Source organism: Staurois parvus, unplaced genomic scaffold (assembly GCF_062004578.1).
Source record: "Staurois parvus isolate SC_StPar_1 unplaced genomic scaffold, SC_StPar_1.0 ptg000421l, whole genome shotgun sequence".
Classification (NCBI taxonomy): domain Eukaryota; kingdom Metazoa; phylum Chordata; class Amphibia; order Anura; family Ranidae; genus Staurois; species Staurois parvus.
The window spans coordinates 740,310-884,488 of record NW_028318217.1 but is presented as its reverse complement, the minus strand read 5'-3'; the positions used below and the strand labels follow the sequence as shown (position 1 = coordinate 884,488).

The window sequence follows — 144,179 nt, the reverse complement described above, 5'->3', positions numbered from 1 at the left end:
TCATTGAAAAAGTCTTGAAGATCCCCTCAATCGTGACTTTGTCCTCCTGGTCCTAATGAAAGTCTTTTTCTGTAACAATGTACAACAGCTAATGAAACTTTATGAAGATGGAGCATAAATGAGCTGCATGGTCAAGTTGCGAGAAAGAAAACTTTACCACACCAATGTAAAAAACATTGCGGTTTTAATATGCCTGAAAATACCTTGACACCCCTCACCAGGCTTTTTTGTGGCTTTGGTATAGTAAAGGCTTTTTTGTGGCGGCTCAACCATGCAGCACATTTTTGTTCAAGTATCATCATATTGTGCTCCTTACAGACAATCACACCATCTTTTTCCAGAGCAGCCTGTATTTCTCTTGAAGTTACCTGTAGGGTTTTTCTTTGTATCCCGAACAATTCTTCTAGCAGTTATGGCTGCATTCTTTCTTGGTCCACCTGACCTTGGCTTGGTATCAAGAGATACTTGAATTTTCCACTTCTTAATAGGTGATTAAACAGTACTGATTGGCATATTCAAGGCTTTGGATATCGTTTTCCTATCCTTTTATATCTTTATGGAATTCCATTACCTTGTTAAGCAGATCTTTTGACAGTTCTTTCCTGTTCCCCATGGCTCAGTATCTAAGCCTTCTCAGTGCATCCACGTGAAAACTAGAAAACCCATTGACTATTTATACATAGACACTAATTGCAATTTAAAAAGTCACAGATGTGGGAAATTAAACTTTAATCGCCATTGTAACCTGTGTGTCACCTTGTGTGTCTGTACCAAGGCCCAACATTCCAGGGGAGGGAAACTTTTGATCCGGGTCTTTTGGGGGATTTCTGTTATCATTAGGACTTATTATTACTGTGTGATAAGAAATGCTTCATATGAGCACTATCCTTAATTAAAAGACATTTTTTGTCATAATCAGTCATATTTTAAAAACCAATGTCAAAATGTCACGATTCCTTCTAAGGAATGCAAACCTTTGAGCAGAGCTGTGTATATATATATATATATTGTACATTTGTGCATACTTTTGAGTTATTCAGTGTTATATAGAGTTATTATAGGAAATACAACCGGTCTTTTTTTTCACATATATGTATAGGGGAGATTATTAACCTCCCTGGCGGTATTCCCGAGTGTAGCTCAGGGTAAAATTTCAGTACCAAAAGCGGTACCCCCCCCGAGCTACACTCGGGTTTACCATGCAGTGTTGCACAGGGATTCCCTGCAGCGCTTACCTTGTCCTTCGCTCCCGCGATGCGTCCCCTGCAGCGCCTCCGACCATCTCCTCTGGCCGATGCCGGCATCCAGCTTCCGTGTTCCGGTTCCTGTGGGATGTACAGGGGCCGCAACCGGCGGCAAATTTAAACATTTTAAAAACTCTAATTTTTTTGTAAACGAATATTATATAGTATTCCATTCCTGTATCAAACCATTTCACATACATTTTGTCCCGAGTGCTTTGTCCGGCACCCTGCCTGCATTTTTACTGTTCTTTCTGCCTGGAAACTGAGAAACGTCCATGGCGTCCAAAAAGCGTCCCTTTAGGTCAGACGCGGTTATAGACCGACTAGAGAACAGCGATAGTAAATCAGAACCACTTGCAGAATTGAGTGATAATGATTTGTGGGGGAAATTCCTCATCAGATACGGAAAATGATTCTGCGACTTTGCTCAGCGATGTGCGAACTTGGCGCTCTATTTCACATTTCAGTGTTTTTGGTTTGATTATATTATTGAATTACATTTATTATTATATTATTATTTTTTATGATTATTTATTAAATTATAATTTATGATTTCGTGTTTCAAGTTTTATCATCCTCGGAATGTTTACTAGACTCTTGTTTGGACAGATTTCAGTGAGTTATTCCTAAGAATTACAGCCTACAATAAAAAAAATACATATTTCCATGCAAAAAAATGTACCGCTTTTAGCACCAAAAATCTGAAATAGTCATATCACCAGGGAGGTTAAGAAATATCTTGGAACAAAAGTTTACATTATATAATGAATGTTGACATCAAAAGTCCCCTTCACAAATCCTTTGTTATACGTCCTAATTTTTAATTATTTTCCTTGTTTTTTTGTTTTTTTTTGTGTTGTTGTTAGGGAGCCACCTATTGGTGTGGAAGAGAAGTCCACAACTAGTTCCCTTCCTGTCCCCCATGTTGCTCTTCTTCCTGTGTCTGTGCAATTCCTGCCTGGTATGCCGGTGCTTTTCATGGTGCTCTGGGGTGCATGTACCAGTGTGCGTATATTGTGATGTAATGAAGTTGATGCACACGATGACGCAATGTTTTGATGGTTCGGAGGCAGACATTGATGGCAGTGTATTCTTCATACATTTTCATACATACATATTCACCTTTAGTAACATGTAACATGTTACACCCATATTTAGGATGTAACATGTACAATGTTACTAAATCACCTGCCGCCACCACTCCAACCCGATCCCCCATATGACAGCAGGCAAGGGATCCTCTCCCCGCACCCACTGTCACAATTTCAAAAACAGTGGCTCTGCCCACACAGCCGCCTCATTCATGTGTTCTATGAATGAATGAACTACAACCACATCAGCCGTTGCGGATGACAGTTTGTACTTATCAATGAACTACGAGGGCTCTGGTGAGCGCTTTCATAGTTCATTGATCTCCCTGGACTTCAGGAACTTCCTGCCCATATCGGTGGTACAGGCAGACAGCTCTATTGACAACCTACAGGAGCCGGGCATTGAACCCGCAATCTGCTTATCATGAGTGCCATGCTTTACTGGCTCCTAAGAAAAAAAATATTACATGCATATTTTTTTAACTGCAAACAAATGTGCATTTATTTATTTTTCTTATAGGTGAACTTAGCCATTAATGGAAGAGGCTCTAAGTAATTATCTAGCATAAAGCACAGATATTAACAAGTGTGTGTGAAAAATGACCTGGACAGAAAATGGTTAAAAAGCTCATCAACCTAAAGCAGTGGTCTCCAAACTGCAGTCCACAGGCCAGATGGGCCCTTTGTCTGTCTTTATTTGGCCCTTAGGGCACTACTTGTCCCTCTGATGCAAGACATCATTTCTTCCACTGACATCAACAAAAGGGCACTATTCCTTCCAATGACATGGAGAGTGGGGCCTAGCGCCTCCCACTGATATAAACAATGGAAGACTATTTCTCCTACAGACACCAAAGATGGGACACCATTCCTCCTATTGATTCAAACTAGAGGGCAGTATTCCTCTAACTGACACCAAATATGGGACACTATTCCTCCCACTAATACCAATCATGGTGCAATGTTCCTCCTACTGACCACAAGCTCTATGTAAATAATTTTACTCCCACTCACCATCAAACCTGAAGCATTGTTTATTTCCACTGACCCCTGAGGCATTTTCTACTTCCACTGATCAGTCTGCCCCCCTAAGGTCTTTTCTTCGAAGTTTAGATACTCCGTCTCTAAGGGAAAAGACGACAAGTACATCTCTAGAGCGAAAAACACCAGGTTACCTATCCACTATTGACGTCAAACGCAAACATTATGTAACCTTTTGCCTGTCACTATTTTTATTAGAAAATTGCTACAATGTATCAATAGTAAAAGTAATATCCATCCATCAGCCAGCTTCCATAAATAAAACAATCCATTTTATTTATACACAATACAAAACAAGTGAAAAAGAAAATCCACAACTAATATCAAGATGCTTTAATAAGCAGTTTGGATGTGAACTCTGTGGTACATTCAGTCCTTTATAGCTGATTATATTAAGGGACAGTAACTTGTTATAGATAAAAGGACAAAAGAGCAGCTATAACCAAGATGGTCCAGTGAAAGTCTGAGGGATGGACGCTTCCTCCATTCAAACGGACGTTTCCTCCACATTGCAGTGTTGGTGGGGGCATATCTTGGACATCAATGAATGTTGAGTTCATGTAGGTGCTGATCCAGTTTTGGTAAGCTGCAACCAGGGTGTACACCCCAGGGTAATAGGGTTCTGCGCAGCCATATCCCCAGCTTACGACTCCAACCTGATACCAGACTCCCCGGACCTTACACACCAGAGGTCCTCCTGAGTCACCCTGGAAGACAGCAACAACTATCAGCGACACCCATTTCTATTTATCAGCTGTTTCTTCAGAATAATTCTAAATATTTTATTCAATTTTTCTATTTTCATAAATCTGTAATTGCACAAACTTGATTGACATCTACTGTATCTGCACAGTACAGGAATTGAAAAATGAGCAACCAACACAAGGGTGATCTGGCAATGTTGAGAAATGTACAGCATTTCATATTTTCTTTATTCATTTTGGTCAGGATCTAAAAATAAACATTAAAAAATATATTTTTCCTTTTTTTATTTTTTGTTAAAATGTAGCTAAACCCTCAAAGCCAAGACTACAAGATTACGAATAGGTCTATCTGACCGCTTAACAGTTGAAACTGAGCCTATACTACTGCTACAAGTCTAAGAGTGAGCCCTTTGTACTTATGCCATACTGAGAGTGGGCTTGGGCTGAGTTAGTTACATCCAAACCCTGAAGAAGGGGCTTCTGTAATGCCCCATGTGTTGTGAACCCGTGACCAAAAATCTGTGGGTGACGCTACAAGCTCCTATGCATCCATATTTGGCTACTCGCGCTCGAGAGTCGGGGGGAGGGGGTGCTTGTCCTGGCTTAGTGTATACAGTATAAAGAGAGAAGAGAACGTCTAGAGTGGCGCACACTGTCATAAACCAACAGTCACTTCAAAAGCCCTAATCCCAACACAAAAAAGACTATATTTTTAATGGATACTAAGGGGGTTATTTACTAAAACTGGAGAGTGCAAAATCCAGTGCAATTCTACACAGAAATCAGCTTCCAGTTTTTTGTGTCAAAACTTAATTGAATTAGAAGCTGACTGAGTACCATGAAGAGACAAATTTTAGATTTCAAGATACAATCTGATTTCTCACTGTACTTCAAAAATGTTGTCCTATATGATCAAGACTTAAAAGGTATCCTTCAAAACTGTTCCATTTTTCAGTCTTTAACCTGTTGGCACCAAAGGTACTCAAATATGGGGTCTCTGGGTGGCTGGACCTTGACGCCGAGCGGCTGCATGTGTGCATACCAAAAGTAGACAAACATGTGCCAAAAGCGCGTGCCCTGCATATTCCTGACACATTTGCCGGTGCTTCACAGAAAGTCCCCCATTGCTACTTGCAATCGGGACCTTTCTGATCATGTGACTGCAGTGGCAACCAGTCACAGTGGTCACATAACCCCAAACCCTGCCCTGTCTCCCGGCATGACAATCCCCCAAAGGGCCGGGAGGCGCCGGCGCCAAGGGGTTCAACTTAGATAATCGCTTTCATTTTTTTTTCTACATGTAGTCTGCTTGCTTATTTCCTCTGGAATTGTAGAATACAAAAAGGCTTCAAGTTTGCATCAAATGGTTACAATTGTTTGTTTTTTTGATTGATTGTTATAATTTTTTGGGTATACGGTTTCCCTCTCAAATTGTGGGGAGGGTCATGGACCGATTTATGATGGCTGTACTTCCAGATCTACAGAGATTGGTAAGCCAAGCTTATCTAAAGTCTGCAGTTCATCTAGCACAGTTGGTGGAATGCTATGTGGCCATGGCGGACCTTTTTGCAAAATCTACAGTTTTGAGATGCCTGACAACTAAAAGTCCACCCCAACCCCACTATCCCCCCCACCCCCCACCCCCTTAACAAAAAGTTCAAAATCAGAAACACAGCTAGTAAAGCAACAAAGGAAAAGTGTTGAGAAGCTGTTAAAAGTGGTCACAGTGTTGTAGCCTGTTGAGTGGCTCCCTTTGGGAAGCTTGGGCAGGACCTGTGGGTATCCCCAGTGTTGGTGATGTGTTGAGTGGGGTCACATTGCCACCAAGTTTCTCCTGACCCCTGAGACTATGGTCCGGACATGTCAAACTTTATAGTGAAGATGCGTGGGAAAAGTGTGCATGCTCTCCCAGACTCTGGAAGCCTGGTTACCCTGATCCATGCCCGGCTCATGGATCCTGAACAGTTGACCAAGCACCAGGTAGGAATGGTGGGTATGAACTGTAAATGTAAAAATTACCCCACAGCACAGGTAACCTTTGAAACCTGCCGGGGTCATATTTGCTATGAAGTAGCTCTGTCCCAAATATTTTTTCACAGTGCAATACTGGGGAGAGATTTTCCATTGTTCTTGGAAATATGCAGTCAGAAGGAAATGGGCCCTGAGCCTGCAAATACTAGAGTGCTGCAGAATGGACACTGGACCAGCTGAACATAATGCTAATGATGATAATGTTGTGAAGGGGGATCATTTATGAAAATGCATATTTTGTCTTAGTTGTCGTTATGGGTGAACCAAGGTCGCCCCAGAGACCCTCGAAATGCCTGGTGTGTCGGGACTGAAGGTATTGTGGGACAACTGTTAACTATCCAATTGCATGTCCTTATTTTTGTAAAAGCCTTGGAAATGTAATGGTAAACAATGGGAGCCCACTAGCCCAGGTCTCCAGAATGTGTTTTATCCTTAGTGATGAGTTGAACTGCCCTGGGTTCGGATCAAGAACGGTTCAGCAAACTTAAATAAGTTTGGAGGCTGAACCCAAACCTCACTGAAATCAATGGGGGCTGAAGTTGTTAAATTAAAAAGTCCCATTTTCTGAGCTAATAGACAAGGGGGTGTCGAAAAAATAGCATGGCGGTGGGCACTGCCCTGGGTACATGTACCAATGCAAAACACATTTTTTTTAACAAAATTAGTTGAGCCAGGATTTTTTAAATGATTAAGGTGGAAAATTAAAAATGTCCAATTTCTTTAAATAGCATACTTGAAGGTGTCGTAATCCTGTCTGTGAAGGGGCGCTTCTCTCTGACGCAGCAGCACTGACGTTTATAGATGAAAAAGTTGTACAATTTCCATGTCATTAAAGGGAAAGGTAGGGAAAAAACATGAATCTCCCCCTCCTGAACCATATCAGGCCACAAATCCATGAAGGGTGCCTTGAAAAAGGGGACACATTTTGGCAAATCACATTGTGCCAATGTTGTTGAAGACAGGGTCTTCATTCCCATAACTCTTGCTGGTGGTTGTGGGGGTCAGTGGTTTGGGGGTTTATCAAAATTTGTAAGCCCCTTTAATAATAAGTGGACCCAGATGCTGCCCCCTACGTGAATGAGTATGGGATACATAGTACCCCTACTAATTCACACAAAAAAACTAGTATAATCTAGAAATAATAGTGTCCCTATCATATACCTGGTAGCAGAACCTGATATGATGAGGAAGGCCTCTCTAACTCCTCTGATTCAGGGCCCCTGGCAGTGTAAACAGAAGTGGCATAAGTGCCTGTAAATCTTGCTAGCAGCAGAGCTCTGGCTGGGCAGGTGAAGTCATCAGGGGTCTTCAGTAAGGCAGGCAGACTGACAGGCAGCTGGGCAGCAGACTGAAGAAGACTGATAGTGGTGACAGTGGGCAGATGGCTGGTAGCAGACAGTAGACCGGCATGATCATCTGAGTGGTAGTCAGGTACCAGTGGCAGCAGGCAAGTAGCGGAGTCAGACATGCCAGGTCATACACAAGCAGGACAGATCAAGTACAGGCAGAAGCGTTATCTAGGTACAAGCTGGATCCAGAAGCCAATCAGCAGAACAGAAGCCAATGGAACAGACAGAAGCAAAGGTCAGAGGACAAGCTGATGTCAGCGCAGGCAGAGTTCAAGGGGTAATCAGGTCAGCAATGGAAATCAGGATACAAGATCACAGGAACACAGGATGCACAGGAGGCTGAATATAAAGCAGCATCTGTCACAAGTGCATCTATGAGATTGCGTGCACAAATATTCTCACGGGCATGAGCACCAATGTCCGCGTTCATATGCTCATTAGCATGCTCTCAATTTCTGAGACCACAAGAGAGAACATGCATTAGCCTGTGCACAGAAGTTCGTCCAAAAAGAGCAAACTTGTCTATTAGCATGACTTTCCTGACAGCCCACATTAAGGAGATTCACCCTTTCTACTTGTCCTGTTTATCATTATCATTGAAAGTGAAATTAAAGAAAATCCCATATTTTGGGTTGTTCTAGAAAAGTGATAGAGGGGAAATCTTCCAATGGGGACACTACTTCTGGGGACCTGGGGTCACCAAGGGATTCCCTTAATTTGCAGGGATTTCCTCTCACTTCCTGTTTGGGCTATGGGACAGGAATTGAATGTAAATCTCCCCAATGGAGCACTTATGGCAAAAATAAACCAACAGGGGTTATAACCCTCCTTTGTTCTATCCAAAATGAAACAAAACATTTTGCCTATCGTTCTACGTTAAGGTAAGATCTTAAGGTGGGCCATGCTAGAATGCTTCAAGTGTCGCCCACCTGGCAGGAGTCCTTTTTCCCATTCTTGTAGCCAGCACAAATCTGATCATACTGGATTCTGTAGGTACCCCCCACACTCTGTGGTATTGCTTGACATTTCCTTTAGCTTTAACCCTTTTGCTAAAACCATAACTAAACAGGCGCTTGCTCAGCATGGTTTCACTATAAACATAAATAACATTTGACATGAAAGATATTACATAAATATGTGTAAAGTTCTATCCCTACACCACATTAAATAATAAAAGTCTTATAGTCCAAATGTATGTATGAATGAGAGCCCTATACAGGGGTGCCACTTTGGTCTAGAAAGATCTTCTCCACCACTCATGAGTAATGTATACATTTCCCACTCACCAGAAGGTACTGAGCCCCATAATGGATGGTCAAATATCTCTTAGATGATCAAATGGCATGTGGATTCCCATCTGTAAGCTCTCCTAGTCTCCAGGCTCCCCTTCTCTCAATAGTAGCTCTCAGAAGAACTCAATGAAAATAGGATATGATCTCCTTTGACAGGCAATGTGTAACTACATCTTCATGCCTATATTCCATTGACTGGCTCCCTGTACGATCCAACCAACAATTTGCTCTTCAGATTCTTCATCTGTGAAAGATGCAAGGCGGATAGCGGATTATAGAACTGACAGCTAGGTGAATGCAGAGTGGCAGCTGACTGGCCAGGAGGAGGAAAGCTGTACAGCCACTATTGAAAGAAGGGAAGCCTGGAGACACACCATAGGAGAGCTTACAGATGGGAATCCACATACCATTTGATCATCTAAGTGATATTTGACCATCTATTATGGGGGTCAACACTTTCTGGTGAGTGGAACATTTATACATGTAATTCCTATGAAATGTTTTGACCTTGGACCCTTGTGCCTCACAGAAGGAGATGTGTGGGTGGGAAGTTTGAAGCTCAGAGGAGGAGAAGAGGAAAGGTGCAGCCTGACAATTCATCCATCCACTGTGGTGAAGTCGCCCCCCCTCTCTTCTCTAATGTAAGGGGACTCTGCGGACTTCCTTCCTTTCTGTCTTTTTTTCTTGCCGCCTTCCTTCCCTTCCATCTTTCTCTCTCTTTTTTTCTCTCTGCCTTTCTTTCTTCCTTCCCACCTTTCTTTCTTTCTTTCTTTCTTTCTTTCTTTCTCTTTCTTTCTTTCTTCCTTTCTTTCTTTCTTTCTTTCTTTCTTTTTTCTTTCTTTCTTTCTTTCTTTCTTTCTCTCGTTCTTTCCACCTTTCTTTCTTTCTTTCTTTCTTTCTTTCTTTCTTTCTTTCTTTCTTTCTTTCTTTCTTTCTTTCTTTCTTTCTTTCTTTCTTTCTTTCTTTCTCTCTTTCTTCCCACCTTTCTTTCTGTCCTTCCTTTCTTTCTTTCTCTCCTCCTTTCTTTCTTTCTCTTTCTTTCTTTTCTTTCTTTCTTTCTTTCTTTCTTTCCTTTACTTTGACATACTTCCTTCCACTGACTGGCTGCCTGGCGCATGCGCGTTCCCACACATCGAAGGGCGCATGCACAGCCGGTGCGCAGTGGCCAGTGCACATGTGCGATAGCACATTCTACCATTTCCATCGGTTATGCACACTTTCCCATCGTCTGTAGTATGATGGACGCCATGACACTTTCCTCCATATCCTCTTCCTGATGATACACAGGCCTTCCTTGACATCCCTACAGCCCCATGTGAGTACTACACATTTTCTACCACCCCATGCAGGTTCAGTCCCATCACCCTGAGTTTATCCACATTTCCGTGAAACACCTTATCACACTTTCCCATGAGGGTTTTTTTTCCCCTGGTCGTTTTGCTATGCCCATTGCCCCAAGTGTTCTGCTTGTCCATCCATGTTCCCATGCACATTACCATCTTTTCGCTTTGACACTTAAATGAGATCCACTTGGATTGGCCCAGCCCTGATTGGGCTGTCATGTGAGGGGGCGTGTTCTGGTCCTCTTTAGCCATTTTGTGCTCTATATAGGTTGGATCAGCAGGCTTACTTTTTAGCTCTGATGAAGAGAGTCCCTCTCCCGAAACGCAAAGAGAGTGCACCCTGTTTTGCTGTTGTTCACCAGTATCAAGATTTCCTGATCTTTAAGGGCTGCATCTCTATGAATGACAGTTTCAGTTATCTTTGTCTGCATGAAGATTTGAGCGCTGGTTTCCTTTATTCATTTGGATCGCTTTTTGTTTAGCAGACCTATGTGAGACCTTTGGTCTATGCAGACTTTTTGGGGAGCTACTTATTATTTATTTATTTCAGGTACATACAGTATATAGCGCTGTCAATTTACACAGCACTTTACATATATATTGTACATTCACATCAGTCCCTAACCCTCAAGGGGTGTACAATCTAATGCCTGAAGGGCCGGATAAAGGCAAGCAAAGGGCTGCAGTTTGGGGACTGCTGATTTAGATATTTACAATTTAGAATGGGGTGCCTCGAGATTGGGCAGAATTTTAAAAGGTGTCCCGAATGATACAAGGTTGAGAAACACTGATGTAGAGGATAGGTTTGTGGATTAAATGGTAAATGAACGCTATTGATTTTCAGTATGTATTTTTGGATATCTCACCAGAAGGATTGTATAAATGGGCAGACCTTACAGAGGGTGAATTAAATGCCTCTTGAAATCCATACTAGATGTGAAGAGTCAGGTATGTATTTTTTTTTTTTGGGGGGGGACTCCCATGACATTTCCTTTTTCTTTTTAATTTTTAAAAAATGAACTCTTATACTTTTTTGCATTATTACTTGTTCTCCATGCAATTGTTTGACAATCCCAAGTCTCGTGGCCAAATAAATGGTTATTTTTGATTTTACAAATTGGCTCTCATGAATTTGGATTTGGTATCTGAACTTATCTAATTGAACCCAGATATGTTTGGCTTATTCCTACGCCCCAGTCTGACTGTCCCTGGCCTGCTTTTTTCATTAACTGGATTTCAATTCTTTAAATCATGGAAGCTCAGAATCATATAAATGTGTTATCTCGGGAGGCCTGCATGCAAATGTAGCTGTAACCATGAAGAAGCCACTGTAATTTAACTGGTCCTTTCCCAATCTAATGCAAAGGCAGCCAGGCACATAGTCCGTTCACTCTGGCTCAATAAACAGTCTATGGGATGTATTTTTAGTATTTATTGCTTGTAGGAACTTGAAACAGTATGAGAGGATGTGCAGTGGTATGCGTTACTCCAGGAACTCTGGATAGTAACAGGAGGGCACTCTTCTCTAGGCTAGGCTTCTCTGAACAGTCTTTATGCAAGGAGCCAAAAGGATGACCAGAACGGAGATCCTGCAAGAGCCATCTCAGTTAGAGCTACAATTGACACTTTCGATCACAGGAAAAGAGCACACAGCCACTAGGATTTTACACTCAGGTCAGTACTCACAATGTCCCAGGATAGCTGAACATTTCCCAGTATCCACCAGACACACTTCAATGAGGGAGAGGTTAATGCTCACAATGTCACAGGACAACAATGCACTTTCCAGCTTCCACTGGGCACTCTTCAGTAAGTTCTCCAGACCAAACTCTTAGCTCCAGAAAGTGTTTGAAATAGCTATGCCATAGCTGGGATCTTGATGAACACGCAGCAAATGCCAGCAAATCTGCCTCAGAGGTGCAGAGCCCCTGAGGCTGGAGACCTAGACCAGAGCTGCTCCAGGCCTCAGACTATTTATGTCCCTATACAGCCACCTACTGGGCACACCTCCACAGGGATTGGCTGAAACACCATAATTATTCAGGCTGCTCATTTGACTTTCCAGCCCACTATGTTCTGGAAACCTCCAGAATGCAGAGGGAAACAATCAAACCTGCAACTTGTGAACTCTAGAACAGCCCAAAGCAATCCATAGCTTCTCCACTGATTACAGAGGAGCCAAAAATAACTAAATTTCCCTAAGATCCTAGCAACATATGTAGGAGGGTCCTACACCAGGAATAACTACTCAACTGACATCCATTTGTCAATTGCGGAAAGTGGAAACCCGTGGGTACACTCCACTGGTATTGTTATCTTTAGGTTTATGTTGGTGTAAATGATCTGGTTCCCAGGCAGGCGGCTTCTACACCCCAGAGGATCTACAGAGTCTCCTTGGCTTGTGGTGTATTGTAAGAAGAAATGGAATTGAAGCGAAACACCACAGTTAAGAGGTCTAGATACAGTTTTATTCCATTAAAAGTCAGGGGTCAAACAAGCTGCTGAAGAGGCCTTTGCTTTTAATTCACACTGGAAGAAATACCATTGTAGGTCCAGTTCACTTCCGGTCTGTTCACTTTATTGCCAGTCAAGCTCTGATGAAGGTGGCACTTGGACCTCCAAAACGTGTCGGATGCTTCTCAAATTATACCCCTGACTTTTAATAGAATAAAGTTGCAACTGGACCTCTTAACAGAGGTGTGGCAGCTCCAACTCTTCATACAATCCAGTTGTCAAGGCATTGTAATATTTACATAATTCCTTGCAAGAGCCAGCCGGCTGCTTGCATCATAGCTGAGGACTCTTGAGATGGATACTTAGGAAGGGTGTTGGGATGGTTTTAGTACTACCTGCCTGCATAGAGAAGCAGACCTAGTGATGAGGCCACTGTATCAATTATGAGGTATGAGAGCAGTTGGTGGGGATGGTGGGAATAAAAAGAACCAGAGAAGAGATCAAAGCATACTAAACCACATTTACTTTTATTAATTGAAAAATAATGCAAAATAACATCAAATACTGAAAAAAGTGCTTAAGGACATTTAACCTATCAAGTGAACAGAACCAAATAATCCTTGATTAATTAATTGATCAGTCAGTCAACCAAGCACACACACACTCCTGTTTGTCCGAGTGGCTTTTGGCACTGCTAATAAAAGTAATGGGTGAGTTGATTGTAGCCGCATCAGTGCATTTGTGACAGAAACAATTGAGTTCTGTCCGTGATACTTTTTTTATTTGCACTAACATACAATTATGAGGACAAGCTTTTGGGGAATGTCCCCTTCTTCAAGGTCTAAGCAGTACTACTCACAAAGTTAGCAGAATGTTAGAAGAGATGAAAGAAAAAAAAAAAAAAGGAGGCTAGAGATAAGATGCAGTCAAAGCGAGGGGGGGGGGGATACTACACTCACACAGAGGGAGTCAAGCTACAGCTAATAGTCATAAAACTGTTGGATAATGATTGAGGAATCCCATGTCCAAATTCAGGCCGTTATCTCTTGTGTCAGAAGAATTATCATTCTTAGTTCAAAAGGTTTTCTTTCCTGAATGGATTTGAAATTTCCTTTAAGTACTAAAACATTGAGGTCTCCCATTGTGTGGTCTGGTTGTGCGAAATGGTGTCCTACAGGTGTGCAGAGGTCATCATCTTTATGTTCCTTGATGGTATGTCTGTGCAGATTCATCCTTGTTTGCAACTTCTGTCCTGTTTTACCAACATAAGATCCTTTGCTGCATTTTCTGCACTGGATAAGGTACACAACATGACTGGAGGTGCAGCTGTATGATCCGGAGATATTGAAGATCTCTTTTGAGTGTCTGACACTTTTTGATGGATTGATTTGATTGCACAGTTTGCGGCGTTTCTTACTGCAGGGTTCGCTTCCATTATTTGTGACATTATTATCAGATGGCAGTTTCCTACTGATTAGTTTATTTCTGAGGTTGGGGGGTTGTCTGAAGGCCAGTATTGGGGGTTGCTGGAATATTTCTTTCAGAGTTCCATCCTCTGTTATGATGGGTTGTAAATCTTTGATTATTTTTCTTATCCCTTCTAGTGCCGGGTTGTATGTGGTTACTAGAGGTAGACGGTTGTTTGTTTTTTTTCTCTTTGTACTGAAGCAGATTTTCTCTTCGGGTTCTCAAGGCTGTGTTTATGCCGGTGTTGATAGTTTTGTCCTTGTAACCTTTCTTATGGAAGGAGTCTGCTAGTGTCCCGAGATGTTTTTTATCTCTGTCTCTTGGGTCAGAACATACTCGGTGGTATCTAATGGCCTGACTGTGTATGATGGCACGTTTCGTGTGTTGGGGGTGGAAGCTGGAACTGTGGAGGTAGTTGCATCTGTCGGTGGGTTTCCTGTATATTGAGGTGTGAAGCGTATCATCCCTGATGTATACTGTGGTGTCTAGAAAGTTGACGTGTGTGTTTGAGTATTCCATTTTTAGTTTGATTGATGGATGAAAAGTGTTGATCAGTGAGTAAAATTGTTTTAGGTTTCCTTCACCTTCTGTCCATATGATAAAAATATCATCAATATAGCGATAGTATCTTTATGGTTTTTGTTCCATGCTGTTCAGGAATTCTTCCTCCAGGTCAGCCATAAATAAATTGGCATATTGGGGTGCCATTTTACTTCCCATCGCAGTACCCATACATTGAAGATAGATGTCTTTATTGAAGGCAAAGTAGTTGTGTGCAAGTATGAATTCAATGAGCTGTGTAACATCCTCAGCAGTGTATTTGTGGTTTGGTGAGGATGATAAGGATCTGTGACATGCAGCTAATCCATCCTTGTGAGGGATATTACTATACAGGGATACTACATCCATAGTCACTAGAAGTGTATTAGATGGTAATTGTTGGATGTTGTTGATCTTGTTCAGAAAGTCAGTTGTATCTTGCAGGAAACTAGCAGTATTCATGACTAACGGTTTTAAAATTTCTTCTACAAAGCCTGAGATTTGTTCGGTGAGTGTGTTCATACCTGTTATGATGGGTCTGCCTGGATTTCCCGGCTTGTGGACTTTGGGTAGCATGTAGAAGTCCCCGATTTCTGGATAATCTGGAATCGCATTTATAAGTTCTGATTGTCGGTGGGCTGGAAGTGTTTTAATGAGACCTTTTAATTGCTTTGTAAAGTCCTGGGTTGGATCATAATCCAGTTTTTTATAGTAGATGGCATTTTCCAGCTGCCTCTGGCCTTCTTGTATGTATTTGTTTGTATCCATCACAACAACTGCTCCCCCTTTATCCGCTGGTTTGATGGCGATGGCCTGATTATTGCACAAATCATGTATAGCCCTTCGCTCTAGTGGTGAAAGATTGTACAGAATTTTCTTTTGCTGGGTGGATATCAGGGATGTAGCTCGCAATCTGAAGCTATCAATATAGGTATCCAGCTTGGGGTTGCGTCCTTGTGAAGGTGTGAAGCAGCTGCTCTTTTTCTTTGTGTAGCACTCCATTGTTCTAGGATTCCTTTAATTACTGTGGAAATATTCTTTGAGCCTTAGTCTCCTGAAGAAATCCTCCATATCTGACAATACTTGTAAATGATCCAATTTGGTGGTTGGGCAGAATGTAAGGCCTTTGGACAGGATGGTTAATTCTGGTTCGGAAAGTTTATGATTTGACAAGTTGATGATTCCAAGTTCCTCTGTTATATCCACATTTTCAGTCAGGTCAGCACTTACACAAGGGATCCCTTGGGATTCCGGATTAGATTCCAGGTCACTGATGGTAAGAGGTATAGATGTTGGGTTGCTTTTATGGTTGTATCCAAAAGGACTGCTCTTGGTGCAGCTTCTGAAGTTTTTTTTGTTTCCCATTCATGGCAAGTTTTTGTGTTTGTCTTTGTAAAATTTCCAATTCATTCTTGATTTGGTTAATGTATGTTAAGAATGCATGAAGGTAAAAACCTTGTGCTTTTATAACGGCTTTAAACTTCATATCAAAGCAAAAAAAAATGTAGTCCAATACATTTTTTTATGTATGTCTCCTAAAAATGCTACACATACTGAAGAATACCTATTGATCTGTCAGAAATCCAGTGAGCTCCTAAAATCCTGTGCACTCTGCCTGTGCTGCAATGACATCTCAAGTCTTATTGCCAATCCAAGTCAGACCTGTGGACTGCAGAACACCCCCCATCAGTGTGATGGGAGGAGGAGGAGGAGGTGTTCTGTAGTCCTAACACACAGCCCTAAGGCAACCACCACATTCAAGGACTCATAAGTTGAATATATTACAGATAGTCTTTAAGGTGCAAAATCACATACCCCCATCTTTTCATAAAGCTGGAATTCTTTTTCATATGTTGGCATTAGAAGACGGTGTGGTTGATTTAGTAAAGGGGTAGATCACGCTCACTTTGTAAATTGATTTTCTTTGGCCTAGCTCAGTGAATGACTTCAATCATCCAATCATGTGGGAGCTAAAATCCTGTTTGTATTTTCCCTTCCACACAAATGGGCATTCTTTGCAAAGTGAACATTCTATTTGTCTGTCTAGGTCAGCTGAGATGGCTGTTTTTGGTTATATAAATATGAGCAGAAGAGTAGTTGGGACCAGGATCATCCAGCAATGGTGAGAAAAGCCAGATCTGATGGAGCTTCCTTCAGATCTCATTGTTGTTGGATTGCTGGGGTACCCTGTGTTATAGAGGCTTCTTCCACATGTCCTTGTTGGTGTAGTGATATTTGACACGTAATTGAATGTAACTTTCAGGTATTTGCTGATCCAGGTTTGGTAGGCCGTCACCAGTGTGTACACCCCAGGGTAGTTGGGTTTTGCACATCCTTCTCCCCAGCTTACAATTCCAATCTGGTACCATACGCCCTGGACCTTACACACCAGAGGTCCTCCTGAGTCACCCTGGAAGACATCAATGATCATTAGCTGCACCAATTTCTACCTGTTCAAAATGAATCAAGACAATGTTCCAGCCTTGGCTTTTTCATGAGTGTGTAATTACTCAAACTAGTTGAGCACTCAATAAATGGGTATGGAATCGGCACTGCACACGAACTTCAAGATGCGGCGTCCAGGTCAGTTTTCATTTTCTTAAAGCAACTCTGTTGCCAATTTAAAAAAATTTAAAAAATCAAAACCTACAAAATAAGAAGATTTATGCTCGTCCTGCTGTCCATTCTTCTGATTGAACAGCAATGCCCTTTTCAAGTCTAACAAACTTATGGGTGTGCCACATGATTGGCCTCACACCACTCTTCTAGCCGGCTTCTACATCCTTACAGGGCACAGTAATGATGGGCCAGCAGATAAAAGCACGGCATAGGACGGGGGCACAGGTGTTGAATGCATGGCCATCTTAATGCACGGGCACCCCTGGGCACTGCCCAGGTGCCCCAGGTGCATGGGGGGCCCCATGATAATCTAGTACTACATCATACTTACCAACTGTCCCGGATTTGCCAGGACAGCCATGATTTTTACGAAGTTGTCCCGGATGGCTGTGCCCCTGGCAGCTTTATGAAACCTGTACTGTGCCCTCCTGATCCCAGTATTGTATCCTCCTGAACCTCCACTGTACTGACCCCTCTCTGTACAGTGCCCTCCTGATCCCAGTATTGTATCCTCTTGAACCTCCACTGTACTGACCCCTCCCTGTACAGTGCCCTCCTGATCCCAGTATTGTATCCTCCTGAACCTCCACTGTACTGACCCCTCTCTGTACAGTGCCCTCCTGATCCCAGTATTCTATCCTCCTGAACCTCCACTGTACTGACCCCTCTCTGTACAGTGCCCTCCTGATCCCAGTATTCTATCCTCCTGAACCTCCACTGTACTGACCCTTCCCTGTACAGTGCCCTCCTGATCCCAGTATTGTATCCTTCTGAACCTCCACTGTACTGACCCCTCCCTGTACTGTGCCCTCCTGATCCCAGTATTGTATCCTTCTGAACCTCCACTGTACTGACCCCTCCCTGTACTGTGCCCTCCTGATCCCAGTATTGTATCCTTCTGAACCTCCACTGTACTGACCCCTCCCTGTACTGTGCCCTCCTGATCCCAGTATTGTATCCTCCTGAACCTCCACTGTACTGACCCCTCTCTGTACAGTGCCCTCTTGATCCCAGTATTGTATCCTCCTGAACCTCCACTGTACTGACCCCTCTCTGTACAGTGCCCTCCTGATCCCAGTATTGTATCCTCCTGAACCTCCACTGTACTGACCCCTCTCTGTACAGTGCCCTCCTGATCCCAGTATTGTATCCTCTTGAACCTCCACTGTACTGACCCCTCCCTGTACAGTGCCCTCCTGATCCCAGTATTGTATCCTCCTGAACCTCCACTGTACTGACCCTTCCCTGTACAGTGCCCTCCTGATCCCAGTATTGTATCCTTCTGAACCTCCACTGTACTGACCCCTCCCTGTACTGTGCCCTCCTGATCCCAGTATTGTATCCTTCTGAACCTCCACTGTACTGACCCCTCCCTGTACTGTGCCCTCCTGATCCCAGTATTGTATCCTCCTGAACCTCCACTGTACTGACCCCTCTCTGTACAGTGCCCTCTTGATCCCAGTATTGTATCCTCCTGAACCTCCACTGTACTGACCCCTCCCTGTACTGTGCCCTCCTGATCCCAGTATTGTATCCTCCTGAACCTCCACTGTACTGACCCCTCTCTGTACAGTGCCCTCCTGATCCCAGTATTGTATCCTCCTGAACCTCCACTGTACTGACCCTTCCCTGTACAGTGCCCTCCTGATCCCAGTATTGTATCCTTCTGAACCTCCACTGTACTGACCCCTCCCTGTACAGTGCCCTCCTGATCCCAGTATTCTATCCTCCTGAACCTCCACTGTACTGACCCCTCTCTATACAGTGCCCTCCTGATCCCAGTATTCTATCCTCCTGAACCTCCACTGTACTGACCCCTCTCTGTACTGTGCCCTCCTGATCCCAGTATTGTATCCTCCTGTACCTCCACTGTACTAACCCCTCCCTGTACTGTGCCCTCCTGACCACCCCTGTACTATGATTTATGGCATGGTTTTCTTATTGTTTAAAATTGATTTAATGAAAGTATTAATAAAAATGTGTTTAATTCTATCAACTATTTATACTTTAATTCTTGGGAGTAGGTCCATAAATTTGGGGCAGGCTGGTAGAGGCTGCCCCAAATTACTTTGCCCAGGGGCCCATGATGCTATTAAGACGGCCCTGTTTGAATGTGGAGATTCTTCAGGTGGACGTTGTTCCTGAACAGAGCAAAGGTCAGAGAAATAGACAGTGAAGGCATTACTTTTTTACTTATAAGTACCTGTAATAAATAAGTACAAGTAGTGATAGAGTCAATAGTATTGGATGTGGAGGAGGGAAATGGGGTGTGAAATAGTGGTATGTAAATGGAGGAATGGAACATACAGAGTCTTCAACCCTTTTGTATCATACTCATCTACATACTGTATATATTAAAGGCAGAGTTATAAAAATTCTGCTTTGAGAATCTCTCCACATTCATGCAAACATAATGAGCAATTCCTATAATATTTTCAATATGTGTAATATATTTCTTGTTGACATTTATTGGGCGAATGTACAACCTTTAATATTCGATCGGAAGAAAAGAATACCTTAAAGTGTTACTAAACCCCAGACCCTGCATTCACAATATCTGCTCTCCCCGGACCCTGCATTCACAATATCCGCTCTCCCCGGACCCTGCATTCACTATATCCGCTCTCCCCGGACCCCGCATTCACTATATTCGCTCTCCTCAGACCCTGCATTCACTATATTCGCTCTCCCAGGACCCCGCATTCACTATATCCACTCTCCCCTGACCCTGCATTCACTATATCCTGTCTCCCCAGACCCTGCATTCACTATATCCGCTCTCCCCGGACCCCGCATTCACTATATCCACTCTTCCCGGACCCTGCATTCACTATATCCACTCTCCCCGGAACCCGCATTCACTATATCCGCTCTCCCCGGACCCTGCATTCACTATATCCGCTCTCCTCGGACCCTGACTTCACTATATCATCTCTCCCCGGACCCCGCATTCACTATATCCACTCTCCCCGGACCCCGCATTCACTATATCCGCTCTCCCCGGACCCCGCATTCACTATATCTGCTCTCCCCGGACCCCGCATTCACTATATCTGCTCTCCCCGGACCCCGCATTCACTATATCTGCTCTCCCCGGACCCCGCATTCACTATATCCCCTCTCCCCGGACCCCGCATTCACTATATCTGCTCTCCCTGGACCCCGCATTCACTATATCCGCTGTCCCCAGACCCTGCATTCACTATATCCGCTCTCCCTGGACCCTGCATTCACTGTATCCAAAACAGGGACAGTCCCTCAAAATCAGGGACATTTGGGAGCTATGCATCTGCAACCTGCCCCCAAGGATCTGTTCTATCAGCAGATGAATTGGGGACAGTAAAAGAAGGGAGGGATCAGAGAAGACAGGATCAAACACCCTTTTTACACAATGCAGAGGATTAACCCCTTAGGTTCCACAGTGAGTATAACAAGCATGATTTACTGCATCTACAGACCGATTGTACTGTTGTGGGTTTAGTAACACTTTAAGAACATTTGATCATGATAATTAATAGGTGAAGAACATACAACCAGCAGAGGAAACTCTACAAGGGGGACCTCTGCACTATGTGCAGTCTTTGAAGAACATTGTATGAATGGCTGAACAATTGGCCAAATGATCCTCCAGCTAAACAGTAAAGCAAGGCTGTTAGCAGTGGCATTACTACCACGGGTAAATATGAGGGATAGCTTCCACCTTGTAGTTAGCAGGTAACTGAGCAGGTACGTACTTTCCTGAATGAACACAATGAGTGATCAGTATCAATCGCTCACTGTGTTCACTGTGTTCAGAAGCGTTATCTAGGTACAAGCTGGATCTGGAAGCCAATCAGCAGAGCAGAAGCCAATGGAACAGACAGAAGCAAAGGTCAGAGGACAAGCCGAGGTCAGCGCAGGCAGAGTTCAAGAGGTAGTCAGGTCAGAAATGGAAATCAGGATACAAGATCACAGGAACACAGGATGCACAGGAGGCTGAATATAAAGCAGCACTGATCCAGCGCACTAGCCCAGTTGAAATAAACCAATTGGTTCCAGCATCTGTCACAAGTGCATGTGTGTGATTGCGTGCACAAATATTCTCACGGGCATGAGCACCAATGTCCGCGTTCATATGCTCATTAGCATGCACTCAATTTCTGAGACCACAAGAGAGAACATGCATTAGCCTGTGCACAGACGTTCATCCAAAAGAGCAAACTTGTCTATTAGCATGCCCTTTCTGACAGCCCATATTAAGGAGATTCACCCTTTCTACTTGTCCTGTTTATCATTATCATTGAAAGTGAAATTAAAGAAAATCCCATATTTTGGGTTGTTCTAGAAAAGTGATAGAGGGGAAATCTTCCAATGGGACACTACTTCTGGGGACCTGGGGTCACCAAGGGATTCCCTTAATTTGCAGGGATTTCCTCTCACTACTTGTTTGGGCTATGGGACAGGAATTGAATGTAAATCTCCCCAATGGAGCACAGATGGCAAAAATAAACCAACAGGGGTTATAACCCTCCCTTATTCTATCCAAAATGAAAGAAAAAATTTTGCCTATCGTTCTACGTTAAGGTAAGATCTTAAGGTGGGCCATGCTAGAATGTTTCAAGTGTCACCCACCTGGCAGGAGTCCTTTTTCCCAGTCTTGTAGCCAGCACAAATCTGATCAGACTGGATTTTGTAGGTACCCCCCACACTCTGTGGTATTGCTTGACATGTAGTGCGATCTATTAGGGGAACCATGACTTCCTGGAGAATCCCATTTTCATATACACTCCCTGGTGATGAAACATAGACAAGAAAATGATTACAAGGTCAGCCACTTTACTAACGCTGTAGAAAGATAGTTAGGACTTCGGCATTGAGAAATGGGTAGAGGCACTCATAGTGTAAGCCAAATGTCACATTGACCTTTCACAAGCAGGACTAGAAAGAAATGGCGGTGCAGCCTTCCTCAGACCAGGGAAATCCAACACTGTACAAAAACATATGCACCCTCTCTGTTCTTATGTTTTTGTTACTTCGCCAACGCTGTCCATAGATCAACCATCAGGCTCCACCCACTACAGGTTGCCTGAATACAACTACAGGAGAGGGTGGAGATAAGACCAGTCTCCCTGCACAGGAAAGAGAACAGCAGTGAGAGGTCTTTATTGTAGGAATCTACTGTACATCTAGTTCCACACAGATTACTACACAGATCTGTAAGGAATACTAAAAGCGCACTAGGATTCATGTTGGGACACACATGCACCTTTTAGGATAACATTTCCTTTAGCTTTAACCCTTTTGCTAAAACCATAAATAAGCAGGCGCTTGCTCAGTATAAATAACATTTGACATGAAAGATATTACATAAATATGTGTAAAGTTCTATCCCAACACCACATTCAGTAATAAAAGTCTTATAGTCCAAATGTATGTATGAATGAGAGTCCTATAGAGGGATGCCACTTTGGTCCAGAAAGATCTTCTCCACCACTCATGAGTAATGTATACATTTCCCACTCAGCAGAAGGTACTGACCCCAATAATGGATGGTCAAATATTGCTTAGATGATCAAATGGCATGTGGATTCCCATCTGTAAGCTCTCCTATGGTGAGTCTCCAGGCTCCCCTTCTCTCAATAGTAGCTCTCAAAAGAACTCAATGAAAATAGGATATGATCTCCCTTGACAGGCAATGTGTAACTACATCTTCATGCCTATATTCCATTGACTGGCTCCCTGTACGATCCAACCAACAATTTGCTCTTCAGATTCTTCATCTGTGAAAGATGCAAGGCGGATAGCGGATTATAGAACTGACAGCTAGGTGAATGCAGAGTGGCAGCTGACTGGCCAGGAGGAGGAAAGCTGTACAGCTACTATTGAAAGAAGGGAAGCCTGGAGACCCACCATAGGAGAGCTTACAGATGGGAATCCACATACCATTTGATCATCTAAGTGATATTTGACCATCTATTATGGGGGTCAACACTTTCTGGTGAGTGGAACATTTATACATGTAATTCCTATGAAATGTTTTGACCTTGGACCCTTTGTTTGTTGGGGAATTTTTACAATAAAGCATTGATGTCCATATGCCAGAAGCACGAGAAATGATATTGATGTCATTTCTCTAGGCTAAAAGAACAGAGTGAGAAGACATTAGACTGCTTAGATAAGAAGTGTTTGTGAGAATGAACATGTTTGTGACCTCTAGAAATGTTACATTAGACTGCTTAAATTAGATAAGAACTTGTTTGTTCATTTAAAAATGTTTACTTGTTTGAGAAGTTAGAAATCTTTAAGTTAAGAGTAGATAAGAAGCTGATTTGTGGCAAAAGTGTGAAATTACGAGATAAGACATTGTTTGCCAGTAAAGTGGCTGTTTGTGACTAACGGAACCTTTCTGCTAGCTCTTACTGGAGTGGGCATGGCGCCCACCCATTTTGGGAAAGTTGCCAGAAGAATTTAACAAGGTATATAACGAGAGGCTTGAAAGCAATCAAATTGGGAGCCTTCCTATGCGAAAGGGGACTCTCCGATGCTGGGATTTTTTCCAAGGCTATATGGGCTCATCGAACTGGTCGTGGTTAAGGCTTCTGCAAGACCCCCTGTGCATTATGGTTCCAGTGGGGTCTGTTCCTTCCCGTCTTTCCATAGCTTTGGTAATGTAATAATTCTATGCTGTGATGCTGTCAAAAGATGTGTCTATCTCATGCTATAATGCTCACATTATTATTGGTGTGTGTTATTATGCAGATTGTGATGACTATAAGATATATCCTCCTGTGTGTCGTGTGATAATAAAAGTGGAGGTTTTGACAGTGCAAGAACACTGCAGTTGGATTCTGTTATTTCTTGGGGTGCCGAGTGAATGCTATGACGTACCAGGGAAGGTGTTCATTTGGTAGTGGGTCCCTCACATGCTTAGAATAATGGTGTAAATGCTGGTTAAATGGTACCTGTGTGATGAATGTGACTTGTTCTTGGTGTTTTAGTCCAGCATTGGATTACAATACATTACTCACGAGTTGTGGAGAAAATCTTTCTGTACCAAAGTGGCACCCCTCTATAGGGCTCTCATTCATATACACATTTGGACTATAAGACTTTTTAATATTGAATGTGGTGTTGGGTAGAACTTTACACATATTTATGTAATATCTTTCATGTCATATGTTATTTATGTTTATAGTGAAACCATACTGAGCCTGTTTATTTATGGTTTTGCTAGTTAGAGTGTGTTTCACTCAATGGGGGCAGCTGCCACTACTGCCTTGTGGCACAATTTAAAGTTTTCTCACAGAACAGTTACTCACGCAAGGTTTCTCGGGCGCTGCAATATTGTTTTTTGATTTACCCCTTTTGCTGCAGGAGACATTTTTTTTCCACACATTTTTTAAAAAGTCGTTTTAGGCCTAAAGATTACTCTAAATCCCCTCCAAATGTAAATAGTTTCTAAAAGCAGAGACTATGGAGAGTAAAATAGTGAAAGAGCTATATTCTTAGTCACACAATATTAGCAGAAAGGTTTGTCAAGTGCAAAATTCTAGTAAAAAATACAATAAAGTTAATTTTAGGGCACACAGACACAAAATAATGACAATGTTTTTGGTAACATATGAAAGATGATGTTGCATTGAGTAAATACAAGGGTTGGATAAAAATATGGAAACACTCCATGATTTTCAGGTGTGAAAGTGACGATGTTTTGCTTTGAAAGCGGAAGTGATGTAACATTCTTGTGCTTCCGCTGTGTGATGAGACACCTAGCTAACAGGTGGGAAGCCTTTCCTTTCCTCATTCACTGCATGTGCTGCTGGTAATATGGAGTTATGTCAGAGCTTACTGAGCTTCAAAGAGGGCAAATTGTTGGTGCTGCTTAGCTGGTGCCTCTGTGAGTGAAGCTGCCAATTTATTTGCCGTGTCTCGAGGTACAGTATGTTTTAAGTACAGCCACTTCCTCTTTATCAGGATACACTGATCAGGGCTGCAGGCTATAGCAGGGTGGTTGTAGATACAGTAAGTAAAAAAGTAGATCTTCTTCTGTTCAATCACAGTGCCCATGCATTGATAGAGATTTGGGTGGTCCCTGCCAATCAATCTATGGGCTTTGGTGAAATGGCTGAGAACCAGTTCTTCTTTTTGACCTCTTCACGCCGGCCGAGCACAAATGTGTGGCCTCCCAGAGTCTGGGCCTAGACGCTGAGTGGCCGCACATTTGCGTTCTATTAAAAAAAATATATCTGCTGAGAGCGTGCACCCTGCACGGTCCCAGCACACATGTCCGGTACTCAAGGGAAGGTCTTGATCTCCTCTTTCGATCGGGATCTTTCCCGATCATTTGACCGCTGTGATGGCGTGTCATGGCGGTCACATACCCCTAAACCCCGCGTCCCGACTTCTGAAACCCTTAAAGTGCCGGGAGGCGCCAGCGCCAAGGGGTTAATCCTTCCAAGTGCAGAAGAGACATTTGCCTATAAGTGCTGCTAATGCACCCCTTCTCTCCATCCATTTCTATGGACTCCTTATGCAGCCTTTTTCACTCCTTTGCCTTTAGGGGGTATAGCAGCCATGCTTTTTTAGACTTCTAATGTGTGATAAAATATTGTAGACTGGATGTGCAATATGTTAGCAGCTTTAGTAGGCAGCAGTTTCAGAGAGAAACACAAGGCAGATTTTTTAAATATTATTTCACAGGAAAAAAAACAGGACTTTTATAGAGACTTAATGCATACTATGTAAGCAGCTTTAGTAGGCTGCATTTTCACAAGGAGACACCAGGCAGGTTTTACTTAAAAAAAAAAAAATTAGAGTGTATTATTTCACAGAAAGAAAAAGCCATAACTATTGTACAGACTTCATGTACAGTATGTAAACAGTTTTACTAGGCCTCACTTTCAGAGGGGGAGACCAGGCAGGTTTTATTGAGAAATAAAAAATAAGAGAGTACTGTTTAAGTACAGACCAGTGGTCCAGCCTGGACACATAATAGTCCATGGTGTCCTCTTTGTAGAATGAATCATATCATTTTGGTGCATTTTTTTATTTGTAGATGCAAAACCCAATTGCCCTCTATTAAGCTGTGCATGCAGAACCCATGCCTCTCCATAAAGGCCTGCCTGACATTATAAATACAGGGGATTAGTTCATTTTATTAGCAGCTATGGCGATAGAGGGATTAACGATGTGGTGCTTTGGAGCACTTAACAATGTGCTGATTTGTCATACTAAACTCTACTTCTCTAGTATGCAGTGATGTGCTGCAAACATAGGGCAGATTTGCTTGCATCCCAACAAGTTCACACTGCTGACCCTTAAATAAAAATCTTAGCAAAATTATATTAAAATAAAATATATCTCTCTTAAAAAAATTAAATCTAAACCACTAAACCCCAACCCTAATTCCCAAAAAACACAAAATCTAAAAGCACTAAACTCCTGAACTTTTTGGTTTGGTTTGGTTTGTCTTTTTGTTTTTATAACCTAACTGCAAGTAAAATATAAAAAAAAACAATAAAATACCAAAGTAAAGGAAACTGCTAGGGGAGCCTAGCAGCTAAACAGCAAGTGTAGTTGTTGTTGCTGTAAACAAAATTGTAGCACTATAAAGGACTGTTTGCAGAGGAAGTACACAATAATATGTAGCCCACCACACTGAAATTACAATAATTTTCCAAAGTATAGCACAATGAACACGGGGGGTGGTATTAAAGGTACACACTATATAGCACATCACACTGTAATTCACTTTAATGTGGCAACGTACAGAGCCGGGTGTAGCACTGTTCAGCCCTGTGTAGTATAGCAGCAACTATCTTTACCTGCAAACACTTGGATTTTTGTATCTACTTGAGGTCTCTCCAACATACGCTGACCTTGTAAAGCACCACCATATATAGCAGTAACAATCTCCCCCTACAAACACTCTGTCAGTTTTCCTTATCTACTTCAGGTCTCTCCACCACACACTGACAAAACGTTGTTTTGAACACTTACCAGGGGCGGACTGACAACTCATAGGGCCCCTGAGCAATAGGGGATCATGGGGCTCCTGTGTCCTTGCCCAAACTCAAAAAAGCCTATGAAAAAGGTACCAGGGGCATCTCATGGGGCCACCTACTGACCCCAGGCCCTCAGGCAGTGCCCGAGTTTCCAAATGGTCAGTCCGCCCCTGACACTTACTATTATAGGGCAGGTGCTTGGCCATAGAAAAACCCCAATTACTGACCCATTCAAGCCCCATGACTTCAGTTCAGAGGCCAGGTAGTGCAATATTGGTAATTATTTACATAGTCTGGCCAAAAAAAGACAAAAGTCCACCCAGTTCAACCATTAAAAAGAAAAAAAAGTTATAATCCTACACCCACAGTTGATCCAGAGGAAGGCAAAAAAACACAGCAAAGCATGATACAATTTTCTCCTGCAGGGAAAAAAATTCCTTCCTGATCCCCCGAGAGGCAATTGGATATTCCCTGGATAAGTTATTATAGAAATGAAAGCCAGATTAATTCCTGAAATGACTTGGGTTTGAGTTGAGCTCATGTTTGACCCAAACCCGGAGCCCATCTATACTCCCAAGCTTGTAATTGAAAGGAATTGTGTTTTGTCCATATTGCCTTTAAAAATGCATTAAAAGGAGCCTCTCCCCCTTTCCCCCCACCCCCTTTCTCTTGCCTCTTCCCCACAGACTTCTATAGGATTCATTGCTAAGTTTGGATTTCAAACATAATTCAGCAAGCCCCCCGTGAAGTAATCCCTGGCAGAATCGGCCATCCCTAGTTAACATGACATATCAGCTGTACTTGAGAGGCCTGACTTATTAGAATAAATAATGAGTGAAATCACTTTTGTTTACCAGTTCATGGACTCACCTCCGGAAGATCTTGTTCCCCAGCCGGTTACCCAGCACTCCATGCCACATGGGAAGGTGGTGTTGGAAGATGGCAGACAGATCGGCATGATGTACTGAGTATAGTTGACAGGCGTGTCCAACTGCAGTAGGGCGATGTCCCCAGGGCCTCCTTCTCTTTTAAAATTACTATTGACGATGATAGCCCTTGCATTGGCAACAACTGTATGAGAGCTAATCACATTCATCTTGTACATGCCCAAATATACTTTATAATTCGATAGCTGGGTAGGTCTGCAGAAAGAAGACAGTATATGACATTTATAAATGAGGACCTATCTGCAACAGAAATTCAATATCGTTACTATCATTGAACTTCAGAATCTAATGAATGAAACACAACGTGTTCATAATCTGTTTTCTGCCGAAATGTACTCAATATTATGAGCCTAAGTAGGGTCCTCAGAATTTCCTGTCACGCTAATTCACAGTAATCTCTATTGATGGTTTAGAATGGAATGCAATTTTATGTAAATTAGTTAGATCTAAAAGGATGGGAGCCCATCAGGATGTTGATTCTCCTTGACTGTCCAATCATACACTGGAGGTAGCTTCATGACAACAAAAAAGGAATTAACGATGTGGTTCAAACCTTAGTTCAGAACGAACCTTGGCCTTTCAGGCGTTCAAATAAATGCTTGAATTTTAGCCTGTTTGACCCACTTTTCTGTGTGGAAAATATTTTTTTTCCATAATGTCACCAGTCATTGTCCCTGATCACTGCCACACCAGTTATATGATGATGCTGTACTGCACTGGTGACCTGATGTAAAAAAAATGCTTGAATTCCTTCAGTTTCCAAAATATTTAAGACAAAAAAATTACAACTTCACAAAACTCACCATGAACCTTACTAAATACTTCAGACTGTCTACTTTGCAAAAAGGGGCCATTTGGGGGATATCTGTACTGTTCTGACATTTGGGGGATATCTGTACTGTCCTGACATTGGGGGATATCTGTACTGTCCTGACATTTGAGGGATATCTGTACTGTCCTGACATTGGGGGATATCTGTACTGTCCTGACATTTGGGGGATATCTGTACTGTTCTGACACTTGGGGGATATCTGTACTTTCCTGACATTTGGGGGATATCTGTACAGTCCTGACATTTGGGGGATATCTGTATGTTCTGATATTTGGGGGATAACTGTACTGTTCTGACATTTGGGGGATATCTGTACCGTCCTGACATTTGGGGGATATCTGTACTGTTCTGAAATTTGGGGATATCTGTACTGTTCTGACATTTGGGGGATATCAGTACTGTCCTGACATTTGGGGGATATCTGTATGTTCTGACATTTGGGGGATATCTGTACTGTCCTGACATTTGGGGATATTGGTACTGTTTTGACATTTGGGGGATATCTGTACTGTTCTGACATTTGGGGGATATCTGTGCTGTCCTGACATTTGGGGGATATCTGTACTGTCCTGACATTTGGGGGATATCTGTACTGTCCTGACATTTGGGGGATAGCTGTACTGTTCTGACATTTGGGGGATATCTGTGCTGTCCTGACATTTGGGGGATATATGTACTGTCCTGAAATTTGGGGGATATCTGTACTGTCCTGACATTTGGGGGATATCTGTACTGTCCTAACATTTGGGGGATATCTGTACCATCCTGACATTTGGAGGATATCTGTACTGTTCTGACATTTGGGGGATATCTGTACTGTTCTGACATTTGGGGGGATATCTGTACTGTCCTGACATTTGGAGGATATCTGTACTGTTTTGACATTTGGGGGCTATCTGTACTGTCCTGACATTTGGGGGATATCTGTACTGTCCTGACATTTGGGGGTATCTGTACCGTCCTGACATTTGGAGGATATCTGTACTGTCCTGACATTTGGAGGATATCTGTCCTGTTCTGACATTCGGGAATATCTGTCCTATCCTGACATTTGGGGAATATCTGTCCTGTTCTGACATTTGGGGGATATCTGTCCTATCCTGACATTTGGGGAATATCTGTCCTGTTCTGACATTTGGGGATATCTGTACCGTCCTGACATTTGGGGGATATCTGTCCTGTTCTGACATTTGGGGATATCTGTACCGTCCTGACATTTGGGGGATATCTGTCCTGTTCTGACATTTGGGGGATATCTGTACTGTTCTGACATTTTTGGGCCTCAATAAGTTAGATTGGCTGTCAGTACTTCAGGATTGATCAATTTTCAGATATATCCCATAGTTTGTGAACTCTATAACTTTCCTACAGACTAAATAATAAATACTTATTTGGGGTATTTTCACCAACAAAATGTAGCAGAATACATATTGGTTTTTATGAAGAACAATTATTTCTTTGCAAGTTTTTATAACAGAAACAAAGAAAAAAACAAGAAAAGCTTTTCTTTCAACATTTTTAGTATTTTTTGTTAATTTAGCAAAAAATTAAACCCCCAGTGGTGATTATATACCAGCAAAAGAAAGCTCTAGTTGTGTGAACAAAATGATAAAAATTTAGTTTGGGTACAGTGTTGCATGACCGCGCAGTTGTCATTCAAAGTGTGCGAGCAAAGAAAGCTGAAAATTGGCCTGGGCAGGAAGAGGGCAAAAGTCCCAGGGATTGAAGTGGTTAATATCACTTAGTGCAGTTCTGGCACTGTGGGCAGGAGGGTACAATGGCCCACATATGGTGGACTTGTCCAAAAGCCCGAAGGCTGTGGATTATGGTATACAGACTGATTGGCACGCTTCTGCACTGTAACCTTAGGAAAGACCCAGTTGAGGCTCTGTTAAACAAGCCCATTCAGGCGATATGCAAAAAGTAGGCCAAAACTATCACTTTTATTTTCATTGCAACCAAGAAAACTATCGCCCAGTCTCCTGTACTCAACTTCCAGGAAATTAAAACCCACTACAGCATCATGGTTAGCAAGAAATTGACAGCCATATTGGAAGATGAGTAGGACAAATTCTTGAAAAATCTGGTCTTCATGGTTAGACTATTCCTAGCCTGACCATAGGGCACTATACCTGTGGCTCCCCCACCCCCATTGGGTGTGGGGTTGGGGTTTTAGGCTGGTTGTAGCATTCCAAGGCTCCTTTCTCCACTCTTACCCCTTTCTTTTTTTCTTCTCTCTTCTTCTTTCTCTCCTTTTCAGCCCCCCCCCCTTTTTTTTTCTTTTCGTTTTTTTCTGTTTTTAGTTACACCAGAGCATTACTGTGCTGGTGCATACTTCTTTTTTGTCATAACGAGTCACACCTGGACATATTTGTTTGGAAATTATCTTCTTACTCCCTCTTTGGTCAGATTCCGAACCCTGCTCTTCTCCAGGTCTGGCATGTTATCCCTTGTTATACGACTCATTTGAACATGGACTTCATGACCAGAAGAGTCCTATGCATTTATATTGATGTTTGATACCGGTGTCATGACTTTATAACCCGTACTGATGCATTATGTGCACCTTTTTTATGTTCCTGTTATATGTCATTGTATTTCTGTAACCCTTCAATAAAAATGCATTGAACCAGAAAAATAGGTAGTCCCCAGGTAGGCTAAAGAAATCCTCCCGGAAACTTGTTCCTCCACTGGCTGCTGGGTCATCCAGAGGGGCGGTTCCTCTTCTGACAGTGGCCATTGTCCACTCCTGGTGATTCCTCCAGATTCTGTGCGTGACAGCGGTCCCTGTTTGCATCCTGGCAAGGATTTACACCTTCTGTGGATCTGACCATCCTTGTTCACCAATGGACTTCCCACTTGGTTTATGCTTCCCACTTGGTTTATGCTTCCCACTTGGTTTATGCTTCCCACTTGGTGACTCATCTGCTCTCTGATCACTTAATTTTGAGATTGTGATTGTACACAGGCTACACTATACACAGACTGCACTCCCTTGTGCTTTTTTTCTTTGCTCATTCTTGTTAAACCAATCAATGGTGGTCAATGATGAGCAAAGATGAACTGTCACTTTGAGTGGAGGCCGAGTTGAAGAGAAGGCTTCCCCTGCGGCTCTGGTCTGAGCACCCCTGAATGTGGTGACAGAGGTACAAGGCTCAAAGAAGCATGGGTGCTGATAGCTTGACAGCAGGTGACTTCCACGGTCAAGGGTGTAGTCAAGATAAGCCTGGTTCTTACACAGTGAGACAGCAGGGCGGTCTGGAGGCAGACTGGGGTTGGTACCAATGAAGCAGGTAGAGTGAGGTCCAGTAGCAAGCCAAGGTCAGCACCAGGAGGTCAGGCAGAGCATAGTCAGAGGCAAGCCAAAGTCAGGAACAAGTTGGGTCAGCAACGGAAGATCAGTCAGTACAAACAGGAACACGGATCACAGAAAGCTGAAGAACACCCATTGATTAGTATACAGCAGAGTCCCCTTTAAATAGTTAGCTCGGTGCTAATGCGGGAAGACATGCGTGCCAATGTGCATTGGTGCTCAGAGATGCGCCTACATGTCAGTGGATATTAGTCTGAGCTCATCTGTGTGCTGGTACACATGCACGAGCATTAGCTGCATGGGAATTAGTATTAGACGTAGAACAATTAGCATTCGTTCTAGAAGAATTGGTATTCGTTGTAGAAGATTTGGCATTCATTGCAGAAGAATTGCCATTAGCTGTAGTAGATTCCTGACATGAACATTGTATCAGTAAACATGCACATGAATCATTTTTAGAAACATTTTTCCAAAAGTAGAATGATTGGTGTCTGATGGAAGAATTGCTTTAGAAAGGTAACAGGTTATACTCACTTGTGGATGCAATGCGCTGCGGTCATGACCCACTGTGGTGAGATCAGGGAGCCTCCACATAAATATTTTCCATCTGATTCTTTATCTGTAACAAAAACCTGCCAGGGCCACCGCCCATCCAATGAATCTGCACCGCCAACTATCCGACTGGACACCAAGGGGGAACCGCACACTGAATAATCTGCAGCACCGAAAGCATTGTCGGCTGAGACAAAAAAAAAGGAGAGAAAATAATTTGATTTTGTTTAGCTTCCACAAAAGGATATATACATAAATAATGCACACAAATAATAAAAACACATTACATATATAATAATGATGATCGATTTTGGCCTAAGAGATTTTGATGACTTAAATTTCAGCCACATACAGTGGGGCAAAAAAGTATTTAGTCCCCACCAATTGTACAAGTTCTCCCACTTACAAAGATGAGAGAGGCCTGTAATTGGCATCATAGGTAGACCTCAGCTATGAGAGACAAAATGAGAAAACAAATCCAGACAATCACATTGGCTGATCTAGAAAGAATTTATTTGCAAATTATGGTGGAAAATAAGTATTTGGTCACCTACAAACAAGCAAGATTTCTGGCTCTCACAGACCTGTGAAAATAATCCATAAATTTCGTGTATATAAGTGTATAGAAGAAATGTCCAACACCCCAAAACAGAAAATTTTCTTCTTTAAACATGTAATTCCACCGTGCTTTATCCACCACCAAATGAATGGAATAAACTCACCAGAGCTCAATGGGCGGAGCTTATTGGATGACGTCAGGACGTTCCCTGGAGCTGTCGGCGAGGTGTCCGCGGTGAACGGGGCTCGTCCATTCCGTATATCTGATCGTTTGCTATACCAGTGTCAGGTGGACACTTTATTTTGTGAGTAGGATGCGATTGAAATAAAAGTTTTAATGGTTCTTACTTGCTGCACCATCATGCCTTTTCTTTATTTTTGAGTGATGTTACTATACATTTGGAGGATGATCGTTTTATAAGGAGTCTTGGCTATACCTCAAAATCACTGCAGAGTATTGTTCCTGCTATCTGGAAGTGTCTATACTATAGAGTGCTGCTTCATGATCTACTTATTCATCGCTCCCAGAGCAAACGCGCTTGTGCTGATTTATAATCTAATCAGCATTGAGCTCTGGTGAGTTTATTCCATTCATTTGGTGGTGGATAAAGCACGGTGGAATTACATGTTTAAAGAAGAAAATTTTCTGTTTTGGGGTGTTGGACATTTCTTCTATACACTTATATACACAAAATTTATGGATTATTTTCACTGAAAAGTTTTTTGTATTTATAATGTTGGGACTTTTATACACATATTTGTGATATTAATTTTGATATATTTAGCGCATTCCAATTGCTGATTTTCTATATTTTACCAATATTTTGGGTTAAAGGTTTGCTGCTGGAGAGGATTGATATTGTTGATTGGCGCTTTCTTTTTTTGTTTTCTCTCACAGACCTGTACCTTCTTCTTTAAGAGGCTCCTCTGTCCTGCACTCATTACCTGTATCAATGGCACCTGTTTGAACTTGTTATCAGTATAAAAGACACCTGTCCACAACCTCAAACAGTCACACTCCAAACTCCACTATGGTGAAGACCATAGAGCTGTCGAAGGACACCAGAAACAAAATTGTAGAGCTGCACCAGGCTGGGAAGACTGAATCTGCAATAGGCAAGCAGCTTGGTGTGAACAAATCAACTGTGGGAGCAATAATTAGAAAATGGAAGACATACAAGACCACTGATAATCTCCCTGGATCTGGAGCTCCACGCAAGATCTCACCCCGTGGGGTCAAAATGATCACAAGAACGGTGAGAAAAAATCCCAGGACCACACGGGGGGACCTAGTGAATGACCTGCAGAGAGCTGGGACCAACGTAACAAAGGCTACCATCAGTAACACACTACGCCGCCAGGGACTCAGATCCTGCAGTGCCAGACGTGTCCCCCTGCTTAAGCCAGTACATGTCCGGGCCCGTCTGAAGTTTGCTAGAGAGCATTTGGATGATCCAGAAGAGGATTGGGAGAATGTCATATGGTCAGATGAAACCAAAATAGAACTGTTTGGTAGAAACACAACTCATCGTGTTTGGAGGAGAGAGAATGCTGGGGCAAAGTGAAGGGCTGTGTCAATGTTTGAGTGTGAATAATGGACACACTGTACTTGAACACAGTAAAACATATCAAAACCCCAAAAAACGCACCAGAACACACCAAAAATGCACTGGAACGCACATGTCCTTATTTAAATTGAAGAAAAAGAGAGGGGGAAGAATGAACTGGAACTCGTCAAAAATGCATAAAAAACTGCACAGGAACACGCACGCAGAAACAAATCAGGAACAAAACAAGACTGCGTTTCTATGGTGTGAACCAGCCCTTAAAGTATGGTGGCTTGAGCATACTACACTATATTATATTTCTTTGTTTTTGGAGATCACTGCAAAGGAAGATTGAGAGTCCACAGGAGGGATAAGAAGTGAAGGAACAGGAAGAAGTCGGAGATTGCATTGCATTTGATCCTCAGTTATACAGAGACAATATTGAACTGGTCATTCTGGTTTTTGAGATCGCTGGTCACTTTTATTATTATTTATTGATTTATTTCAGGTACTTATATAACACCAACAATATACACAGCAGTGTACATATATATTGTACATTCACATCAGTCCCTAGCCCTCAAGGGGTGTACAATCTAAGGTCCCTAACTCACATTCATACATACACATACTAGGGACAATATAGACAAGAACCAATTAACCAACCAGCATTCTGATCTGTGAAAGGGGCCTTAGAGCCATTGTCAGTTTATTTTTTTGCTTTAACTTTCTGTCCCACAGTTGGAATAGGAAATGAGAGACTATCTATACAAATAGTTCTCCTTAGACAGCTGTCACCAGAACGTGTCATCATTAACTTAACTGTTCTGGCAAAACCTTTAAAATGTGGATTTCCCATCAATTTGTCCCAATGACAATGTTCAGCAGGACAAATAGAGGGTGATCCTACCTAACCGGAACACAGCGATAAAAACTGGAGTTTATAGTTCTTCTCTACTCCAAAAACTATTAAACAGATTTAGACTCTGCATGCACTTTATTGAGTATCTGTTTTAATTATTCTGAGTATTATAATAATAATCACCATAAACATGATTGTGCTTGTCATGGTAGTAATATGCCCCATCCTATAATCATTATAACTTTTATTAATATTATGAAACATTAGGTATTGAAGAAAATAGAATATGTTTTTCCTTTATTATAATTAAGGGATAATAAACCCTCAGCTTTGTAAGTACTTTCAGTGGCTGATTTAATCACTTACTTAGTATGCAGCTTCTTTATTTTAAGGTTCCTGCCTGTGTTCCTGTTTAAGTCCCTCTGCCCCAGGTTTCAAGGTGGCTCCATTCTCCTGCAGCATCCTATGGGGCCACCCTTGCATGCAGCGACTAGAGTCGTGTCTCTTTACATTGTGTGCACCAAGAGAAAAACACGGCCCCACAGCCAAGAATGGCAAGGCACTCTCCCTGCTCCTCCTTCCTCCTCGCTCCTCCCTTCACCAAGCTAGCAAACGGACTCAAAACTGCACTATACACTGGTAATTCTTTCCTGTGAAGACTGGAAGTTCAAAGAAGAGGCACATAGAGAGCAGTAGCCAGCAGCTTTGAAAGGTGTAAAATGCAAGTGCTGGGGTCATAATTTTAACAAATACTTTGCAGGAGAATGTTTATTTTATTGCATTCAAACTGTTAAAGCTAAAAAATTAAGAGGGTTTAATCAGAGTATAGCATCAAGTCAATTAAACTCCTGTGATATTGATCTGATCAGTTAAGTAGCAGAGGGGATTGTTAATCAGTTTCAGCTGCTTTGGTGTTAATTAAATTAACAATAGGTGCACTAGATGGGCAACAACAAGAGGATCCCCTAAACAGGAATGGTTTTACAGGTGGAGGCCATTGACATTTTTTTCCTTACTCATCTTTTCTGACTGTTTTTCACTAGTTTTGCATTTGGCCAGGGTCAGTGTCACTACAGGTAGCATGAGGCCATACCTGGACCCTACAGAGGTTGCACAGGCAGTCCAACTACTCCAGGATGGCACATTAATATGTGTCATTGCCAGAAGGCTTGCTGTGTCTTCCAACACAGTCTCAAGAGCCTGGAGGAGATTCCAAGAGACAAGCAGTTACTCTATGAGAGCTGGACAGGGCTGTAAAAGGTCCTTAACCCATCAGAAGGACCGATATCTGTGCAAGGAGGAACAGGATGAGCACTGTCAGAGCTCTATAAAATGACCTCCAGCAGGCCACTGGTGTGAATGTCTCTGACCAAATAATCAGAAACAGACTTCATGAGGTTGGACTGAGGACCTGACGGCTTCTAGTGGACCCTGTGCTCACTGCCCGGCACCATAGAATTTGATTGCCATTGAACACCAGAATTGTCAGGTCCACCACTGGCACCCTATGCTTTTCACAGATGAGAGCAGGCTCATCGTGAGCACATGAGACAGACATGAAAGGGTCTGGAGAAGCCATGGAGAATATTATGCTGCCTGTAACATCGTTCACCATGACCGTTTTGGTGGTGGGTTAGTGATGGTCTGGGGAAGCATATCCATGGAGGGACATAGACCTCTACAGGCTAGACAACAGCACCCTGACTGCCATTAGGTATTGAGATGAAATCCTTGGATCCATTGTCATACCCTACACTGCTGCAGTGGGTCCTAGGTTCCTCCTGGTGTACAACAATGTCCAGCCTCATGTGGCGAGAGTATGCAGGCAGTTCCTGGAGGATGAAGAAAATTATACCATTGAATGGCTCCCACGCTCACCTGACTTAAATACAACAGAACACCTCTGGGATGTCATGTTTCGATCCATCCAACACCACCAGGTTGCACCTCAGACTGTCCAGGAGCTCAGTGATGACCTGGTCCATATATGGGAGGAAATTCCCCAGGACACCATCCGTGGTCTCATTAGGAGCCTCCCCTGACATTGTCAGGCATGCAGGCAAGCACGTGGGGGCCATACAAACTACTGAGTACCAGTTTGAGTTGCTGCAGTGAAATTGCAGCAAAAAGGACTCGCCTTCTGCATCATTTTTTAACTTTGATGTTTGGAGTGTCTTTGAATTCAGTCCTCTGTAGGTCGATCATTTTCATTTCCATCAAACAATGGGGCATCCTTACGTTCCTAACACATTACCCCGTCCATATCAGTATAGATATCTAGCAGGAGATTTTTCCCTATTGAGATCTGTTGGGTTTTCAAAGTATTCCTTTAATTTTTTTGAGCAGTGTATTTTACCTATTACACTTTTCTTTAAAAAAAACATAGGACACATCGCAGAGTGGATCAGTTACAGGCTGACAAGTATAATAGGAATGAAGGTTGTGTCATGATTTTACTCCCTGTCCTCTCCTGTTTTTTTGACACATTGAAGTAAAAGCCAGTGGAGGCAACGAAACCTGGAGGAATGAGTGACATCAAATGCAGACTAACCTTATTCATATTTGAATGTGTTTCACCATCTCAAAGGCAAAGTGGTGCAGAAAAAAGGTTCTGCTCTCTCCTGGCTCTCATCCTACCTGTCACAATGCTCTTTCAGCGTTACCTATAATGCTACCACCTCCCCCTCACTCCCCCTCTCTGTTGGGGTCCCTCAAGGCTCTGTCCTTGGGCCCCTTCTCTTCTCCATCTACACCTCCTCCCTTGGCCAACTCATACACTCTCACGGCTTCAACTACCACCTCTATGCCGACGACACACAAATCTATCTCTCAACCCCCCACCTCACCCCCTCGGTCTCCGCCCGAATCACATACCTACTGAGTGACATATCAGACCGGATGTCGCTCCACTTCCTTAAACTGAACCTCTCCAAAACCGAGTTTCTTGTCTTCCCCCCAGCCACCCCCCATTGACTTCTCCGTCGCATCCAACAACGCCACCATCAAACCCGCCCCGAAGGCCAGAGTACGTGGTGTCATTCTGGACTCCAACCTATCCTTCCAGCCCCAAGTCCAATCTTTAACAAACTCGTGCAGACTCCACCTCCGCAACATCGCCAAAATCAGCACGTTCCTAACCCCAGAAACCACTAAACAGCTCATCCACTCCCTCATCATATCACGACTCGACTACTGCAACTCCCTCCTTACTGGCCTTCCTCGCCGCTGGCTATCCCCGCTTCAGTCCATCCTGAATACGGCTGCCAGACTCATTCACCTTTCCAACCGCTCCGTCTCCGCCACCCCCCTCTGCCAATCCCTCCGCTGGCCTCCATGCAGTGTCCTCCACCCCCCTCTGCCAATCCCTCCACTGGCCTCCACTCAGTGTCCTCCACCCCCCTCTGCCAATCCCTCCACTGGCTTCCGATTGCGCAACGGATCAAATTTAAAATCCTAACACTGACGTACAAAGCTGTCCACCATACTGCCCCGAACTACATCACCGACCTAATATCCAAGTACCGCCCAACATGCACACTCCGCTCCTCACAAGACCTCCTTCCCAATTGCATGGAGGCCAAGGGGGCGGAGCCTAACCATGGCGGCTGACGAGAGCCCGATGTAGGAGCTCTCGGATAAGCTCCTTCACCCACCTCCCCAAACCCCTACCTGTGATGTGGAGCTGCGGTGCGGTGGAGAGCTGATCCGTGAGAAGGGACCCGGCTCCGGTGCTCGGGGTGAAGGTGTGTCGGGCTGCGGGGAGAGAAGGTGGAGCGGGGTAGCCACGTGACCAGCCGCTAAGCATCACTGGGAAACCAGGAAGCCGGCCGGTGTTTGGCGCGGAGAGAGAGGAGCTGCTCGGCTTGCGGACCTACCCCTGGGAACACGGCTGCCGGCCCAGTGCCTGGTCCCCTGTTTTAGTGCCGATAGTCTGGTGCCCTGCTGGTAGGCTCACTGCTCGGAGCTCCGCATCCTAGCCCAGTGCTCGGAGTCCTGTCAGCCGGTTTCTACCCGGAGCTCTGTCTGCCGGCTTGTTGGCTGGGACCTTGACCGTTGCTGGACTGTTGGGGGACGTGCTGGTCGGTCCGTTGTTTGGGGCCTTGCTGGATGGCCCAATGCTCTGAGTCCTGCTTCTGAAGGAGGAGAGACACGAGGGATTGGAGAGAGAAAGGAGGAGGACTTCTCTGGAGAAACCCCTAAAACGAACACACTGCCCAGCTGAAGGACAGAGAGAAATGCTGGTCGGGCCCCGAAAAGAAGAGAGATACGAGCAGGGTGAGTGACTCTGACCGAGTCTCAATAAAATTACGTGCTTCTTGTGGGCTGTTGGGAGAGGCAGTGTGTGAGAGAAGAGAGGGGATCCCCTTGAGTGGGAAATGTAAAGCAGTGAAAAGGAGAAGAGGAAAGACAAATTAAAAATTTGAAAATCAAATGAGTGGATAAGTGGTGACGTATATATTAATAGTTATCTCTCCTTAACCCCTGAGCCTATAAGGAAGAATAAGAGCAATAGGAGAATGAAAAATAAAAGCGCAAAAGGAAGTGGGCTAAAAGGGACTCAGACTGGTACTATCAAAAAATACACTTCCCAGGGAAATATAACCCCAGAAAGGTCTCAGGGCAAAAGTGGAAAAGGTGAAGTAGATCTAAGCCTGGAAAGTAGCCCTAGACTATCACTAGGCCTTGACATTAGCAGCCAACAAATACCGGCTAATATAGAGATGGAGACAGAGCTACAAATACCAAACAAAAAAGAAATGGCAGAAATGTTCAAAGATCTGGAGAAAACAATAAAACAAGAAATTGTAAATATTCGAAATGATTTGGGACACCTCTTAGTGAGAGTGGAAGAAACTGAGGAAAAAGTCAAAAATCAGTCCCAATTTATTGCCGAATTGGAAAAAGAAATAATTAACATGGGGAAAGCCCAAGAAAAACTGCTTTATAAGGCTGAGATACAAGAAAATAGGAATAGGAGGAGAAATATTAGGATACGTGGGGTCCCAGAGAACTCAAAAGGAGAAGACTTGCAAGAGAAGGTCTGTAAAATATTAAACTCCATAATGGACAGTACTAATATGGAAAAAACTAAAATAGAAGGAATTTTTAGACAAGGAAAACTCCAAGGAAATTCGGGAAAGGATAGGCCACGAGATATACTTGTCAAATTTTGTGAATTCCTAGATAAAGATAAAATTTGGAAGAGGATAAAGGGAAAAGCAGTAATTATGTATGAAGGAAAGGAATTACAGATATATGCGGACTTGTCACCAGAGACTCTATGGAGAAGGAGAACCCTTAGACCTCTATTGGAAAGATTGAAAGAACAAAAGGTGCAATATAGATGGGGGACCCCTGAGTGCCTAATAGGATGGAGAAATGGAATTACAGCATATCTTAGGTTCCCAGAAGATTTGAAAACTTTTTGCGACAGACTCAAACTACAAAGAATGGAGATTCCTGGCTGGGAAGAAGAACACTGGGAAATTAGAACGAAAAGAAAAGAGGACTGGCAATTGGCTGGTGGGGGGGGGGGGCGGGGGGAGGGAGGGGGAGAGGGAGAGAGTTAATTTTTTTTTTTTTGTCTCTCTCTCTCTCTCTTTGCCTCCTGTCTCTCTCCGCCTTGTCCCTGCCGCCCTCAAGCCACTGTTACTGAGATATTTTGGTAGGACTTAGGGGCTAAAGGGGAGGCAGGGAAGGGTGGAAAGCTGTCCATGGCTGGAGTTTTTTTTTTCCCCATAGATTAAATCAAAAGTGGATAGTATTACCACAAATGATCGGTAGGCAATCAATAGGCCTAAAAAGAGGGGAGGGGGAGGAAGGGGGGTGGGTTGGGAAAATGGGAGGGAGGGGGGAGGGGATGGGAGTTGGGTGGGATGGGAGTTGGGAGGGAGGGAGGGAGGGGAGGAGGTATTGGGTTAATACTCTGCATGACAGAAGGGACAAAGAGGAAGAGGCAATCTGGAAGAAAGATGGAGTTAATTGGGAAAGATGGAAGAAATACAGTTTATAACTTATAATGTGAACGGGCTGAGTTGTCCAGGGAAGAGATTTAGGTTGTTTAATGAGTTACATCATAGGGCGATGTCAGTGGTATTTTTACAGGAGACGCATTTTGAGATAGAGGCAAACGTGAAATTGAAATCCAAACACTACCCAATATGGTACTATGCAGATTCTCCAATTAAAAGAGCAAAAGGGGTTGCAATAGGTTTGGCAAAGAATATGAGATTTGAGCTGGAGGATAGAAGAACCGACCCGGAGGGGAGGTTTTTATTCTTAAAAGGTAGACTTCAAGGGATAGAGTGTACTTTAGCCAACATATACTGCCCTAATAAAAACCCGGAGATGTATATGAAGGGTCTGTTGAAAAAATTAATGGAATTCAAAAAAGGGCGTTTGATAGTAGCTGGAGACCTAAATTTCTGTATGGATCAACAAAGGGATAATACCTCTTCTGTGCAGAGAGAAGGGAGTAGGTCTCTGAGAGCTTTGAAGAAAGTGATGTATGAATGTCAACTAGTGGATACCTGGAGAATAACGCATATGAAAGACAGAGACTATACCTTCTTCTCTAATGCACATGAGATATACTCGAGATTAGATTACATCTTAATAGACCATCAACTTATAGATCATCTGGTTAAAATTGACATAGAGACAAGGACGTTCTCGGATCATGCTCCGGTCGTAATGAAAATGGGATGGGGAAGAAGGTGGACTGGAGGATTAGGGTGGAGGTTAAATGAGGTTCTTCTTCTGGATGAGGAGGTAGTTCAGAAAATCGAGAAAGAGATTAAGGTATACTTTAAGGAGAACGAAACAGAGGAAGTTTCGATAGCTACAGTCTGGGAAAGCCATAAGGTATACATAAGAGGAATCTTGATTGCGGCAGGAGCAAGGAAGAAAAAGGAAAGAAGAGAGAGGGTCAGTGGGCTATTAAAAGAAATATTGGACTTGGAGCAGATACATAAGAAGAAAATAACAAAAGATACGAGACAGAAGTTATTGGATAAAAAAGATGAACTAGAGAGGTTGATGGATGAGGAGAAGAGAAGAGTATACAACAGGGTTTTGAACGAGAGATATAGATGGGGAGACAGACCAGGAAGATATCTAATGAGAGCTTTGAATAAAAAGAAAAATAGGAACTATATAGAAAAGATAAAAAACTCAAAGGGGGAGTTGGTCCACTCAAATAAAGAGATTATTAAAGTGTTTACGGAGTATTACAAAAAGTTATATAATATTAGCCCCCAAGGCCCTCTAAAAGAAACTCAAGAGGGAATTAATAAAAAAAAGATGACATACTTAAAAAATGTAGGATTACCAAAACTAAGTGAAGCACAGTTGAACTCCCTAGACGCAGAAATCTCCCAGGAAGAAATTAAAATAGCATTAAAAAGCACAGGGGGGGGGGGGGGGGAAGCCCAGGCCCGGATGGTTATACAGTTAAGTACTATAAAAAATTTAGTGAAGTACTGTTACCCAAGATGGAGAAATATATGAATGCTCTGGGAGGTGGGATGGAAGTGAGGAGAGAATCCCTACAGGTACATGTAGTACTTATTCACAAGGAGGGAAAAGACCCATCTCAGTGCTCAAGCTATAGACCTATCTCATTATTGAACACTGACACTAAATTGTATGCAAAGGTGTTAGCAAACAGGTTGAGGGATTTGATGCCTGAATGGATCCATGGAGATCAGGTGGGCTTTGTGTCGGGGAGAGAGGGTAGAGATAACGGCTTGAGAACCCTGATGCTTATTCAGAAAAGTAGAAAAGGGAAAGCCCCGGTGGTGCTCTTGTCAATTGATGCAGAGAAGGCATTTGATAGAGTGGACTGGGGCTTTATGATGGACAATTTAAAAGTGCTGGGGATAGGTGATAGAATGCGAGAGTGGATAAGTAAATTATATAGAGAGCCTACTGCAATCATCACGGTAAATGGGGAGAGATCAAAACCCATTGGAATGTCTAATGGTACAAGACAAGGTTGCCCACTGTCCCCCCTGCTATATGTATTGTCACTCGAACCTTTGTTGTCAATAATAAGAAATAGTGGATCGGTAAAGGGAATTCAGATAGAATCCATAGAACATAAAGTAGCGGCCTTTGCGGACGACTTATTGTTCTATGTGGGGAATCCCCGAATAACTCTCCCAAATATAATGAAGATTCTGAAGGAGTATGGTGAACTATCAAATTTAAAAATTAATCCAACGAAAACAGAGATCCTGAATATTAATATATCAAAGAACGAAAAAGAAAAACTACAAAAAGAATTCCCCTTTATATGGAGAGAAAAAGAGATAAAATACCTAGGAATAAAACTCACTACCTCATCTAAGCATCTGTATAGATTAAACTATATCTCTTTGATAAATGAGATCAGGGAAGATTTAAAAAGACTAGAAGGAGGAAACCCATCCTGGATAGGACGTATAAACCTAGTCAAAATGGTAATTATGCCTAAAATACTGTATAGATTTCAAATGGTACCAATTAAAATCCCAGAAGCCTTCTTTAAGATAATGAAAAAAATGTTAACAAGATACATATGGAAGAATAAAAAACCTAGAATAGCATATGAAACATTGAGCAGGACTAAAGAGAAAGGGGGATTGGGTCTACCAGATGTCAAGAGATACTATAAAGCAGTGGTTTTAGCAAGAATATATGACTGGACATTTAACCATAAGGGGAAAAGTTGGGTAACAATATAAAATGATCTTAGTGGCATTAGATTGAACCAGATGATATGGGTTCCACCACAGTTCAGGGGAATCAAAGAAAGCACAAGTACCTACACTTTAAATGTTTTTAGGGTATGGGACAATTTACACAAGAACATGAAATGGGAATTTAATTCTATACTAATGCCTCTCACAGATACTGATTATTTTCCTCCGGGAAAAAATAAGATATCAGGGAGATGGTTTAGAAAGGAGGATACCCAACTGAGAGATGTTTTGGTGGAGGGGGAATTGAGACCACTTAAAGATTTAATAGAGAAGAAGGGAGATATTTTTATTAGAATAGATGAGTGGAAATATCATCAATTGAAATGTTTCATTGGAAATCTACCGAAACCCCTGAGATTAAAACAGGAGTGGAATATGTTTGAAAGGTTGTTAGAGACACGAAGGGATGGGAAGCACGGTATTTCAAAAGTGTATAGAATACTCACAGAATTAGACACAAATACAAAGTTAATTTTTATCACAAAATGGGAGAGAGATATGGGAGTTGGGTTTGATGAAGACAGACAGAGAAAGATGTTTAGATTGATACACGATAATGTTAGTATGAGAGAGGTTGAGGTTAATTATAAGTGTGTGACACGATGGCACATTACACCGAGTGTAGAGCACAGGATGAATGGGGAGAACTCGGATAAGTGTTGGAGAGGATGTGGAGAGATGGGCACGGTGTTTCACATATGGTGGGAATGTCCGAAAATCCAGGCTTTTTGGAAAATAATAGTCAAATTGATTAAAGAAATAACTGAAATTGACATAGGGTTAGACCCAACGACGTGTCTCCTACACAATGTGGAGACATCTGTAAATAGATATAAAGACTCAGGTATTTGGTACTTCTTGAATGCGGCGAAAGGGTTGATACCTAAGTTTTGGCGGAAGGCTGAGGTACCGAAGGAGGAAGACTGGATTAATAGAGTAAACCAGATAGGTAGAATGGAAAGATCATACCATATACAGGAAGATAAGATGAGAGTTTATTCCAGGAGATGGGAAAAATGGGAAAGAGCAGGATTGAAAGAGAAATATAGGAAAATATGAACTAGGATGTGAGCAAAAAAAATTAATAAGCCTCAAGAGAGTAGAATGGGCTAGAGTCTGCAGAGGGGGAGGAGGGGGGATGAGGGGCGGGAAGGGGGGGAAGTGGGATGGGAAAGAAAAGAGTTTTTAGTAAGGGAAAGATAGAAATGTTATAAATGTTTATATGTATGAGAATTTTTTTCCCTTTTTGGGTTTTTGTATTAACATGAAAAATTTAATAAATATTTAAATTAAAAAAAAAAAAAAAAAAAACAAGACCTCCTTCTCTCTAGTTCCCTGGTCTCCTCCTCCCATGCCTGCCTCCAGGACTTCTCCAGGGTGTCACCCATCCTCTGGAACTCCCTGCCCCAACCCATCAGATTATCACCTACTCTCCTCTCCTTTAGGCGCACCCTGAAAACCCATCTCTTCAGGGAAGCCTACCCCACCCCCTGCTAACTTGCCGACCTCCTCCACTCCTCCTACCACTCCATCCCCCACATCTATCTCCTCCTGTACCACCATCCCCTCCCTCCTAGATTGTAAGCTCGAAAGAGCAGGGCCCTCGATCCCCTCATGTTTTTCATTGTATTGGTATTGTTCTGTCACATGTTCTGTCCCCCTTTGTAATGTACAGCGCTGAGCGAACCATTGGCGCTTTATAAATACTGTATAATAATAATAATAATAATCAGTAAGGTCACAAAGTGCACCGGCCTGGCATTCACCTCTCCAGACATCACTCAAGCATTCTACTTTTTGGCCTAAAAATATGCATATTTTTTTTACTTTTCTGAAATTATAGAGCAAATATTAAAATTTCTTGAGAACAAATTATGGATTTTTTTATGAATAATCTGTGTAAAGAAAGAAAGTTCATGCAACATTTCCTTGAAGATGGGAAAGGTCATGGTGGACAGGAGGGGGCTGGACTATTCTAATGTCAAGCTCTACATCTCAATACATCACAGTGATTCAAAGTAAAACAAGGGTGAAGAAATAAATTTTGTCTTTATGCATCAAAAAGAAGATGAGAGCCCTTTGGCGTGCATTCCCCAGCATATGTGCTGGAATCAGGGGAGGACTGACAACTCATGGGGCCCCCGGGCAATAGGGGATCATGGGGCCCCTGTGTCCTTGCCCAAACTCAAAAAAGCCTATGAAAAAGGTACCAGGGGCATCTCATGGGGCCCCCTACTGACCCTGGGCCCCCAGGCAGTGCCCGAGTTTCCAAATGGTCAGTCCGCCCCTGGCAGTACACCATAATTAAAATATGAGCAGACCCACAAGCATGCTGTTAGTATGGCCATTATATCATATGGCAGCTACTGATTAAAGGGCAAAGAAGAGAGCAGAGTACAAGTGTCAAAATCAAGGGCGGGCCCAGACTGACCATAGAGTGCATCCAGGCATCTCCTAGATTGTAAGCTCCAAGGAGCAGGGCATTCCTTTCCCTCTTGTATTGAACTGTATTGTTGCTGTGTTGTCTCCCGTTATATTGTAAAGCGCTGAGCAAACTGGTGGCGCCATATAAATCCTGTATAATAAGGAGTGTGGGAGGAAACCGGAGTAACCGGAGGAAACCCACGCAGGCACAAGGAGAACATGCAAACTCCAGGCAGGAGGTGCCATGGCTGGGAATTGAACCAACGACCCGAGTACTGCCAGGTGGAAGTGCTAACCATTTAGCCTCTGTTATAGAAGTAAGTCATTGGTCATCATATTTGTTATGTTGGAATCATTTGTTTTCAGAATGCTTTCGCTGCTTCGTGAGAGTTTACATTTGTTGTTCCGAATCAATTCATATTTTCGGAAGTGCTGTTATTCTTTTTGTTTTTTTGTTTTCGAAAGATTGATTATATTAGTTTTAATGTTTATTTGTTATTTCCGGAGATTACTTATGCACTCTGAGTCATCCCTGTTAGTCCAACCCACAAAGAAAAATGAAATTAGCTGATTGGATAGTATCACGTGCATCCAAAAGTAACAAATGGAACTAAATTAATTTCAGATTTGTTTGTTTTGATATGATTTGGAGATTATGATGGATCCACCTCCATCCAACTCAAACACAATAGGTAGGAATCATCTTATTTCCATTTCATATGTAGTGTCAATTTTATAATAATGAAAAATGTTAATGCAAAAAAAAAAATGATTATTAGAATATTCACGTTATGCTCGCTAGAATAAAAGCAAAAGGATTCCAATTAACCACTTCCTGTCCAGCCCATGTATATAAACATCCGGACCGGAGCAGTGCAGGGGTGAGTGGCCATTTATAAATGGCCTCCCCGCCCCCTGCTTGTGCACGCTCCCTGGAACACCGATTGTTGTACAGGACCTCTATGAGAGGCCCCGATCATGTGACCACTGATTGGCCAATCAGTGATCACATGCAGAGTAGTAAGCAAGATGTCACTTCTGACATCATTGCTTACTACATGTGAAATCTGTGAATGATCACAGAGGTCACATGATACAGGGCTATTAACAACCTCCTTGTACCATGTGACAAGCTGTGACCAATCACAGCTCACACAGTATTTCTCAATGGCTGCAAGAATGCAGCCAGAGAGAAGGAGAAATGATTGCTTTTACAGCCTTTATGGGTGTAAAAGCAATCAGTGTAAAAAAAAAAGAAAATCTTCATCACCCCCCACAAGTAGTACAGTGTCACTATGGTGACACTGTACTGCTAGGGTGACAGTATGTTAAAAAAAAAGCATAAATAATAATATAAAAAATAAAATAAAAATGTAAACAAAAATTTAGAAAAATTATATTTTTTGGTTATAAACTAATTTGGGTTATTATTGTTTTTGCTAAAAAGATAACTGAGTAAATGTTCACCAATATTTATGTATAAAGATTATTTATTTTCAAAATTTTAAATGCTTTTTTTTTTTAAATGTTTGGACTTTTACATTTATATAGCAAAAAAATAAAAATCCCAGTGGTGAATAAAAACCACCAAAATAAAGTTTTATATGTGTTAAAAAAAGTGCTAAAAAATTCATATGGGTACAGTGTTGCATGACTGCGCAATTGTCATTCAAAGTGTGATAGCGCTGAAAGCTGAAAATTGGCCTGGACAGGAAGGGGGTGAAAGTGTCCGGACTGGAAGTGGTTAAGTTGGATCATTCATTATGTCATTATGTTATTTTGGATGCTTCAAACATCCACCAAATTCTCAAACTATCGCATCCTGTCATCCGAATGAAACAAATGAATACAAATGAATGTGTTGTTTCCATTATAATCTATTTATGATTCATTGAAATTCATTACATTTGTGATTTGAAGATTTGGATACATCCGAATCTCCAAATCATGAACATTTCATCCCAATTTCTATTCCGAATAAAATGAATCGTACATGTCTACTCTAAATCTTTTTCAAGACTTTCATCCCTTTCTACAGCGTTAAGTCAAAAAAGGAATCCCATATTCTGGGACAGGATGCAAATACGGAATCTCTTCTTAGAAAGGTATTGTCCACGAAATGCTAAAACATTAATTAAAGCCTTATCAAAAGATTAAAAAATATTTGTTCCTGTTGTATATTATATCTCCCCATGCAGCCCTTGAAGGTGTTATATTTAAAGATAAAAAAAAATGATTTGTGTCCCTGAAATGTTCATTCTAGTGAAACCCATTGGAGTCAATAAAAGGTGAGAAGTTTCAACTATCCTGCGCCTGTGCTTGTGCCAAAAAATAATGAAGGGACCGTATACAAATAATGCTAAAATAAAAAAAAAACAACAACAGTGAAAAAACTAAACTACTCAAAATATTCTAAATAAATAAAAGTAATTCATAGATTATTATCAGTACTAGCAAGTGTTTCCTAAGCAGCTTAATAGCTGAGTAGTAGCAGAAATGGGTTGTCTTATTTCCTAGCAATTTTTGGCTAAACAAGTTGCTGGGCCAGATTTCCACTTCTGCCAAATTTCACCAAGAACAGAATCAGTAATTTTGTGATTTATCTGATATGACTCCACTCACCCCAATGCCGGCCATAGATAGGTCGAAAACTGGCCTTTTTTTAACAAAAAAACAAAAAATTGGTCGTTCAATAGGCCGACGTTACCACCAATGGTAAAAAATATCATCTGATTTTCTTCTTGTGTACGGCCGGCATTTAATTACTTCTGTCCCTGCAGAGAGCTCCGCTATTATATTTGACATTAAAACGTATTGAGGTTGCAACATTGTATTTGTATCCATTTCGGATAGAGATGTTTTTATTCGGATACAAATAGATACATTGTTGCAACCGCAATACTTTTTCATGTCAAATATAATGGCGGACTGGAATTCTTCTTCTTTTCCTTCTTCTTTTTCTTTTTCTTCTTCTTTTTTTCTTTTCTTCTTTTTCTTCTACTTCTTCTTTTTCTTGCAGGTCACAGCTCATGTGCAGATTTTTTATCAGTAAAAAGATCGGACGATTTGCCCATCATTGCTGCGAAAATCGGCCAGTTGGCAAAATCGGCCGATTTTTTTCCAGCTATACCGATCAAAAAAATCTGACAAAATCCAGAAAAACGGCTGACCAATTAACCCATTAATGGTGGGAAAATCGGCCAATTTTTTTTTTCGGACGAAAAATCATCCGATTTGCGACCCATCAATGGCCTGCACTAGTTACAATGATCTCAGGAATCTTTAAGTCAGCAAAGAAAGTTTAGCAAGAAAGCTCCCAGATATGGTGATGGGAACCTCATTGTGGCCCCAATTTTCTTCAATTTTCTTGTTTGGCAGCCCTCCGTGAGACCTTAGGTCAGTGCAGAATTTTAGGTGAGCTACTTACCTGTGACCATGAGGATGAGTACAGTCAACATCCCAATTCCAGGAGAGAGGAACATCTTCAGCAGATCGCTCACACTCTCGCTGTCTTTCTCACCGATCTGTTAAGAACGCAATTTTTTGCCGTGTAATTTAAACTTTTTCAGCTTCCTCATTCTTCTTCATCTATAATGTACTTTAGGTGGACAAGCTCTGGTTTAGGACAAGACAAGAAGGCCTTTACTGTCATTGTAACATACATTTCAGCCTTGCACACGTCAGTAGGAGTAACTGCCAGCCTTGGGACAAATGAGTTTCCAGTCAGTCTGGTCTTAATTTGGCATTCCATCTGCAACCTATTTCTGTGTTAGTTGACAAATTGTTCAAATGATGACAACCTTCATTTCAGCACATGAGTGGGCCCTGGATGTCATAAGTGGTTGTTGGTAAATGGATTCTTTATTATAAAAATTATTTTGTAAAAGTCCATAGTCCTGGCAGAGGAAATGTACACAAGCAGCCAGGATCCAGAATTCTGATGGACAACTTTGACCCAGTATAGTCATTACATCCTCAAGGATCCCCAGCTTAGCACTGGGATCAGTTATTTAGTAAAGGGAGAGGAATGGGTCTTGATTGAAGAGGGTTGTCATCATTGGCTGCTGTTATTGATGATGGATTTACATCTCTGGACAACGTGATTTTCATTTTGTTAGGGAGCTATTTAGGATAAACATGAGCATGTGCTGAGAAGGAGACTACAGAACAAAGAAGTGCATGGGCTGAGGAGGAGACCTGGCATAGTTGCCAATACTGTAGATGACTGCACAGGAATGTATGCAGGTGCATTCGTATTGCACCCTTGCGTGTTAATGTGGGAGTGCGCACTAGCACGGGTGCATGATTACACAGATCTGCTGCCTTCTCCCTGGCTTGCCTTCCCACATATTACTTCAGCTACCATCTGGACTATCCTTCCTCAGTCCGATCCCACCATCCTGACCTTGCTCATTTGGCTGTACTTCTCTTGTAGATCACAGGAGTGCAGTTCATTCTGTATCCCTGAGACCTGTTTTAAGCCGTCAGCAGGCTAAAGCAGCTGTCACCTGTCCCTGGGGATATTCACCCAGGAGCCTGGACTGGCAGCGAACCCAGCCTCTCAGCGAGCCGCCAAGAGCCTGAGCCAGCCACTCCCACCCCTCCATAGCCAGTGAATACAGGTGGGGGGAGGGGGGCAAAGCAGACAGTGGTGACAGTCTCTACTTTCTGCTCAGAGCAGCAGGGAGAACTGATCAGCGGTGTTTGATCACTCAGTTCTCAGTCTTACATCCAGCGGCACCCAGCTTCTCCTTTAAAACATCCACTACATCTAGAATAAAATGATTGCCTAGGGCAAAGCACTGTTCCTACCTGTCATTGTTTTCTAAACATAAAAGCATTGTTTGCATACCTGATACTTTCTTGAACCTGTTCTCCAACTCTTTATATATTTACTGTAGTTCCCCTGAGAACATTAGAACTTTCATCCTCCTTATGTAGGACAACCACAAAAATGCAGCTGGTAAACGTGGTCCTATTCCCCCAGTTAGAGCACTCACAGCCAGACACACCACATTTTCTTTACTCTTTCACTGGCTCAAATGAAAGTCTAGGGGTGTCTATTTTGGTTTTATTGGAACATAGAACTTCGATGGGGATGAGGGGGGCATGGGATACCCCAACATACTGAAGAACTAAATAACTTGATGACTTCCTCAGTTTCTAGCTGCACTGTGCAAAAAAAGAATGTCCCACAGAATCTTTCTGCTGACGGTGACCTGTATTCCTTACAGAGGTTAAAAGCTACATGCAGTTACTGAATTTCTAATAGTAGGGTAATTTATTCACACAGCCACAGGATCATCGGTTGTCTCCTTCCGATATCTACCAGGCTGTTCCCAGTGAGGTAAATGTAGACACACCACCATAGCACAGTTGGATTTTTTTCTCACCAACTTCCTTCTGGCTCTCCCCAATGAGCCTCTCTAGACCCAACTTCATTTCAAGGCTTACGTTATGGAATGTGCCCTCAGATAAGGCTATGTGGGACCTCAATGTCTTCCTGATAGCTCCTTCTAGTGGTCTGCACCAGGAGCAGAACTCCTGCACAGGGGTCTCCTCCAGCAAGACTGGACTCAGGAACTCTATAGCTGCTGCCTCAAGTTTCAGACTATATAAAGGGCTCTACAAAAACCTACTAGGCACACCTCTCCAGGGATTGGCTGGATTCCCATAAATATGCTTACTCTGTTCTTCCTCCCACTATGATTCTAGAAACCTCTAGAAGACAGGGGGAGTAATCTACCTGTGAGACACTGAGCAGCCTTAAATAATCAATCCCTGCTTCTCAGATTACAGTGGAGCTAACTAAATTTACCTACCAGCCTACAGTACACCAGGAGGGTGCTACATTTAGCATGCTATCCACCTGTAATCAGAAGATGTCTGCTTGAATTGTGCAGAGTTCACCTCTAACAATATTGCACACCCCGTTAGTACTGTAAGTGAAGGTTCTCCAAATAAAATACACAGCGTTATTCTTTTTGGAATTAATTCAACTTTCTGTAAAACAATTCAAATCTAAATGGCTGACCTGAGTGGTGAAATAAGCTCGGCTCTAATACAATCCTTCATGTGAATGTAGCTACCAACTGCACCACCTAAGGTTTGAGCTGATTTAGTCTGCCAAAAAAATTGAAGATATAATCAGGGGCGGACTGACAACTCATGGGGCCCCTGGGCAATTGGGGATCATGGGGCCCCTGTATCCTTGCCCACACTCAAACCACACTCAAAAAAAGCCTATAAGAAGTACCAGGGGCATCTCATGGGGCCAGCTACTGACCCTGGGCCCTCGGGAAGTGCCCGAGTTCCCAAATGGTCAGTCTGCCCCTGGATATAACTAATAGTTTGCTAAGAACAGAGTTCAATTCATAGATCGTTTGTCAAACTCATCCTAAAATTCATAAACTGTGAAATGGAATGCAAACCCCATTGAAGTCAATAAGGGTGAATCATGAAAATCAATTCTGCCTATTTTTAATGCTGATAGGCAGGGGATTGGCAAACAAGGGGGGGTAGTGAGCTGGACATTGCCATAAGGGACATGTAATAATGTATAAACATTAAAAAAACACCATTCAGTGAGAGCAGCTCTTTTAATATTTCGAAGGCTTAAAGGACAAAATGAAAATACAAAACTTTCAAATTGAAGTGAAACAGAAGCACGGTGTAAGTTTGGTTGTTGGTTGTTCGGTTTATTAGGAAATAACTACAATGTATGAAAATTAAAAGTAGCATCAAACCAGCAGCCAGTTTCCATAAATTAAGCAATCCCTTTTATCTACACACATTAAAAACAAATATAAAAGAACATCCACAACTAATATCAAGCAGTGTTTATTCCTCTTAGTCTAGTAGGACATTTGGATGTGCACTCTGGGGTCCAGTGAACCCTTTATAGCAGTCCACTGATCATATAGGTGGACACTAACTGGTTATAGATAAAAGGACAGAAGAGCAGCTATAACCAAGATGGTCCAGTGAAGGTTTGAGAGGTGGATGCTTCCTCCATGGCCACTGAAGTCTCCTCCACATTCCAGTGTTGGTGGTGGGATATCTTGGACATCACGGAAGGTTGAGTCTAGGTAGGTGCTGATCCAATTTTGGTAGTCCATCACCAAAGTGTACACCCCAGGGTAATAGGGTTCTGCGCAGGAATATCCCCAGCTTACAACTCCAACCTGATACCAGACTCCCCGGACCTTGCAAACCAGAGGTCCTCCTGAGTCACCCTGGAAGACAGCGACAACCATCAGCTACACTCATGTCTATCTGTCAACTATTTATTATGAATAATTAAAATGTTTAATTCCTTTTGTTTTCATTTTCATAAATGTGTAATAACACAAACTAGCACTTAGTGAACATCTTCTGAGTCTATACTGTACAGGGACTGAACAAATAGGCAATCAACCCAAGGATGATTTTGGCAAAGTTGACAAATGTACAATGTTTCATATTTTCGTTAATACTTTCGCTCTGGACCAAAATTAGGATTGCTATAGCAATAGGCTTCCTTTTTAGGGAAAAATTTACATAAACCCCCAAAAAGAAGACTGCATGACTAGGAATAAGTCTTTGTGATGGCATAAAAACCACACAGGCAGAATTGTAGCCCGCTCCATTCCTCGCTCATTGGCTTATGTGATTTTTTTGGTCGTGTTTTGGTCAACTTTAGCCCTGATAAAGGGGACATTCTTGATCCCGTGAAAGGGGTTGAATATTCTAATGGATTTTATTGGATTATTTTAAGAAAATAAATACTTTTCAAACTCCAGATTTTGGGTGTGGGGCTCCTACTTCAAGATTTGTTACTTTGCCTAAAGGGGCCAATTCCCCCTCACTTCCTGGAATAAATTGGGCACGGGGGGAGGGTAAGGTAACTAAAATAGATGATGACACTGTAAATGGTTTGCACCTTTCGCTGTGATTGTAATAAATTATGATTTCCTATCACTTCCTGTGACAGTTTGTTTAAAATTTACAGGGAGACAATTCCATTACAATAAAATTCAATACAAGAGCAGGAAGTGAGAAGAAATTTCCCCATTGAGGGCTCAGAAAGGAATTTAAACTTTCTAATCCTTTCCAAGTAAAAAATAATAATTAGGTCAGATTTAGGCATTAATTGATGTCATGTTTTTGCTTTTTATGGAGAGATCCAGACCCAAAGGTCAGCCATGCTAGAATGCTCTTAGTGTCACCCACCTGGCAGGAGTCTTTTTGCCCATTCTTGTAGCCGGCACAAATCTGATCATACTGGATAGTGAAGGCACCGCCCCCTTTGTTATACATTTCTTGACATGTACTGCGGTCTATTAGGGGAACCATGACCTCCTGGAGGACTCCGTTTTGAATGACATTCCCTGGTGATGAACCACAGACAGGAAAATGATCACAAGGTCATAGCTAAAACAAATCTTTACATAGATAATTCACCTTTGAAGCTGCTTTCTGGGCACACAAAATTTCAACTAAATGTATTCCTCAGTAGCAACGAAGGATAAAAATCCACTTTGTGTACCAAATGTCTCTCCAAACCTAAATATTATCTTGGAAAAGTGGATGTGACATCATCACTGTGCCATACATAGCCTGTGCAGAGAGCAGAGCTGTGAGAGGGACCCTGCAGGCTCCACCCACTACAGGCTGCCTGCAGTAGACTAAAGGAGGGGGCGGAGACAAGACCAGTCTCCCTGCGCAAGGAGAGAGCAGCACTGCCTTTATTAAGTGTTCCTGCATGCGACCACTTCCTGTGATCTCACATATATATTATTATTATTATAGCCAAATTTACCCCCCTAACTCCTCCCACAGTTTTTACACTACATAGACAGTAATATACCGAAACGTGCGCAGGGGTGGACTGACAATTCATGGGTCCCCCGGGCAATAGGGGATCATGGGGCCCCTGTGTCCTAGCTCAAACTCAAAAAAGCCTATGAAAAAGGTACCAGGGGCATCTCATGGGACCCCCTACTGACCCGGGCCCTCGGGCAGTGCCCAAGTTTCCAAATGGTCAGTCCGCCCCTGAATGTGCGGATTGTTCCCGATTGGTGTGGTATTACTTTGTGGAACGTTTCGCCGAATGGTTCACAAAATATCGCTGTTTTTGTGGTGAAATTGGTCCCATAGCAATGAATGGCGGAATGTTCAAAACTAGAGTGGGAGCTGTTACACAACAGTTACTCCAGCCACTCCAATCACACAATAGTTACTCCGCCCACTCCACCCAGTTACTCCGCCCACTCCAGTTGTAGACTACTGGTGGAGGCAAGAACACTTCACACAATGTCCCCAGAAATTGTAGCTTTTCTAGTTACAAGAATCTTCTGCACAGAGGGAAAGTACGGTATATGAGCGATGGCTCGGCCATCTTTGGTGAACGCATTGTGCCTAGCACAAATCATGTCAGAATAGAACTGGTTCTGACTGCCTATTAAAAAAAAATAAAAATGATTGTGCAGTTCAGTGTGCAGGATTCCGGTTGCCGGTACAATTTGCTTCAGTGGAGATGAACCAAGCCAGCACCTAAGGTGTGATTGTGGAGCTGCGGGCAAAATATTTGACACACCCAGGTATGTCACTAAAAGGAATTTTGCCCTTTAAGTTAAGTTTCACTTAAAGTGATACTAAACCCCCAACAGTCCAATCAGTCTGTAGATGCAGTAAAGCGCGCTTGTTATAGTCACTGTGGGACCTAAGGGGCTAATCCTCTGCATTGTGTAAAAAGGCTATTTGAGCCTGTCTTCTCTGTTCCTCCCCTTGTTCAAGCGACCACCTCTTATCTCCTGATAAGACAGACTGAACGTAGGCATTTTGCACATGCTCAGTTTGGTGTGTATTGCTAGAGAGGTTTTTTTTTTTTTTTTCTTGAGAGAGTTTATGTGATCAGCACAGGGCCAATCAGCACTGGTCAGACAGAGGTCAGGGGTTCTGCATCCTTCTAGAGCAGAAACAAAACTCCTCCTGCAAGCTTTAGCTAGTGCTTGGCGGAACACTGATAGAAGTCACAAGACTGCTCTAACTTCTGATGAGAAAAGGTATTTAGCAGTTTATATTTACTAAAATAATTGAATTTCCATGTTCTCTGTACTGTGGAAGACCAGCTATAGGGAATGCAGGGTCCGGGGAGAGCGGATATAGTGAATACGGGGTCCAGGGAGAGCGGATATAGGGAATGCAGGGTACGGGGAGAGCAGATATAGTGAATGCGGGGTCCGGGGAGAGCGGATATAGTGAATGTGGGGTCCGGGGAGAGCGGATATAGTGAATACGGGGTCCGGTGAGAATGGATATAGTGAATGGGGGGTCCAAGGAGAGCGGATATAGTGAATGCGGGGTCCGGGGAGAGCGGATATAGTGAATGCGGGGTCCGGGGAGAATGGATATAGTGAATGCGGGGTCCGGGGAGAGCGGATATAGTGAATGCAGGGTACGGGGAGAGCAGATATAGTGAATACAGGGTCCGGGGAGAGCGGATATAGTGAATGCGGGGTCCGGGGAGAGTGGATATAGTGAATGCAGGGTCCAGGGAGAGTGGATATAGGGAATGCAGGGTACGGGGAGAGCAGATATAGTGAATGCGGGGTCCGGGGAGAGCGGATATAGTGAATGTGGGGTCCGGGGAGAGAGGATATAGTGAATACGGGGTCCGGTGAGAATGGATATAGTGAATGGGGGGTCCAAGGAGAGCGGATATAGTGAATGTGGGGTCCGGGGAGAATGGATATAGTGAATGCGGGGTCCGGGGAGAGCGGATATAGTGAATGCTGGGTCCGGGGAGAGCGGATATAGTGAATACAGGGTCCGGGGAGAGCGGATATAGTGAATGCGGGGTCCGGGGAGAGTGGATATAGTGAATGCGGGGTCCGGGGAGAGTGGATATAGTGAATGAGGGGTCCGGGGAGAGCAGATATAGTGAATACAGGGTCCGGGGAGAGCAGATATAGTGAATGTAGGGTCCGGGGAGAGTGGATATAGTGAATGCGGGGTCTGGGGAGAGTGGATATATAGAATGCAGGGTCCAGGGAGAGCAGATATAGTGAATGCAGGGTCCGGGGAGATCGGATATAGTGAATGCAGAGTCCGGGGAGAGCGGATATAGTGAATGCAGGGTCCGGGGAGAGCAGATATAGTGAATACAGGGTCCGGGGAGAGCGAATATAGTGAATGTGGGGTCCGGGGAGAGCGGATATAGTGAATGCAGGGTCCGGGGAGAGCGGATATAGTGAATGCAGGGTCCGGGGAGAGCGGATATAGTGAATGCAGGGTCCGGGGAGAGCGGATATAGTGAATGCAGGGTCTGGGGAGAGCAGATATAGTGAATGCAGGGTCCGGGGAGAGCGGATATAGTGAATGCGGGGTCCGGGGAGACCATATATAGGGAATGCGGGGTACGGGGAGAGCAGATATAGTGAATGCGGGGTCCAGGGAGAGCAGATATAGTGAATGCGGGGTCCGGGGAGAGCGGATATAGTGAATGCCGGTCCATGGAGAGCAGATATAGTGAATGCAGGGTCCGGGGAGAGCAGATATAGTGAATGCCGGGGAGAGTGAATATAGTGTAAACAACATTGGTGTGCACCAAATCACCCCATTTGCCATAGCTGCCATGACATTTAGTAAAATTAAAGAGTTAATTCCTCATGAAAGAGCCTAAAGTAGGAAGAAACATTTCTGCATGTAGAGATAGCATGTTATTTTGTAAGGTTTTTTTTTTCAACAGTATTTTGTATTTAGATAAATACATTTTCTAAATTTACCTTTTTTACTTTTTCATAGTAAGGGCATCTCTGCTGTGCTTATAAATACAGACAGGGACAGCAATGCAAGTCCTGGACACCAACTTGCCTTCATGCTGAAATGTAAACAATGGGTTCCTTGCAAGGTAAGGCTCTCAGCTCAAACATTGGTCTCCCACAGATGACAATGGCGCTATCTGCGCATATTTATGAAGCAGCTTTTCAGTTTGGCCTCCACTGCATCCCCACACTATTATTATTATTATTATTATTATTATACAGTATTTATATAGCGCCAAAGGGTATGCTCAGCGCTGTATCTGATAATGTGAAGGCGGGGCATTAAAAAATAATAAAAAAGGTGGACACACACTTCAAAGCACTTGAAAGTCTCACTCAAGTAATCCAAGTAAACAGGAACTACTAATTAGCCCATCCAACAACTTCGTAAAGCAGATCTTTGGAGAGATTTTTTTATTATTTTTATTGAAACCATCAAATATAAAGCTGGGTTTTAATAAAAAAAAATGCAAGTAGATTCAGTAGGTTGAAATTTAAGAGGGAGAGATAAGGCATTTTAAAAAAAAAATGTGAATTAGTTTTTCAGGATCAAGTGGCAGCCATATTGTACAGATTTGAGGAAGCAAGTAGATTCGGGAGGTTGAAATCAGGAAATCACTTTTACTTGCCATTACTTGGACTCACCTTCAAAAGATCTTCTACCCCAGCCGGTCACCCAGCACTCCATGCCACAGGGGAAGGTGGTGGTGGAAGATGGCAGACAGATCGGCATGATGTACTGAGTATAGTTGACAGGTGAGGCCAACTGCAGCAGAGCGATGTCCCCAGGGCCTCCTTCTCCTGTATAATTACTATTGATGATGATGGTCCTTACATTGGCAATAACTGTATGAGGGCTAATGACACCCAGCTGGTACATCCCCAAATATACTTTATAATTTGATAGACGGACAGGACTGTAGAAAGAGAACATTACATAACATGTATAGTGGATCCATCTGCTGCAGAAGGCAGTGCAATATCATTTTTATCAATCAGCCTCAGAATCTAATGAATGAAATACAACTTGTTCATCTTTTGTCCTCTATGAATGGACTGTATGTACACAAGCCCAATGGTAACTTAGAGAGGCTCATCAGAGTTTACTGTCATGTTAAAACGGAGTTCCACTCAACCTATCAAAAAATAAAAGTCAGCAGCTACAAAAACTGTAGCTGCTGACTTTTAAAAAACAGCCACTTACCTGTCCCTTGGTCCCGCGGTGTGTCCCCCACAGCCCGTTTAACTGGCCGTTCTGTATTCCAGGAGGCCGGCATCTTCATTGTGGGCACCCGGCTGTGACAGCTTGCGGCTTCATAGCTGGGTGCTCACCGCGCATGTGCAAGTAGCGCTGCGCTTCATGAATGGTCCTGTAGTCTTCTGGGACCTGTCACGTGTCCCAAGAGACTACAGGGAGGGAGGACACCTTCTGCTTAGGCTTCTGCCTAGGTGATCAGACCGGAAGTTGGAGCGGGTACCTGCCCCCCCCCCCCCCGCTCCCAAAAGGTGCCAATCCTTAATGGGGAGCAGTCCTTAAAGCAGAACTTCCCCTTTTGGGTGGAGCTCCACTTTAAGTAGCAGTATTGGTATCTCAGAAGCGTAATGAAATTGTGCACCTAAAAGGTTTCACTTCAAAACCAGGCCAATGCTGACATTTCTCTCATACTGCACACGGAAAAGTCAGCATTTTGTTTGCTAAAAAAATGACTTCGAAACTCAAAACATCATATATATATTTTAAAGTAGAGGCCCTAGAGAATAAAATGGCGGTGGCTGCAAATGTATTTGTCATATGATATTTGTGCAGTCATTTTTAAAATGCAAATTTTCAGGACCTACCGTATTTTTCGCCGTATAAGACGCACCTGACCATAAGACGCACCTAGGTTTTAGAGGCAGAAAACAGGAAAAAAAAATTCTGAACTAATGGACTGCAGACACAGTACAGGAGATGACCAGAGACTGCGGACAGTACAGGGATGACCAGAGACTGCAGACAGCACAGGGATGACCTGAGACTGCGGACAGCACAGGGATGACCAGAGACTGCGGACAGCACAGGGATGACCAGAGACTGCGGACAGCACAGGGATGACCAGAGACTGCGGACAGCACAGGGATGACCAGAGACTGCGGACACAGTACAGGAGATGGCCAGAGACTGCGGACAGCACAGGGATGACCAGAGACTGCGGACAGTACAGATGACTGCTGACCTTTGGGGAGGTGGGGAGCGGGTACCTGAATTTGACAGGTACCCGCTCTTACTTCCGCAGAGTTTTTGTTTGATCTTACCTGTTCCTCGATCCAGCCGCGCGCTGTCTTCCCGGCTTCTGTAATGGCGCTCGGCATGACAGCCGGGTGCCCAGTGCGCATGAGCGAGAAGCACTTGCGCTTTGTGATTGGTCCGGCGGCTTCTGGGATCTGTCATGTGTCCCAGGTACCGCCTTACCATTCACAAAGCGCACCGCTTCTCGCGCATGCGCACTGGGCACCCGGCTGTCATGCCCAGTGCCCACACTACAGAAGCCGGGAAGACAGCACGCCGCTGGATAGAGGAACAGGTAAGGTCCCGCTGCAGAGCTGAGCGGCCGGCCCGGTATTCTGACACGGCCGCGGTGGAAATACCGGACCGGCCGCTCCATATTCGCCTTATAAGATGCACTGACATTTCCCCCCCAGTTTTGGGGAAGAAAAAGTGCGTCTTATACGGCGAAAAATACGGTAATACGCTTTAATCAATTTAGTGCAGAAAAACACAATACAATACCCAATTTTTTGGAGGGGGGTAAAATATATAAAAAACGATGTTTTGTTGAGTAAATAGATACCTAACATGTCACGCTTTAAATTTGTGTATGCTTGTGGAATGGTGACACAGTACAGTACAATACATTATTCATAGGCAATGCTTGTAAAGCCCTAACAGGCTTCTAGTTTTAAGTTAACCAGGAGATTTGGGGAAAGAATTATTGCTCTCAGTCCGATGTTCACAGGGATACCTCATATGTGTGGTGTAATCACCGTTTACTTATGTGTGTGGGCAGTGGTGTATTTTGTTTTTGTGCTGCCCCCATAGGCAACACAAAAATCACCCCCCCCAGAATGAAAGAGAGAGAGAGATCTGGGAATGTCAATCAAACACCCTCCAGCAGCCCTCAGCCTGTCGCAGAAGACTCATCTGCTCTACACCATCCTCCTCCATTCCAGTTTCACTTCTGCTGGGGGCAATGCCACCCCCCTGAAAAATGCCGCCCAAGGCAAATGCATTTTTTGCCTTGTGGCAAATACACCCCTGTGTGGGACCTATATGAGTGTTCACATTTGAGTGTTCTCATAGAGGGGATAATGTAGAGGTATACCTATCTATCCACAGTGAATAAACTAAAGAACTCAATAGCCGCATGAGGAGTCCAATATTAGCACTCACACAGGGACTCTTTGGTGATGTAAACCAATCAATGAGCAGAACAGTGGCTAAATGGTTAGTACTTCCACCTGGCAGTACTAGGGTCATTGGTTCGAATCCCGACCATGGCACCACCAGCCTAGAGTTTGCGTGTTCTCCCTGTGCCTGTGTGGGTTTCCTCCCACATGCCAAAGACATGCTGGTAGGTGAATTGGCTCTGGTCTAAATTGTCCCTAGTATATGAATGTGAGTTAGGGACCTTAGATTGTACTCCCCTTGAGGGTTAGGGACTGATGTGAATGTACAATATATATGTAAAGCACTGTGTAAATTGATGGCGCTATATAAGTACCTGGAATAATTAAATGATGATTAATGATGCACTCTGGATCTATAAAAAGTACATGACTGAATTTTAGAAACATTTTTACAAAAGCAGAATGATTCCTAGATTGTAAGCTCCCAGGATCAGGGCCCTCTGTTTCCTCTGGTATTGTACTGTAACCAGGGTTGGACTGACCATTTGGAAACTCGGGCACTGCCCGAGAGCCCGGGGTCAGTAGGGGGCCCCATGAGATGCTCCTGGTACCTTTTTCATAGGCTTGTTTGAGTTTGGGCAAGGACACAGGGGCCCCATGATCCCCTATTGCCCGGGGGCCCCATGAGTTGTCAGTCCGCCCCTGATTGTAACTGTAATGTCTGCATTAATTTTGTGAAGAGCTGAGCAAACTGTTGGTGCCATATAAATCCTGTATAATAATAATAATAATTGGTGCCTGATGGAAGAATTGGTTTATAAAGGTAACATGTTATACTCACTTGTGGATACAATGTTCCGCGGTCAGAACCCACTCTGGGGAGATCAGGGAGCCCCCACATAGATATTCTGCATTTGATACTTCATATATGAGACTGACCTGCCAGGGCCACTGCCCGTCTAATGAATTAGTACCGCCAACTATCCGACTGGACACCAAGGGGGAACCGCACACTGAATCTGCAGCGCCAACAGCATTTCCGGCTGACACAAGCAAAAAAAAAAAGTTTGAATTTGTACATCTTCCACAATAAAATAATGATATACATACATATATACAAAATATATACATAAATAATACACACAAATAATGAAGCTACATGTATTCATATGTTAGCTTTCAAGAGATAAAAATCCTCCTAATTAATTCTGGTATAAAAGATTTTGATGACACGGATTTCATCCTCATACTTTCACCATCAAGCCCAACAAATGTATTTATTTTTTTAACATCCCCCAGAGAGTGTTTAAAATGCAAAAAGGATCTCCGACTGCAATACACACCTCTTCTCTGTTGCTGTCCCCCGCAGTAATTCATTTCAAACACAAGACATCCTCCGTCTTCTGAATTAATTGACTACGAGCATCTGTCTATCTGAAAGACTGAGACAATCTTGTGAATGAAGTGTATCACCACGGCACCCTTCATTCACAAAGCAATAATGCAAAGAGTGTTGCTGCATTCATCATCATTAGAAACTGCCCACCATAGTGTAGATCTGAGGAGAAAGAGGACCCTATGGGGTTGGTTTACTAAAGCTGGAGAGTGCAAAATCTGATGCAGCTCTGCACAGAAACCAGGGGCGTAGCTATAGGGGTCGCATGGGTCACAATTGCAACCCAACCCCATGTTTCAGGGGGCCCGTGATGACCCCCCTGTGTGCCTGGATGGTTGGAGAGGTAGGGGCAGCTGCATACAGAGGAATCCTTCTCTTCATATTCCGCCTGCAGGAGGGATAGTAGGAGAAGCATGCATTGAGCAGCTGCATGCTTCCTCTGTATACAACCGCCCCCGCCGCACCTCCTATCCAGCCTCTTACTGCTGCCCCCTCCCTCCCCAGTGGCTGCAGGGCTCTGGGATGAGAGTTCACACAGCGCAGCACTGACAGTTCCCCCCCTTCCCCTTCCCATGCCTGGAGAGATGAGAGAGAGAGCTATATTTGCTCCTCCTCCCATCCCTCCCCCTCCAGTGTCTGCCCCACCCACACTTCCTGGCAATCTTGTGCCTCACAGAAGGAGATGTGTGGGTGGGAAGTTTGAAGCTCAGAGGAGGAGAAGAGCAAAGTTGCAGTCTGACAATCCATCCATCCATCCATCCACTGTGGTGAAGTCGCTCTCCTCCTTTCTCTAATGTAAGGGGACTCTGCGGACTTCCTTCCTTTCTGTCTTTATTTCTTGCCGCCTTCCTTCCCTTACATCTTTCTCTCTCTTTCTTTCTCTTTGCCTTTCTTTCTTCCTTCCCACTTTTCTTTCTTTCTTTCTTTCTTTCTTTCTTTCTCTCTCTCTCTCTTTCTTTCCTTTACTTTGACATACTTCCTTTCACTGACTGGCTACCACATGCGCGTTCCCACACAGCGCAGGGCGCATGCGCAGCCGGTGTGCAGTGGCCAGTGCACATGTGCGATAGCACATTCTACAATTTCTACTGATTATGCACACTTTCCCATCGTCTGTAGTATGATGGATGCCATGACACTTTCCTCCATATCCTCTTCCTGATGATACTCAGGCCTTCCTTGACATCCCTACAGCCCCATGTGAGTACTACACTTTTTCAACCACCCCATGCAGGTTCAGTCCCATCACCCTGAGTTTATCCACATTTCTGTGAAACACCTTATCACACTTTCCCATGAGGGTTTTTTTTTTCCCTGGTCGTTTTGCTATGCCCATTGCCCCAAGTGTTCTGCTTGTCCATCCATGTTCCCATGCACATTACCATCTTTTCGCTGTGATCTACCTGGATTGGCCCAGCCCTGATTGGGCTGTCATGTGAGGGGGCGTGTTCTAGTCCTCTTTAGCCATTTTGTGCTGTATATAAGTTGGATCAGCAGGCTTACTTGTTAGCTCTGATGAAGGGAGTTTGTCTCCCGAAACGCGTTAGTTTACCTCACTAAGGGTCTGTCGTTACTTTGGCCTGTCATTATGGACTCTTCTAGGTTTACTATGTTAATGCACGAAGAGAGTGCGCCCTGTTTTGCTTTTGTTCACCATTATCAAGATTTCCCGATCTTTAAGGGCTGCACCTCTACGAATGACAGTTTCAGTTATCTTAGTCTGCATGAAGATTTGAGCGCTGGTTTCCTTTATTCATTTGGATTGCTTTTTGTTTAGCAGACCTATGTGAGACCTTTGGTCTATGCAGACTTTTTGGGGAGCTACTTATTATTTATTTCAGGTACTTATATAGCGCCAACAATTTGCGCAGCGCTTTACATATATATTGTACATTCGCATCAGTCCCTAACCCTCAAGGGGCGTACAATCTAAAGTCCCCAACTTACATTCATACATACACATACTAGGGCCAGTGTAGACAGGAGCCAATTCACCTACCAGCATGTCTTTGGAGTGTGGGAGGAAACTGGAGTATCTGGAGGAAACCCTTGCAGGCACAGGGAGAACATGCAAACTCCAGTTAGGTGGTGCTGTGGTTGGAATTCGAACCAACGACCCGAGTGTTACCAGGCAGATGTGCTAACCATTTAGCTTCTTACCTGCAGCCAATAGGGTGAGTACAGTGAGGGCCCCCATTCCCACAGAGTGAAGGACAGTCAGTAGATCCCTCTCCCTAGTCTGTTCGTAAATGTAAACCTTTTCCGCTTCCGCAGTCTTTTTGTGTTTAATAATGTTTCTATTTGTTTTTGAATGGCAGAGCACGTAATATACAAGTCATTCACTCTCTCTCTCACTCTCTCGCTGGTTTTTTTTATTAGGTTACTTATTGTTATATTACAGTCATGAGTGGATAGAAAAGACAAGGAGGGTTAGGCAAGGAAGGAAGGAAAAGGTGCAAAGTACAACTTGGGAAAAAAAAAACAAATGTTAACATGGTTCTCATTACAGGATTCCAGCATTGAGCATGACACCTGTATGCAATGGGCAATCCTTTGTTGTAGAGCATCTGTCTGTTCTAGGAATCACTGTGGAGTAGTGTGGGGCTCAGTCTTCAGAACGGTACTTTGTGAAGTGGAGTCAGCCAGCACAGATTTATCATATTTATAGTATGTATCATTGTAAAAAATGAGAGTGTTCCTGTATCAGTTTGATCTACTGCGCCTTTCCTTTATCAGAGGAATACCTACACTTCAGCATGAGATTTATGAGGTACGATTGATTTTCTTTGTATGACCAAGGAGATTCAGTGGTAGCATGTAGAGCAGCCTTTTTCAACCAGGGTGCCTTCAGGTTTCTTCAGACGTGCCTTAGCAAAATTCCTACAAATTGTCGCAGCATACAAGCCAGCAGTATGTCAATCCTGTCTTTTAGTTACACAAAGTCCCAGGATTTCAATTTCTCCCCATTACAACCTTCCAGCCACAGGTGTCCTAACAGTCTGTGACATCATTGGTTGATAAGGAGGACGTTGGGTGCATCTTGGGTTGCCTCTCCCCTGCCCTGCTCTGTCAGCATTGGGGTCACATTAGCTGAGTGAGGAAGAGAAACTGAGGAAGAAAAAAAATGCTAGATTACTAGTCAGTACCAGTTTGCAAAGATGTATTTGCTTTGGAAGAATAAACCACCTCTTATGTTGGGTGTCCTACATGTGTGGATGTTAATTTAGATCAGGAGTCTCCAAATTGTCTTATCAAAGGGCCAGTTTACTCTCCTCCAGACTTTAGGGGGGCCGGACTGGGCCCAGGGAAAGTAAACAATGCCCGATATTTGGTATTAGGGGGAGGAATAGTTGGTGTCAATGGGAGATACGAGCCCAATTTTTGTTGTCAGTGGAAAGAATTATGCCCCACCATTGGTGTCAGGTAAGAGAATAGTGCACCATTGTTGATGCCAGTGAAAGGAATTATGCCCCATAATTGGTGTCAGGGAAGAGAATAGTGCACCATTGTTGGTGCCAGTGAAAGGAATTATGCCCCATCATTGGTGTCAGGGAAGAGAATAGTGCACCATTGTTGGTGCCAGTGAAAGGAATCATGCCCCATCATTGGTGTCAGGGAAGAGGATAGTGCAACATTGTTGGTGCCAGTGGAAGGAATGATGCCCTATCATTGGTGTCAGGGAAGAGAATAGTGCACCATTGTTGGTGCCAGTGAAAGGAATTATGCCCCATCATTGGTGTCAGGGAAGAGAATAGTGCACCATTGTTGGTGCCAGTGGAAGGAATTATGCCCCATCATTGGTGTCAGTTGAAAGAATAGTGCCCCTTTGTTGGTGTCAGTGGCAGAAAATATGCCCATTTTTGGTGTGGCAAGAATAATGCCTGAAGGTCCGGATAAAGGCAAGCAAAGGGCTGCAGTTTGGGGACTGCTGATTTAGATATTTACAATTTAGAATGGGGTGCCTCGAGATTGGGCAGAATTTTAAAAGGTGTCCCGAATGCAACAAGGTTGAGAAACACTGATGTAGAGGATAGGTTTGTGGATTAAATGGCAAATGAACGCTATTGTTTTTCAGTATGTATTTTTGGATATCTCACCAGAAGGATTGTATAAATGGGCAGACCTTACAGAGGGTGAATTAAATGCCTCTTGACATCCATACTAGATGTGAGAGTCTGGTATGTATTTTTTTTTGGGGGGGGGGGACTCCCATGACATTTCCTTTTTCTTTTTAAAAAATTAACTGTTATACTTTTTTGCATTATTACTTGTTCTCCATGCAATTGTTTGACAATCCCAAGTCTTGTGGCCAAATAAATGGTTATTTTTGATTTTACAAATTGGCTCTCATGAATTTGGATTTGGTGTCTGAACTTATCTAATTGAACCCAGGTATGTTTGGCTTATTCCTACGCCCCAGTCTGACTGTCCCTGGCCTGCTTTTTTCATTAACTGGATTTCAATTCTTGAAATCATGGAGGCTCAGAATCATATAAAGTGTTATCTTGGGAGGCCTGCATGCAAATGTAGCTGTAACCATGAAGAAGCCACTGTAATTTAACTGGTACTTTCCCAATCTAGGGCAAAGGCAGCCAGGCACATAGTCCATTCACTCTGGCTCAATAAACAGTCTATGGGATGTATTGTTAGTATTTATTGCTTGTAGGAACTTGAAACAGTAGGAGAGGATGTGGGGTGGTATGCGTTACTCTAGGAACTCTGGATAGTAACAGGAGGGCACTCTTCTCTAGGCTAGGCTTCTCTGAACAGTCTTTATGCAAGGAGCCAAGAGGATGACCAGAACGGAGATCCTGCAAGAGCCATCTCAGTTAGAGCTACAATTGACACTTTCGATCACAGGAAAAGAGCACACAGCCACTAGGATTTTACACTCAGGTCAGTACTCACAATGTCCCAGAATAGCTGAACATTTCCCAGTATCCACCAGACACACTTCAATGAGGGAGAGGTTAATGCTCACAATGTCACAGCACAGCTATGCACTTTCCAGCTTCCACTGGGCTCTCTCCAGTAAGTTCTCCAGACCAAACTCTTAGCTCCAGAAAGAGTTTGAAATAGCTATGCCATAGCTGGGATCTTGATGAACACGCAGCAAATGCCAGCAAATCTGCCTCAGAGGTGCAGAGCCCCTGAGGCTGGAGACCTAGACCAGAGCTGCTCCAGGCCTCAGACTATTTATGTCCCTATACAGCCACCTACTGGGCACACCTCCACAGGGATTGGCTGAAACACCATAAGTATTCAGGCTGCTCATTTGACTTTCCAGCCCACTATGTTCTGGAAACCTCCAGAATGCAGAGGGAAACAATCAAACCTGCAACTTGTGAACTCTAGAACAGCCCAAAGCAATCCATAGCTTCTCCACTGATTACAGAGGAGCCAAAAATAACTAAATTTCCCTAAGATCCTAGCAACATATGTAGGAGGGTCCTACACCAGGAATAACTACTCAACTGACATCCATTTGTCAATTGCGGAAAGTGGAAACCTGTGGGTACACTCCACTTGTATTGTTATCTTTAGGTTTATGTTGGTGTAAATGATCTGGTTCCCAGGCAGGCGGCTTCTACACCCCAGAGGATCTACAGAGTCTCCTTGGCTTGTAGTGAATTGTAAGAAGAGATGGAATTGAAGTGAAACACCACAGTTAAGAGGTCCAGATACAGTTTTATTCCATTAAAAGTCAGGGGTCAAACAAGCTGCTGAAGGGGCCTTTGCTTTTAATTCACTCTGGAAGAAATACCATTGTAGGTCCAGTTCACTTCTGGTCTGTTCACTTTATTGCCAGTCAAGCTCTGATGAAGGTGGCACTTGGACCTCCAAAACGTGTCGGATGCTTCTCAAATTATACCCCTGACTTTTAATAGAATAAAGTTGCACCTGGACCTCTTAACAGAGGTGTGGCAGCTCCAACTCTTCATACAATCCAGTTGTCAAGGCATTGTAATATTTACATAAATCCTTGCGAGAGCCAGCCGGCTGCTTGCATCATAGCTGAGGACTCTTGAGATGGATACTTAGGAAGGGTGTTGGGATGTTTTTAGTACTACCTGCCTGCATAGAGATGCAGACCTAGTGATGAGGCCACTGTATCAATTATGAGGTATGAGAGCAGTTGGTGGGGATGGTGGGGATAAAAAGAACCAGAGAAGACATCAAAGCATACTAAACCACATTTACATTTATTAATTGAAAAATAATGCAAAATAACATTAAATACTGAAAAAAGTGCTTAAGAACATTTAACCTATCAAGTGAACAGAACCAAATAATCAATGATTAGTTAATTGATCAGTCAGTCAATCAAGCACACACTCCTGTTTGTCCGAGTGGCTTTTGGCACTGTTATTAAAAGTAATGGGAAAATTAAAAATGTTGAATTGTTACCAGGACAAAAAAGTAGAGGGGAAATTTAGTTTGGATGCCCATTCAAGCAGCAACTGCCTTGGGCTTCATGTACACGAAAAGAAAAAGAGAGGAAGGCGCCTCTAAGTCTAGTATTGACAATTTATTTAGTAAATAATCGATAAATTGCACTTACAAGATAAACGGTTAAAAAGACTCATCGTGTGGTAATTAGATCCAGGTGGGACATCCAGCCGTCCTCAAACTATGTCTATAGGATCAGGAAGTAGAGTCCAGGATGTGCCTGTGCATCAAAAATGAAGTTTGGAGAGCAGAGTCAGATGTAGCACGTGAAGGGGGTGGTATAGCATTTCGGAGCACGCTCAATAGGCTCCTTCAAAAATGAGGTCTGAAGAAGGAGCCTATTGAGCATGCTCCGAAATGCATTACCGCCCCCTTCACCTGCTACATCTGACTCTGCTCTCCAAGCTTCATTTTTGATGCACAGGCATATCCTGGACTCTACTTCCTGATCCTATAGACATAGTTTGATGCTGGATGACTGGATGTCCCACCTGGATCTAATTACCACACAATGAGTCTTTTTAACCGTTTATCTTGTAAGTGCAATTTATCCATTGTTTACTAAATAAATTGTCAATACTAGACTTAGAGGTGCCTTCCTCTCTTTTTCTTGTTACTGCATTAGAGCCTTGCTTCCACTCTAAGAAGAGCTGCCTCAGTGTTACTGCTCCCATCCATCCATCCCTGATATCCATCTGGCACCTTTATCTTACAGCTACAGAGGTTGGGCTCCAACAAGCGCGCCCTATATAATATACATTTTCTTCGTGTACACGAGCAGATCCTAAACTCAAGTTTTTTTCCAAAGTTCCTAAACTCAGCTCCATAGAAGCCTAGTTGTCCATGTACACATAGGCTTTTAGCATAGTTTAAGAGCGGGCACGTTTAGATGAGGTTAAACCTCCCTCTCCTCAACGAGGAAGAATCGCATTCGGGATAGGTACGTTTTGACTGCCAAACATGGGAAAACACAAAATTCAGCCAGGATTTGCATTTTCACATGGGTTGGTGGTCAATGTAGACTCATGTAAGATGGAAATGATATTACTTTGGAGAGATTTTCTCTTATTCCTATCAAGTCTTGCTATGGGGGCACCCGCTGCTCCGTGTGTCCATTCACACAGCGAGTCATGGCCAGGGGCGGACTGACAACTCATGGGGCCCCCGGGCAATAGAGGATCATGGGGCCCCTGTGTCCTTGCCCAAACTCAAAAAAGCCTATTAAAAAGGTACCAGGGGCATCTCATGGGGCCCCCTACTGACCCTGGTCCCTCGGGCAGTGCCCGAGTTTCCAAATGGTCAGTCCGCCCCTGGTCGTGGCTTGACCCCACCCCCTCTGTCTTCTCAAGGGCTCACTGGCTGTGACTGACAGCAGCAGCGTAGCCAATGGCTTCTGATTCTGTCTCAGCCAATGAGAATTGAGGGTCCCAGGATAGCCAAGACTCCAGTGCACATCACTGGATCAAAAGGGGGTTTAGGTGTGTATTAGGGGGGGCAGCTGCACAAAGAAGGTTTTTTACCTTCATGCAAAGAATGCATGAAGGTAAAAACCTTGTGCTTTTATAACCGCTTTAAACTTCATATCAAAGCAAAAAAAAAAAATGTAGTCCAATACATGTGCATTTCTTTATGTGTGTCTCCTAAAATGCTACACATACTGAAGAATACCTATTGATCTGTCAGAAATCCAGTGAGCTCCTAAAATCCTGTGCACTCTGCCTGTGCTGCAATGACATCTCAAGTCTTATTGCCAATCCAAGTCAGACCCGTGGACTGCAGAACACCCCCCATCAGTGTGATGGGAGGAGGAGGAGGAGGTGTTCTGTAATCCTAACACACAGCCCTAATGCAACCACCACATTGAAGGACTCATAAGTTGAATATATTACAGATATTCTTTAAGGTACAAAATCACATACCCCCTTCTTTTCATAAAGCTGGAATTCTTTTTCATATGTTGGCATTGTGGTTGATTTAGTAAAGGGGTAGATCACGCTCACTTTGTAAAGTGATTTTCTTTGGCCTAGCTCAGTGAATGACTTCAATCATCCAATCATGTGGGAGCTAAAATCCTGTTTGTATTTTCCCTTCCACACAAATGGGCATTCTTTGCAAAGTGGACATTCTATTCGTCTGTCTAGGTCAGCTGAGATGGCTGTTTTTGGTTATATAAATATGAGCAGAAGAGTAGTTGGGACCAGGATCATCCAGCGATGGTGAGAAAAGCCAGATGTGATGGAGCTTCCTTCAGATCTCATTGTTGTTGGATTGCTGGGGTACCCTGTGTTATAGAGGCTTCTTCCACATGTCGTTGTTGGTGTAGTGATATTTGACACGTAATTGAATGTAACGTTCAGGTATTTGCTGATCCAGGTTTGGTAGGCCGTCACCAGTGTGTACACCCCAGGGAAGTTGGGTTCTGCGCATCCTTCTCCCCAGCTTACAATTCCAATCTGGTACCATACGCCCTGGACCTTACACACCAGAGGTCCTCCTGAGTCACCCTGGAAGACATCAATGATCATTAGCTGCACCAATTTCTACCTGTTCAAAATGAATCAAGAAAATGTTCCAGCCTTGGCTTTTTCATGAGTGTGTAATTACTCAAACTAGTTGAGCACTCAATAAATGGGTATGGAATTGGCACTGCACACGAACTTCAAGATGCGGCGTCCAAGTCAGTTTTCATTTTCTTAAAGCCACTCTGTTGCCAATTAAAAAAATGTAAAAAAACAGAACCTACAAAATAAGAAGATTTATGCTCATCTGCCCTGCTGTCCATTCTTCTGATTGAACAGCAATGCCCTTTTCAAGTCTAACCAACTTATGGGTGTGCCACATGATTGGCCTCACACCACTCTTCTAGCCGGCTTCTACATCCTTACAGGGCACAGTAATGATGGGCCAGCAGATAAAAGCACGGCATGGGATGGGGGACACAGGTGGTGAATGTATGGCCGTCTTAATGCAGGAGCACTCCTGGGCACTGCCCAGGAGCCCCAGGTGCATGGGGGGGTCCCATGATAATCTAGTACTACATCATACTTACCAACTGTCCCGGATTTGCCAGGACAGCCATGATTTTGACAAAGCTGTCCCGGATGGCTGTGCCCCTGGCAGCTTCATGAAACCTGTACTGTGCCCTCCTGATCCCAGTATTGTATCCTCCTGAACCTCCACTGTACTGACCCCTCCCTGTACAGTGCCCTCCTGATCCCAGTATTGTATCCTCCTGAACCTCCACTGTACTGACCCCTCTCTGTACAGTGCCCTCCTTATCCCAGTATTGTATCCTCCTGAACCTCCACTGTACTGACCCCTCCCTGTACAGTGCCCTCCTGATCCCAGTATTGTGTTCTCTTGAACCCCCACTCTACTGACCCCTCCCTGTACTGTGCCCTCCTGACCACCCCTGTACTATGATTTATGGTATGGTTTTCTTATTGTTTAAAATAGATTTAATTGAAAGTATTAATAAAAATGTGTTTAATTCTATCAACTATTTATACTTTAATTCTTGAGAGTAGGTCCATAAATTTGGGGCAGGCTGGTAGAGGCCCCAGTGCGATACTTTGCCCAGGGACCCATGATGCTATTAAGATGGCCCTGTTTGAATGTGGAGAGTCTTCAGGTGGACGTTCCTGAGCAGAGCAAAGGTCAGAGAAATAGACAGTGAAGGTATTACTTTTTTACATTTTTTTTACTTATAAGTACCTGTAATAAATAAATACAAGTAGTGATAGAGTCAATAGTATTGGATGTGGAGGAGGGAAATGGGGTGTGAAATAGTGGTATGTAAATGGAGGAATGGAACATACAGAGTCTTCAACCCTTTTGTATCATACTCATCTACATACTGTATATATTAAAGGCAGAGTTATAAAAATTCTGCTTTGAGAATCTCTCAACATTCATGCAAACATAATGAGTAATTCCTATAATATTTGCAATATGTGTAATATATTTCTTGTTGACATTTATTGGGCGAATGTAACAACCTTTAATATTCGATCAGAAGAAAAGAATACCTTAAAGTGTTACTAAACCCCGAACCCCGCATTCACTATATCTGCTCCCCCCGGACCCTGCATTCACTATATCCGCTCTCCCTGGACCCTGCATTCACTATATCCGGTCTCCCCGGACCCCGCATTCACTATATCTGCTCTCCCCGGACCCTGCATTCACTATATCCGCTCTCCCCGGACCCCGCATTCACTATATCTGCTCTCCCCAGACCCTGCATTCACTATATCCGCTCTCCCCGGACCCCGCATTCACTATATCCGCTCTCCCTGGACCCCGCATTCAGTATATCTTCTCTCCCCAGATTCTGCATTCACTATATCTGCTCTCCCCGGACCCCGCATTGACTATATCCACTCTCCCCGGACCCCGCATTCACTATATCCGCTCTCCCCGGACCCTGCATTCACTATATCTTCTTTTCCCGGACCCTGCATTCACTATATCCAAATCAGGAACAGTCCCTCGAAATCAGGGACAGTTAGGAGCTATGTATCTGCAACCTGCCCCCAAGGCTTTGTTCTACCAGCAGATGGATTGGGGACAGTAAAAGAAGGGGAGGATCCGAGAAGACAGGATCAAACAGCCTTTTTACACAATGCAGGGGATTAACCCCTTAGGTTCCACAGTGAGTATAACAAGCATGATTTACTGCATCTACAGACTGATTGTACTGTTGTGGGTTTAGTAACACTTTAAGAACATTTGATCATGATAATTAATAGGTGAAGAACATACAACCAGCAGAGGAAACTCTACAAGGGGGACCTCTGCACTATGTGCAGTCTTTGAAGAACATTGTATGAATGGCTGAACAATTGGCCAAATGATCCTCCAGCTAAACAGTGAAGCAAGGCTGTTAGCAGTGGCATTACTACCACGACTAAATATGAGGGATAGCTTCCACCTTGTTGTTATCAGGTAACAGAGCAGGTAAGTACAGGGCTGCTGTTAGGAACCACAGGGCCCCTTACAGCCAACTTTACAGGGCCCCCCAAGTGACGAGGACAGCCAACCTAACAGGGCCCCCCATCCCCATAAACAAAGTTTACTATGCTGCAGTTATGAACACAGTGAGTGATTACTACTGATCACTCGTGTTCATTCAGGAAAGGAAGGGGCTGGTAAATTGCTGGAATCGATCCCCTGTATGTCTCTCTGCAGCAGTTGAAGGCCAGTGGATAGGGGGAGAGGAGGAGAAGAATCCAGCTTTCAACTGCTGCAGAGAGAGCCATACAGGGGATCGGTTCCAATAATTGCCCCCCCCCCCCAGCTGCCTGGGCCCCCCTGCTAGCCTAGCTCCATATAGGGGGACTGGTGGTACCCCTTTATCCACAGCCCTGGGTAAGTATAACCTATTTTTTATTAAAAAAAAATACTTTAGTATCACTTTAACCAATGTCATGCATTGCTTCTGCTTCCTGTGAGGAGATCCAGACCTAAAGATGAGCCATATTGGAATGTGTATGGTGTCACCCACCTGGCAGGAGTCCTTTCCCCCATCCTTGTATCCAGCACAAATCTGATCATACTTGATGGTGACGGAAGCTCCCGCGCTCTGTTGCATTACTTGACATGTATCGCTGTCTATTAGGGGAATCATGACCTCCTGGAGGGTCCCACGTGAAACTACGCTCCCTGGGGATGAAAGGCAATAAGTGGATTACAGTGTCATTCTTGGCAAGGATATACATAGATTGATCCCCGATGTGTTCTGTTCACACGTGTACAGCGCAGGCACACACTCAGAATTGTGCTGGTTCTTGTAGTGCGCAGAAAATGTGCCTCCTCTTTTCCATGTGCCCTGCAGAGCCTTCAATCTGTAATAGCACCCCAAGGCACCCTGGTAAAGTGTGTGAGGAAGCGCAATGCGATTTGGTGCAGGGCTATGTAAAAAAAAAGGATTATGCACTTTGGTGAGATTCAAAGATTCAAATAAATGGGCTGTTCTCCGAAACACACGGCAATGTGTACAAAAAATGGGAAACAATGCATGTGTGCTGCTGCATAGCAGTTGTGTGAACCTAGCCTTAACTTTCATTCCTCTCCCCCCCCCCCAGTCACACCGATCCCGACTTTGAAATCATGCAGCTTACAGTGAAGTCGCAATTTCAATTCAGGATGTCATGCTGATTTCAGGGGCAAGACATCTGACACAGATGCCTATGCACATCGCAGCAGAAGTAGCGCATGGACTACTTTAGAAATCGGTGCGGGTCCGACCAAGTTGGAACTGCACTGATATGACCACTTTAATTGGTGCGACTTGGAATACGATTTGCAACTCACAAATGGCATGGAAATTGCATGCCAAGTAGCGCCCAGTATGACCGGGGTCTTAAATATATTCCTCAGTTGCCACAAAGGGTATACACTCACCGGACACTTTATTAGGTCCGCCTGTTCAATTGCTTGGTAACACAAATTGCTAATCAGCCAATCACATGGCAGCAACTCAATACATTTAGGCATCTAGATGTGATGAAGATGACTTGCTGAAGTTCAAATGAAGCATCATATCAATAAAAAAATGGGATTTAAATCGCTTTGAACGTGGCATGGTTGTTGGTGCCAGAGGGGCTGCTCTGAGTATTTAAAAAACTGCTGATCTACTGGGACATTCACACACAACCATCTCTAGGGTTTACAGAGAATGGTCCGAAAAAGAGAAAATATCCAGTGAGCGTCAGTTGTGTGGAGGAAAATGCCTTGTTGGTGTCAGAGGTCAGAGGAGAAGGGGCAGCACAGTGGCTAAATGGTTATCACTTCCCCCTGGCAGCACTGGGGTCATTGGTTTGAATCCCAACCACGTCACCACCTACCTGGAGTTTGCATGTTCTCCCTGTGCCTGAGTGGGTTTCCTCCCACACTCCAAACACATGCTCGGAGGTTAATTGGCTTCTGTCTAAATTGTCCCTAGTATGTGTATGTATGAATGTGAGTTAGGGACCTTGGATTGTACACCCCTTGAGGGTTAGGGACGGATGTGAATGTACAATAGATATGTAAAGCACTGCGTACATTGATGGTGCTATATAAGTACCTGAAATAAAAAGAAATAAATAGGCAGACTGGTTGGAGATGATAGAAAGTCAACAGTAACTCATGTCAGTATGGAGCAAAATTTCTGAAGATTGTTTCCAACACCTTGCTGAATCTATGCCATGAAGAATGAAGGCAGTTCTGAAGGCAAAATGGGGTCCAACCCAGTAGTGTAAATCTACTTTGTGTACCAAATACCTTTGCAGAGCCAAATATAATCTAATAAAAGTAGCAGTGACATCATCACTGAGCTGTATGGGAGTGTCCCAGTAGCTCCACCCACTACAGGCTGCCTGTAGAAAACAACAGGAAGGAGGCGGAGACAGGACCAGTCACCACAAAGAGGCAGCAGTGAGTGGTCTTTGTTACAGGAAGCCTCACACTATATTACTCCACAGATCCGCAAGAAATGCACAAAGCGCACTGATATTCAAGAAGGATGGATGGGTTTAGACAATTCCAGATCCTGGAGTCTGTTTTAGACTTGGTTCAGATCTGTGCGGGTGGTGCCGCTGTGGGACCCGCACAAATACCTGCAGCTGCACTACCTAAACAGAGGATTGCGGGTGCAATTAATTCTAATGGCACGCCTCCTGCACTCATATTGCAACCATACTGAGGTCCTCGGGCTGCAATTTCCAAAGTACTGCAGGGACTTCTTCCCTGCGTGTCCCGGGCACAGGAGTCCATGCAAATGAATGGGCTCTCGTGGCCGCACTTATGTGAACCTGGTCTGAAAGTGTTATTAACTCCTTCACTGCCAGAGCAGACTTCTATAGGGTTCACTGGCAAGTTCGGGTTTCATGGATTTCAAATTGGGCTCAACAAACCCCTTGTGACTCGAACCCGGGCAGATTTGCCCATCTTTAATTTACAGGACGAATTGGGTGCAAGTGGCAGGTCTGACTTCTTAGTATTGAAAATGAGTGAAATCGCTTTTGCTCATCATTTCATGGACTCACCTCCAGAAGATCTTGTACCCCAGCCGGTCACCCAGCACTCCGTACCACAGGGGAAGGTGGTGGTGGAAGATGGCAGACAGATCGGCATGATGTACTGAGTATAGTTGACCGGTGTGGCCAGCCGTATCAGGGCGATGTCTCCAGGGCTCGCAGTGCCTGTATAATTACTGTTGACGATGATAGAGATTACATTGGCGATAACTGTATGAGAGCTGATTACATCCAGCTGGTACATGCCCAGATATACTTTATAATTCGATAACTGGGTGGGTCTGCAGAAAGGAAACAGTACAGAACATATATGGATGAGGACCCATCTACTGCAGATACAGTCACATATCATTAGGATGAATGAACTTCAGAATCTAATGAATTAAATAAAACATGTTCATAATATTTAATAAACAGAAAATGCTATTAATTAGTTGAATCCTCAGCAAATGAAGTTATTGTGGAGTTATTGCTGAGGATTCAACTATTTAATAGCATTTTCTGTTTATTAATAATTATACATCTTCAGGGGTGAAGGTGTTGATGGTGCTGTGGGGAGTTGAATCTATATCCATTTATATTCATTTCATTTAGGTAGCGGTTTTATTTTATACTACATGTTCAGAATTTGTTTTCTATGAATGGATAGTATGGACTCTCTGGACTCAAGCCCATTGTTATAAACAGTCATCTGAGCTTACAATGATGCTATTCACAGCGGGTTCAATTCACTAAATGTAAAATAATGCATCAAAATTAGAGCAAAAAATAATTTTCCAAAAAGTTATCAATTCCTCAGAAAATGTTACTTAAGTATCGCATGCGTTAAATTATTTATTTTATGGTATTTAATGCATTTTCTGCACCTTACTTTACCACACACTGGACTTCTTGTTGTGTTCCTACCAGGGGCGGACTGACCATTTGGAAATTCGGGCACTGTCCGAGGGCACAGGGTCAGTAGGGGGCCCCATGAGATGCCCCTGGTACCTTTTTCATAGGATTTTTTTTAGTTTGGGCAAGGACACAGGGGCCCCATGATCCCCTATTGCCCGGGGGCCCCATGAGTTGTCAGTCCGCCCCTGGTTCCTACCACTGGTAAATGTGACAGTTCCAGCTCTGGAGATGCTGGTTGCCAGGTAGCTGGTACATGCCGGTGTCCTAACATCTAGTGTTCCATCTCTGCTTTGCTCATTCAGCAGTCAGCCAGGAATCCCTGGTAAGCAGGGACGTGTTTTTAAAAAAATGTCATGGAGGTTCCCCTACAATCCATACCAGGCCCTCCAAGTCTGGAATGAATTTTAAAGGGGACCCAATGCCAAAAATAAAGAAAAATGGCTTGAGGTCCCCCCCCCCCCAAATTCCATACCAGGCACGCAGTCTAGCAAGCTAGAAAATGGGGGGATGAGCATGTGGCTTTGCCTTCCTGAACCATACCAGGCCAGATGCCCTTGACAAGGGGGTAATCTTGGCAGGGGGAGCCCCCTGTCAAAGCAAATTATCCCTATATTGATGAAGACAAGGACACCTTTCCCACAACCCTGGTTCATTGGTTGTGGGGGTCTGTGAACAGGGGCTTTTCAGATTCTGGAACAGGGCCAGATCTAGGGGGGTGCTGTGCCCCCCAGATGTTACTTGTGCCCTCCAAGTCTCTGAGACTGCATCCACAGATCCATGAGCCAGTCTCATGCAGACAGTTGATGTAAGGAGGCACTCTGATGGGGATACCTGATATAGGGGGGCACTCTGATGGGGGCACCTGGTGTAAGGGGGCATTCTGATGCGGATAACTGATCATAGGTAAGGGGACATTAGTTAGGACAATTTATGTAAGGTGGGGGGCTCTATTAGGGATACATATGTAATGGGACACTTGGATGGAGACTCTGATGTAAGGGGGCACTCTGATGGGGACCCTGATGTAAGGAGGAACTCTGATGGGGACATATGATGTAAGGGGGCACTCATATGGGAGTCTGATGTAAAGGGGATGCTGACGAGTAGTCATGATGTAAAGAAGGACTCTGATGAGGACTCTTGATGTAAAGGGGGACTCTGATAAGGTCATTGATATAAAGGGCACAGGTTTTGTTTAATCGCCTTACTCTAATAACAACCTAATACATAATAGTGTTCCTCAGGTTGTGCAACAGACTTACAGTGACTCACATAAAGGCTTGGCATTATGCCCCCTTTTACTGCACCACCAGATAGGCTATCCAGATAGATCCAGCCGTGTTCTGGAAGCCACCTTTAATAATAACAGGGCCCCAGATACCAGCCCCCCCCCCCCCCCCCATGTGAATGAGTAGCAGCTACATAGTATCCCTACTCATTCAAAAAAAAAAGCAAGTGTACCCTAGATATAAAAACATATAAATATGATATAAAGCTTTGACAAGGTGACGCCAGTGGCCAACTATGTCCAATAACACCACCGGAGTGATGTCACCCAGGTGACCCGCTCCTTTGTGTGCTTTAGAGATGGAGACTCAGACATGTCATTGTTGTGTGGGAAGTGATGAGGCCCTGTCTCAGCGGGTTTTACTTTTCTTTGGGTTGTCACTTATCATGATTGATGTGAAATTGCACTTCTGGGCAATGTGATTGATGATGGATGTACACAGCTCAAAAAAATGAAAGGAACACTGTTTAATCAGATTGTAGCATCAAGTCAATTAAACTTCTTGGATATTGATCTGGTCAGTTAAGTAGCAGAGAGAGTTGTTAAGCAGTTTCACCTGCTTTGGTGTTAATTAAATTAACTAGATGGGCAGCAATGAGACGACCCCCAAAAGAGGAATGGTTTTACAGGTGGAGACCACTGACATTTTGTTCCCTTCTCATCTTTTCTGACTTTTTTTCACTAGTTTTGCATTTGGCTAGGATGAGCATTACTACTGCTAGCATGAGGCCATACCTGGACCTTACAGAGGTTGCACAGGCAGTCCAACTCCTCCATAATGGCACATCAATACATGCCATTGCCAGAAGGTTTGCTTTGTCTCCCAGCACAGTCTCAAGAGCATGGAGGAGATTCCAGGAGACAGGTAGTTACTCTAGGAGAGCTGGACAGGGCCATAGAAGGTCCTTAACCCATCAGCAGGACCGGTATCTGCTCCTTTGTGCAAGGAGGAACAGGAGGAGCCCTGCCAGAGCCCTACAAAATGACCTCCAGCAGGCCACTGGTGTGATTGTCTCTTACCAAACAATAAGAAACACACTTCATGAGGGTGGCCTGAGAGCCCGACGTCCTCTAGTGGGCCCTGTGATCACTGCCCAGCACCATAGAGTTTGATTGGCATTTGCCATTGAACCCCAGAATTGGCAGGTCCACCACTGGCGCCCTATGCTTTTCACAGATGACAGCAGGTTCACCCTGAGCACATGTGACAGACGTGAAAGGGTCTGGAGAAGCCGTGGAGAATGTTCTTCTGCCTGTAACATGGTTTAGCATGACCTTTTTGGTGGTGGGTCAGTGATGGTCCTGGGAGGCATATCCATGGAGGGAGGCACAGACCTCTACAGGTTAGACAATGGCACCTTGACTTGCATTAGGTATTGGGATGAAATCCTTGGACCCATTATCAGACCCTATGCTGGTGCAGTGGGTCCTGGGTTCCTCCTGCTGCACAAAAATGCCCGGCCTCATGTGGCGAGAGTATGTAGGCAGTTCCTGGAGGATGAAGGAATTGATACCATTGAATGACCGACACGCTCGCCTGACCCAAATCCAAAAGAACACCTAGATATCCAATATGATACTTTTCCCCATTGAGATCTGATGTGTTTTCAAAGTGTTCCTTTAATTTGTTTGGGCAGTGTACATTGTGGGACATTTTTATTATTTTTTTTTATAAAATATTTGTTATGATAATGACCGCTGTCCTGTAAACCTTGACCCTGCTTGGTTCTAGGCAGAGAGAAGTTCGAAGCACCCTTCGTGATGCCTCCAGCGTGATTGTTTGTAATATCCATCATTGTATTGTGTAAGCTACACTTCACTTGCATTCACAGGATCCCATATTTACACTCATACAGGGGCTCTTTGGTGATATAAACCAATCGATGATGCACACTTGACAATTTTAAAGTGGACACTTTATAAAAGATGAACTCAGTACATGACTGAATTTTAAAAACATTTTTCCAAAAGCAGAATGATTGGTGCCTGATGGAAGAATTGGTTTTTAGAGGTAACACGTTATACTCACTTGTGGATGCAATGCGCTGCGGTCATGACCCACTCTGGTGAGATCAGGGAGCCCCCACATAGATATTCTGCATTTATTTCTTTATCTTTAATACCGACCTGCCAGGGCCACTGCCCATCCAAAGCATCTGTACCACCAACTATCCGACTGGACACCAAGGGGGAACCGCACACTGAAAAATCATCAGCACCTAAAGCATTGCCAACTGACACACAAAAATAAAAAAATATTTGAATTAGTTTAGCTTCCAGAATAAAAATCTATACATAAATAATACACACAAAAAAATTAAACTGTGTTCATTGATATGAAAAACCTTGCAGGACCACTGCAAGCAAGTGTGCAGCCTCTCTACCTGGTCCTCAGGTGTAGGGGTGCCAGTGTCTACAAATCCAGAGATGTCAATGACAGGTATCTGGAACGCCGCTCTCCCAACCCTCATGGAAGAAAAATATATTTGAAATATAAATATTCAAAAAAAAAGGGGGGGAGGTGCAGCGCTATACAAAACAACAGACACTAATAAAATTAAAACTCAAACATATAATGGATAGTGACTGTGTGCAAATAGAATAAAGCCACTAGATGGTGGCTATAAAGTGAAAGAGGTGCAAAATAAATAAATAAAAGAGTCCAATGAAGGGGTGCTCTTAAGATCCAGGATGATCCTCAGACGTCCAATGATTGGAACAGCCAGGTGATAAATAACACTGTTCAACAGGTAAAAAGTTTTGGGCATAAAATTAGCTAATCTTACATAATTTTGGGGTGCTGAAAACGAAAATGACCCTAAAAAATGTTGATTGGCTCTAGTTTCCATGATATATTCACCCATCTAATGACGTAAGCCATTCAAAATTATGGTGCAACTTCAGCTGCATATTGCGCAATTGATACTGGTGACCAATAGAAAATGTCATGTATACTGAGATGATGCAATATTAGCCTTTAATTGCATCACTTCACTGCATAAAAGCTGCAGTATCTGTAGCTGATTGTAGTTGGACAGCGTCTTTACATTTCGTTTTCTGCTTATATAGGCTACTCAGTAATGCCTCGAACTTGTGTGAATAAAGCAGATAATTTCTGCTATATCTGCGGTGAAATAACTTTTATCTCACAAAAAAGGAGGATAACAGGAATGATTAAGAAAGCCTACAACTTGTATTTTGGCTGCAAGATAGGAGACCAGGACAAGAGCTGGGCACCACATATATGCTGCAATTCTTGTGGGACGGCACTGGAGCAATGGTTGAATGGAAAAAAGGCATCTATGCCTTTCGCTGTGCCAATGATTTGGAGAGAGCCAACAGATCATGTTAGTAATTGTTACTTTTGTATGGTGCCTCCAATTGTAAAAGGGCTAAATAAGAAGAAAAAGTTATCTGTGCACTATCCAAATATTCCATCGGCAATACGTCCAGTTCCTCATGGAGAGGGGCTACCAATTCCTAAAGCACCAGAATCCTTCGTGGTTGAGTCAAGTGAGGAAGAACCTGAAGCGTGTAGTCACGTGCAGTTGTAAGAGATAGCCCTTTCCTCGAATACAAGAGAAAAGCCAAGAGAAGCAAAACCGACACAAAATTGTTTGTTCAGCAATATCACTTGCTTCTACTGCATACACAATATCGGGCTGTGCCACCTGTGCACAGAAAAAACGTATTATTCCAGTTCCACAACCCAGATCGAGAATTCGCTTTCCTTTCAGTGCTTAACTGTTTTGTAGTATAACATTTCTGTAAGTCTGTGTATGAGGCTGGTCAGACAGCATCTCCAAGTGTAGTTTCTCTCACACAGCCCGATGTTGTGTATGCAGTAGAAGCAAGTGATATTGCTGAGCAAAGAAGTAGGTTAGTTGAAGAAAATGGATTCTCAGGCATGGTTAAGGCTATACGTCAGAGGGCAGAAGAGTTCAAATTACCGTCCAGAGGCGATGTCCTTGTGTCTGAGTGGATGGGAACCTGTTTGGTGGTACTTTATTCTGCTGGAACACATTTTAATTCAGATCTGACCAGACCAATTTGATGACACCAGAGGTCCAGTGATTTGATATACAAATGCGCATAAAGATTGCGTATCTGGTGAGTGCGCAATCCTTATATTATTTATCACCTGGCTGTTCCAATCATTGGACGTCTGAGGATCATCCTGGATCTTAAGAGCACCCCTTCATTGGACTCTTTTATTTATTTATTTTGCACCTCTTTCACTTTATAGCCACCATCTAGTGGCTTTGTTCTATTTGCACACAGTCACTATCCATTATAAGTTTGAGTTTTAATTTTATTAGTGTCTGTTGTTTTGTATAGCGCTGCACCTCCCCCCTTTTTTTTGAATATTTACGTTTCAGAAGGTTGTATATGGTGCCTTTTTTGGTGTACAGCTGCTGTGTACTTGTTCAAGCGCTCACTAAACTCTGCTTTTTTGATATTTGAAATGTATTTTGAAAATATTCCCCCCAAATATATTGCCTTATATTTGAAATGCTACAATTTTTACAATTTTGGCCATATTCAATATATTTCAATATATATATATATATATATATATATATATATATATATATATATATATTGTGACAGGATGAACGGCAAACTGATGGATGGACGGTATGTGTCACCTCGCATGAGATTATACTGTGAGGTGTAAGGTGGAGTCCACTCCGGGTTTTCGGGGCCACAATGGCAGAGGTGGTTCCGGACCAGAGTTTGGGCTCCACTGATGACCACCAGCAGGTGATACAAAAAGGGCAGGGCTGGAGCAAGGAGTTGCTCGTGGCCTGGGACTCAGAGAGGTGTTCTGAGAGAGCTGTGTGTATGGACCATACCTACAAGAAAAGGTTTGCTGTTCTTTTGTTTTGGTGACCGGGAGAAGCCCTTCACCTCTGAGAGAGGAATCATCTGCTGTTTAGTTAGTGCCTGGATGGCAAGGGTTTATTTTTGATGTTTTGTTTTATTTTGATATTTCTTGCAAACCTTTTAATAAAGCTGACAACCAGTCAGATTTTGACGAAAGCCTGCTGTGCGGTCTACCTTTGTCCCAGGGAAGGAGATCCCCCACCTGAGCTAACCCCACATATGGTGGATTTGGCGGGCAAATTCCTGAGCAAGTGGGAAGATGGAGGAAATAATAAGAGCCTTACTGCAGGCCAATGCAGTACAACGGGAGACAAATCGCCAGTTTGCGGAGGCCCAACAGGCACAACATGAGGCCCAACAGGCACAACATGAGGCCCAACAGGCACAACATGAGGCCCAACAGGCACAACATGAGGCCCAACAGGCACAACATGAGGCCCAACAGGCACAACATGAGGCCCAACAGGCACAACATGAAGCCCAACAGGCACAACATGAAGCCCAACAAGCAGACCGAGAGCTCCTTAAGCAGGTGGCCCAACACCTGTTAGAATTAAAGAAGGAAGCTGCAGATCCGCTGCCAGGGGAGCAGAAAATGGCGCGGGCCAGTTATGTTTTGCAGAAGATGACACCTGCGGATGATGTGGAGGCCTACCTCACAACTTTTGAAAGGGTTGCTGTTCGGGAAGGATGGAAAAAGGAGCAATGGGCAGGACTGCTTGCGCCATTTTTGACAGGTGAATCCCAAAAAGCCTATTATGACCTGGAACCAGGGGATGCCCAGGACTATGAGAAACTGAAGGCTGAGGTCCTTGCACGCCTGGGCGTCACCATTGCAGTCCGGGCTCAACGGGTGCATCAGTGGCATTACAGGGCTGACAAACCACCCAGATCTCAGATGTTCGATTTGATACATCTCTCCAAAAAATGGCTCCAGCCAGAGGTATTGTCAGGCCCTCAGATTGTGGAGCGTGTGGTCATGGACCAATATTTGCGTGCACTCCCTGCCACTTTGAGGAAGTGGGTCGGCCGTGGAGACCCTAAATCTGCAAACGAGCTGGTGGACCTGGTGGAAAGATATGCAGCCGCTGAGGACTTTTTTCATTCACCTGGGCCGTACCCCAATGTCACTAGGGGTGGAAAACTATCCGGAAGATCCGGTAAGACTGTTCCATGGGCCAAAGGCTCAGAAAAAAATGATAAGACTATTGTGTCAGATAATGAGACTGTAGGCTTAGGACCTAGAGACTGGCCAAATAGGTCAGGAAGGTCCCCAAAGCCATTTAGAGGTCTAAGTACTGAACATATAATATGTTATCGTTGTCATGCGTTAGGTCATATTGCTGCAAACTGTCCTTTAAATGATGAACCTATGCAATGTGAAAATGCTTATTTAGGAAAACGCATGTCCCTTTTTGCACAGGTGGTATGTACTGCAGCATGTCAGAAACGCATGGAAAAGCAAATGTGTGTGATTGCCATTGATGGAAAGCCAGTAACTGCTCTGCTAGACTCGGGTAGTGTTGTGACTTTGGTTAAAAGTGATTTGGTAAACCCTGCCAGCCTACACCCTAGCATGATTGGAGTTATTTGCATTCATGGTGATACACGTAATTACCAGACTGCTCTGGTGGAGATTGATACTCCCTGGGGCCCTGTGACCCATTCTGTGGGGGTGGTGCCCTCTCTGCTTCATGAAGCCATAGTGGGGAGAGATTTTCCCCATTTCTGGAAGTTATGGGATAAGGAGGGGAGTCAGCAGGGGAAACGCCGGAAACTCCTGAACTCACTCCTGACCCCTTTGACGGCAAGGTGGAAGGGGAAACTGTGGGTGTGTCCAAGGAAGGTGTAGACCTTTTTCCTTTTTCTGTAATGGCTGGGGAGCAGGAGGAGTTGGATCCAACCCCAGACAGTGAGGATATAGAACAAGAGATGATCGCTGGCTCTAGTGAGAGTGGACAGAATGTGGTGCCTGACCTAGAGGTCAGAAAAGAGGATTTTTGTATGGAACAACTGAAAGATTCCACACTTAATAGAGCCCGTGAAAACATTAAAATGATTGATGGGGAACCAGTTGAAAATGATGTAGCGGTGTCTTTTCCCTACATGGCTCTTAACAATAACTTGCTGTATCAAGTGGTAAAGCAAGGGGGGGAGGTGGTAGAACAGTTAGTGGTCCCCAAACCCTTTCGCCGGATGGTACTAGATTTAGCCCATGGGCTTATAATGGGTGGACACCTGGGTGTAGAGAAAACAAAGGAGAGAATAACCCAGAGATTCTTCTGGCCAGGCTTACATGGAGACGTCAAAGTGCATTGTGAGTCATGCCCAGAATGTCAATATTCTGCGCCCTCACCCCATTTTCGTAGTCCGCTAGTACCTCTACCCATAATTGAAGTACCGTTTGAAAGAGTGGGCATGGTCCTAGTGGGTCCAGTAGTAAAGTCTGCCCGGGGCCATCAGCACATACTGGTGATACTTGACTATGCCACCCGGTATCCTGAAGCCATCCCCTTGCGTAATACCTCAGCTAAAAATATCGCCAAAGAGCTTGTCCGGGTGTTTAGTCGTGTAGGTATTCCAAAGGTGATATTAACGGATCAGGGCACGCCATTTATGTCTAGAGTTATGAAAGAGTTATGCAAACTGTTCAAAATCTCCCATCTCCGTACCTCGGTCTACCACCCCCAAACCGATGGGCTTGTGGAAAGGTTTAACAAGACCCTTAAGAATATGTTAAAAAAGGTGGTGGACAAAGATGGGAGAAATTGGGATTTTTTGCTACCATATCTCATGTTTGCTATACGGGAAGTACCTCAGGCATCTACAGGATATTCACCTTTTGAATTACTGTATGGTAGACATCCCAGGGGATTGCTAGATGTTGCAAAAGAAACCTGGGAGACGGAGTCCACGCCCTATAGAAGTGTCATTGAGCATATCTCACAGATGCAGGATAGAATCGCAGCTGTCATGCCACTTGTTCGGGAACACATGGAGCAAGCCCAGGAAGTCCAGAGAAGGGTTTATAACCGGGGTGCCAGGATCCGTACCTTCAACCCTGGGGATAGAGTGCTGGTGCTAGTCCCCACCGTGGAAAGTAAATTCCTCGCCAAGTGGCAAGGTCCCTTTGAAATTAGGGAGAAAGTGGGGGAAGTAAATTATAAAGTTTACCAGCCAGGGAAAAGGAAACCCGAACAAATCTATCATGTTAATCTCTTAAAACCTTGGAAAGACAGGGAAAGTTTGTTGGCAGTACCAAGCCCCCAAAAGGACGTGATTCCCGTGGCCCCTCAGGTACCTATAACGGAAACCTTGTCAGTAGCCCAACAAAATGATGTTAAGGAGTTTGTGAGGAAAAATGGAGATTTCTTCTCTCACCTACCTGGACTGACGACGGTCATACAGCATGACATAGTTACCCAGCCCGGGGTCCGCGTAAATGTCAAGCCCTATAGAATACCCGAGGCCAGGCGGGAAGCGGTGGCAAAGGAAATAAAGGACATGTTAGAGTTGGGAGTGATTGAGGAATCTCACAGTGAGTGGTCGAGTCCCATAGTGTTGGTCCCAAAACCAGATGGAACAATTCGTTTCTGTAATGATTTCAGGAAACTGAACAGTGTGTCTAAGTTTGACGCGTACCCGATGCCTCGGGTGGATGAGCTCATTGACAGGTTGGGAACGGCTCGGTACATAACCACCTTAGATTTAACCAAAGGCTATTGGCAGATTCCTTTAACGGAAGCTGCAAAAGAAAAGACAGCATTCTCCACCCCCGAGGGGTCCTTTCAGTATAAGCGGATGCCGTTTGGTTTACATGGTGCTCCAGCATCATTCCAACGAATGATGGACAAAACGTTAAGACCACATCGCCAATATGCAGCTGCCTATTTGGACGATGTCGTCATCCACAGTCCAGACTGGGAGTCTCATTTGTCCTGCCTGCAAGCGGTAGTAGATTCGCTGAGGGAAGCAGGTCTTACCGCCAACCCCAGAAAGTGTGCCATAGGCTTAGAGGAGGCCAAATATCTTGGCTACATCATTGGTCGAGGTCTCATTAGGCCTCAGATCAATCAAATTGAGGCGATTCAAAAGTGGCCCCAACCTGTAAATAAAAAGCAAGTCCGGGCGTTTCTTGGGATCACAGGATACTACAGGCGGTTTATCCCCAATTTTGCCACCATTGCAGCCCCACTGACAGATCTGACAAAAGGTAGGGGGTCGGTCATGATTAAGTGGAATCCCGAGGCGGAGACCGCATTTCAAAGGCTAAAACAAGCACTCTGTGCTCAACCTGTGCTTGTGACGCCCGATTTCACAACAGAGTTTGTGGTACAGACGGATGCCTCTGACGTGGGACTAGGTGCGGTACTGTCCCAAATCAGAGATGGGGAGGAGCACCCTGTGGTCTTCCTAAGTAGAAAGCTCAACAAACATGAGAGAAATTATGCCATTGTGGAGAAGGAATGTTTGGCCATCAAATGGGCCTTGGAGGCCCTGAAATATTACCTGTTAGGAAGACCGTTCAAGTTGGTTACTGATCATGCCCCGCTCAAATGGATGTGTGATAATAAGGAGAAAAACAGTCGAGTGACAAGGTGGTTTCTCGCGCTACAAGTGTTCAAATTCACAGTGGAACACAGAGCGGGGAAACTGCAAAGTAATGTAGATGCCGTTTCCCGGGTCCATTGCCTGGTTGGGACAGTTGCTCAGCCGCAGGGGCTTGAGCAGAGGGGGGGGATATGTGACAGGATGAACGGCAAACTGATGGATGGACGGTATGTGTCACCTCGCATGAGATCATATTGTGAGGTGTAAGGTGGAGTCCACTCCGGGTTTTCGGGGCCACAATGGCAGAGGTGGTTCCGGACCAGAGTTTGGGCTCCACTGATGACCACCAGCAGGTGATACAAAAAGGGCAGGGCTGGAGCAAGGAGTTGCTCGTGGCCTGGGACTCAGAGAGGTGTTCTGAGAGAGCTGTGTGTATGGACCATACCTACAAGAAAAGGTTTGCTGTTCTTTTGTTTTGGTGACCGGGAGAAGCCCTTCACCTCTGAGAGAGGAATCATCTGCTGTTTAGTTAGTGCCTGGATGGCAAGGGTTTATTTTTGATGTTTTGTTTTATTTTGATATTTCTTGCAAACCTTTTAATAAAACTGACAACCAGTCAGATTTTGACGAAAGCCTGCTGTGCGGTCTACCTTTGTCCCAGGGAAGGAGATCCCCCACCTGAGCTAACCCCACAATATATATATATATATACTGCATGTTGAAATTCATTTTTATTACAAAATATATGAAAAATATTTTTTAAATACATTTCAAATATACTGTATGTCTTTAAAAATACAAATCTACATTTTTGGAATGCATTTACAAATATATGTAAAAATAAAATGTAAAAAAAAATACTTTTTTATATGTTAAAAAAAATCTGAAGAATATGCCATGGGATTGCTAGGACCAATGACAGTGATCACAGTTACAGTAAAAAACTATGGCTCTCATTCATGATGCCATTATTTACTACTGTGTGATCTCTGTGATTGGTCACAGTAATCACATGGTACCAGGGCCAATCACAGCAGCCCTGTACCAGGTGATAACTGTAAGCAATCACAGTGGTAAACAAAAGCGTCATGAATCAAAGCCTTTGAACAGCTTTTCTGATTACTTACATAATTATCATCATTGTAATAAGCAATTAGAGTGTAAAAAAAAATCCTGATTCCCCCTTCCCCCCTCAAAGTAGTATAGTGTCATTATGGTGACACTGCACTGCTCTGGTGACAGTATGTTTAAAAAATGTTGTTTATTTTTTCGTCTGTATAGAAAAAAATAGAAAACCCATTGGGGATTAAATACCAGCAAAATAAAGTTATACCTATCTCAAAAAAGTATATAAAATTAATTTGGGTACAATGTTGCATGACGATGACTAATTGTCATTCAAAGTGTGACGGAGCTGAAAAATGACCTGGAATGGAAGGCAGTGAAACAGTATGGACCTGAAGTGGTTAATAAGAATATGCAGAATATACAGTGAAACACACACAGCACACAGTTAATCCATTGGTTGCCCCAGATGTTAACCCCTTCCTGTCCAGTGCCATTAGTACAGTGTCAGTGCTTTTTATTAGCACTGATCACTGTATTGGTGTCACTGGGGATGTCGGTGACAGTTAGTCAGTTCCCCCCCCAGTGTCAGAATGCCCACCGCAGTCCCACTATAAGTCGTTGATCACCACCATTACTAGTATAAAACTAAAATAAAATCCCAGTATCTATACCACCATTTGTAGACAATATAACTTTCTCGTAAACCAATCAATTTACATGTATTGGAATTTTTTTTAGCAAAGACACAAAGCAGAATACATTTTGGCCTAAATTTATGACGATATTTGATTTTTCTTTTTTTTTTTTTTACTGGACATGTTTAATAGCAAAAAGTTTTTTTCTCAAAATTCTTGGTCTTTTTTTATATATTGTGCAAAAAATAAAAAAAATCAGAGGCGATCAAATACCACCAACAGAAAGCTCTATTTGTGGGAAAAAAAGGATGTCAATTTAATACTGTAAAAAATGGCCTGGTCAGGAGGGGGGGGGGGGGGATCCTCTGGAGGGCGAGGGGTTAAGGTACCAAATATTTCTTCATCCATACTGTTCATAAAATGTAACATTTTATTCATGAGTTTTATTAAATACCGTATTTTCCGGCGTATAAGACGACTTTTTACCCCTTGAAAATCTTTTCTAAAGTCGGGGGTCGTCTTATACGCCAGTATACGGCATGCTGACACTTTTTAGGGGGGTGGTGCGGTGCCGCCACCGCCCCCCCCCTTCCAACGGAAGGGACACTAAGTACAGGGGTGGGCAGGGGCTGCTGTCTCTTACCTGGCTTCGGTCCCACGACGATCCTTCATTCGGTTCGGCCACTGGATGTTCGCGCGGCTGCTCAGCTCTGCCTCCTCACCGGTGATTGGCCGCCAGAACTGTAGCTCAGGAAAGACACACAGGCGGCCAATCACCGGCGAGGAGGCGGAGCTGAGAGGCCCCGTGAAAATCGAGTGAAGGAGCGGCCGGTAAGTGTGCAGTGTAGAGGTGCTGCTGCAACCACATATGCTGGCTGCAGCAGCACCATATTAGAACAGGGGTCGGCAAGTGTAATTGGTGTCAGTGGGAGGAATAGTGCCCCATCATTGGTGTCACTGATACCAATGATGGGGCATTATTCCTCCCACTGACACCAACGATGGGGCACTATTCCTCCCGCCGCACTGACACCAACGATGGGGCACTATTCCTCCCCTCCCACTGACAACAACAATGGGGCACTATTCCACCCCCCACTGACACCAATGTTGGGACACTATTCCTCCCACTGACACCAATGTTGAGACACTATTCCTCCCACTGATACCAATGATGGGGCACTATTCCTCCCACTGATACCAATGATGGGGCACTATTCCTCCCACTGACACCAATGATGGGGCACTATTCCTCCCACTGTCACCAATGATGGGGCACTATTCCTCCCACTGTCACCAATGATGGGGCACTATTCCTCCCACTGATACCAATGATGGGGCACTATTCCTCCTACTGATACCAATGATGGGGCACTATTCCTCCCACTGACACCAATGATGGGGCACTATTCCTCCCACTGATACCAATGATGGGGCACTATTCCTCCTACTGATACCAATGATGGGACACTATTCCTCCCACTGACACCAATGATGGGGCACTATTCCTCCCACTGACACCAATGATGGGGCACTATTCCTCCCACTGACACCAATGATGGGGCACTATTCCTCCCACTGACACCAATGATGGGGCACTATTCTCCCCACTGATACCAATGATGGGGCACTATTCCTCCCACTGACACCAATGATGGGGCACTATTCTCCCCACTGATACCAATGATGGGGCACTATTCCTCCCACTGATACCAATGATGGGGCACTATTCTCCCCACTGATACCAATGATGGGGCACTATTCCTGCCACTGATACCAATGATGGGGCACTATTCCTGCCACTGACACCAATGATGGGGCACGATTCCTCCCACTGACACCAATGATGGGGCACGATTCTTCCCACTGACACCAAAGATGGGGCATGATTCTTCCCACTGACACCAAAGATGGGGCACGATTCTTCCCACTGGTGTGCATTGGAAGAGGGGTAGTCTTATACGGCGAGTATAGCCCAAACACTACATTTTAACAGGAAAAGTAGGGGGTCGTCTTATACGCCGGAAAATACGGTAATACACATTACAAAGCACAAAACCTGTACTACACCCTCCTGTTCATATGTCATTCAACACCATGCTGTAATATAGGTAACATTTCAAAGTCCAGTATCATCTTACAATATTCCCTGTCTTTCTGCAACGTCAAGATGACAAAGCTTTCCTTCTATTCTGTAGTAACATCTCTCCATGCAGCCTTGAAGTTGTTACATTTAAGGATGACAACAACTGATTTGTTTCCTTGAGATTTCCATTCAGGCAAAAGGTATTGCAGTCAATATGAAAGATGACATTTCAACATCCCTGCACCTGTGCTTGTGCCAAAAAAAGATTTTTAAAAATGAAAATTAAAAAAATCTGGATGCAAATTATAATAAAATACACAAAAAAAAGAGAAAAACAAATACAAAAAAACAATGCAAAAACCTAAACTAATGTAAACCTTCCCCCCATGTCCAAGAGGCACATTTTAAATGAATGAAAGGAAATAGTAGATTGTCTAATTTTCTCGCAAGTTTTGCCTACGCAGCTCAATACGAGGAATTGACAGCAAACATCACCAAGGGAAAAACTGGTCATTCTGCAGTAAATCAATTTTACAAAAATCCCTCTGTTCATAAAAAGTTACAATGATCTTAGGAATCTTCAAATCTTATAAAAAAAAGGGGGGGAACGAGTTGATTTTCTTATTTTTTTAGCAATTTTTGCATAAGAGGCTTAGCGGGTTAAATTCCAACTTTAGCAAGATTTTACCAAGAGCAGAATTAGTAAATTTGCAGTGAAATTATTTTATGTGAAATCACTCCACTGGTCCTTAGTGACAATGGCCTCAGGAATCTCCAAATCAGCAAAGGCAGGCAGTTCCCAGATGTGATAATGACCCCAACGGTGGCCCCAATTTTCTGACTTTCAGACATTTTGGGAATTTTAATTTTATTTATTTCAAATGAATTTGTTCACTGAAAAAATTTGTTTTGTCATATTCAGTATGTTGATCCGATTCATTTTCAGAATTCATCTTGTATCTTCGGCATTCGTTTTTTTATATTTGTTGGTTTAGTCATGAGGGCAGCACAGTGACTAATGGTTAGCACTTCTGCCTGGCAGTACTAGGGTCCTTGGCTCGAGTCCCAACCATGGCACCACCTGCCTGGAGTTTGCATGTTCTCCCTGTGCCTGCGTGAGTTTTCTCCCACACTCTAAAGACATGCTGGTAGATGACTTGGCTCCTGTCTAAATAAGCCCTTGTATGTGTATGTATGAATGTAAGTTAGGGACCGTAGATTGTACGCACCTTGAGGGTGAGGGTCCTTAGATTGTACACCCTTTGAGGGTTAGGGTCCTTAGAATGTACGCACCTTGCGGGTTAGGGTCCTTAGATTGTACACCCTTTGAGGGTTAGGGTCCTTAGATTGTACACCCCTTGAGGGTTAGGGTCCTTAGAATGTACGCACCTTGAGGGTTAGGGTCCTTAGATTGTACACCCCTTGAGGGTTAGGGTCCTTAGAATGTACGCACCTTGAGGGTTAGGGTCCTTAGATTGTACACCCCTTGAGGGTTAGGGTCCTTAGATTGTACACCCCTTGAGGGTTAGGGTCCTTAGATTGTATGCCCCTTGAGGGTTAGGGTCCTTAGAATGTACGCACTTTGATGGTGAGGGTCCTTAGATTGTACGCCCCTTGAGGGTTAGGGACTGATGTGAATTTACAATATATATGTAAAGCTCTGCATAAATTGACTGTACTATATAAATACCTTTAATAAATCCAAATCCTCAAAAATGAATTTTTTTGCCAAAAAAAGAATCGTAATGAAATGCATGTGTCTATTTGGAAGCCCTCGGTGAGACCTTAGGTCAGTGCAGACGTTTTAGGTGAGCTACTTACCTGTGGCTATGAGGATGAGTAGAGTCAACGTTCCCATCCCGGCAAAGTGGAGGATATGCAGCAAATCTCTTGCTCTTTTATGTTCATGAAAATAAACCTTTTCAGCTTCCTCATTCTTCATGACAATGTAGTTTAGCTAGATGAGCTCTGGTTTCTTTCTGGTCAGACTTGTCTTGAATTCCACCTGCTGCCTATATCACAGTGCTGGCTTTTACATTACTCGTATGCTAACACACTAGTCATTGCTGGAGATGAATGGGAAAAGACTTCATTGTCCTGGTGTCAGAAGATTATCCTTTTTAGTGCCTTACAATGGTGGATGGCTTTGGTGTTAGATTGGCTAGAGATAGGTCAGGTAGACCCGGAGCAAAAAAAAATAAATAAATAAGCGCAGGTTCGACATGACTAGGGGGAATAGAGGGACAACAGAGGGTTAAATTATCAGAAGGAAGTTTTGGGGATTAAAGCTTACCTTACTGGATGGGGGATGTTGGGGAGGTTCAACCAGGGAGGAAAAGGAAGGTCTGTCCTCAGGAAGTCCAGTGGTGGAAGTTTGGAAGAAGCATAAGCTTCCCACCCTCCCTCCCCTTCGTGCTTTGGTTTGGATTTTCAAGGCTGCCTTGGCAGTGGTTGGTCTTTGGAGGAGGAAAGAATTGTGTATGGAGACAGATTCGGGACCCATCAATGGTATGGGGACCTCGGTACATTCCAGTTAGCCAGGGGTTAACTCGGAATAGGTAAAATGGTGGTCACTGTGGATAAGTAGGGTTATTCCCGAGCCGGTGTGTTGGGGCTGGGGATAAGTAGGATTGTCCCCGAGCCGGTGGGTTGCGGCTGGGAGCCTAAGTTGAAGGAATGTTTTCCGCAAAAGTGAAATTTGATTTATGGCCCTCAAATGACCACCATGTTTTCATCTGTTTATAATCTGGAATGTTGTGTTATCTATGCTAACATAATGTATTGGTTAATAAAAGGCTGCTACGGACCAAGGACCCTAGTACTGCCTAGTACTCCATTTTGACTCCAGAAACTTGTTTGCATATTTTGTATAGCTGGGATGGTGAAGGGTATGGCCTAGCAGGCTTGGTTAGGTTGGAAAGCGTATATTCTACCCTTGTCAAGAGAAAAACAAGGGCAATGATGCCTATGGCGGATAATATTGTGACTTGGAATTTCATCATCTACCGAAGGATTGCTTCAGTGATTTTAATCTGCTTGTCCTAATGCTTCTCTTGAACATGGGTGCCAAACTTATGGAAGCTATGATAGAAATCTGGGATGCTGAAAGTCACTGAAGTAGTTGTTGGAAAATGTGATTCTATTTATCGAAATTATTTTGAAAAAGTCCAAATCCCTGGCCAATAAAATATACACAAGTAGCCAGGGGTCCCTGGAGAGGACATTGACCACATACGGTTGTGACTTCATCAAGGATCCTTGGCCTAGCACCAGGATCTATCATTTAGTGAGGGATGTGCAATGGGTTGTGATTGACCAGGACTAACCTTGCTGGATGCTGTTATGAATGATGGATTCACATCTCTGGACAACATGGTTGACTTTGAATTTGCATCTGAGGACATTAGTTATGTTTTTTATTGTGTTAATTTCTATATTGTTTTTAACCACTTCATCCTCTGTGTCGTACCTGTACGTGGTGAGGTTGACGTGGTTAAACTGGGATGATGTCTGCAGCTACAGGCATTGTCCTGGTGTCTTTCTGTTCAGTCGGCAATGCTGACAAAGTAAAAGCAATCTGAGTGGCTAATTAGCTTCTACAAATAAATACCATGTGGACAGTGCATATACTGTACAAACAATATTATTATTATTACTATACAGGATTTATATAGCGCCAACAGTTTGCTCAGCGCTTTACAATATAATGGGAGACAATACAGCAACAATACAGTTCAATACAAGAGGGATAGAAGGGCCCTGCTCCTCAGAGTTTACAATCTAGGAGGGGGGAGGGGCTAGTGGTACAAAAGGTAGTAATTGTGGGGGATGGACTGGTAGGAAGAGTAGAAGATTCCATTATTAGCTGACGGCAGAATAGGCTTCCCTGAAGAGATAGGTTTCAGAGATCACGTAAAAGTGAACAGAGTAGGCGATAGTCTGATAAATTGGGGTAGAGAATTCCAGAGGATGGGGGAAGCTCTAGAGAAGTCCTGGAGATGAGCATGGGAGGAGGAGACAAGGGAGCCAGAGAGCAGGAGGTCGTGCAAGGAGCGGAGAGTACGGTTTGGGTGATATTTGGAGACAAGATCGATGATGTAATTTGGGGCAGAGTTATAAATGGCTTTATACGTTATTGTTAATGTTTTGGCCAATGGGAAGCCAGTGGAGGGATTGGCAGAGACGGTGGAGGACACTGAGTGGAGGCCAGTGGATGGATTGGCAGAGAGGGGTGGCAGATACAGAGCGGTTAGTAAGGTGGATGAGTCTGGCAGCAGCATTCATGATAGACTGAAGAGATGATAGCCTGCGATGAGGTAGGCCAATGAGGAGGGAGTTACAATAGTCAATACACAATACACTTGGTGACAAAAATATACAGTGAGGAACAGAAGTATTTGAACACCCTGCGTTTTTGCAAATCCTCCCACTTAGAAATCATGGAGGGGTCTGAAATTCACATTGTAGGTGCATTCCCACTCTGAGAGACAGAATTAAAAAAAAAATTCAGGAGATCACATTGTATGATTTTTAAAGAATTTATTTGTCTTGCACTGCTGAACATAAGTATTTGAACACCTAAGAAACAGCAAGAATTCTGGCTCTCAAAGATCTGTTACTGCGCCTTTAAAAAGTCCACCTCTACTCCACTCATTCATCTCACTTAGTATCACCTGTCTGAGCTCTTTAAAGACACCTGTCCACCCCACAGTCAGTCAGACGCCAACTACTACCATGGGCAAGACCAAAGAGCTGTCAAAAGACACCAGAGACAAAATTGTGGACCTCCACAAGGCTGGAAAGGGCTACGGGGCAATTGCCAAGCAGCTTGGTGAAAATAGATCAACTGTTGGAGCAATTGTTAGAAAATGGAAGAGGCTAAAGACGACTGTCAGTCTCCCTCGGACTGGGGCTCCATGCAAGATGTCACCTTGTGGGGTATCACTGATGATAAGAAAGGTGAGGAATCAGCCCAGATCTACAAGGGAGGAGCTGGTCAATGACATGAAGAGAGCTGGGACCACAGTTTCAAAGGTCACTGTCGGTAGAACACTACGCCGTCATGGTTTCAAATCATGCATTGCACGGAAGGTTCCCCTGCTCAAGTCATCACATGTCCAGGCCTGTCTGAAGTTTGCCAATGACCATCTGGATGATCCAGAGGAGGCATGGGAGAAAGTCATGTGGTCAGATGAGGCCAAAGTAGAACTTTTTGGTCTAAACTTCACTCGTTGTGTTTGGAGGAAAAAGAAGGATGAGTTGCATCCCAAGAACACCATCCCTACTGTGAAGCATGGGGGTGGTAACATCATGCTTTGGGGATGCTTTTCTGCAAAGGGGACAGGACGACTGCACTGTATTAAGGAGAGGATGAATGGGGCCATTTATTGTGAGATTTTGAGCAACAACCTCCCTCCCTCAGTCAGAGCATTGAAGATGGGTCATGGCTGGGTCTTCCAACATGACAACGACCCGAAGCACACAGCCAGGATAACCAAGGAGTGTCTCCGTAAGAAGCATATCAAGGTTCTGGAGTGGCCTAGCCAGTCTCCAGACCTAAATCCAACAGAATATCTTTGGAGGGAGCTGAAACTCTGTGTTGCTCAGCGACAGCCCCGAAACCTGACAGATCTAGAGGAGATCTGTGTGGAGGAGTCGGCCAAAATCCCTGTTGCAGTGCTAACCTGGCCAAGGACTACAGGAAACGTCTGACCTCTGTAATTGCAAACAAAGGCTTCTGTACCAAATATTAACACGGATCTTCTCAGGGGTTCAAATACTTCTGTTCAGCCGTGCAAGACAAATACATTCTTTACAAATCATACAATGGGATTTCCTGAATTTTTTTTTTAATTCTGTCTCTCAGAGTGGGAATGCACCTACAATGTGAATTTCAGACCCCTCCATGATTTCTAAGTGGGAGAACTTGCAAAATCACAGAGTGTTCAAATACTTCTGTTCCTCACTGTAAATGGTTTTGAAAGTACGTTTAGTTTATGGTGTTCAGGTTTAGATATGTTGCAGGGACTATTCCCCTTTAAGAGCACAATTGCTTCCTATAATGTAGATTGATATTGGATATGCATTTCAAGTTTCTGTATACCAACCCAGGCACAGTAGATAGGTATATACTATATCAAGCAATGTTGTAGGTAAATATCACTAAGCCCTGAAAAAAACCAAAAACACGAGTGATACAGCTGCAGTAATTGACACATTGACTGGAGGGTATAAATACCATCTCCAAAATGGCAGATTTTTCACTTTCTGATGATGATCTATTGATCGAAACGCGTTGAGGTTTGATGACTCAACTTCCTCTGGCGTCACTTCCCCCTTTGGAACGCAGCGGCCATCTTTTTTTCCATTCACAAGCAATATGGCTGGATACACTAAATGCCAGGTTATGGGCACAGTTTGCAATGTACTTTGTTTAGCTTTTTGTTGGGTAGCCCACTGTGAGGCCTTAGGTCAGTGCAAACTTTCTTAGGTCAGTGCAAACTTTCTTAGGTCAGTGCAAACTTTCTTAGGTCAGTGCAAACTTTTAGGTGAGCTGCTTACCTATGGCTACGAGGACGAGTACAGTCAACGTTCCCATCCCCACAGAGTGGAAGATATTCAGCAGGTCTCTCTCGCTCTCTCTCACTGATTTAACAATAACAACGTTTTCAGTTCATGAATTTAAACCCTTTTAGCTTCCTCATTCTAGGTAATAGTGTACATTGGAAGACAAGCTCTGGTTACCTTTCTAGTTATTTCTATCTTGGTCTGCATTTCCACCTGCCACGTATACTAAAGTGCTGACTGACAAATTCCTCATATACTAATACACTGCATTGCAAGAGATGAATTATTTTCAGTGCATTACAGTGAGGATTGGTCTCACCATTAGATTAGTTATAGATGAGTTCGTGTTTTCTCAAATTCAGCCAATATGAAAGATAATTGCATGAGAAAAACAAAGGAAAGGATGCTTTTGGCAGATGCTATTCTGATCTGTTGGAAATGTTATTGTCTACAGTGGGATTCCATTAGCAATTTTAATTTGCTTGTCTAGCAGGGCCAGATGTAGCCTGTCTGATGTGGGGGTGCGGTAAAAAATGTCAGGTGGGCAGAGGATGGGAGGTCAACAGGGCATTGTATAGAGGGTCAGCAAGGTAGAGGATAGGGTCAGCAGTTTGTAGGACAGTGTGCAGGGGCTATTAGTTTGTAGGATAGTATAGAGGGTGTTAGCAGGGCAAAGAACAGTAGGTCAGCAGGGCAGAGGACAGGGGCAGCAGAGGGGAGGATGGGATGTCAGCAGGGGAGTGTACAGGAATAGGTAAGGCAGTGTACTGAAGGTCAGTAGGGCAGAGGACAGGGGTCAATAGGGCAGGGATCAGCAGGGGAGTGTACAGGGCTGGCAGGGCAGAGGGCAGGGATCAGCAGGGGAGTGTACAGGGCTGGCAGGGCAGAGGGCAGGAGTCACCAATGGCAGGAGAGAGGACAGGGGTCACCGCTGGCAGGGGTGAGGACAGGGGCACCGCTGGCAGAAGAGAGGACGGGTTACCACTTGCAGGAGGGAGGACAGGGGTTACCATTGGCAGGAAGGAGGACAGGGGTTACCACTGGCAGGAGAGAGACCAGGGGTAATCACTAGCAGGAGGAAGGACCGGGGTCATTGCTAGCAGGAGGAAGGACAGGGGTCACCGCTGGCAGGAGGAAGGAGAGGGGTCACTGCTGGCAGGAGGAAGGAGAGGGGTCACTGCTAGCATCAGGAAGGACAGGGGTCACCGCTGGCAGGAGGAAGGAGAGGGGTCACTGCTGGAAGGAGGAAGGAGAGGAGTCACTGCTAGCATCAGGAAGGACAGGGGTTACCACTGGCAGGAGAGAGACCAGGGGTAATCACTAGCAGGAGGAAGGACAGGGATCACTGCTAGCAGGAGGAAGGAGAGGGGTCACTGCTAGCATCAGGAAGGACAGGGGTCACCGCTGGCAGGAGGAAGGAGAGGGGTCACTGCTGGAAGGAGTTAGGACAGAGGTCACTGCTGGCAGGGCACAGGACATAGTTCTTTCTCCCATCCCTGCACCTCCAGCTGCACCTGCACAGACTTCAATTGAGCGCCTCCAAAAACACCTACCACCTCTGATGCTGTGCCGGCCTTCTCCCAATCCTGCACGGTACACATCGTGAGTACAGGCAGCAAGATCCCCCTCCTCCCCACAGCACACACTGTAGCTGAAATCTAATTCCATTGCACACAGGTCGATCTGCACAGAGTATAGTTGGTTACTGTGTTGCAATTTTGACCTGTGAAATTCTCTGGTCGAAACAGCAGCTCAGCAGCAGTAGCCAGCTACACACCATGCAGATGATAGCTGTCATCAGGTCTCTCTTTAAGGTGCTCCGATGTGTGCAGCCATCTCATAGTAACCAATATGGAGAAAGAAAAAAGATCCTCTCGATCTCCTCAGAATTTTTTTTCTTCAGCCTCTTGTCTGTCTCTGGCTGCAATTCTCTTTTGTCTTTCTCCATATTGGTTGCTATGAGATAGCTGCACACATCAGAGCACCTTAAAGAGAGACCTGATGACAGGAGTGTGACACAATATTTTACTGGTGAAAGGGGCGATACCACCATCATTGCTGAGACCTGGTAAAGACTAGAGGCATCTTCAAGGTGCATTTTTTCAGTGTATTCTTCAAGCGCATTGGCCCTGTGGGGTCCATGTATGGAGGTGAGGGGGCAATTTCGCTGGTGATGGATTCATTTCCTGAGACCATCTGCATCTGCACTATTTAGGCAGCTGAAATCTGCACATGTTCAACATATTTCTTTAGGACTTGTCCTAATACGTGGACTTTTTTTGGTTGTTATTAGCACTTTTATGCTATTTTAAGATCAGTTGGGATTTTTTGAGTAAATAAAATACTTCATCACAGTATATTTAATTTGTATCTATTTTTAGGGAATGAGTAACCAGAAGTACTCTGTACCCCTTACTCATTCATGTAGGGCACAGTGCTGGATATGTTGTTAAAAAAAAAATCAAACATTAAATAAACCAAAAAATAAGCAATGCTTCCTTGTGATAAAAGTCCATTAAGTGGCATCAAAAGAAAGAAATATGTAAATAAAAAAAGTCCTTATGAATCATAAAATGTCCAAATAAATTGTTTATGTAAATTTTAGTTTTCAGTTTCTTTTTTAAGTGATATTCATCTTGTGTGTCAACATCTCAGTTAGAATTCATGCTCACAAGATAGCAAGATTCTTGACATTTTTGGTCAAAAAGCGCCTTGCCCTTTCTTAGGGAATATCTTTGGTCAAAAAGTTCCTTGCCCTTTATTAGAGAATATCTTTGGTCAAAAAGCGCCCTTGCCCTATATTAGGAAATATCTTTGGTCAAAGCGCGCCTTCCCCTTTCTTAGGGAATATCTTTGGTCAATAAGCGCCTTGCCCTTTATTAGGGAATATCTTTGGTCAAAAAGCGCCTTGCCCTTTCTTAGGGAATATCTTTGGTCAAAAAGCACCTTGCCCTTTCTTAGGGAATATCTTTGGTCAAAAAGTTCCTTGCCCTTTATTAGAGAATATCTTTGGTCAAAAAGCGCCCTTGCCCTATATTAGGGAATATCTTTGGTCAAAAAGTGCCTTGCCCTTTATTAGGAAATATCTTTGGTCAAAGCGCGCCTTGCCCTTTCTTAGGGAATATGTTTGGTCAAAAAGCACCTTGCCCTTTCTTAGGGAATATGTTTGGTCAAAAAGCACCTTGCCCTTTATTAGGGAATATCTTTGCAAATAGCCTTAAGCTGCAGACCTCTCTGCTTAACACCCATCAAATATTTATATCAAAAGAATAAACTCAGAAGCCTCATTGCACAGTATATTTATTCAAAAGGCTATTTTATTAAAAACAAGGGATAAATAACACTCACAAAATAAGTGCACTTTATCCAGTGCAAAAAGGATAAATCGCTCTTTACAATGATATTTTCTGCCTTAAAATATAGCTTTGGCTTCAGATACCTTTCCAAGATTATTATTTTTATTATTATACAAGATTTATATAGCGCCAACAGTTTGCAAAATGAAAGCAGACAGTACAGTTACAATACAATTCGGTACAAGAGGAAACAGAGGGCCCTGACCGTTAGAGCTTACAAACTAAGACATGGCTGATTTCCGGTTCTGCTTAGCACAATGACATCATTTGGCCAGGCCCTTGACATGTTTCATCATCCAATCATGACTGCTTCAGAAGGAGATGGCCTGTTAAAGTACCCATCTCAAAAATCCATTTGGCGTTGGATTCAATGTTCTAATTTTCTTTGATCCTCTCCAACGAGTATTGTACTTTTCAATCCCCTAGAACAGGGGTGTCAAACTGGCAGCCCTCCAGCTGTTGCAGAACTACAAGTCCCATCATGCCTCTGCCTTGGGGAGTCTTGCTTGTAACTTTCAGTCTTGCAATGCCTCATGTGACGTGTAGTTTGACAGCAGCTGGAGGGCCGCCAGTTTGTCACCCGTGCCCTAGAACATAAGTCCCGTGGGATCCAAATTATGCAAATCCCTAAAATGTTTTTATAGACAATGATTCCTAAAACTGATGGTTATATTATAAATATGCTCTTATATACATAGATAACTTTTTTTTTCGTCCTGCCTAGATACTGAAATCCACAGATACATTGTATACAATATGTCACTCCCTCCGTATCATGTCATGCAATCATTAATTGTATATTCTTTTCCTGTTAAACACATTTTTTTTACTTTCATGAGTATTTGGTATTCCATGCAAAGGGAACTTTCTCTGCCTGTCTAGGTCAGCGGAGATGGCTGTTTTTGGTTATATGAGTGTCAGCAGAAGAATAGTTGGGACCAGGATCACCCAGCGATGGTGTGAAAAGCTGGATGTTAGTAAAGGAGCATTGGTGTACCCCGTGTTGAAGAGGCTTGCTCCACATGTCCTCGCTGGTTTAGGGATATGTGACACATAATTGAATGTAACGTTCAGGTACTTGCTGATCCAAGCTTGGTAGGCCGTCACCTGTGTGTACACCCCAGGGAAGTGGTATGCAGATTCTAATCCCGAACTCACAATTCCAACCTGGTACCATACGCCCCGGACCTTACACATCAGAGGTCCTCCAGAGTCACCCTGTAAGACATCAATAATCATCAGCTGCACCAAAGTCTATCTGTTCAGGATAATTCAACAAAATGTTTCAGTCTTGGCCTTTCTGTGAATGTGTAATTACACAAACTAGATGAGCATTTAGTAAATGGGTATAGAATGTGTTCTGCGCAAGAAATTTAAGAAGTCAATTTTAATTTGCTTTAAGCATCTTTGTTCCCAAGTAAAAAAAATTTAAAAAATCAGGACCTGCAAAAGAAGAGGAGTTACGCTCACTCACCCTACTGTCCATTCTTCAGATTGCAGAGCAATGGCCTTTTCACATCTAAGATACTTACAGGTATATGCCATGATTGGTCAAATGCTTGCTCTGTGATTCTGACGTCTACATCCCTGCAGGGCACAGTAGCAATGGTCAGCAGATGGAACCACAGTGCATGGAAACACAAAGGTTCAATGTGAAGATTCCTTCATGTGGATGTTGCTCCTGAGCATATCCATAGTCAGAGAAATGGACTATGAAACTCCAGCTTTTTGACTTTTTACCAGACCCTCATATGATCATGCAGGCTTGGTGGCCAGGAAAGGGGTTGGCAAGTGTGTGCCTCCCTCCCTGAACCTTACCAGGCCCTCATGCCCTCAACATAGGGGAGTACTTTGCCAGGGGTGACCCTCTGGCAAGCACCTTGTCCCCATGTGATGAAGACAAGGGCCTCTTCTCCAAAATCCTGGCGTGGTGGCTGTGGGGATCTGTGGGCGGAGGACTTATCAGAATCTGAAAGTCCCCTTTAAAAATAAGGGGACCCTGATACTGCCCCCCTCCATGTGAATGACAGAGTATATAACAATCTATTCCAAGTAAAAAACATTTTGGTTTGATATAGAGAAGAAAGAACAGTCCCAGTGTGAAGTGCTAGAAGCTGATGTAAGTGATCTTTATGTGCAATATTGTTGCACAGAGCAGGTAGGTATAACCTCTTTTTTTATTAAAAAAAAAAATGGAGTTTAGTGACACACTAACTGAGGGGCATCTACCCTGGGCACTGGTTATTATTTGAGGTGGGGGGCACTATGAGAAGATTGGGGGGATGGGATTTGTGTTGAAAGGGAGAATTTGGGGAGCGGAAGGGAGTAAACATTTTTCTGAGGGGAAATTTGAGGAGGTGTGCTAGGAGTTGTGATTTGGGGGGATTTTTGTTAGGAGGAGGGAAGGAGGTTTGTGCTAGGAGAGGGCATTTGGGGGGGTTTGTGCTAGAAAAAGTCATATGATAAAGGGGGGGATATTTGTGATAGAAGGGTCCATTTTTTGGGGAGGGAATTTGCTCTAGTAGGGATGATTGGGGGGTGTTTGTGCTAGGTGAGGACATTTGGGAGGGTTGATTTGTTCTAGGGTCGGGAATTAATGGAGAGGAATTTGTGCTGGGAGGGGGGGATGAAGAGTGGGGAGGGGGGAATTTGTGCTCAGAGGGGACATTTGAGGGCAGAGAATTTGTGCTAGAAGGAGGGATTTTTTTGTGGGGACATATAGGGTGAAATATATAGGGAAAGATTTGAGCTGGGAGGGGGGATTTCAGCAGGGGGCAGATTAGTATCAGGAGGAGGGGGAATTCTCACTTTGCAGGTAAGCATACATATTAGTGCTCAATTTTTTGGAGGGGAGGGGATTTGTGTTGACACATAATGCTCATACATCTTGGGGGGGGGGGGTGCACTTTGGCATGTTTGCCCTGGGCTCTAGATGACTTTTGATCTTAGGAAAAAAATGCTTAATAACATTTGACCATGAGAGTTAATAGGAGAAACAACATGTGGGGGACGTCCGCACTGTGTGCAGTCAATGGAGAATTTTGTGCAAATGGCCGAATAATTAGGTGTTGGGCGGAATCCCCTCCCAGCTACAGAGTGACATGAAAAGTTTAGCAGTGGTATTATTCCCACTGATAAATGTGACAGCTTTCTCCTTGTTATCAGGTAACAGAGTGGGCAAGAATAACCTCTATTTTATCAAAAAGAAAAAAAAAGACTTTATTATCACTCTAACTGGTGTCATGCATTGCTTCTTCTTCCTGTAAAGAGATGCTAAAGATGAGCCATGTTGGAATACTCTTGTTGTCACTCACCTGCCAGGAGAACGTATTCCAATCCTTGTAGCCGGCACAAATCTGATCATACTGGATGAAGTAGGAACTTCCCTCATTGTTTAAAAATGTATTACATGTATTGCTGTCTATTAGGGGAACCATGAACTCCTCCTGGAGGGTCCCATATGAAAATACATTTTCTGGTGATGAAATAAAGACAAGAAGATGATTAACCCTTTTGCTGCCAGGCCCTACGCTCTACTTTTAAACCCATTTTTGCAATTTTTTCCACTGCTTTTTTATTTTTCCCTTACAGCTTTAAGAGTTTGTAAAAGACCCCCTAAACCATATACCGTATTTTCCGCTCCATAAGACGCACCTAGGTTTTAGAGGCGAAAAACAAGAGAAAAAATATTCTGAACCAGTGGACTGCAGACACAGTACAGGAGATGACCAGAGACTGCGGACACAGTACAGGAGATGACCAGAGACTGCGGACACAGTACAGGAGATGACCAGAGACTGCAGACATAGTACAGGAGATGACCAGAGACTGCGGACATAGTACAGGAGATGACCAGAGACTGCGGACATAGTACAGGAGATGACCAGAGACTGCGGACACAGTACAGATGACCAGAGACTGCGGACACAGTACAGGAGATGACCAGAGACTGCGGACACAGTACAGGAGATGACCAGAGACTGCGGACACAGTACAGATGACCAGAGACTGAGGACATACTACAGGGAATGACCAGAGACTGCGGACATAGTACAGGAGATGACCAGAGACTGCGGACACAGTACAGGAGATGACCAGAGACTGCGGACACAGTACAGGAGATGACCAGAGACTGCGGACACAGTACAGGAGATAACCAGAGACTGCGGACACAGTACAGGAGATGACCAGAGACTGCGGACATAGTACAGGAGATGACCAGAGACTGCGGACATAGTACAGGAGATGACCAGAGACTGCGGACATAGTACAGGAGATGACCAGAGACTGCGGACATAGCACAGGGGATGACCAGAGACTGCGGACATAGCACAGGGGATGACCAGAGACTGCGAACACAGTACAGGAGATGACTATAGACTGCGGACATAGTACAGGGAAAATACCAGGGACACAGTACAGATGACCAGAGACTGCAGACAGTGCAGGGAATAACCAGAGACTGCAGACAGTGCAGGGGATGACCAGAGACTGCAGACAGTAAAGGAGATGACCAGAGACTGCTGACCTTTGGGGAGGGAGGGGGAGCGGGTACCTGAATTTGACAAGTACCCGCTCCCACTTTCGCAGAGTTGTCCTTCCCTCTTCTTCCCGCGCTGGCTTCTGTGACAGCCGGGTGCCCACTGCGCATGCGCTGCGCTTTGTGAATGGCAGCGGCACCTTCTGGGACCTGTCATGTGTCCCAGAAGACACCGGACCATTCACAAAGCACAGCGCATGCGCAGTGGGCACCCGGCTGTCACAGAAGTCAGCGCGGGAAGACTGTGCAGCGCTGGAGCGAGGAACAGGTAAGGCCCTGCAGGAGAGAACAGCTGAGCGGCCGGCCCGGTATTCTGACATGGTGGCGGCAGAAATACCAGACCGGCCACTTTATACCGAACATCTGAGCAGTTACTAAAATCCGGCATGAGTTATACTAAGTCACGCAGTATTTTGGTAGTGAGACATTCATTCATGTTTCAGCTGTCAGTGGGGTCCCCTGCTGACAGCTGAATGTAAAAAGAATTATTGGCATTGCCCGACAATTAAAAAAATTCTCTTCGGGTCTGGTATGGATTTTGAGGGGAACCTCCATGCCAAAATTAATAAAAAACATGGTGTGGGGGTCCCCCACAAAATGTATACTGTACCAGACCCTTATCTGAGCGTGCAGCTTGGCAGTTCAGGAAAGGGGGGATGAGCGTGCACCCCCCCTCCTGTACCATACCAGGCCACATGCCCTCAACATGGGGGGGTGCTTTGAGGCGGGGGCTCCCCCAAAGCACCTTTTCCCCATGTTGATAGGGACAAGAGCCTCCTCCCCACAACTGTGGACTGTGGTTGTGGGGGTCTGCAGGCGGGGGGGCTTATCAGAATCTGGAAGCTCCCTTTGACAAGAGGGCCCCCAGATTCCAATACCCCCCAATGTGAATGAGTATGTGGTACCCATTCACAAAAAAAAGTGTATTGTAAAAAGAGACAGAAGACAGTCTTTCACAAGTCCTTAATTAAAAATCTAAAAAAATGTAGCCCCGAAAGTAGATCCGTCAATCACAATGCCCGCTGCGGCTGCTACCTGCAAAATGAAAAAAAAAAAAAGTGCTACGTTGGCTCCCGCTGACTGACAGCTGCACCACCGATGACAGTTCTTAAACACTGTCATGACATCACAAGCGGGCGGGGGTTCACCCCACCCTCCTGTGACGTTATTGCCCGCTTTGATTGGTCAGAGCATTGCTTTGACCAATCATAATGCACTGTCAGGGTGCAGTGCATTGTGGGGCATGGCGGGTGCACAACAGGTTTTAATGTTTCACTTAACAGCTTTCAGAGTTTGTAAAAGACCCTCCATACATTATATTTTCTGAAATCACATGGCCAGTAGAATAAAAAGAAGATGCTACTGATTTTTTTTAGGCACCACAATAGTTGCGCAAATGTTTATGAAATTGCTATTTTCACTAAACAAACACACTAAAATCCTTATTTGCACACAAAATCACAACATAACTCATAAAATTCCTGCTAAATTCTAAGGCCTCATTCAATGGGGTGTGGTAAAGCATACGTCAATGGAGGGTCGTGTTTACCTGCATTGTGTTCTATGCATCCCTGTGCAGGCAGTCCAATTCATGTCAACTGGGACCCAGCAGCTGCAAGGACAGATCTGACATCCGTGCGGGTATACGTGCATGGCCTGAAACGTGGACAGTGTGACTTAGGGACATATACCCACACGGATGTTAGGTTGGGAGCAGTGGCTGTGTCGATGCAGCCACTGTGTCCCAATTGATATGGACAATACCTGTGCATTCCTGTGCAGCCACTGTGTCCCAAATAACATCAGTGGGGCTGCCTGCATGGGGATGCATGGAATACTTGTGCATCCCTGTGCAGATAAATGTGGCCTCACTTTGTGTACAAGGCCTTGGACCTTGTTTAGACTTGTGGTTGGGGACAGCAAAAATAAGCAGTTAAGCTGCGTTTTTGCCACCTGACAAATGCCCCCCCCCCCCCCCTCCTTAAGCTGCAGTAGACAATGGAGTTACAACAGGTTGTGACTGTGTAGCTTCCTCACCGCCTGCCAGTGGCCACTGAAGCGCAATCCAAAAGTGGATCGGGCTTCAAAGGCAAGGAGGTTTAGACGCATCTAAATCTACCCTTACCATGTTTTTTATTTTTATTCAGCTTAGTGTTTTGGCCTCATGTACACTGCTGCTCATAAATGTGAGTTCAAGAGCTTTTGGCATTTTTTTTGCCAACGTCCCTGAACTCAACTCAATACAAGCCCGTGTGTCCATGCCCACATAGACTTTTTTCAGAGTTTAACGGCAGCAGAGTTTAGGGTCAGTTAAACGTCCCCCTCCTGAACGCAGAGGAATCGAGTTTGTGAAAGGAACGTTTTGTTCTAAAAATGCTAAATGCTGCAAAAACGCATTAAAATGCGCCAAAGTGCTAACCGTGTTTAGCGCCAGGGGTGGACTGACCATTTGGAAACTCGGGCACTGCCTGAGGGCTCGGGGTCAGTAGGGGGCCCCATGAGATGCCCCTGGTACCTTTTTCATAGGATTTTTTGAGTTTGGGCAAGGACACAGGGGCCCCATGATCCCCTATTGCCCGGGGGCCCCATGAGTTGTCAGTCCACCCCTGTTTAGCGCTTAGGCATTTATTTGTTTCAACGGCAAGCACTCTAGCCAATGAAAAGAATAAAGGTCCAAGTGGGAAACGTGGCTAAATGTGAGTAAACGCGGTACCATGTTTACACACATTTTTTTGCCAGCAGAAACATGTTGCAGTGTAAATTGAGCCTTTTTTTGCACAGGTACATTTTTATTTGAATGTTTTTTTTAATTTTTTGGGGGGGTGGGACAGGCTTTGGAGAGACATCAGGGATCTAAACAGACTTCTAATGTCTTTGAAACAGAAATGGACTGCAGACAGTCCCTTCCTCCACAGCCTGAGCTGCACTGAAGATGAATGAGATAGGAGTCTGTATAGACTCCTAATTCATTCATTAAATATTTCATTCATAAACTGACCCATAGTAAATAAAATCTGTGCCAGCGATGAAAGAATACAGGAGATATCTGTAGTGATCGCTGGCTGCATTCCCTCAAGATAGGAAGGGGGCATGTTTACCAGCCCCCACTCTCCATGCTGAGAGCAATCTGCTGCAACAGCAGGAAGGCGGAAGAGGGAGAGCAAGGTAGCAACTTCATAGAGGGGGAGCCAGGCTATTAGTGAGGTGGGGGGCATTGAATGAGGAGGTCAGAGAAGGGGGGGATCTATTATGACCAATGTTGGTGGGAGGGCAGAGGAGGTTACGGGGCAACCAGATGGGGATTGGGGGGGGGGGGTCGATGCAGGGAGAGGTATCAGAGTAGGGGGGGTGAAGCGCAGGGTAAATGAGAATTGGGAGGGTGGGGGCAGTTTAGATGACAGCACAGGTGAGTGGGGTCACATTTCAGGTAAATAGCCTTGGTCGGTGGCTTGTCAGAGCTATCAGTTTGTTCAGCGGCGTCTGCTGAATGATTCTGCTACAGGTTCATGGTCACTGAGGGGAGCATGAGCTTGTAGCTGAGGAGGAATGCTAAGTTTATATTCCATAGATTTCAAACAGGACTTGATGAACCCCTTGTAAATCGAACCCGGGCAGATTTGCCCACCATAAATTAACATGATATATTAGGTGTAAGGGACAGGTCTGGCTTCTTGGGATTGAACATGAGTTAAATCACTTTGGTTTTCATTTCAAAGACTCACCTTCATAAAATCTTGTACCCCAGCCGGTCACCCAGCACTCCGTACCACAGGGGAAGGTGGTGGTGGAAGATGGCAGACAGATCGGCATGATGTACTCGGTATAGGTGACAGGGGTGTCCAGCTGCAACAGGGCGATGTCCCCAGGGCCTCCTTGACTTTCATAATTATCATTGACGATGATGGTCCTTACATTGGCAATAACTGTATCAGAGCTAATCACACCCAACTGATGCATGCCCAAATATACTTTATAATGTGATACCCGGATAGGACTGTAGAAAGAAAACAGTACATAGCATGTATGAATGATGACCCATCTACTGCATCATAACTACCAATGACCTTCAGAATGTAATGAATGAAATACAACTTGTTCATAATGTGTTCTCTATGAATGGCCCGTGTCTACACAAACCCAATGGTATGAACTTAGGCAGGATCATCAGAGTTTATTGTAAGTAATCTCTATGGAAGGCTCAGAAGTGGAATGCAATTGTATACATGTGAGACCTAAAAGGTTAAAAAGTTCAAAATAAAAATATTAAAACAAGGCAGATATATAAGCTACAGAATAATGCAACTCTGTTTTAATTATTACATCATCAAATGCATTTTTTTTTTTTTTGGTTAATACAAGCGGTGTAAGCACCTAAATTGGTGTTAGCCTCTTAAGGTCCCTCTACAGCACTGATGTCAAATGGGTGGCCCTCCAGCTGTTGCCAAACTACAAGTCCTATGAGGCATTGCAAAATTGACAGTTACAAGTAAGAAAGGCTCAGAGTAAGAAGAAAGAAGACCTGAATGAAGGGCCGGCATGAAAGGGGTTAAAGGGGGTTGGGAGAGGCAGAGTCTCATTAGCATAAGGGGGAGTCTAAATAGTTTTAAGGAAGGAGTGGGGGGAGCTAGGAGGGGTGGTCTTATAGGGTGTGGCAGGGGGTTTTCAGTCTGAAGAGAGTTTTCACAAGACTTCCCTCCCACCCGTTGTTTTCTGGTTTGTCTTGGTAGTGGTTGTGCCATGTTGGTGCTGGGGGACATCCGGCGGGATGCAAGGTCCTCCTTGGTTAATGTGGGCACAAGAAGCCTGAGGTCTGAGGTACGGCTTCCAGTTGTTCTGGTGGGGGTATCTGCTGTGGTGTCTCCGAGTCGGTGATGTTGTGGCTGGAGGCCTAGTTAAGCAGGATGCAGGTATTAGTTTTCTTGATGCCTATTGGGACCTTGCAGGAACGTATGTTTATACTTTGTTTCTGTTATTTAAAATGTTATTTATTGATGGTTGTAATAAAAGGCCATTTTTGGGCTATTAACTCCATTTTGTTGTCAGTGTGGTTACTGAGGTTACAGATGGGGGGTAGGTATTGGTTTAGCGGGACTTACAAGCCATCTTAAGTTCCCTGGTCATGACTCCCAAAGGCAGAGGCACGATGGGACTTGTGGTTTTGCAACAGCTGAAGGCCTGACAGTATGACACCCCTGCTCTACAGCAAAGCTCAGACTAGGGAAAGGATAAGAAGTACAAGGAGACAGCCAGTCATGGAGCATGCTGATAGAGGGAGAGAGCAGAGTGACAGAGAGATGAGATACAGGGTGCTTATGCGATTTGGTAAAGGTCATATGAAGGAGATCTTTACCAAAACACATAAGCTGCTGTAACCTGCACACTCTACCCTTTATAAATAAAGTACTTTTATCGAGAGAACGAGTTGCCGGCTCTTAACCTTCTACATTTTTTTTCTGTTTTAAGTGCCAGGAAGACGCTGTGAGCTTTGGAACATGTCGGTCTACCTCCAGGGGGAATCAACCTAGGTGTACATTTTAATTCATGGCAGCATCAATTCAGAGGAGCTGGGTTGATTGATGGTGGCCATCAATAAACCTAAATGACTGAGCCCGTCTACTGCCAAAAAAGAAGTTCTTTTGGGAACGGATATGGATCGGGTGGTGAGTATTGCAGCAAAGCTGCCTTTTTTATCCCCTGATTTTTTTTAACTGGAATTGAACTTTGAAAAAAAAAGTTTCCATTCCCTTTATTTATTTTTTATATATTTTAGACTAAAGGACTAAATACAATATTTTGGGGGTATTATTATGGTATTTTCTTTTGCACATACCAGCCATGATCATAATGACACATGGGGTTGATTTACTAAAGGTAAAAAGGCTGTGCACTGCAAGTACAGTTGCTTTAGATCCGAGGGGAAGATCTGAAATGAGGCAAAGCTCTGCTGAATTCTTTCATCCAATCATCTGCAAGCAAAAATGCTGTTTTTTAAATTTTCCTTGCATGTTCCCCTCAGACCTAGAGCAACTGCACTTTCAGTGCCCTCGCAGAGCACGTCCAAGTGCACAGCCTATTTGCCTTTAGTAAATCAACCCAATGAGGTGTTAAGATGTACACTATATTGCCAAAAGTATTAGGCCAGCCGTCTAAATCATGTGATTCAGATGTTCCAATCACCTCCATGACCACAGGTGTATACAATCAAGCCCCTAGGCATGCAGACTACTTCTACAAACATTGGTGAAAGAATTGGTCGCTCTCAGGAGCTCAGTGACTCCAAGCGTGGTCCCATGATAGGTGGTCACCTGTGCAATAAGTTCATTCATGACATTTCCTGGCTACTAAGTATTCCACGCTCAACTGTTAGTGGGATTATAACAAAGTGGGAACAACAGCAACTCAGCCACCAAGTGGTAGGCCATGCAAAATGACAGAGCGGGGTCAGCTCATGCTGAAGCGCACAGTGTGCAGAAGTTGCCAACTGTCTGCAGAGTCAATGGCTGAAGACCTCCAAACTTGGTGTGGCCTTCAGATGAGCATAACAACAGTGTGTAGATAGTTTCATAGAATGGGTTTACATGGCTGAGCAGCTGCATCCAAGCCGTCCATCACCAAGTGCAATGCAAACGTTGGATGCCGTGGTGTAAAGCAGGCCACCACTGGACCCTAGTGCAGAGGAGATGTGTTCTCTGGAGTGACCAATCACACTTCTCTGTTGGAAATCTGATGGACGTGTCTGGGTTTGGCGGTTGCCAGGAGAATGATACTTGCCTGACTGCGTTATGCCAAGTGTAAAGTCTGATGGAGGAGGGTGTATGGTGTGGGGTTGTTTTTCAGGGGTTGGGCATGGCCCCCTAGTTCCAGTGAAGGGAACTCTTAAGGCATCAGCATACCGAAACATTTTTGACAATTTCATGCTCCCAACTTAGTGGGAAGAGTTTGGGGATGGCCCCTTTCTGTTCCAACATGACTGCGATTATATTGTTTGCCACAGGGGCATTCTAAAAGGTTAGTAGTGTCACAGGAAAAAAATGTATTAATTTCATATTTAGCCCTTGTGCTCTCCAGCTGTCCAGCGTATTATTGCTACCTCGCTCCCAATACTAGTATGGGATCCGGCGTGTACCTAATGCAGACTCCATGCGTGCACTTCATTTAACTCTTCCAGATCCTGGTGGTGCAGATCTGCTCTCTTTGCTATGGGAGACAGATGGCTCCAGAAGCAGTGCAGACATCTCCTTTGCCGCAACAGACTATCTCACCTGTCATGTGTACACGCTAATGACAGGCTGCTATAGAAACCATTGTTACCCTTGGTAACCACTTGTATCTTAACACTGTATAAACTCTTGTACTGTTATCTTCATACCCTAAGGTGTTTTGTGACCCGAGCTGTAACTATGTGTGCATTACACCCCTTTAGTAACAGTGAAGGGAACTCTTAAGGTGTCAGCATACCAACACATTTTGGACATTTTCATGCTTCCAACTTTGTGGGAAGAGTTTGGGGATGGCCCCTTTCTGTTAGAACATGACTGCTTACCAGTGCATAAAGAAAGGTCCGTAAAGACATGCAGAGGAGTTGGTGTCAGCCGGTCCGGTAACATGTGGTGTCACCCTTCCAGAGGTGGGCAGTCCCTGTCATGCACACACAGCCTGGCTCTTCCTCTCCCTGTGTCCCTGTTGCAGACCTGAACCGGAGCTCCCTGATTGCTCCTCTCTCACCTCTGTCCACTCTCCGTGTCCGGCTTCTCTCACAAGTCAGGGGCCCTGGGGCCATGCTACACTTCTCCTGTGCCCTGCACACACTTCTGGTGCTCCTGTACTGGGGCTGAGTGTGATGTGCCGGAAGCCCCCTCCTCATGCCCTCCTCCCCCCTGTACACGACTGACAGTACATTATTGGGGAGGATGACACCCATATGTAGGGGAGGGGCCAATAATGAATTTCCTTTTTTTCATTTTGGTGTCATCCCCTGTGATGGTGTAACCTGCACGCCCCTCACCCCCCTAGTGACGCCACTGAAGACATGTATGAGCGAGTTTGGGGTGGAGGAACTTTACTGACCTGCACAGAGTCCTGACCTCAACCCCATAGAACACCTTTGGGATGAATTACAGTGGAGATTGCAAGCCAGGCCTCCTCCCCCGACATCAGTGTCTGACCTGACAAATGAGTTTCTGGAAGAATGGTCAAACCTTCCCATAGACACCCTCCTAAACCTTGTGGATGGCCTTCCCAGAAGAGTTGAAGCTGTTATAGCTGCAAAAGGCAGGCCAACTCAGTATTGAACCCTACAGACATGTGCGTGGAAAGGCAGGCGGCCCAATACTTTTGGCAATATAGTGTACTTTGTTGCTATTTGAGGTAATCGGACGTCAGCCACTGTCAGCAGCAAGAGTAGCAAAAAACAAGTTTAGATGAAGATATCAACACACAAAGGCTTAATCTGCAACCAGATTACCAGCAAGTAGGTAGCAGTACAGGAACAAGTGGAACCATAATTGAAGGCCATGGTCACAACAAAACAGAGAGACGAGCAAAAGCAGAAGAACAGGATCCAGGTACTGGTAATCAGGTTACAGGTGCACAGACGACACACAAAATCAATATAAACAGGCAAACCTTTGTATGCAGAATGAACCTTATATGTGTTGTGTCCTCATTTGATAAAGGACAGGTATAGGAATAGTTGAAGCAGAGGCACTGTGTAGCTTGCAGAACCACAAAGACGTAAATGAGCCCGCAGTTCAGGCTGAAGGTTCGGCCCCCCATAGACTTCAAATCCAGGTAGTGTTGGGACAGTGGTCCAATTATACTACTGCTAGGACCCTCTCCTGCTGTCCTGTAGACCTGGACAATGCTTAATTCTATACAGAGAGAAGTTCAAAGCACGATGCCCCAAGTGTGCTCCTAATATCCAAGTGGTAAACTATGGGGGTTGATTTACTAAAACTGGAGAGTGCAAAGTCTGATGCAGCTCTGCATAGAAACTGATCAGCTTCCAGGTTTGTTTTTCTCAAAGCTTAATTGAGGAAGCTGATTGGCTCCCATGCACATGTGTAGCAGATTTTGTATTCTCCAGTTTTAGTCAATCCACCCCTATGAGTTTAAAGTGGAACTGCACTGAATCTGAGTTCCACACACCAAAAATGCTATATAATTCATTTTTAATATCCAAAGCAAACTCCCCCATCCATGTCTCCATGCTTTATGTTGCTAAGAAATCCTTTTGACCCCCCCCCCCCCCGGCATTTCTGACTACAGCCATCTTGAGTAAGGGCAGATAATTAATGTAGCAGCTTGGAATCAGTCCATCCTTAGTTCAGGCATTGGCTGAGCTGAGAGCCCTCCCCTCCTGAAGACTCCTGTGAATATGAATTCATTTGCCTAGGCATGGAAACCAGGAAATAAAAGTATGATATACTTTCCTATCCATTTACTAATACTAGCAGCATAAGTATTATAAAATAGTCCATGTTGGTTGAGAGAGTGAAGTTCCGCTTGAAGGTATTCTATGGGCTACTCTTCACCTGTGTCTATCTACTGCCAGTGAATGAGCCTATGAACTCAATAGCTGAACGAGGGGCCCAGAATCAATGAGGCACACATGGCAGTTTTAAAGTGGAAACTCTATAAAAGATGAACACTAAGGATTCCGTTTATGAACCAGCAGTAATAGATCGCTGCTCAGTTCTCCGGCATTCTCGGAGAATACAGTTCTCCTGTGAATGCAGTTTATGAAGCAGTTCTCCGAACGAAGGGAGAACGGTCTCCAAACGCTGGAGAATGGTCTACAAACTCTGAAAAATGGCTCATTTAATCTTCCGAGATTACAGTAAAAGATCAGTTTACTAAGCAGAGGTAAATTATCTCTGCTTAGTTTTCGGTCCCTCCGATTCTCCAGCTCTGAGCTGGAGAATCTGGAGGGAGAACACAGATCTCCAGAGAAGGGCTGACATGATCTCCTGAGTGTCATAAACTGTGAATGACCAGAGAATAGCTGAGATCTGTTGAATCGCAGCTATTCTCTGTGTCATAAACGGACACCATAATCAATTAAGACGTCCATGACTTATCTTTGGAAAAATTTTCAAAAGCAGAATGATTGGTGTCTGATGGAAGAATTAGTTTATAAAGGTAACATGTTATACTTACTAGAGGATGCAATCTGCTGCCGTCAGAACCCACTCTGGAGAGATCAGGGAGCCCCCACATATATATTCTCTATGTAATTCTTTATCTTTAATAGTGACCTGCCAGGGCCACTCTCCATCCAAGGAACTTGTATCACCAACCATTTGACCGAACACATCGGGGGAGCCGCACACTGAAAGATTTGGAGCTGACACAAGCAAAAAAAATAATTTGTTTGACTTCCATAATAAAATAGATACATAAATAATGCACACAAAAAATAACACCATTTTATTAGTAAATTGTCTTTCAGCAGATAAAAATCCTCAGGATTGATTTTGTCGTAAATGATTTTGATGACACAAATTTCAGCCACATACTGTATATTCAACGTCAAAACCCAACCAAATTGTATTTTATTTTATTTTAATTTCTTTTAATGGCAGTGTTTAAAATATAAAATGAAGATTAGCTTCTCCTCTCACCTCTCCTCTGATGTTCTTCTCACAAGATGTTCTGTCTGCTGAGTTAATTGGCACCCAACCTCATTCTATCTGGAAGACTGAGACTAACTTGTGAATGATGTGCATCACCACAGCAGCCAGCATTCGCAAAGGAAAAATTCACAGAGAGATTCTGATGTTGTCATGTCTACATAATTAAAAACTGCCCACCACCAGGAGAAGATCTGAAGAGAAAGAGAACCCCTAGACATGTGCAATTCGTTTCTTTCCGAATTGAAATTTGTGATGGATTTTCTGTTATTCGTAGATTCAGATGTGTCAGAATTCTGAATTACAATAGTAATACAGTTAAACAAATTTGAAATAATGAAAGGAAAATGGACTAAAATTTGAAAATAAATTAAAAAAAAAATTTGAATTCGAAAACAAGAATAGAATAAAATAGAATAGAAAAGAATAGAGGGAGAAAAATAAAAGAATAGAACCTAAAAGAATAGAAAAAACTGCAAAAGAAAAGAATAGAATAGAAAATAATAAAGGTAAACAATAAGAAATGAATAAAATAGAAAAGAATAGAATCAGTTACACTAGAATAGAAAATCAAAGAATGTAATAGAAAAGAAGAAAATCTAAATGGCCTACCCGGACCTTAACTCCGTGGATGTATAGACAACTCCACCACTTCATCCACAGCTAACCCCACATAAAGGAATTTAATAGACGTCTTACCCCGTTTGAGAAACTTTGCTCAACAGACTCTCCCCAGAGACATGTTATATCCCTGCTTTATACATGTCTCGAGCACAATAGTGACCTGTCAACTAGGAAAGCCTGCAAGGCCTGGAGCGCTGACTTGAAAATCCAACTGTCCCCGGAAGAATGGGACCACATTTATGACCACATCCACAAAGGTTCTATATGTGTATCTACACAAGAAAATAATTATAAAATTTACTCTAGATGGTATAGGGTTCCATCCTTACTTCATCGATTCGACCCTAACATTTCGGATTTGTGTTGGAGATGTTATCAAACTACGGGTACACTCCTACACATTTGGTGGGAATGCCCATTGCTACAACCCTTCTGGGGGAAAGTTCAATCTATAATCACACAAGTCACTACCTATGCCTTAGACCAGGGGTGGGCAAACTTTTTGACTTGAGGGCTGCAATGGGTTCATATATTGGACCCAGGGGCCGGACCAAGAGTAGATGAATGATGTGTATGTGTCATCCATAGTAAGTATAGTAATATTCCCCCATAGTAAGCATAGTAATTAATCCCCCATATAGTAATTCATCCCCCATAGTAATTAATCCCCCATATAGTAATTAATCCCCCATATAGTAATTCATCCCCCATAGTAATTCATCCCCCATAGTAATTCATCCCCCATAGTAATTAATCCCCCATATAGTAATTCATCCCCCATAGTAATTCATCCCCCATAGTAATTAATTCCCCATATAGTAATTCATCCCCCATAGTAATTCATCCCCCATATAGTAATTCATCCCCCATATAGTAATTAATTTCCCCTATAGTAATTCATCCCCCATATAGTAATTCATCCCCCATATAGTAATTAATTCTCCATATTAATTCATCCCCCATATTAATTCATCCCCCATATTAATTCATCCCATAGTACTATTCCCCCCCAAGTAGTAAGCCAAGTCCCCCCTGTGTCAATTCACTTACCTTTGCTCCGCGCGTTCCTCTCGCCGTGCTCCCGCGCCGTTCCGGTCTTCAGGGCGGACTGTGAGAGGAGCTTAGCTCCCCTCACGTTCATCACGCTCCCCCGCCTACACACATCCTGACAGCCATCCTGACAGTATCACGCTCTACGGGCCGGATTAAAAGGTCCGCCGGGCCATATACGCACAATTTTTGCTTCACCATACCACACTTCCGTTTCGGACTTACCGCAAGTCACTCGCTATGCACATGGTGAATGCTGCACAGTAATGTATCCCTCTACATTGGCGCTCCACACACATTTCCACTGTACGAGAATCGTTTACTAGGATTGACAAAATGGAGGAAATGGAGGAACTGATCTCTATAGCCAAGGAACATCCCGAGAGATTTCAGAAGACATGGGCATGCTGGAGTCATTTCAAACCCACTTCTGCTTATCACAGAACTCTACACAGTCAATCTGGATCCCCGGATTGAACTTCCTAACACGAGGCTGTATCGAGGTATACTCGGTTCACCGAAGAAGCTTGTATCACACGCAATGATGGGCTGTAGTGAGATATCACGATATGTTCTATGGGGGATTTGATCCACGTGCCACCCCGCTGTCTGACCCTGTACACAACTTATGCTGGGCTATTTTGCCTTCCCGGCTCGGCTAATAATTAGGGTGGTGAACCATTTAAACTTTTTATTGCTTATATACGCTACTGCCACTCAACTCATTACCCCCCCCCCCCCCCCCCCCACAAACCCCCCCCCCCTTTTTTTTTTTTTTCCTCTCCCCACCTAACATTTCATCCTACTTCTCTTTTTCTTGCTGTTCTTATTGCTGTCCTCTATCTTTTTTCATACTTGTTGCACTATCTTATCAGTCATTCTTCACCAACCAAATAATGCTTTCACCATCACGCAGATAGGACTCTCTTCATCTGTATTCTACACTTAAAACTATAAACATGTAAACCATGATTTCCACGACATCTAATCCCTTCCAGGACCTAATCTGCATACCAACTCATCACTACACATTGCTGATACTCAGGCTGAGCCGATATATACTTGCAGTGTTGTTCCTACTCTCCTTTAAGCTTTCCTTGGTTTGAATTGTAAACTTGATGTACAGCTTTACACTACGCTGCTTTGTATTTCGGTTTACACTGTATCCCGTCTGCGAAACGGAAAGTAATATTGCATATCTGTTTTCTGCCTGTGATTTATAGTTGTATTTGTTCTGAATGCTATCTTGTCTATTCTTATACCAATAAAATTATTTTGGAACAAAAGAAAAAAAGAAAATCAATTAGACTAGAATAGAAAATCAAAGACTGGAAAAGAAAAGATTTGTATAGAATAGAAAATCAAAGAATAGAATAGAAAGAATGTAACTGAATTCGAATAGAATTCAAATAGAACGAATTTGAATTTGAACAGAATACATTAGAAAATAATAAAAATATAATAGAAAAGAATATAATAGAAAATAACAGAATAGAATACTTTACAAAACAATAAAATTTTGAGCTGCACTATGGTGACGTGAGTAGTGATCAATAAAGGCACCGTGAAAACAAATAGAAATTTCCAATATAGTCACGCAACTCTTCGTGTAGCCCATATGCCATCAAAAACACATATGGATGGTGGATTATGGATGGCAAAGTTAGAATAATTTTTGAATATGTTTGAATTTTCCAATTCAGTTGAATTCGAATAAATTAAATGAAACAAATTCTGAAAATGACTTAAACGAATTTAATGAATCATACGAAATAAAATTAGTCAAATAATTAATTGAAATCAAATTAAACAAAACAAATGTTTTCATTTTGCACATGTCTAAGAACCCTACTCATCATGTGGTCTCAGAAAAGTAAGTTTAAAAAAATAAATATAAAATATGTTTGGAAGGGAACTCCAAGGGTGAAAGGAAGAACGGTCAGAGGAGAAGCCTGGATCTTGGGGTTAGACTTCAAAGTTAGCATCATTAAATGTTGATTATCCTCAACCTTTTATGCAAAATTGTGTCAAAGTATCCACCAACTAGAGGAAATAATCAAAAGAATCTGTCATCTTTTTGAAGCTATATGGATGTGATCTGATTTATCCACTTGAAGACCACAATATGTACATTTACCTTGTGGTTTTGAAGTGCTTTCCCTGGATAATAGCTGAAGAAATCATCCATAACTCTGATACCTTTTTTTTTCCAGATGGCCAGCTTTCTGAGGAAAGCAGTCCTAGCGGTTTTTGAGCCACTGGATTGCTTTTCGTAGCAGCGAAAGTGGACACCCCCCTCCTCCAGTGGAGAAGTTGAGCTGCCACTCTTTCCAGTGTTCCTCTCAGACTCAGTCACTTACTGCAAGCTGGCTGCTGATCACTGTGGAGTTCCAGACCTTATCTTCCTATTCATTAGCAGAAGCTGCACCTGCAGAGGAAGGTAATGCCTGACTCTGATGTCTCGTGTCTGTGTGAGTGTGACCCGGCCAGCTGGACATCCATCACATGTGCAATGTGTCAGTGAGTGATGACATCATCACGATCTCACAGCCTGCTGTTTTAGTGCCCGCTGGGCCTGCTGCTCTGTGTCAGTGTTGGTGGTGGTGTGATGTTGTCACTGTGTGGGATTGCTCAGTTCAGGTGTTCTCTCTGCTGCCACAGCGTTTTACCTCCCCCCATTGCCTGGGGAATTCCAGCCTGGGATCTGTCAGAAAGTGGATCCATCATCCTCCACTCACTGCCACTACCACCCTGCCACTGCCAGCCACAGATGGCACTTATTTTTGCAAATTAAAAGAAATTTAGCACTTACATGTTATGTTGATTTAATCATTTCTACTGTTTTTTTTTTAATCTTTCTTTTTTTGTGTGGGGGGGCGCAAGTAGCTGGTCTTGCCTAGGGCGCAAAATAGTCTAGCACCAGCCCTGACTACAGAACACACCCCCATGAGGATGATGAGCACAGGAAGTGTTCCATAGTCCTAACACGCAGCCCTGGTGCAGCCACCACATCCAAGCACTGGTATGCTGCATACGTTACATTTGTATTCTTAAGTTTGATAGCCTTTAAGAAGCACATTCCCCCGTATTTTCATAAAACTGGAATTCTTATTTGAATATAGGGAATAGAAGACAGTGTGGTTCATTTACTAAAGGAGTGGAGTATGCTCACTTTGTAAAGTTCTACTTAGCTCAGAGAATGGGGGAAAGCTGTGCTGACTTCAATCATCCAATCATGTCCGAGATACATTTTTTAAGCATTTTCCTTCCACGTGATTGGATATACTTTGCAAAGTGAATGTTCTCTATTAATTTAGTAAATCAGCTTTTTTGTCTAGGCCAGCCGAGATGGAAGTTTTCCATTATATTAGTGCCAGCAGAAAGAATAGTTAAGACCAGGATCATCCAGTGATTATGTGAAAGGCTGGGGGAAGGGGGTCACTCTGTTGTCTAGAACAATTAATACAATGCATCATCCAATTGTTTTTGATGATAAATTGACACTACCTTCAGATGTCATTGCTGGTAAAGGTACACTGGTTTTTGGATAGACAGGGCTTCTTGTGGAAGTGATGTACCCCATGTCGATGAGGTTTCCTCCACATGTCCTCGTTGGTTTAGGGATATTTGACAAATATTCAAATGTTATGCTCAGGTAGGTGCTGATCCAGGCTTGGTAGGTTGTCACCAATGTGTACACCCCAGGGAAGTTAGAAAATGCACATCCTTTTCCCCAGCTCACAATTCCAACCTGGTACCATACTCCTTGGACCTTACACACCAGAGGTCCTCCTCCATCTCCCTGGAAGACATTAATAACCATCAGTTGCACATTATCTATCTGTTCAGGATAATTCAGCAAAGTGTTTCAGGCTTAGCATTTGCCTTTTCCTTGAATGTGTAATCACACAAACTAGCTGAGCACTTGGTAATTGGGTATGAAATTGGCACTGAACAAGAACTTTAAGAAGTTGTACCCAAGTCAATTTTCATTCAGTAAATTTGCTTAAAGCAATCTGTTGCCAAGTAAAACAAATGTCAAAAACAGGACCAGCAAAAGCAGAAGATTTATTCTCAACCACTCTGCTGTCTGTTCTTCTGATTGCAGAGCAATGACCTCTATATATCTATCATACTCACAGGGGTGTCCCATGATTGGTCATATGCTCCCTTCATGCTTCCTCTAGACAGCTTCTACATCCCTAGAGGGCATTGTAGTAACAGGTTAGCAGATGGAACCACAGCACATGGCGGGGGACACAGGGGTTCAATATGAAGATTCTTCAGGTGGATGTTGCTCTTGAGCAGAACAACAATCAAAGAAATGGACAATGAAGGTCCTGCTTTCATATTTTACCAGACCCTTATCCAATCATACAGCCTTGGTGGCCAGGAAAGGGGTGGCTAGTGTTTGCCTCCCTCCCTGAACCTTACCAGGCTCACATGCCCTCAACATGAAGAAGTATTTTGCCAGGAGTGACTCTCTGGCAAGCACCTTGTCCCCATGTTGATGAAGACAAGGGCCACTTCTTCACAACCCTGGCATGGTGGCTGTGGGGATCTGTGGGCGGTGGACCTATCGGAATTTGAAAGCCCCCTTTAAAAATAAGGGGTCTCCAGATACTGCCCCCCTCCATGTGAATGACAGAGTATCTAACATTTTCCTATCTATTCCAAGTAAAAAACATTTTGGTTTGATCTAGAGCAGAACCAACAGCACCGGTGTGGCCTGCTAGAAGCTGATGTAAGTGACCTTTCTGTGCAATATTGTTGGTATAACCTCTTTTTTATTAAAAAAAATTAGAGTTTAGTGTCACTTTAACTGATTTCATGCATTTATTCTGCTTCCTGTGAAGAAATCCACACCTAAGGGAGAGCCATACTAGAATTCTCTTGGTGTCACCCACCTGGCAGGAGTCCTTATACCCATCCTTGTAGCCGGCACAAATCTGATCATACTGGATGGTGTTGTTACTTCCTACGTTGTAATATGATTGACATTTTGTGCGGTCTATTAGGGGAACCATGACCTCCTGGAGGGTCTCATTCTTAACTGCACTCCCTGGAAACAAGATGAGACAGACAAGAAGAAGATTACAAGGTAATAGATAGATATATAAATTGATCACGTTTATGCTCCTTTCACACTTGTGCATTGCAGGAACGCATTCTAGATTGTAAGCTCCAAGGAGCAGGGCCCTCAAATCCCTCTTGTATTGAATTGTATTGTTAATGTACCGTCTCATGTATTGTCTCCCACCATAATGTAAAGTGCTGAGCAAACTGTCGGCGCTATATACTGTAAATCCTGTATAATAATAATAATAGTAAATTGCACTGATTCCTTCAGCACTCACAAAAAAAAAGTAAATCATTTTTGCAGATGAGCTGTGGTGTCATTACTATGTCATGGGTGCCCCATCACACCTCTCTAAAGTGTGGGAGAAATCACAAGATAAAACACAGGGTAACAAAGTATTTATTATTATAATACAGGATTTATATAGTGCCAACAGTTTGCTTTGTGAGGGCAAACAAACAGCTGCAATACAAATGAATACAGTAGGAATCAGAGGGTCCTGATCATTAGAGCTTACAATCTAAAAGGGGAGGGTCAAGTGATACAAAAGGTAATAACTGAGGGGGATGAGACGATGGAGAAAATACATGTACAGTTGTTAGGTGGGGGCAGGATAGGCTTCTCTGAAGAGAAAGGTTTTCAAGGATCACCCAAAAGTGGACAGAGTAGGAGATAGTCGGACAGATTGTTTTAGGAAATTCCATAGGATGGGAGAGGTTTGGGAGAAGTCCTGATGATGACATGGGAGGAGGTGACAAGGGAACTATAGGGAGCAGGAGGTCGTGGGAGGAACGAAGAATGTGATTTGGTTGGTATTCTGAGACCAGGTTGGTAATGTATCTGGGAGCCGAGTTGTGGATGGCTTTGTAAGTTGTTTTTAGTATCTTTAATTTAATTTGTCGGGTGAGCGGCAGTCAGTGGAGGGATTGGCAGAGAGGGAAGGCAGACATGGAACGGTTGGTAAGGTGGATGAGTCTGGCAGCAGCATTCATGATAGATTGAAGGGGGAGGGGGGGTTTAGTACGATTCATTTTGGTGTGGCACTATTTTAAAAAAGCTCTTAGATGCAGTAGGCGGCCCATTCAAATGAAGGATCTGCTTTACTGCAACGCACAATAATGCGTAAAAAAATGCAGCAGCATATGAGCAATGTCGGATTGTGCATATGTGAACCTGGCCTTAAAGCTGAACTGGACAACAAAAAATTAATTTAAATATATTCTTCAGTCACCACAACTGATATACATTAAATCTACCTTGTGTACCAAATGTCTTTGCAAACCCAGATATAATCTAATGAAAGTGTCAGTGACATCATCACTGTGCTGGACTGTGCAGAGCAGAGCAGTGGGGGGATGGGACTTGGCAGGCCCCACCCACTACAGGCTGCCTGCAAGAGGGGGCGGAGACAAGACCAGGAGAAATAGTGGTAGTGAACGGTCTTTATTACAGGAAGCTTCTGCACCGAAGTAAAGTTTCACACTGGATTACTGCACAGATCCGGAAGAAATAAATGCCGAGATTTAAGGAAGAAAACACATGAAGAATGTACATAGAACAGCCTTTCTTAACCAGGGTGCCCAGGAACCCTGGGGTGCCTTGAGGTTTCTTCAGGGGTGTCTTGGCAAAATGTCTAAAAATTGCCCAAAAATTGCCCAAAACTTGTATACAAGCCAGCGGGTGGAACAAGCCGGCCTTTTAGTTACACAAAGCCAGTTTTTCATTTTGCGCCATTACAACCTTCTAGCTGTCAGCGTCCTGACAACCAATGACATCATCAGTTGATAAGGAGGATGTCAGCTGCCTGCACAGCATCCTAGGTTGACCCTCCCCCGCCCCTCTCCATCAGTGCTGGGGTCACATTAGCTCAGTGATGGAGAAAAACTGAAGGAGAGGAGAAACATTGGCATACTAGTCAGTACCAGGGTGCAAAAGTGTATTTGATTTGGAAGAATAAATCACGTCCAATGTTGGGTGTCCTACATGTGTGGATGTTGCTGTGTTATATAAAACTATTAGAATAGGTTTTCACATTTAAAACTGGGGGGCCTCAAGACTGTCCATCATTTTAAAGGGTGCCTTGACTGAAAAAAGGTTGAGAAACACTGACATAGACAATACTTGTTTATCCTGGAGCTTCAACCCGTTTATGACCACAGATATAAATTCTATGTTGTGGCTTTGGGGGGGGGGGGGTTGCACACTCCCAGCAGTTGCAGCCATTGGGAATGTGTGTTAATCTGACAAGCTGGCTGTAACTGCCAGATCTTTTCTTCACACACAAGTAATGGCAGTTCCCCCCCACCCCATGTGGTATGTACCCCATTACTTTTAATGGGGGACAGGTTAGACATCAGATATCGTTTAGACCCCTGATGTCTCATTAGTCACTTGACCTGTGGAAGGTTTTACCCAAGGGCGGACTGACAACTCATGGGGTCCCCGGGCAATAGGGGATCATGGGGCCCCTGTGTCCTTGCCCATACTCAAACCACACCCAAAAAAGCCTATGAAAGGTACCAGGGACATCTCATGGGTCCCCCTACTGACCCCGGGCCCTCGGGCAGTGCCCGAGTTCCCCAATGGTCAGTCCACCTCTGGTTTTACCCATGCCCACAGTATGTTTTGCTATTCAGCACTGTGCTACTTTAAATGGCAATTGCATGGCCATGCAACACTGTACCCACATGAAATTTATATCTTTTTTCACACAAATAGAGCTTTCTTTTTGTGGTATTTGATCACCATTGGATTTTTTATTACATAAATTAAAAAACAAAAAATGTATTCTGTTACATGTCTATAAGTGTATATATAAGTGTATATTGATTGGTTTGTGTGAAAGTTAGTGTCCTATGGTATGGTATGGTATGGTATGGTATGGTATGGTATGCTATGCTATGGTGTCCTATGGTAACTATGGTATATATACTGGAATTTACACAGCTATGACACTATACTGGTAATGGTGGTGATCGGTGAGTTATAGTGGGACTGTGATAGTGATAGTGTGGAAGACAATCTGATGCTAACAGAACCTCGCTGGGAGATACACTAACTGACTGACACTTACATCAATAGTGATACTAATACAGTGGCCAGATTTAGTACTGTAGAATAAAAATTATAGCGTATTATTTCAGAGACAATAACCAGAAATATTGTACAGGCACGAAGCACATTATGTAAACAATTTTAGTGGGCCAAAGTGTAGAAGAGAAAGACAAGGCATATTTTGATAAATCAAAATTAGACTGTATTATTTTACAATACAAAAGGCAGAAACAGAGTACAGACTTGATGTACAGTATACAATCAGCTTTAATAGGTTTGGGGGAGGGACACAAAGCAAGTTTTTTAATCCAACATACAATGATGTGTATAGCACCAATATACACTCACCAGCCACTTTTTTAAGTTCACCTTGCTAGTGCCAAGGAAATCTCCCCCACACCATGACACCACCACCAGCCTGAACCATTGATACAAGGCAGGATGGATCCCCCACACCATGACACCACCACCACCAGCCTGAACCATTGATACAAGGCAGGATGGATCCCCCACACCATGACACCACCACCACCAGCCTGAACCATTGATACAAGGCAGCATGGATCCACCACACCATGAAACCACCACCACCACCAGCCTGAACCATTGATACAAGGCAGGATGGATCCACCACACCATGACACCACCACCACCAGCCTGAACCATTGATACAAGGCAGGATAGATCCACAACACCATGACACCACCACCACCAGCCTGACCCATTGATACAAGGCAGGATAGATCCACAACACCATGACACCACCACCACCAGCCTGACCCATTGATACAAGGCAGGATAGATCCACAACACCATGACACCACCACCACCAGCCTGACCCATTGATACAAGGCAGGATGGATCCACCACACCATGACACTACCACCACCAGCCTGAACTGTTGATACAAGGCAGGATGGATCCATGCTTTCATGTTGTTTACGCCAAATTCTGATCCTACCATCTGAATGTCGTAGCTGAACCAGTCTGCCCATTCTCCTCTGACTGCCACTCACTGGATATTTTCTCTTTTTGGACCATACTCTGTAAACCCTAGATATGGTCGTGAGTGAAAATCCCAGGAGATCAGCAGTTTTTGAAATACTCAGACCAACCTGTTTGGCACCAACAACCATGCCACATTCAAAGCCACTTAAATCCCCTTTCTTCCTCATTCTGATGCTCGGTTTCAACTTCGGCAAGTCGTCTTGACCACATCTAGATACCTAAATGCATGCCATGTGATTAGCTGATGAGCCATTTGTGTTACTAAGCAATCGAACAGGTGGACCTAACACTGTGGCCAGTGAGTATATATATATAAAACACTTTTTAGCAGCACTTTATAATATAACAATAACTTTCTTTCCCTGCTGTGAACATTCTGTCAGCTCTCACTATCTACTTCACGCCTCGCTACTACAAACTAACGAATGGCTGCTGGACAGGGCCATGAATAGGGGGGCACCACCGATCCTCCTGTACGGGGCCCAGGCCAGCAGGGGGGCCCAGGCACATGGGTGAATTAGTTGTGGGCAAAGAGAGGGTGATCAGCATAGCGGGGAGGCAGTTACTGGAATCGATCCCCTGTATGGCATTCTGCAGCAGCTGAAAGCTGGCTTCTTTTCCTCTCTCTCCCTTTGGTTTCAGCTGCTGCAGAGAGAGCCATACAGGAGATCAGTTCCAGTATCAGTTCCAGTAACTAACATCCCCCCCCACCTTACCCATCAATTTTTGTGCACCATATGTTTCCCCCTGCTGCCCAGGCCCTCCGGTGTGCCACCATCTCCGCAATGCTGCCGTCTTCCCTCTTCTCCTTCCCACTTGCAGCACACAATAGGATCCTTCAGGATGGAGAGTGGATGAAGGGACTGATTATTATGTCACATTTACTGGGCCTTTCCTGAATCAACACGTTGTGTGATCGATACCAATCACTCACTGTGTTCATTCATAACTGAAGCATAGTAAACTGTGTTTTGTTTTGTGTTTTTGGGGGGGCATGTCAGGTTGGCTCTATGGAGCCCCAGGATTTCTAACAGCAGCCCTGCTGCTGGGAATGATGACATTGATAGGGAAGGGGCTGGGCCATAGGAAAACCCCCATTATTGACCCTTGTAAGCAAAATGCCCCCAGTTCAGAGGCCAGGAAGTGCAATATTGAAGAAAGGAAGGATTCATTTTTCTTTCACTTTACTTGGGTTTGAGTAGAGCTCATGCTTGACCCCAAAATGAAGCTCATTCCATCTCCCAAGCTTGTAATTGAAAGCACTGGTGTTTTTTCCCATATCACACTTAAAGCTGCAAGTCACATTACAAAGGCCCCTCTCCCCTCTGCACTGATTTAAAAAAATATCTATTTTTTGGTTTTGTTAAATGTCCCCCATGGCAGTGCTCAGCTCCCCATGCCCTTTTTTGACAATGACTTGCCTATTAGACTTGAATATGGCCACAATTTAGTATCAAGATTTGCTCAATCGACACTAATCCCCCCCCACACACACACACACACACACACACACACACGCACCCTGAGCTTCTTAGACATTTAGAATTCTCTGTTAAAGTGTTTCAAAACCCACATCAGTACAATCAGTCTGTAGATGCAGTAAAACATGCTTGTTATACTCACTGTGGGACCTAAGGGGTTACTCCTTTCCATTGTGTAAAAACTCTGTTTTATCCTGTCTTCTCTGATCCTCCCCTTCTTCCAGTGTCCCCCTCTTATCCTGATAAGATATATCGTGTAGAGTCACTCAGCACATGCTCAGTTTGGTGTGGATTGCTAGAGAGGTTTTTTTTTTCCTTGGGAGAGTGCATGTGATCAGCACAGGGTCAATCAGCACTCTCCAGAGAGAGGTCAGGGGTTCTGCATCCTCCTAGAGCAGAAAAAACTCCTCCTAGAAGCTTTAACCATTGCTCTGCTGGACACTGATAGAAGTCACAAGACTGTTCTAACTGCTGATGAGAGCAGATATGGTGAATGCAGGGTCCAGGGAGAGCGGATATAGTGAATGCGGGGTCCGGGGAGAGCGGATATAGTGAATGCGGGGTCCGGGGAGACGGATATAGTGAATGCGGGGTCCGGGGAGACGGATATAGTGAATGCGGGGTCCGGGGAGACGGATATAGTGAATGCGGGGTCCGGGGAGAGCAGATATAGGGAATGCGGGGTCCGGGGAGAGCGGACATAGTGAATGCGGGGTCCGGGAAGAGCGGATATAGTGAATGCGGGGTCCGAGGAGAGCGGATATAGTGAATTTGGGGTCCGGGGAGACCAGATATAGTGAATGCAGGGTCCGAGGAGACCAAATATAGTGAATGCGGGGTCCAGGGAGGCCAGATATAGTGAATGCAGGGTCCGGGGAGAGCGGATATAGTGAATGTGGGGTTCGGGGAGAGCGGATATAGTGAATGCGGGGTCTGGGGAGAGCGGATATAGTGAATGCGGGGTCTGGGGAGAGCGGATATAGTGAATGCGGGGTCCGGGGAGAGCGGATATAGTGAATGCGGGGTCCGGAGAGAGCGGATATAGTGAATGCAGGGTCCGGGGAGAGCGGATATAGTGAATGCAGGGTCCGGGGAGAGCGGATATAGTGAATGCAGGGTCCGGGGAGAGCGGATATAGTGAATGCAGGGTCCGGGGAGAGCGGATATAGTGAATGCAGGGTCTGGGGAGAGCGGATACAGTGAATGCGGGGTCCGGGGAGAGCGGATATAGTGAATGCGGGGTCCGGGGAGAGCGGATATAGTGAATGCAGGGTCCGGGGAGAGCGGATATAGTGAATGCAGGGTCCGGGGAGAGCGGATATAGTGAATGCAGGGTCCGGGGAGAGCGGATATAGTGAATGCGGGGTCCGGGGAGAGTGGATATAGTGAATGCGGGGTCTGGGGAGAGCGGATACAGTGAATGCGGGGTCCGGGGAGCGCGGATATAGTGAATGCAGGGTCCGGGGAGACCAGATGTAGTGAATGCAGAACCCGGGGAGACCATATATCATGGATGCAGGGTCTGGGGTTTAGTAACACATTAAGTTGAAGTTTCATGGATTTCAAACAGTATTCGACAACCTCCCTGCAAATCTACTCCCTCCAGAATCACCCATCCCTAAATAATATAATGTACTAGATGTAAGTGACACGTCTGACTTTTTAATATGGAAAATAACAGAGGACAAGGGGGCGCTCTTTACGTCTGGAGGAAAATAAATGTAATCTCCAAACACGGAAAGGTTTCTTCACAGTGAGAGCTGTGAGAATGTGGAATAGACTCCCTCCAGAGTTGGTTGTGGCCAGCTCAGTGGATTGCTGTAGGAAAGTCCTGGATTCTTTCTTGGATACACAGAATATAACTGGATATAACATTTATAGGGAAAGTTGATCCAGGGAATATCCGATTGCCTCTCGGGGGATCAGGAAGGAATGTTTTCCCTGCAGGAGCAAATTGGATCATGCTTTGCTGGGTTTTTTGCCTTCCTCTGGATCAACTGTGGGTGTAGGATTATAACTTTTTTAAAATTTTTTAATGGTTGAACTGGATGGATTTTTGTCTTTTTGCAACCAGGCTAACTATGTAACTATCTAAATAGGTTGGCCTTATGATCTCTTAGACTCACCTCCAAAAGATCTTGTACCCCAGCCAGTCACCCAGCACTCCATACCACAGGGGAAGGTGGTGGTGGAAGATGGCAGACAGATCGGCATGATGTACTTAGTATAGGTGACAGGCGTGTCCAACTGCAGCAGGGCGATGTCCCCAGGGTTTCCAGCGCCTGTATATTGACTATTGACGATGATAGAGCTTACATTGGCAATAACTGTATGGGAGCTGATCTCCAGCAGCTGGTACATGCCCAAATATACTTTATAATTCGATTCCCGGATAGGACTGCAGAAAGAAAACAGCACAGAACATGTATGAATGGGGACCCATCTACTGCAGAAGGCATCATTACTATCAACGAACCTTAGAATCTAATGAATGAAATATAACTTGTTCATAATTTGTTCTCTATGTATCTATCTATGATGTTAAGTCACTGTAATCTCTGCTGACAGCTCAGAAGTGGAATGCAATGCAAACAAGTGAGACCTAAAAGGGTTAAAAAAATGAGTAAAATTAAAATGTTAATAAATTCAGATATAAAGGATACAAATGAATTCAGGACCGTATTGACTAATACATCATCACATACATTGTTTTACATGCAATCAGTGTAAGCACCTGAATCTCCCTTGGTATCAGCCTCTTACAGTCCCTGTAGAGCAGAGCTCAGACTAAGGAAGGGAGAAGCAGCACAAGGAGCCTACCAATCAGTCTATGTACTGCCATGGAGAATGATGATAGGAGGACAGAGTGTGAAAGAGATGAGCCTATCACTGTTCTGCTTCTCCTTTACTGTCCAGTCACAGGCTGGAGGTGGGTTCATGACAGTTGCACTATAAAGAGACAAAAAGAAAAATAAAGGTGCTACTACCCCAATATAAGTCCATTCCAGCGACTAGAAAGGTGCATGATCCACAGTTGCTTACCTGTTGAGCATCTATATGGAAAAAATTGATCCGCACGACCGACACTGCACTAAAATTTTTTATTAAATCGACCACACAAAGAATTACATCATAGACATAGACGCTGGCTCCTGCTGTTTGACAGCTGCGCCCAGAATGACAGTTCTTAAATACTGTCATGAGGTCACAAGGGGGTGGGGTGAACCCTGCCCTCTTGTAACATCATCCTATTGTCAGGGCAGGGGCTGAGGAACGGACAGGCAGGCCTAACAATGTAACGCACTGGCTGACGACAACCACCACCCACAGACCGAAGTCCCTCAGGGCGCGGAGTCTAAGTCCCTGGCTGCCCTTCACCAGGGCCCCTGATGGTGGGGATGGACTTGACGCAGCCAGGAACCAGGTCACGGCCCCCGAGACACCTCAGCTGCGGTAATGGCCACCGCCAATGGCGTGTAGCTGGTGGATGAGACAAAAGAGTAGTCAGACAGGCCGGGTCAACAACAACAGGACAAAACAGTACAGGACAGCAGACGAGAATCACAGGTCACGAGCTGGGTTCAGCAACAGAGGGTCAGATCAAAGGAGAATACAAAGAATAGTCGAGTCACAAGCCGAATCAGATACCAGGAGAGTCACGAGAGTCAGAACAGAGTAATAGCGACATAAAGACACAAGACACAAGTGCAAAGAGCATGTGCGGACCACAGGCTTATATGTCATCAGCCACACCCCTCTGGGGGATGGACCACAGAAACCTGAAGGCATAAAAGGATTCCCATCATGCACAGCAAAATCCAAGATGGACGCCAGCACATGGAGTAACATAACCTCAGGAAAAAGGTAGGACCTTGACACCTATACTGTGATTGGCCAAAGCATTGCCTGTGGTCAGGTGTATTGCTTTACTAATTGCAATGCACTGGCAGGGATCAATGCATTGTTGGGCGCGGTAGGCAAGCAACCCGCCGAACGCCCATACCGTTCATGTGTTCAGCAAACACACAAACAGCCCATGAACTTGGGTTCGACTCGAATATGTAGCCCAACACTATCCAAGACTTTCTTGATGAATATAGTATAACTAGTAATAATCAGCATGGGTTTACGAAAAGTCGCTCTTGCCAAACCAACCTGTTAACATTCTATGAGGAAGTGAACTACCATCTAGATAAGGGAAGGCCTGTGGATGTGGCGTACGTGGATTTTGCAAAAGCATTCTATACAGTTCCTCATAAATGCTTCATTTCCATACTTAGGTCTGTAGGCTTAGACCATAGGGTCTGTATATGGGTAGAAAACTGGTTACAAAGGCATGTTGAAAGGATGATGATAAATAACATGTACTCAGACAGGTCTGGAGTGGTAAATAGGGTACCTCAGGGCTCTGTCTTGGGACCAATTCTGTTTAATTCACTTATAAATGATATAGAGGTTGGTATAAATAGCTTGAGCTCAATGTTTGCTGACGATACAAAGCTAAGCAGGGCAATGACTTCACAGATATAGAAACTTTACTAGAAGACCTCAATAAAAAAGGAGTGGGGAACTACATGGTAAAGAGGTTTACTGTTGAAAAATGTAAAGTATTGCACTTGGGGGCGAAAAATACGAACACAAGTCTATCGATCTATTGATCTGTCCTGTTATCTGTCTGTCTGTTGTGAATACACATATGAAATCAATAGCTGAATGAGGGGCTCACCATTAGCACTCACACAGGGGCACATAAACCAATCAATGAGGATCAACGATGCACATCTGACAGTCTTAAAGTGGACACTTCATAAAAAATGAACACTGTATCAATTCTCTTGTACATGACAGATCTTTAGAAAGATTTTTCCAAAAGTAGAATGATTGGTGCCTGATGGAAGAATTGGTTTATGAAGGTAGCATGTTATACTTACTAGCGGATGCATTGAGCTGCCGTCAGAACCCACTCTGATGAGATCAGGGAGCCCCCACATAAATATTCTCCCGTTGATTCTTTACATATAACAGCGACCTGCCAAGGCCACTTCCCATCCAACGAATTTGTACCGCCAACTATTCGATTGGACACTAAGGGGGAACCGCACTCTGAGCCAAGAGCTGTGCCTACTGACATAAAACAAAAAAAATGAGTTGAATTTGTTTAGCTTCCACAATAAAATAATGATGTAATTAAATAATCCACACAAACAATGAAACCGTATTTAATGATATGTTACCTCCTGACTGATTCTGGTGTGAGAGATTTTGATGACACACACTTCAGCCATGTATGTTCAACATCAAACCCAACCAGTTTATTATTTTTTTTTAATGTCCCCCAGGTCATATTATCTGGAAGACTGAGACGATCATCTGAATGAAGCGCGTCACCACGGCTCCCATAATTCACAATGCAAAACGCAAGCAGACATCGCCATATCTGCATTATGTAAAACCTGGAGAAGACCTAAAGAAGAAGAGGATCCTGCGCATTATGTGAAGACATCTGAAAAAAAGGTACGTCTTACCACTTGACCTCCAGAAAGTTTTATCCCCTTCATGACCAGGACATTGTTTGCTATTCAGCACAGTGCTACTTCAATTGGCAATTGCTCGGTCATGCCACAAGACAACTATTAGTCGTGCACTTCACAAATCTGGCCTTTATGGAAGAGTGGCAAGAAGAAAGCCATTGTTTGAAGAAAGCCATAAGAAGTCTCGTTTGCCAGAAGCCATGTGGGGGACACAGCAAACATGTGGAAGAAGGGACTCTGGTCAGATGAGACCAAAATTGAACTTTTTGGCCTACAGCAAAACGCTATGTGTAGTACAAAAGACTGCACATCACCCTGAACACATCATCCCCACCGTGAAACATGGTGGTGGCAGCATCATGTTGTGGGGATGCTTTCCTTCAGCAGGGACAGGGTCAGAGTTGATGGGAAGATGGATGGAGCCAAATACAGAGCAATGTTAGAAGAAAACCTGTTAGAGTCTGCTAAAGACTTGAGACCGGGGCGGAGGTTCTCCTTCTAGCAGGACAACGACCCGAAACATCCAGCCAGAGCTACAATGGAATGGTTCCGATCAAAGCATATTCATGTGTTAGAATGGCCCAGTCACAGTCCAGACCTAAACCCAATGGAGAATCTGTGGCCAGACTTGAAAATTGCTGTTCCCAGACGCTCTCCATCCAATCTGACAGAGCTTGGAAGATTCTGCAAAGACAAATGGGCAGAAATGTCCCTCTCTAGATGTGCAAAGTTGGGAAAGACATCCCCAAAAAGACTTGAAGCTGGAATTGCAGCGAAAGGGGGTCCTATAAAGCATTGATTCCGGGGGGCTCAATACAAATGCCGCTATACTTTTCACAGATTAAATTGGTCAAAAATGTTGAAAACAATTTATAATTGTCCTTCCACTTCACAATTATGTGCCACTTTGTGTTGGTCTATCACATCCAATCCCAATTAAATACATTGACGTTTTGAGTTGTAACATGACAAAATGTAGAAAATTTCAAGGGGTATGAATACTTTTTCAAGGCACTGTGTATTTAAAAATGTATCAATCCTGATGTACTGATAGCCAATCTCATTTCTTGAGGCCCTACAATGCAAGGACAGTACAAAAAATCCCCAAATGAACCATTTTGGAAAGTAGACAATCGAAGGTATTTAGTAAGAGGCACGGCGAGTTTTTGGAGTTGTAATGTTTTTTTTCAAAATATTTAAAAAAATGAAGAAATGAAATAACATATAGAAAAAATAAACAATACAATTATAACTTGTTTTTGGATTCATTGCAATTCATTATAATTGTGATTCGGAAATCCGGATACATCCAAATCTCTGAAAACAAAATGTTCGTCCAAAAAAAGGAATCGACATGAAACGCACATGTCTAAGTCACAAATTTAGGACTTGACATGTTGAGTATCTTTTTGCTTGGCACAGCCTCATCTTTTATATTTTATCCAAAATTCTGAAACATGTTGCATTTGTGTGCCTAAAATGACCCTTAATGTACTTTTTACTTAAACTGTTGCGCCAATATTGCATGACATACAAATTTGGACTGCCACTATTTTATTTTCCAAAGTCTCTGCTTTTATAAAATATATATAAAGTCATCTTCGGGCTTAAAATGATGTGCAAAGACACAAAACTGGCTCTGGCAGCAAAAAGGGTTTAACCTCCTTAGCGGTTTTCCCGAGTGTAGCTCGGGGTAAAATTTCTATACCAAGAGCGGTAACCCCCCCGAGCTACACTCGGGCTTACCATGCGGCGTTCTCTGGGGGTCCCTGCAGCACTTACCTTGTCCTTCGCTCCCGCGATGTGTCCCCTCCGGCGTCCCCGTCCATCTCCTCCGGCCGATGCCGGCATCCGGCTTCTGTGTTCCGGACCCTGTGACGTCGGGACATACGGGCGGGAAATTTGAATTTTTAAAAAAATGTCATTTTTGCTGTCATTGCTATTTCAATGCATTTCACATATATTTTGTCCCTACTGCTTTGTCCGGCGCCCTGCCTGCATTTTGATTGTTCTTTCTGCCTGGAAACTTAGAAAAGTCCATGGTGTCCAAAAAGTGTCCCTTTAGGTCAGACGCGGTTTTAGACCGGCTAGAGAACAGCGATAGTAAATCAGAACCACTTGCAGAATTGAGTGATAATGATTGGTGGGGGAAATTCCTCATCAGACACTGAAAACAATTTTGCAACTTTGCTCAGCGATGTGCGAATTTGCCTCTGTATTTCAAATTTCAGTGTTTTTGGTTTGATTATATTATTGAATTAAATTTATTATTATTATATTATTATTTTTTATGATTATTTATTAAATTATAATTTATGATTTCGTGTTTCAAATTTTATCATATCTGGGATGTTTACTAGACTCTTGTTCGGACAGATTTCAGTGAGTTATTCCTAAAAATTACAGCCTACAATAAAAAACTACATATTTCCATGCAAAAAAATGTACCGCTTTCAGCACAAAAAAACGGAAAGAATCATACCGCCAGGGAGGTTAAACTGCTTTTTTTCTAACAATCAAATTGTCTATCTACCAAATATATGTGCACACTACATATGGAATCATTGCATGTATTAAACTGACTATTTTATATTGTCTCAAACCATTGTTACAATGTTCAAGCGAATCCTTCACCTTAAAAGCATACTTTTATTACAGCATAGGGGTTGATTTGCTAAAACTGGGGAATGCAAAATCTGCTGCAGCTGTGCATGGGAGCCAATCAGCTTCTAACTTCAATTAATTCAATTAAGCTTTGTCATTGAAACCTGGAAGCTGATTGGTTTCTGTGCACAGAATCACCAGATTTTGCACTCTCCAGTTTTAGTAAATCAGCCGCATAGTATGAGCCAGAAGGTGTAACAAATTTTTTATGTTTTATAATGTGTATATTTTTTATGTAACGCATGAATAAAACTTTGAATTTTCTAAATAGTATGGATTGCGACATGTTTTGGTACTTTATCTACTTGCCGACCACGCTATAGCTGAATGAGCCATCCAGCTCTGAGAGGACGTCCATTGACGGTCCCCCCCAGTACCACTCCACTCGGGTGCCCGCAGCAGCATGCTCCTGGTGCACTTTGTGATTGCTGTGTCTGTGATCACAGAATGAGGTAAAGGGCCAATCACAGCGGCCCTATACCACGTGATCAAGTGTCCAATCACAGCTGATTATGATGTAAACACACTTGCTGGATTTCAACTTTTTCCTCTCCTCACGCTGTCACGCGGTAACCGACAAGTTTGAAAGGGGACATCTACTCTGATAATCAGGGCACTGATCATCAGTGTCCCGATGATCAGTGCAGCCCCAACAGTGCCCATCAGTGCTGTCTATCAATGCCGATCAGTGTTCATTGGTGTTGTCAATCAGTGGCCATCAGTGCTGCCTATCAATGCTGATCAGTGTCCATTGGTGCTGTCAATCAGTGGCCATCAGTGCTGCCTATCAATGCCGATCAGTGTTCATTGCTGCTGTCAATCAGTGGCCATCAGTGCTGCCTATCAATGCCGATCAGTGTTCATTGGTGTTGTCAATCAGTGGCCATCAGTGCTGCCTATCAATGCCAATCAGTGTCCATTGGTGCTGTCAATCAGTGGCCATCAGTGCTGCCTATCATTGCCGATCAGTGTCCATTGGTGCTGTCAATCAGTGGCCATCAGTGCTGCCTATCAATGCTGATCAGTGTTCATTGGTGCTGTCAATCAGTGGCCATCAGTGCTGCCTATCAATGCTGATCAGTGTTTATTGGTGCTGTCAATCAGTGGCCATCAGTGCTGCCTATCAATGCCGATCAGTGTTCATTGGTGCTGCCAATCAGTGGCCATCAGTGCTGCCTATCAATGCTGATCAGTGTTCATCGGTGCTGTCAATCAGTGTCCATCAGTGCTGCCTATCAATCCCATCAGTGTTCATCGGTGATGTCAATCAGTGTCTATCAGTGCTGCCTATTAGTGCCCATCAGTGCCACCTATCAGTGGCCATCAGTGCAGCCTCAATAGTGCCTCCTCATCAGTGCCCACCAGTGCCTCATCAGCACACATCAGTGAAGAACAGAAATGACCTGTTTGCAAAATTTTATAATAGAAGCTAAGAAACACATTTTTTTTAAATGTTTCATATTTTTTTGTTTGTTTAACAAATTTAAAAAAAAAACAGTGGTGATTGCCACAAAACAAAAGCTCAATTTGTGTAAAATAAAAAAATTTAAACAATTTCATATGGGTACAGTGTTGCATGACCGTGCAATTGTCATTCAAAGTGCCACAGTGCTGAAAGCTGAAAACTGGCCTGGGCAGGAAGGGGGTATAAGTGCCCGGTAGGCAAGTGGTTAAAAAGTGTGGTTCACCATACCTAGATTCGTGACTAATTCTGGAGATGTGGGTACCTAGATCAGAGTAATGAAGACCATATATTCCACTTAAAATATATCCTAGACATCACCACTGATCCCAGTCCATCCAGACAGTCAGTTTTCTTTAAGACATTTGAATGTCCCTAGACAGTCATAATATAATATTGTAAGAGAAAGTATATTTAAATAAACAGACCGCATTTGTGGCAGAGGCGCCCAAGGAGGAGTCATCTCAAAGGGAGTTGAGGTTTCATATTTAATTATTGGATAAAGAACTTCAACTTCCTGAAAACCTTCACAAATACGATATTTTTTTTTTTTTTTTTTACGTACTTTCTTTACCACCTGTAACCAGCCAAACATACCCCATGTAAGGAACACAGGCTTGGTTTCCTGACCAGAATTAGGCAAAGGTCTCTTTGGAGACAAAGATACAATATTCTCTGCAAAAGGTTCACTGGGTCTATACCCACATGGAAGAGAAATATATTTCCAATATACTCAGAAACAAAATTATAAATGTGACATATACTTACAATATATTGGCCTACACTAATATATTTTAGAATGTATCCTAAAATTAAATTTAAAAATATTTAATAAATACCCATATTTAAAAATAAACACATTCCAAAAAATGTAGATTTATTGTATTTTCAAATACATATATTTGAAAATTTATTTTTATAAAATGTTTATATTTTTTAAATTTAAAAAAAAACACAGTTTAACAAACCGTATACACAAACTGAAATATATTTTTGAAATATATTGAATACGGCCAAAATTGTAGTATTTCAAATATATGTCAATATTTTTCGGAAGAATATTTAAAAAATATATTTAAAATATATTTTTCTTCCACATGGGTAGGCGTCTTTTTTTGGAACCTCACAAGATGCAAGCAGAATGTTCTTGTTTCTCATTATATTACCACTGGAAGCTCCGATCAGCTTCTAGACCATAAATGTCTCTTCCAACTACTGTCTTTTTATTTATTTTTTTTTAACCCACACAAGTGACAAACTATTAGCACCAATTCCATAGACTGAGGCTATATAGTTAAGCAGATGTCTCTTATTGTTTAAAATCTAACTAAAATCACTCCGTTCATCTCCAGTTACAATGATCTCAGGAATATTCAAATCTTCTAAAAAAAATAAAAGAAAAGAGTAGATTGTCTTATTTTATAGCTATTACCGAAGAAGCTTAATAGGCTAATTTCCCACTTCAGCAAAATGTCACCAAAAGCAGAAACAGTAATTTTGCAGTGAAATAATTTGATCTGAAATCACTCCACTCCTCCGTAGTTATAGTGATCTCAGGAATCCTCAAATCAGCAAAGAAAGTTTAGTCACGGCTCACTACCTACATGGAAGAAATATATATTTTAAAAATATTCTTCCCAAATATATTGACATATATTTGAAATACTAAAATTATATATATATATACTGTATGTTGAAATGCGTTTTTATTGCAAAATATATGAAAATATTTTAAAAAAATACATTTTCAAATAGGTATATCTTTACAAATACAGTTAATCTACATTTTTGGAATGCATTTACAAATATATGTAAAATATATGTTAAAATTACTTTTTTATATGTTAAAAAAAATCTGAAAAATATATTTAAAAAAAATACTTTTCATATATTTTGTAATACACAATTAACGCATTTCAACATGCAGTATATATATATATATATATATATATATATATATATATATCGCCTACTCTGCCCACTTTTAGGCGATCTCTGAAAACCTCTCTCTTCAGGGAAGCCTATCCTGCCCTCAGCTAATAATGGAATCTTCTACTCTTCCAACCAGTCCATCCCCCACAGTTACTACCTTTTGTACCACCAACCCCTCCCTCCTAGATTGTAAGCTCCAAGGATCAGGTCCTCCATTCCCTCTTGTATTGAACTGTATTGTTGCTGTATTGTCTCTGTTATATTGTAAAGCGCTGAGCAAACTGTTGGTGCCATAAATCCTGTATAATAATAAAAATAATAATAATAATATTTATATATTGAAATATATTGAATATGACCAAAATTGTAGTATTTTAAATATATGTCAATATATTTGGGAAGAATATTTTTAAAATATATTTAAAATATATTTTTCTTCCATGTGGGTAGGTATGATAATGGGAAACTCATTACCGCCCCAGTTTACAACACATTTTGTTTAGCTTTTTGTTGGGCAGCCCTTAGGTCAGTGCAGCCTTTTAGGGGAGCTACTTACCTGCGCCTAGGAGGACGAGTACAGTCAACGTTCCCATCCCAGCAGTGTAGAAGATACTCAGCAGGTCACTCTCGCTCTCTCTCATTAATTTATAAAGAACACAAATTTCTGTTCATGAATTTAAACCTTTATTAGTTTCCTCATTCATCATAATAGTGTAGATTGGTAAACAAGTTTTGGGTTTCCCCGGTCAGTCCTATCTTGGTCTGGAATTCCACCTGAAGCCTTTAATACATTGCTGACTGACACATTCTTCATATGCTGCTTTGAAGAAGATTCATTCTTTTTGGTGAATTACAGCAAGGGTTGGCTTCACTGTTGGATTAGCAATAGATGGGTCAGTGTGTCAGGGACATGTTGGCTGTGGCATAGCTGAGGCTCGTAGCCACACACTAATGCCCAGGCGCGGGCCTGCAGGTGCTCGTACTGTTGTGTGCAGGTGTGCGCATATGCTCACACATACGGGTGGCAATACGCATTGGCTAATTCTGGCGCCTATTGGCCTATATCAGTGCAGCAGCTGTGCAAGTGAATTCCTGTGTGATCTGTAGCTCCCCCTGTGTTCCTGTGTCTGGTCCTCTAATGATCCCTCTGATCGACCCGGCTTATCCTGACCTTGCTTGAACGTTGCCTGCACTGACCTCGGCTTGCTTCTTGGACTCTGTCTCTGCCTACGGTATCTGCCTCACTGCTGCTGACATTGACCTGTGACCTGACCTCTCTCTTGACCTGCCCGCCTGTTACTGACCTGGCCCATCTGACCCTGCATCCAGCTTCGTCTGCTACTTGCCTTCTCTACTGCGCCACCTGGGGCCAGCCTGCTCTGCCATGACGTCTGCCTTCACCCTGCTCCTAGCATCCATTCAGCGAGTCATCAGCTATTCCTCCACAGACAACTGGACTGATCAGACACTCATACCCCGCCTTGCTCTCGTGGTTGCTGTTCCACCTTCAGTGGCCCCTGAGCTGGAGCTGTACGAGAGGCCTTCCTCTACACGTCAGGCTCCCTAACAAGGTACGTGACACAGTATTTCCTCCAACTCAACCAACATGAAAGATAGTTGCAAGAGAAAAGCAAAGGAAAGGATGCTTTTGTCAGATGATTTTCTGACCTGTTGGAAAAGCCTGATGTGAGGGTTCAGTAAAAAAAATGTCAGGGGGGCAGACACTGGAAGGTCAGCAGGGAAGTGAACAGGGGGTCAGCAAAGCAGAGGATAGGGTCATCAGTTTGTG

General features: G+C 43.6%; 2 protein-coding genes and 1 pseudogene across 4 annotated transcripts; all 3 read right to left on the bottom strand.

Annotated features, from left to right (window-relative positions):
• Nucleotides 1–3,626: 3,626 nt before the first annotated feature.
• LOC149454682 (serine protease 33-like) lies at nucleotides 3,627–50,548 on the bottom strand. Of its 2 annotated transcripts, none has more exons than XM_089687233.1 (5): nucleotides 50,365–50,548; nucleotides 32,785–32,989; nucleotides 28,029–28,300; nucleotides 21,787–21,944; nucleotides 3,627–4,083 (listed from the first exon to the last, which is right to left on the bottom strand). In XM_089687233.1, the coding sequence occupies exons 1-5, from the start codon at nucleotides 50,417–50,419 to the stop codon at nucleotides 3,787–3,789; spliced, it is 987 nt and encodes a 328-aa protein (XP_089543359.1). In that variant the 5' UTR covers nucleotides 50,420–50,548; the 3' UTR covers nucleotides 3,627–3,786. The 2 variants fall into 2 exon arrangements, with proteins under 2 accessions (XP_089543359.1, XP_089543358.1); XM_089687232.1 differs by lacking the exon at nucleotides 3,627–4,083 and adding an exon at nucleotides 13,058–16,966.
• A 2,969-nt stretch (nucleotides 50,549–53,517) lies between these two features.
• LOC149454681 (transmembrane protease serine 9-like) lies at nucleotides 53,518–95,339 on the bottom strand (annotated as a pseudogene). Its single transcript, XR_016314175.1, has 10 exons — nucleotides 95,232–95,339; nucleotides 82,213–82,417; nucleotides 78,008–78,279; nucleotides 75,484–75,641; nucleotides 72,150–72,481; nucleotides 65,688–65,824; nucleotides 62,973–63,174; nucleotides 59,390–59,661; nucleotides 55,149–55,306; nucleotides 53,518–54,172 (listed from the first exon to the last, which is right to left on the bottom strand). The product of XR_016314175.1 is annotated as a transmembrane protease serine 9-like (transcript).
• Nucleotides 95,340–103,260: 7,921 nt separating this feature from the next.
• On the bottom strand, nucleotides 103,261–143,040 carry LOC149454680 (transmembrane protease serine 9-like). Its single transcript, XM_089687229.1, has 9 exons — nucleotides 142,947–143,040; nucleotides 135,733–135,925; nucleotides 132,928–133,199; nucleotides 125,086–125,240; nucleotides 123,686–123,980; nucleotides 118,032–118,218; nucleotides 111,596–111,867; nucleotides 106,648–106,808; nucleotides 103,261–104,551 (listed from the first exon to the last, which is right to left on the bottom strand). The coding sequence occupies exons 1-9, from the start codon at nucleotides 143,029–143,031 to the stop codon at nucleotides 104,240–104,242; spliced, it is 1,932 nt and encodes a 643-aa protein (XP_089543355.1). The 5' UTR covers nucleotides 143,032–143,040; the 3' UTR covers nucleotides 103,261–104,239.
• Between the last annotated feature and the right edge of the window lie 1,139 nt (nucleotides 143,041–144,179).

Bases quoted from the DNA above. Each gene is read 5' to 3' on its own strand.
- LOC149454682 (XM_089687232.1), bottom strand. From the start codon at position 50,419: ATGTTCCTCTCTCCTGGAATTGGGATGTTGACTGTACTCATCCTCATG. The intron at 32,990-50,364 runs GTAAGTAGCTCA...TTTTTGTCTCAG, and splicing joins ACTCATCCTCATGGTCACAG to CCGACAATGCTTTCGGTGCT. The intron at 28,301-32,784 runs GTGAGTATAACC...TTCTTTCTGCAG, and splicing joins GCAGCGCATTGCATCCACAA to ACCTACCCAGCTATCGAATT.
- LOC149454680 (XM_089687229.1), bottom strand. From the start codon at position 143,031: ATGAGAGAGAGCGAGAGTGACCTGCTGAGTATCTTCTACACTGCTGGG. The intron at 125,241-132,927 runs GTGAGTCTAAGA...TCTTGTTTCCAG, and splicing joins GGGTACAAGATCTTTTGGAG to GGAGTGCAGTTAAGAATGAG. The intron at 118,219-123,685 runs GTAGTGTCAATT...TGCTTGTGTCAG, and splicing joins ACCAGCAATGACATCTGAAG to CTCCAAATCTTTCAGTGTGC.